Source organism: Equus quagga, chromosome 11 (assembly GCF_021613505.1).
Source record: "Equus quagga isolate Etosha38 chromosome 11, UCLA_HA_Equagga_1.0, whole genome shotgun sequence".
NCBI classification, from domain to species: Eukaryota; Metazoa; Chordata; class Mammalia; order Perissodactyla; family Equidae; genus Equus; species Equus quagga.
Genome location: NC_060277.1, coordinates 73,895,364 through 74,036,040, shown reverse-complemented (window position 1 = coordinate 74,036,040; position 140,677 = coordinate 73,895,364). Strand labels below are relative to the sequence as shown.

At 52.8% G+C, this 140,677-nt stretch overlaps 3 protein-coding genes across 19 annotated transcripts; 2 read left to right on the top strand and 1 right to left on the bottom strand.

Moving 5' to 3' along the window:
- Positions 1–2,857: 2,857 nt before the first annotated feature.
- PIPOX (pipecolic acid and sarcosine oxidase) lies at positions 2,858–14,266 on the top strand. Its single transcript, XM_046676964.1, has 8 exons — positions 2,858–3,056; positions 4,266–4,414; positions 10,793–11,006; positions 11,289–11,471; positions 11,989–12,141; positions 12,527–12,685; positions 13,266–13,341; positions 13,626–14,266. The coding sequence occupies exons 1-8, from the start codon at positions 2,943–2,945 to the stop codon at positions 13,754–13,756; spliced, it is 1,179 nt and encodes a 392-aa protein (XP_046532920.1). The 5' UTR covers positions 2,858–2,942; the 3' UTR covers positions 13,757–14,266.
- A 13,257-nt stretch (positions 14,267–27,523) lies between these two features.
- Positions 27,524–121,894, bottom strand: MYO18A (myosin XVIIIA). Of its 17 annotated transcripts, none has more exons than XM_046675745.1 (48): positions 110,906–111,026; positions 84,849–84,975; positions 82,401–82,460; positions 79,337–80,005; positions 77,382–77,459; positions 76,122–76,157; positions 73,981–74,068; positions 73,670–73,776; positions 73,377–73,553; positions 72,692–72,905; positions 72,273–72,415; positions 71,566–71,666; positions 70,645–70,708; positions 70,282–70,426; positions 69,921–69,941; positions 68,685–68,696; positions 67,888–68,064; positions 67,576–67,666; positions 67,091–67,283; positions 66,176–66,262; positions 63,880–64,021; positions 63,566–63,725; positions 62,586–62,772; positions 62,017–62,260; positions 59,446–59,555; positions 56,325–56,390; positions 53,012–53,140; positions 52,157–52,300; positions 51,680–51,769; positions 51,422–51,541; positions 51,097–51,208; positions 50,516–50,643; positions 50,052–50,206; positions 48,195–48,318; positions 47,906–48,106; positions 47,227–47,337; positions 46,595–46,699; positions 46,126–46,272; positions 45,603–45,716; positions 44,132–44,248; positions 43,857–43,940; positions 43,304–43,441; positions 41,085–41,270; positions 40,302–40,441; positions 39,460–39,504; positions 36,155–36,277; positions 33,531–34,813; positions 28,771–28,909 (listed from the first exon to the last, which is right to left on the bottom strand). In XM_046675745.1, the coding sequence occupies exons 2-47, from the start codon at positions 84,885–84,887 to the stop codon at positions 33,535–33,537; spliced, it is 7,203 nt and encodes a 2,400-aa protein (XP_046531701.1). In that variant the 5' UTR covers positions 84,888–84,975; positions 110,906–111,026; the 3' UTR covers positions 28,771–28,909; positions 33,531–33,534. The 17 variants fall into 17 exon arrangements, with proteins under 17 accessions (XP_046531706.1, XP_046531708.1, XP_046531707.1 ...); XM_046675744.1 differs by lacking the exon at positions 110,906–111,026 and adding an exon at positions 90,011–90,101; XM_046675743.1 differs by lacking the exon at positions 110,906–111,026 and adding an exon at positions 90,011–90,090 and having other exon boundaries at positions 84,849–84,990.
- LOC124247218 (basic proline-rich protein-like) lies at positions 116,393–122,103 on the top strand. Its single transcript, XM_046676296.1, has 4 exons — positions 116,393–116,406; positions 118,107–118,236; positions 118,386–118,471; positions 121,476–122,103. Exons 1-4 carry the CDS (start codon positions 116,393–116,395, stop codon positions 122,101–122,103), a joined length of 858 nt encoding a protein of 285 aa, XP_046532252.1.
- Positions 122,104–140,677: the final 18,574 nt, after the last annotated feature.

Genomic DNA, 140,677 nt, shown 5'->3' with positions numbered 1-140,677 from the left:
ATTGAATTGTCATTTTATTTCTGAAGGGATATTATATTAAAGGAGAGGTGGGAAAGAGAGCTGCTTTGTAGCTTCCCCAGAGGACGGTGAACAATAAGAAATATCGGGGGCAGCAGGAAGAACTGAGATTAGAACAAAGACAGAACTTCCCCAGGCCCAGGAACCAGTGACCAGGGAGATCTGAAGCATCTGAAATCTCTAGGGGATTTCTCCTTCTTCTTTTACAAATTGTGAATGGAAGTACAATTTTTATAAAATATGAAAACTAATGAGCATTAAGCTCAATTACCTCACCAAATTCTCTTTAGATCTTTGATAACACACGCGTGGAACTCGTAGTTGTGATCCGTGTGTGTCTATTTACGGTCTGCTTCTCTTTCTCAGTATGATTTCATGTACATTTCTGTGTAGCCCACAGTCCCGGTGCTTGTCATTTTGAATCGCTACATAGTATTCCATTGTGTCAACGTGCCCGAGTTCGTTCAGCTATTCCCTGTGGCTGGGTTGTTTGTAATTTTTTATTTTATAAGAGCACAGCTATGCATGCCTTCATACAACTGTCTTTTTCTCCCTCTAGGGTATAGTCAGATTTCTAGGTCAGAAGATTCGAACCACTTCAGCACTCCTCCGCACTGCCCCAGCCCTCCCCAGAGGCCCAGACAATCTGAGTTGCCACCCAGCTCTCTCTCCGTCCCCATGGCACTGACATCAGATTTTATCATTTTTATTTACTTTTGCTTATTTAATAGGCACATAATCGTACCTTGACGTTATTTCATTTTCATTTCTTTCATTGCTAGCAACACTGGGCACACCTCCATGTGAGAACTATTGTCTGCATTTCCTTGTGTGTAAGCTGTTCATCTCCTCTGACATCAAGAGAAATCTGGGGGCTGACCTTATATATTTACATCAAGCCTTTACATACTTAAATAGTACATTTTTCTCAGGTATGTCTGCCATTTTTTACTCTAAGGAAGCCAGCCAATTGTGAAGCAGATGCTATCTTGTCTCATGTGGGTTAGAGTTGCGGTGGCGTTGAAATGACTTCTAGATTCTAGAGTGATTTTTAAAATTTTTTCCAGAAGACAAAAAAGCCAGTCACACAGCACCTCCTCTCTGGGCCCCTGTTTTCCTAGGAAAGGAAGGGCTGGGCTGAGAGCACAGCTAGTGGCCAGGACCACTCTGGGGGATTCTTTGCAGGGGGCAGGCCGCTGTGCTGAGGCTGGCAGCTCCCTGTGGTCACATGGATTTCTTGGTCCTTTATTTTCTCCCACTCGTACTATGGCCATGAGAGAAATAGCAAAATATTCAAATCAGAACCATCATTACAAGTTCTGACTGATCCCCAGAACAGCACAGCAGTTAAGGGAACAGGTTCTAGAACAGAAAAACCTAGGCGCCATCTCAGTGACTATGTGTACCAGGCATGCGGCGTTAGACAAGCTGTAACCCCTATAAGCCTCGATGTCTTTGGCTGTAAAGTGGTGTTTCCATTCTGGGTGCATAAAAAATTACCCTGAAACTTAGTGGCTAAAAACAACAACTGTTTTATTCTATCTCACAGTTTTGGAGGGCAGGAACACAGATGGAGCTTGGCTGGGTGATTCCTCTGCTCCATGTGGCATTAATAGAGTCACTCAGCAATATTTAGCTGGCGGCCGGGCTGGGCTAGAGGTCCAAGATGGCTTGGCTCTTACATCTTCTCTCCATGTAGTCTCAGGTGGTCTCTCCCACAGGGTGGGTGGACTTCTAACTTGGCAGCTCAGGGCTCCAAGTCAAGAGGAGGAAGCTCTCAGTCTCTCAAGGTCTGGGCCAGAAAGTGTCCCAGTGTCACCTCTGCCATATTTTGTTGGTCAAGCAGTCACAGAGCCTGTGATGGGAGGAGTGACGAAAAATTTGGGGCCATCTTCAATGTGCCAAAAGTGGGGATAAAAATCCTTACTCCTAGGGCTGTGAGATGAAACGAGATAAAGCAGGCAAGGGGCGAATTCACCATGAAGCCAATGAAACTTCAACCATGGGGCTCCTTAATTGTGTGGTCTCTTCCAAGTCCTAGCACGTAACTTTGTATTCATAATTTTTCTTTCCCTTTCTTAAAGAGGACGCCCAAACTGTGTAAGAATCAGGCCCTACAAATACTAGCTCTGTCCCGAACATCTGAAAAAGTACTTACTTGGCGCACTACCTGGCACAGAGGCAGCACCCACGACAGGGCCCCCACCGTGCCCTCGGCTGGTGCCTGGTTCCCTGTCTGTGCCTTGGGAGAAGCCTCCTCCTCTCACAGTGTCCCTTCCATTTGTTCAGGATCATTTCTTCTTCTCCTTTGTAAAAAATGAAAGTAAAACATGCTGAGAATAATTTTGTAATCACAAAACTGCCCTTTCAATTGGCCCCTGCATCCACCCCCTGACCTCACCCCCCACGAGCGAGGTGGGCCGTACCCTGGGCATAGCGCCAAGTTCTTGGCTCGGCCCTTGAGTATCTCCAGAGGAAATCAGGCTGAAGAGAGGGAAGCCAGCAGGGGGAGGCAGCATTCCCGGTGCCCAGCTTGGTCTAAGAGGCATTGAAATTCCTGGGCCGAAGTTCTGAGACAAAGATCATAATGAGACAGGAAGGTGGCATAGGAAGGAGCCTATTTGCATGACAATAATTGAACCAAGAATAGAAAGCTAGAGGGATGCAAGGGTGAGGCTGGCAGCTGAGCTGGGCGAAACCTCACAAATCAGACTACCCAGCTCCGCTCTGCAGGGGGGGTGGGGACTGAGCCCTGTGCCAGGTTTTGCGGGGAGTGAGGAGAAGGACACGGCCCCAGGGGATTGTGGGAATGCTGGCTAGGCTGCACTTTGCCCTACCCCTCCGCCTTCAGCTGGGAGCCCGCCTTTGCTGGCCTTCTCCTTTGTGGTGGGCTCTGTGGCTCCAGGACTGACTCAGTAGGCATCATGGCTGCTCAGAAAGACCTCTGTGATGCCATTGTGATTGGGGCAGGCATCCAGGGCTGCTTCACTGCATACCACCTGGCCAAACACGGGAAGAGGGTCCTCCTGCTGGAGCAGGTACTGTGTCCCCTCTGTACTCCTGACCCAAGGGACTGTTCCTCTCTCCTCCCCTAGAGAGGGGTTTCCAGAGGCAGCAGGCTATGGGGCAAGGCCAAAGGACCTAATCATCACAAATTCTGTGCAATTTGGAGCTTAGCTGCCTGGTGTGTTTTATGACAATGCAAAGAAAGTTCCACCCTCCCTAAGACCCACGTTGGGTTTCTGGGCACATTTCCTCTATTTACTGCGTCCCAGTTTCTGCTCTTGACCAAGAAGTGTCCCAGGCCCTCTTTGCTTCCTTCCTGCCATGCAGTCTTGTCTGGGCCAAAAAGGTTGATCTGGCCCAGAAAAATAATCAGTTCTGCTTTGGGTAACTTTAAGTAAAGAAAATTTTGCCTAGAGGCAAAGGCTGATTTGTCAGCCTAAAAGGTAGGATTCTTCCCTGCCTGTTCTGGCCTCTCACCTGGAAACCCAGCAGAGGCTTCTGTTTTTTCTGCCACTTCTGGATAATAGCAGCTTCCTTTTTTGATACACAGGAAATAAGACTTAGGTCTTATTTTTCCTTATAAAAAAGATGACTCCATACAGTGCAGTCTACAGTGACCACTGCACTTGTGGGTGGGCCTCTATACCTACAGGGTCCTTCCCAGGGCAGGTCCGCCCAGCCTACCTTCTAGAAGTTTCTACCCTCTCATTCTGCCTACAGCTATCCAGGCTGGTTTTGGTCTATTCCTCTTGGTAATGAGCTGGATTGGTTAGAAAACTTTTTCATTTCTCTATCAGTTCCTCAAAGCCTGAGGGATTCCTGTCCAACCTTGCGGGAAATTCTCCATCTTTTGCTAAATCCCAAGGTGGTTTCCTTGTCCCAAGTGTTCTGAAGTCACAGAGAAATAGTCAGCATCAGCTTCCTTGTCCATAAAATGAAGGGCTAAAGTAGAAGGATCTCAAAGATTCTTTCTAATTCTGCTTCTCTCTGAGTCTAAGGATGACAGGAGACTAATAAAGGGATTTTGGGATGTGAAGGATGTTGGCAAAAAGACCCTGAGTTAATGCTACTGAAGAACTTCTGTCCTGATAGCCAAGTCAGTAACTCAGCCATAAAGGGAGAATATGTGGAAATATTTGAAGAATAAGTGCTCCTGGTTGACAGCCAGGATGAGCTGGGTAGGGTTGGGGGCAGTGCAAGGGGTGACGGCCTCAGTTGGCTCTCTTGTTCTCCACTTCCAGTTCTTCCTGCCACACTCCCGAGGAAGCTCCCATGGGCAGAGTCGGATAATCCGAAAGGCGTACCTTGAAGACTTTTACACCCAGATGATGGATGAATGCTACCAGATATGGGCCCAGCTGGAGCATGAGGCTGGAACCCAATTACACAGGTGAGGGGGGCATCCCTTGAATCATGGGGCCCAGCACCTGGTGGTGCTTTTAGTATATGAGGGGGCAGTGCCGTGAACACTTGAAATGCAGTGGAGGGACACAGGGTGTAGAGAAGTGCCAGACACATGGACGTATTCTGCTCACTGTCATTATGATCACCCCACAGATCCAGCTGGCTCCTGCCAGGCTCTGAGTTCCAGGACTGGGTTAAGACCATGTGTCCAAAGCTGGCAGAAGGTGTACTGGGAAAACCGCTGGAAAGACACTGTGGGCAGATACCCAAAGCTGGAGTTTGTATCTATGTCTCCTGGAGGCATCTGAGACTCTTCCAGGGTGGGGATTGAAATAGAATAGAAGGCTGCTGTCTTGATTCTTTATATTCATATTAGTGTCATAAAATTCACGCTGGGTCCTCACTCCCAGAGCGACCCCTATAAATCCATTTCATTCTCTTTGAATTCCTCCTCCTGTAGGAACAAGATGGGGGTGCTCCTCAGGCACCACTGCTTGCCAAGGAGTGAGCCTGCAGTCCTTTTGCCCGTAGGACTCTCTCTAACCCTTAAGACTCCTCCCTCACTGACCTTTGAAACACCCTCGGGGAAGAAGGCAGACAACTCTTGACGCAAAGGAGACTTTAACCGTGCGCCCTCTCCCCTCCCACCTTCTCTGTGGCTCTTAACTGAACTTCCTACAAAATGATGCCTCTACCCTACAGGGTGGCAGTTATTTTAATGGCCAGGAACCAAGAGGTTACTGTTCTGTTGCAAAAACACCATTAACTTAAGAACAAAGTGAAATCCATTATGCAAATACAGCTAGGGCAGCTAATTACAGATTTATTCCAGAGGCAGCTAATGCACCCAGCACCCAAATAAAGGAGCACGTCTTGCTGAGGGGTAGCCTGGCAAAGGGACCCCTCCCTGTCAGCCATCTGTGAATACTGCTGACTATCTTGTGCTAAAAGAATTGCCGAGGCCTTGGAGGGCACACTTCTTTCCAGCAGACGAGGAGGCAACTAAAAGATGTTAGGAGGGTGTCTGGAATCTTCCAGAGGGAAGACGATTCTAGAGTCAGACAGGCTTGAATTTGACTTTGTATTCTACCTCTTCCCAGCTGTGTGATCTTGGGAAAGTTTCCGTCCCTCTCTGTGCCTCATTTTTTCTCATAGGGCTTTGTGAGGATTAAATGAGACTCTTATGAAATACTTGGCACAGTGCCTAGCATCTTTCAATAAATGGCAGTTCCTTTCACCTATTCTGGGTCAGCTGTATCCTCTCTCCATTGAGCCCTGGAGGAAGAAGGGCAGGAGGAGACGGATGAGATGCAGCAACTGTGGACATCAAGGGGAATGGCTGCTGGAGGGAGGGAAAGGGACCCTTGGGTAGGAGATTCTCATAACCTCTTTGGCAGGAGGACAGCAGTTTGGAAGGACTTTGGAACCTGGCAGGCCTGGGTCCACACATCAGCTGTGGCACATTTAGCTGTGTGGTTTGGAGCCAGATCTTTAACCTTTGTGAGGCTCAGTTTTCTCGTCGGTAAAGTAGGGGTAATAATATCTATGCCATTGGGCTCTTGTGAGGATAAGTATGTCAAGGGCTTAGAATAGTACCTGATATGGGGTTGGCCCCGTGGCCGAGTAAGTTCGAGCGCTCTGCTTCGGCGGCCCAGGGTTTCGCCGGTTCGGATCCTGGGAGCCTACATGGCACCACTCGTCCAGCCATGCTGAGGCGGCATCCCACATGCCACAACTAAAAGGACCCACAACTAAAATTACACAACTATGTACCAGGCGGCTTTGGGGAGAAAAAGGAAAAATAAAATCTTAAAAAAAAAAAAAAAGAATAGTATCTGACAAATCAGCATCATCATCACCATCATCACCACATATTTAGCCCTTGTAATAAGAAACTAAGGCTGTTCTAAAAGTACTTGATGCAGGTTAACTCATTCGATTCTCCCCACAACCTGATGAGAGGGTCGCTGAGTAGTCGGGGTCTTAACCTGTTAGTGCAAATCACGGAATTACTATACTCTTAGTTTAGGACAGGGCTGGGCAACCATTTTCTGTAAACGGCCACATAGTAACTATTTTCGGCTTTGCAGGCCACACAGTCTCTGTCGCAAGTATTCAGCTCTGCCTATTACTCAATTCTGCCGTTGTGGCCCCAAAGCAGCCACGGATAACATGTAAACAAATGAGCATGGCTGTGTTCCAATAAAACTGTATTTATGGACACTGACATTTCATACAATTTTCATGCCATGAAGTATTATTCTTCTTTTGCTTTTTATCAACCATTTAAACACCTAAAAGCCATCTTGGCTTCTGCGACAGACAATAACAGGTGGCAGACTTGACTTGGTCTCTGGGTTGTCATCCGCCGGCCCCGACTTGGAAAATACCACAGCCTGGTTACCTCGTCCATTCCCGTGTCTCCAGACAAGTTCCTGCCTAAGCCATCCCAGGTCAAAAGACTGCTAACGTACATTTAAAGACCGGGACACGTCAGCACCCCTCTTAGCAGACCATCCTGCTGCCTCATCGCCCCAAGTGTGAACAATGAAGAGTGACGCGAATGTGCTTTGAAAAGCCTTTAAAGTTCGTCAGAGTGCTAGGTGTTATTATTATTGTTAACAAGGCCTTTCTTATGGCTAACCTAATTAACGCAAGCACACTAATTTATTGGGTTCTTTTACTTAGGACACAGTACAGATACTTCCCATTCCAATTCCTTTAGCTTTTGTTCTTAATTCTGATTTTCTAAACGATTCATCATCTTTGTGATTCTTATTCTCCTAGGTGCTTCTGGAAGAACTAGCACAATATCATAACCTAACTGATAGATATGAATGTATTTACTTAATGTTTTTTGATGATGATTAGAAAAAAACACCTTCGGGAGTTGGTAGTTAAGGTGGTTGCCCAATGCTTTTTGTTCTGTTCCACTGCTTCCTGTGACCGTGGCATACTAAACATGGGTGGGCTCAGGATATTTGCATATATTCTGGGAACAGACAATGATACATGTCCAGTCACAAGGTCTGAATCTTTTATGATATGTGCAGCCAGGATGCTGATACCAACAGAAATCCCAGCTCTGTGGCCCATCTCTTTCCTGCCCTGCCTTCTCCCTTTGAGTCCTACTATCTAGCTCCTGACCCGGGCTGCCCCTGCTTAGCTGACAATATCAGACAAGATCACAGCCGTAGGCAGTACAGCTGCTGGCAGAACCTGGTGGCCCCCTCCGCAGCTGCTGCTTCCTGTGTCTGCGAAGTGTCTGGCTTGTCAGCCACATCCCCTCCCTGGAGCAGTCTTTGTTAACCAATTCCACCTCGACCCACTGAGCGGAAGATGAAATGCCAAGAGCTCCTCTGAAACCAACAAAGACAGCAGCCATTACCATGTCCTGATTCCAGTCCCTTCTCCAAGGTGACTCTGAGAGCTGGCTTGCCTGGCACTTTTAACCCAGAGAGGGGAGAGCTGGAGCCCGGGATGGGAGATGGTAGATGCAGGGAGAGGTGTCTGCCCCTCCCAGTTCCTCCCCACTGCCACTTGCCTCCTGTCCTGCTGTAGTAACTGCCGGAAATCCCTGATCGCCAACTCCCTACGTCAAGTCCAGGCTTTAGTCGGGCCAGAGAGGAGTCAACAAGGCCCTTGGGAGGAATCTTCCACTGCTTCTTCCTAGTGCTGGATGCAGCTAGGGTTGACGGGAAGGCACAGTTCATACCAAATGCTTTGCACTTGGCTGCCTGAGTCCTGGGAATCGGGAGCTGCATGCTTTCCAGGGTTCCCCGACAACCCAGCCTCGCTTCAAGGTGCCTTCTTTCTAGGCCAGCCATGACCAGTCATTTCCTGGATATTTTTTTTCCTGTGATGCCCTTGTCCCTTCTCACTCTTCCCCTCCCCAAACTCTGTATCCTAGGTCTGAGCAAAGAGGAGAGGGAGGCCCAGAGCAGAGGGGTGAGAAATTGATGCAGAATGAGCAATCTGTTTATTGGGATCTAGGAAAAGCCATTAAGAAAATAAGCACTTAAATGATTTTCAATCTGCCCATGGAAGTCATCTATCTTCATTCTGGGGGGAAAAGGCCTGTTCTCCTGTCCCGGTTTTGATTGACTGATTTCCAATTCTCTAGGCATTTCCCACAGGAGCCTCTCACCTATCTCCCGTAATGACAGGCCTTTGCATTTCCAGGCAGTGTTTTACATTTATTTCCGATTTGCTCATAATGGTCAAAAATCTCTCTCCAATCCAAGGCATTTCTCCGGCAGTGCACGGTTTCCCTCAGGCCAAATAGCTCAGCTGTGATCCACGGAAAATGAGAATTTCCCAAACGCATCTTCGGACTAGGGGAGGGTCCAGTATCACAAATTCAGATGGAAAATTTCCCACTGTTAGATCAATATCTGGGCGAAAAAATAAATGCCACAGGGCCAGAGAGCTGGAGCAGAATGATTACAATCGGCACAATTACATTCATCGGCAGAATCAGCTCGCTGATTACTCCTAGGGATGGGGAGCCCCTGCTTCATCCACCACAGGACGGCTTGGGAATTAGAACGTCGCTCAGCATTTCATAATTCGACAGATTTGCCCATTGTCTTGGCATGAGTTCATTTTCCCCATAGAGTACATTTCTGTAAGAGGAGTTCTTATTTCAAGGAAAGAAGGAAGGAAGGAAGGGAGGAAGGAGGAAGGGAAAGTAACGAAATCTCAGAGTATTTGAGAGACACAGGCAGGGGTGAGAACACGCTGCTCTGGAATTTCCGGGCCAGGGATCTGACATCATGACTGCAGAGGTGAGGGTTAAGCCAGGTCTTTCCCAGAATTCTACCCAACCACAACCCCATTGGGTTTGGGCTCAAGAACATACACTTGGATGACTTCGTAATTATCCTGTTGACCAATAAATTTACTAGGGGAGTTTTCATTACCTAAGAACCAATGTGAAGTCTTTTTGGGGGCCACAGGAAAAAGACTGTCTGCTGGCCATGGGAATTTCTACAGCATCTTTCCTCTGCTGAGCTTTGAAGAGGCAGAGGCGTTCATTGCTTTCTCACCAGTGGTGAATGCTGGGTAGGCGGGGGCCGTGGCAAATGGATTGGGCACGCTGCGCGGCTCTGTGTACTGACACCGGCACCAGGGCCTGCTGCGTCCCTACCCCCTCCCAATCTTCTCTTTAATCCCCCCAACCAGATAATGTGGGATTTGGAAGCATGTAATATCCATGAGACTCCATTATAGGCTATTACGAGCTTTATACGCAGTACCTGGGGGATATACCAGGCTGATGCTGGTCACTGCACCTGCTGAAACCGAGGGGGACACAGGAGTGGTCCCAAGGGCCAAAGTGACCCTTCCATTATTTAGATCAGTTCCCACAAAAAGGGGGCTCTAGTCTATTGTGACAGAGAGATAGAAAGCATCAAAGAGAAACAGCTTTCACTCCCTTAGGGACTAAGAAACATGGAGGGAAGTGTAGAGAGAAACGAAATCATAGAATCACTGAATTAATTACTCGAGTCCTAAGAGATCATCAACTTGTGTTCTTCCATGAGAGCGCTATTGGCATTTGGGTGAGATCTCCCCAAGCATTGCAGATTTGGCATCCCTGGCCACTAAATGTGAGTGGCAATCCCCAGGCACTGTGACAACTAAAAAAATGGCCCATGCCATTGCCACATGCCCCTGGGTCAGGGGTGGTGCCAGTGTGGTGTGGAACCACCAACAGTCCAACAAGTATGTGATAACAGAGGAGAATCTGCGGCCTGGAGCAGTGAGCAATCGGAGCAAGGCCACAGAGGCGAGGCCGGGAATGGACCTTGAGCCACATCTCCCACTTTGGGACCCTTTCCACAAAATGGGCAGCCCCTGAGAAGGAACCGAGACACAGGCAGACACACAGGAAGGCACCAAACGTTATATGACAAGAAAAGGGACAGGGAAAGGTAACAGCAGACAGTGGGCTAGGGGAAAGAGAGGATAAAGAACAGAGATGAAAATAGTGAATGGGGTCAGGGGACAGGAGGAAGGGGAAGAAATCTTATCAAACTCACAGAACACCTACCACTTTCTGGGTTGGAGATCAAAGAGGACTTAGGATCTCTGCCCTCAAGGGCAGGATGGATCCTGAGGATGGAAGATGGAGGGACAACCAAACCAATAGTGAGAGCCAAGGGCAGACTTGGGAGCGGGCTGGAAAGCAGCGCAGTAACGCTGAGACTCTTAGGACAGAATTGAGGTGACTTCACCTGCGTTTTGAACGTGAGGCTGGGACTCTCCTCGATGCCTGCCCTGGGACCGTTATTGAAGAATGAGGAGCATGGCCCAGGGCCCTCATGCATACCCTCATCCAGGTGTCCTTTTTTTTTTTTAGGCAGACTGGACTACTGCTGCTGGGAATGAAGGAGAATCCAGAATTAAAGATGTTCCAGGCTACTTTGTCTAGGCAGGGGGTGGAACACCAGTGTCTTCCCTCTGAGGAACTGAAGCAACGTTTCCCCAATATTCGGATGGCCAGGGGAGAAGTAGGGCTCTTGGACAAGTCGGGAGGAGTGCTCTATGCAGACAAGGCCCTCAGAGCCCTCCAGGTGATACTGTGCAGCCCTAGGGGCAATACAGCTTCTGCTCTGGGCATCCTGGGTCCCAATCAGCCCTCCCCTGACCCCGCCGTTGGGTGAGAGCCCTTGCCCTGCCGGCTTTAGTCTTGACCTTTGGGGCAGAGCAGTTTTATACACCCTGCTGGGCCTTGTCCATATGGGAGAGGAGGTCTAGCTTCTGTGCTCTCTTTTCTGCCCTGAGGGAAGGACTCTGCCTGCCAGGGTGAATACCATACATAACCAATTCACCCTTCCCTTCTCCTGCCCTTTCAGGATGCAATTCGACAACTAGGTGGCATAGTGTGTGATGGAGAGAAGGTGATGGAGATAAAACCAGGGCTCCCAGTCACCGTGAGAACCACCTCCAAGAGGTACCAAGCCAAGAGCTTGATCATCACAGCAGGTCCTTGGACCAATCAGCTCCTCCGACCCCTGGGACTTGAGCTGCCTCTCCAGGTAAGGGGAGCTGGAAGCCTGAGAGCTGGCACTGATGAGAAGAAACCTTGGAGCCAGATGGACTCGAGTTTGAATCCTGGATCTGCCACTTGTTAGTGGACAAACTTGGGCAAATTTGTTCATCTCACTGAGCCTCAGTTTTATCACCTGTAAAATGAGGGAGAGGGCTGTTGGAAAATTAAATTAAATGATGTATATAAAGACCTTAGGAGACAGCCTGGCCTATAGTAAGCACTAGTAAATATGAGATATTATCTGGAGATAGAGAAGTACAGATGGGTGCAGTTATGGAAGAAGACTAAGAATAGGGGACAAGACAGAGATTCAGAGATTTTTGTGCATCATAACAAAGTGTAACTTGTAAAGGACATGAGGATTAGGTGAAACAGGATGGATGAGTTAAGCGGGGCATCCAGGCTTGTATTAAAGGGCTACAAGACCTCAGGAGAAACTGCTCCATTGTCTGTAGAGCTCCATGGCTTTCTCTTTATTTCCTGTTTCCTCTCCCTGCCTCAAGACCCTGCGGATCAGTGTGTGCTACTGGCGAGAGAAGGTTCCCGGAAGCTATAGTGTGTCCCAGGGCTTTCCATGCTTCCTGGGCCTTGGCCTCAACCTGGCCCCCCACCACATCTATGGGCTGCCCTCCGGAGAGTACCCAGGGCTGGTGAAGGTGAGTGGAAAGGCTGAGAGGAGGCTAACAGGGGCCCACACAGATTTGGGGCAGCTGCTCTAACTTTGCTCTCAACAGACTCCCTCAGATCCCGGTAGGGCAGCAGCAGGAGTCTGCTTCACTGTTGGCTATCTGCTACTCACTACCACCCCCCCCCCCCCCCCCCCCGCCGCCGCTGTCCTGAGGCCCCACAAAGGGAGCCCCTCCTTAGCAAACACATGGGTGGCAGGGGAACGGACAGCTAGGCAATAAGCGGCACCTGTCAGGACTGGGGAAGGCTGGGATGATGGATGGGGGCGTTCTGTGCACAAGCCTGCTCCCTGGGCTGGGTGGGTGTGCGGGAAGGCCAGCCCTCGCAGCTCATACTACTCTGATTGGGAGCCAGGTCTGCTATCACTACGGCAACAAGGCAGATCCAGAGGAGCGGGACTGCCCCACGGCATTCTCGGACATCCAAGACGTCCAAATCCTGAGTCACTTTGTCAGAGCTTACTTACCTGACCTGGAGCCCGAGCCTGCCATTATGGAGCGCTGCATGTACACGGTAAGGGTGTGGGCAGCCGGGCCAGGCCCTCCCACAGCCCTGGAGGACAGGGCAGGGGACAGACAGGCCTTGCGCTGCTCAAGCCTGACTCTATTTGACCCCTGACGTAGGATGTGACTTGAAATAAATGAGCTCATTTCTGTGGGTCGGTTCACCTCTACCACAGAGGGCCTATTGGAGGTTATTCATATTCCTTCTCATTAGGAAACCAGGCTTATGCCTGGCAGTCCTTCACTATGTTTCCCAGAAGAGCTCTAAAAGATTTTTTGGCAAGATGTTCTAGTTGAGCAGGCCTTAGGGACAAAGAGAAGAGACAGATGTCACCAGGGCCTGAGGCAACTTGGCTAAAGTTAGTTTACACGCATTAACTGAGTACCTACTGTGTTCATAGCTCTGTAGGAGAAGGGAGGCAGATGGACAAATAAGAAAGACTGGCATACCCAGAGCGGGCACGGGCTTGCAGAAAGCATTCCTGTGCCTCATTCCCATTCTTTCTGGAAAGAAATCCAGCCTTCTGAGCCTGCAGTTCTTCCTCCTCCCTCTATCCTCGGAGGACACAGGTGTGATTGTTTCTTTCTAGAACACCCCTGATGAGCACTTCATTCTTGATCGACATCCAAAGCATGACAACATTGTCATCGGTGCTGGATTCTCTGGTGAGCCTGAGAAGGGGCAGATGGGGTGCTTACCTTAGTGCCAGGCAAGATGGTGTTTTCCACATCCTTGGCTGGCTAGATAGGATGAAAGCCTAGACCTTGAGTGTATAAGGGGGCTGAGCAGGGCAATCAGAGAAGAAAGGGTCCTCATGGTGGAAGGCAACTTCTGGCTTTGGGATGCGACCAAGAGGAGAGAAAGCTTTAGCTGAGGACTGTGTAGTGGACTTCCAGAGAGCCTACCCCTGTCTCTGAGGATGCTTGACAACCCTGTCTCCTTTCCCTAGGGCATGGATTCAAGCTGGCCCCTGTCGTGGGGAAGATCCTGTATGAATTAAGCATGAAATTAACGCCATCCTATGACTTGACACCTTTTCGAATTAGCCGCTTCCCAGGCCTGGGCAAAGCCCACCTTTGACCCCTGGCCGGCAGCCTCCCTTCTGTGCACAGGAGCTGGGAGTAAAGCCACCTGCTGGGAAAGGCCTCTCAGATGAAGGAAGTGGCTGGGAGATGTCATCCTTTTCTCCTGCCTCTCTTGAGTCCCTTGTAAACACCAGATGACTGTATCTACCTTCTTCCCCTGGCCAGCTCCCCATCCCCACTATGTTTTTTCTTCTGGAAGGTCAATCAGATATTCTCTAATCACAGAGTGATAAGGACCTTTGAGACAGATGTCTCAATAAGGAGAGGGCACAGGGACTAGCTCAGGAGACCACAGCAGTTGTTAAAAATCTCTTTGCTAGGACATTTGATAAACTTGGGATGAGTTTGACTCAAGCTGCCCAGGGGAGGATAAACAAGATGATTTGTGGATCACTACCACCCTTAAAGTTCCTTTTCCTGAAACTAGAGCCACCCTTCACCACAAACTCCCACAAAATCTGGCTCATCTTGGGGGCACAATAAATGGTTGTTGAAAAAAAATGTGTTGAACAAACAGATAAATAAAGAAATAATTGCATTGCATTAAAGTCCATGGTGGGCTTTATTTTCCATGTGACCTTATTTCTCACAGACTTTAATTGTCTCAACCAGCACCACAGAATCCATTACCCCAGGAGTCCTTGGGATCTTTATCCCCTCAGTGCACTGCACCCTCTTCCTCTGGATTCTTTGTCTGCTTCTCATCCTCTCTCTGGCTCTGAAAAGATGCTCGGCTCCCCAGTCTCTCATTAAGGTGTATTGTCAGGTCCTTATGAAGATGGAGCTGTTATACCAGAAAGAAAGAGAGAGACACACTCGCTTAGAAACCCTGTTCAATGTTTGAATGTTAAATGTGCCATTTTATTATCATTAGGATTGCTCCCACTTAATGAAATGGCATTAGTGCCGAGTCGGCTGGCCTCCTCGCACTAATTGCTTTGGAAGGGAACAGGCTCATAACTACCCCAGGGTGGGCGGAGGGGCAAGGGTGTAAACAGGGATGCAGGCAAGGCTGAATGTGCTCACACGGAACCCGGGCAGGAGGATCTCCAGACCAGGCCAGCTTGACCCGAGGAACCTGAGTTAAAGGGCTCTGGGGAGAGAAAAACTGGGAGTGGGTGGGGTGGAAATGTTAGGAGGAGTCACTGAGGGGAGAAGAGTGGGAAACGGGAGTAAGAGTAAAAACGTTCCCAAAGGAAATACAACACAGAGGAAATTACTCTTCAACTGCCTTACAGGCCTAGGCACGTGGATTAGACCGATTTCTCCAGGGAGTTATAAAAGCCCCATCCCACACTTTACACCAGATCTGCTTTTTATGCGCTCTCAGATGGTTTCCTGAACCTCAGCCTCTATAAAGTGGGAATCACGTCTGTAAAATGGGAATAGTGCAACACGGATGAACTTTTAAGACACGATGCTGAGTGAAATAAGCCAGACACAGAAGGACACGTACGGTTCCACTTACAAGAGGTACTTCAAGCAGTCAAATTCATAGAGACAGGAAGTAGAATGGTTGTCTCCAGGGGCTGGGGGGCGGGGGGGGGCTGAGGAATTAGTGTTTAATGGACACAGAGATTCAGTTTGAGAAGATGTAAAATGTTCTGGAGATGGACGGTGGCTAAGGTTCACAACATCATGTCTTACACAACACGAACACAAACGTGGTTTAAGCGAGTGTACTTAATGCCATTGAACTGTACACTTAAAAATGGCCAAAGTTGGGCCGGTCCCGCGGCCGAGTGCTTAAGTTCGCGCTCTCCGCTTCGATGGCCCCGTGTTTCACCGGTTTGGATCCTGGGCGCGGACATGGCACTGCTCGTCAAGCCATGCTGAGGCGGCATCCCACATGCCGCAACTAGAAGGACCTACAACTAAAAATACACAGCTATGTACCAGGGGGCTTTGGGGAGAAAAAGGAAAAATAAGATCTTTAAAAAAATATGGCCAAAGTGGCACATTTTATGTTATGTACATTCTACCACAATAAAAAAGTGGAATACCACCAACCAATGCTACAGGAATGTGTGAGGATCAGATAAGATCATTCACCCATTTGTTCAACAGACAAATCTTTATTGAACTCTGTATGTGCAGGCACTGTGGATGCATCCATGGACAAAGCAGATGAAAATCTCGGCTCAAGGGCTGGCCCCGTGGCCAAGTGGTCAAGTTTGCGCGCTCCACTGCAGGCGGCCCAGTGTTTCGTTGGTTCGAATCCTGTCGGCAGACATAGCACTGCTCATCAAACCACGCTGAGGCAGTGTCCCACATGCCACAACTAGAAGGACCCACAACGAAGAATATACAACTATGTACTGGGGGGCTTTGGGGAGAAAAAGGAAAAAAAATAAAAATCTTTAAAAAAAAAAAAAGAAAAGAAAATCTCAGCTCTTGTGGTGTTTGCAGTCCAGTGAGGAGAAGACGCATAAACAATATGTAGAAGTAAACTGTATTATACGTTAGAAGGTGGCAAGTGCATTGGGGACAAAACAGAGCAGGGTGAGGAAGGTAGAGAACGATGGGGGAGGGGCCTCCTTTTTGACAGAGGTCGTGGGAGCAGGACTCGCTGAGGAGGGGCATTTGGGCAGACTAGGAGGAGAGGGAGTGCGCCAAGCAGATATCTGGATGCAGGTAAGAGAATGTGGTGAATTGCAAAACTAGGTATTGTGTTATCACTGAGCTGGAGAGAAAAAGCAGGTACTGAGAGGCATCAGTGTAAGATCCTGCCAGCCCCGAAGCTGGCGAAGTTGGGGAGAAAGGGTGTTGGGAACCTCTCTGTCTCCTTCCACAGCTGTCCGCAGTTCCCTCTGCCTCTGCTTTTCTCAGTGTCACTCTCCTCCCCCAGCCAGCTGCAGCTCCCCTTCCAAAATATCCAGTCTTATTCAGCTTGCTGGTGACAGCTAAGGAGGAGACCAATGTCTAGAGAAGGCCGAGAAAGGACAAGTGGGGGATGCTGACTGAGCCCTGCCTGAGCTGGATGAGGCCCCTTACAAATGAGTCTGTGTGTCCTAGAAACAGGGTGCAAGGAAGGACAGGGGCAGGGGCATGTGGAGGAGGATGAGTGTGTGTGGGAGGGATGAGGTCAGGGAAGAGTGGAGAAAAACAGGAATGGAGAAGAGGAAACCGGCAATCTGCAGGCCAAGAAGGCAGACAATGACCTCCAGGGATGCTGCAGTGCCCCAAAGCCAAAGGAAACAGTCCGGATGCCCAAATGGGAGGAACTGAGCATTTCTTATTAGGGGTGGGGTGCGGGCATAGAGGGGAAGAGGAGACGTAGGGAATACAGAGTCTACGGGCATAGAGGAGAGGACAGCCATTGTCAAAGGGGTCGGAGGACAACTTGAGGGTGTTAGTAACATTGATGGATTTGCCAAAACAGACCTGCTGGCATTATCTCCCTGCTTCCCTTCTGCTTGAGCGTGGCCAGGCATCGCCTTTCAGGCAGACCCTACATATCTTCAAGATGGGAGAAAATCAAAATAAATGTGGCAGGCAATAAGAGACCTCTGGAAGGGCAGCTGGGGTCTGCACAGGCTGCAGGGGAGAGATAAGGGCAGCGAAGAGAAAGAGGCCGGCATGGTTGCCAACAAGACTAAGGAAGACAGAGGCAGGCTAAAAATAGATTGGGGGGGAGGGAGGCAAGCTAGTCTAGAAAAGAAGGGAAAGCGGAGGCAATCGATGCCATTGCGACTCTGACCCAGTTCTTCATCTCTCAGCTTCACCAAATTGAAAATTTAGGGGGTGATGAGAAAAAGGGTGCACAGAGAGGAGAGTCAGGGGAAAGGAAAGCAATTTGAGTCCTAAGACCTAGGCAACTGTGGGGTGCAAATCAGTAATCATGATGTGGAGAAGAGGAGGTACAGAGGGCAGTCAACACAAGCTAAACCCTCAGAAGAGTTTGGTCTCCTAGAACACATTTTTTTTTTTTTTTTTGGAGGAAGATTAGCCCTGAGCTAGCATCTGCTGCCAATCTTCCTCTTTTTTTTTTTTTTTTTTTTTGCTGAGGAAGACTGGCCCTGAGCTAACATCCGTGCCCATCTTTCTCTACTTTATACGTGGGACGCCTGCCACATCATGGCTTGCCAAGTGGTGCCATGTCCACACCTGGGATCTGAACTGTTGAACCCCGGGCCGCTGGAGTGGAACGTGTGCACTCAACCACTGCGCCACTGGGCCGGCCCCTCCTAGAACACATTTAAGACAGGAGTGTGAATCTAACTTGGAAGGAGGTTCAGTTGTCTAGAAAGGTAAAAGGAGGCAACAAGGACAGGTTAGTCTGGAGACAGCAGGCTGGAGAGTGACTTGACGCCTACGTTTTACTTCTCAGAGTAGCGACTAAAGAGAATTTGGTTGTTGGATGTTCCATTTCAATGGTAGGCTTCCAGTGCAGCAAGAGAGATTTAGGTTAGACCTCAGGAACTCCATCCCACTAAGTAGATTTGTGAGGTATTAAAACATGGATATAAGCACTCTCATGGTATTCTTTCCTTGAAAATTTTTAAAAATGAGAAGCCCATCTATTTGGACCTAGATGGGCTTGCCTGAAGGCCAGGGCCTCCCCACAAAACCTCTGGAAGACTCTGGCTAGAGAGGCGAGCTGGGATTTTTATTACCCTGGAGTATCTGGGCGAGCACCGAAGGCTGTGAATGGACGCACTGCCGGGAGGGGGAGGCACGAAGCAGGCTGGATCTGTCAGAGGCTGGGAGAAGCAGCAGGGACAAGGGGCAGGATTCTAACACGCAGGACCCAGTGGCATTTACATAACTTTGAATAATGAATAAGCCGGGCTCTTGAGCTCCTAGTCAGCTTGCTCATCTGCATCTTTATTAAGCTTTATAAATGATTCAGCTCCCTACCCCTTCTCCCCAGCCCCTGCCCAGCCTGCCCCAAGCATCAGGGTAGTTGATTGCTCATTATTTTAGACAAGATTTGTTTCACCAACATTCAGTGAGGCGTGGAGTGGGGGACACAGGAGGGAGGAACAAATCCAAAAGGCAGGCGGAGTGGAGGGGCCAGGGAGCGAACAGAAGCAGAAGCCATGGGCAGGCAGGGGCGAACAGCTGTGAACTCTTAAACGCTCCTGGGGCCAACGTCTCCAAGAGAAGAAGGTTTTGTAGATTCCCCGAAATGTGCTGGGTTCAAGTCCCACTCAGTCTCAGGTTTCCTTTACACCTGCTGCCAGGCCCCCGGCAGGCCCCTCGCACGGCTCGGCGTGGCGCTGAGCCACTTGAGCAGCCAAACGAGTACAGCCCCCAGGGAAGTTCTCACTTTTTCCTGAGGCAGGAATTTTGCTATTTTCACGAAAAAAAATCTGCCACGCTTGCAAGGCAAGAACAGGCACCTCGTGTATTAGGGGAGAAAGAGATAGGAACAAGCACACGTGGTACGTGAATTTGTAGGGAAAAAGAATGCTGTGTCTACAGAGACGTGGAGCCCACCTTAAAAAGGAGCCTGGAGAAGGTGGGCAGCCCTCCACCCATCCAGGTAGGCACGTTGGTGCCAACTGCTGTGGGAGCTGCCTGGTCCACTGGCTAGAGGCACACAGAGGTATTTAGCCGCCGGCTGAGGAGGAGTTGGCAGGAAACTGACAGAGGGAAACGGAGAGCATTTCTCAACCCTGGCTGCACATTAAAACCACCCAGGGAGCTTTAAAAAATATGATCCTTGGGCCCCACCCAAGGCCGGTTAAAAGGGAATCCCTGAGAGAGAAGGCCCTGAGCACGGTATTTCTTAGAAAGCGCCTCAATGTTGTCTGGATCCTGATTTGAACAAACTAACTTTACATAAATATAATTTATTATATCTTATATTTATATATTAATTTAATTAGAAATTACTTTCTATTCTATGTATTATTATATTCATATAATTTATTGTTAATATATCAACTAAAATCAGGGAAATTTAAACATTGACTGGCTAGTTGGTGTTAAGGAGTTATTGATAATTTTTTTAGGTGTGCTAAGAGTATTGTGATTACATTTTTTTAGAGTCTTCTTCTGTTTTGAGGGACAGACACTAAAGTATTTCTTAATAAGGTGATGTCATATCTGGGGTCTGCTTCAGAATAATCCAGTGAAGGGAATGGGGAGGTAGGCAGAGGTGTAGATGAAGCAAGATTTGCTGTCTTGACAATTGCTGAAGCTGCTTGATAGATAAAGAAGTTCATTATACTGTTCTTTTAACTTTTTGTATACAAAACAAAACAAAAACAGCTCCTTGAGTGTTTCAAATACGCAGCAGGGTGAGAGCCACAGAGCCAGGCACTCAGCAGGACAGGGGACACCCTGGCATCTCTGTGAGCACAGCCTGCTTCATGGAGAACAGGTTTGTGTGACCCTAAATGATGGGTGAGGGCTCTGTCCTCCCAGCCCCTGGGCCTCAGGGGCCACTGGCGGGAAACCATATATGGCAGTTAGAGATGCAACTGGGGAGTCCAAAGGCTCTGCAGGCTTCTTCTGTGGCTAGTATAGCCGCTGAGGCCTCAGAGCCCCCACCCTCTGTGCCCCAGACCAGGCGGGGGGACCAAGGGGAGCTGCCTGGGAGGCACCCAGAGCAAAGAGTCAGCGTCCTCTTCTCTCGGTTCCTGCCCTCTCCTGACTGACTCCACGGGAGCCGGACCCCCATCTCAGCCGGCACCGCCCGACTGCCATCACCACTGCTTCCCTGCGCTGCCACTGCCGGACGGGACCGTCTGCCTCTGCCAGGGAACATTAGCCCAGCTGACTTCATCTAGGAGGGGAGGGAAGCTGAACACCAGTCCGCAGAAGTACGGGCACCCAGGCACCCACTCCCAGCTGCTGCGGGCAGAGCTGTCTGAGCGGAGGAGAGATTCGCTGGTAGCTTGATCCCATTTGCATATCACTCCTTTAATGAACAAATGCAAATGAATCCCAAATTCTCAGTTTTCTACTACCTCCGATGGGTGAGATCTCCTCACACTTGTCCCTGACATGGACCAACCATTCCCACGTTCTCCACACGCTCTTGAGAAATTGCTTCCCGCCCTGCTGAGGTGAACGGTTCCCTACCGCGCCACCCCGCGCCCCCTCCGCAACGCAGAACTCAGCCCCGCCCCCCTGCCCAGGCCCCCGCCCCCACCCCAACCCCTCGGCACCACCAGCTCGGGCATCATGCTCGGTTTGGGGCTCTATCTGTCTTCTCCGCTCCATTACCTTCCCCTGATGGCCTCTAGGGGCTGGGGAGAGGAGAGAGTTGGAGGGGGTCTATTTAAGAGATTTTTGGAATCTGTGCCTGCTCATCACCCGCTGCCATGAGTTATTTCAGCGCCGATGTTTGTCTCGAGCTGATTATTCCAGCCCGAGAACAGGTGGAGCAGCCTGCGGTGGCTTATTCGTCAGCCAAGGCCATCTGTTCCCAACAAGCTGAGATTTGTAGCTGATTTCTACTGGGGAGCAAGGAGTGGGGGCGGGGAGGGAGATGAAGATCACCCCACGCCCCAGAGGACTTCTCCCAGACCTTCTGCAAGGCCTGAACCGCCAGGCGCCCCCTTCTAATACCAATCCCTTCTCATTTTCCCCGAGAACTCCCTGGCCACTTGACTCTCTGAAACAGCGAAAATACTTTGTCCTTAAGGGGCTAAACCTTCTTAGAGGGAGTCAGGTGTGAGAAGCACAAATCCATCAGCCAGGCACAAAGTCTGGCCACTGAGCCATGTCCACCCTGACAGATCTTGAAAAGAAAAAAGTATAGTGTGACAAAAATATCCCAAATGACCTTCTTGACTCTTGGCTTCGGCTTCTCCTCACCCCGCTGCATCTCCAGTCTCTTCTACAACACCAGTCTCTCCTCACCTGAACCTGTCACCTGCAGGGCTCCAGGCTGCAGGGGAGAGGCTCTTCTCTCCCTCCTCCCCGCTCAATAGCCTGTTCAAGTTCCACCCTCCAATCTGTTCCCCTTCAGCTTCCACTCTCAGCCATGCCAAGAGATGCCTGCGGCTTTAAGAACGGCTTTCCCTGAGCAAGGGATCAAAGCAGTTTCTAGGCAGCTTGGCCACATGGTTTACCCTCCAAGGCTACTATTTCTAAATATGAAATGCTGGGAAAGAAGCTGCTCTTATAGTCACACTAATATGACAATTGGGGGACTTCTTTGATGTTTGGCACAGACACACATCTGTACTGACTTAAAAAAAAGTAGGAAAACTCTATATTATAAGCACAGATACTTCATCGGTAACGCCACATCCCTAAATAAAACTATTTCTAATTTTCAGGGTCCCTTCTCATATTAACTCATCTGTATTTTCACGTGTACGTTTGTCATGTGCACATGTTCCCATTCTCAGAGCTGTCAGGCTGCCTCACTTTCTAGTTTGTTCTCTAGGCTTATTTTGCCAGTTCATGGGAGCAGAAGATTCTTTTCTATTATTAAATCTAGCCCAGCGGCTCAGTATGTGGTCCCCTGGAAAGAACAGCCCCCACAGATGAGCTCCAGGACCCTCAGAGGCAGGCCATGCGACCTGTGCTTTTAGTGCAGACTTTCTGGCGTAGTGCTGCGCACGAGGGTCACTCTCCTTTGCTCTCCAGAGGACGATATTCCCATGGGGGCCAGAAGCAGCCCTCAAGCAAGGGTGCCAACCTGAATCCGATGCCAGTCGCAGCATTCATTATGAGCCATGAGGCCTGTTTCAACACATACCATTTTATATTTGCCTGGTTATCAGGCGTTGACCTGTCTTTCAGAGACCTAACATTTCTGAAGCTATTGGCTTCATCTTCCCTGAACCAGGATGGGTTTTTTTTTTAACTCCTTTTTTTTTATTCTCCACTTTCAAATTCCCTAGCGTCGTCTTCCCCAAATCCATTTGCTTCTTTTCCTAATCTAGTCAGATCATAGATGTGGCACAAAACATATAAAAATTTATTAAAATGTGGAAACTCTTTGACTCTTAAGCCACCTCAAATATAATTTGCCTAGACGGTGTCAAAACTTAATATCCTTTTTGAGGTTTTTTTTCTTGGTAAAACTGTCATAGCTGACTTTTGATATCTAAAGCAAATTCTATCTGAGCATTTAAGTATTCCACTGGGAGATTTATGTCACTGACTTCACTTGCAAAGCACACATCCTTTTTGGAATCTCCCTTATGTATATGACCCGTCACTGGGGTTTATACTACGGAAAACTCAATTGCTTTGTAAAATTCCTTCTAAACGAATTTGTTTAGAAGAAACAAATCTAAAATTCCTTATAAACAAATCAAATCCTTGTTAACTCCAAAATGGCTACTGCTCTGGAAATCACTCCTCTCAGATCAAATCTCAGAGAATGGTCTGGACTTTTTTCTGTTGTACGGTAATGAAATTAGATTGAGGCGAATATAGCTTAAAATATGCATTCCGGGCCATATGGAACTGTTATTCATATTGTTGGCACAGCGCGCGTGAAGCACAAATGTGATAATATACGGGGGATGCTCTGAAAATTGTAAGGAGCAACACACATGTGAGGTTGACATTTACCCATCAAATTGCCAAGAATTGTTTCCTTCCTAAGGCCAGGCCTTGCTGAATACCAGGTACACAGCCATTTGAGATGAGGATCATGAGAGGGATTCTTGGCTTTCTCGCCTGTCCAACTTCTGCCTCTGACAAGGCCAGAATAGCTTGGGGACGTCTGGTCAGTTGCTGGAACCAAGCTGAGGACCCTGCTAGGACAGACGTCAGCTCTCTGTGCCTCAGTTTCCTCAGGGGGACGACATTTCAAAGAGTTGTGATAATGGTTAAATGAGATTATGTGGATAAAGTTCACAAGCACTGGAGACACAGGAAGTGTCAACAAATGGCAACTATTATTGGTTTCATCCTCCTCATCCCATGGGTCACTAGTGACAGGCCAGGAAGGGCCCCATCAGCCCCAGTCGCTACTCAGCCTCAGCTCCTGCCGAGGACTTCCAAGAGCCCTTAAAAGGGCCGGAAACAGTAAAGCAGAGACCGGTGCTCAGCCTCTGGACTCCTCAAAGGGTAACGCCGGCGGGTCCGCTGCTTAAGAACCTCTTAAGGGGCGTGGCTTTCGGGAAGAACCTCCAGGCGGGGGCGGAGCCAAAGGCCCGGCGCTCCAGAGGCCGAGGTCATGCAAATGAGATATGAATATTCTAATATACTCCATTCTCCCAGTGAACCCGAGGGCGCTTGCCTGAACTGGCAGAGCGGGCGAGGGAAAAGGGGAGGACGTGAAGAGGACTCAGAGGCGCAGCCCGGCTGCTGGACCGAACCGACCCCAGAGAGACCTCGCGCTGGGAGAAGACGGCCCTCCCCTAGCACCGGGATCCAGCCGCCCGCTGGCGCCGCCCGTGGGTCCTTCTGGCTCCCCACCGAGGGAGATGAAGCCGGGGCGGGGCGGGGCGGGGCGGGGCGGGGAAGGTTCTGTTGGTAGCAGTGAGGGGCTCCTGCGAACTCAGGAGCCAAAAGGTTCTTGCCAGCAATTGCAGCTTGTTTTACAGATGGGGAAACTGAGGCCCAAGATGGTAAGCCCCTGCTCCAAGGTCTCAGTGCCTGCGGCAGAAGCGCTCAGTTTAGCAGGTTTTGTTCGTCTCTTTTTGTTTTCACTGGGCACGTGGACAACACTCCGTAGGTGAAAAAGCTGCAGCCCCATACGCGCAGAACTTGGTACATTACCGAGCATGGGACTGCCCATCAGGCCAGAGGATTTAGAAAAGAGTACTTTCTGGGGAAAGATGAAAGGCGTTGGGGTGGCAGCCAGTAGCAGGCAAGACGAATTATCATAGACCGGCCTGGAATGTGTTGCTATGTAAAAGGTGATGAAGTGTTCCACCTTCCCCGAGAACCAGCTCAGAGGAAATGAAAGGGGAACAGAGAGGATCCGGGCTAGATTTAAGGCAGCATTTTCTCCCAGGGATGATAATGGGGCCCTTCATTCAGTGACCAAGGAAGGCTGTGGACTCGCCCCCCTCCCTCCCACTGCTGAGGCCTTTGGGAATCAATCTCCCTGCGGTCACACAAGGGCCAGCCTGGAGGACAGGAATGAAGGATTGACTTTGAAAAGTCCCCTCCATTCAGGTAGGAGATCCTTTCCCTGAATGGGCCTCCTGGGCTCTCTGCTGAGGATGAGGACAGCAGACGTGCTGGCTCTGGGGCCCTGGGGGGAGAAGCTGCAGTCATGGCATCGCTTGCAACACGCTCCCTGCCAAATTGATTCAAATTGGCTTGGATATGAACATATGATTAAAGGAGCGGCGCAATTCATTTATCAGGAGAGATTAAAGAGCGGCATCTGCGCAGCCTAGCTGGGGGACAATTAAGGAGCAAATAGCTAAGTGTCTGTGCCACCAGGCATGGGGGCGGGGCCTGGGGGGAAGGACAACTGGCATAATCTGCCAAGAGGACACAGGACAAAAGGAGGTAGTTCAGGAGTCACTGCATGCCACTGTGGTCTCTGGGCACAGACTTGGTACCTTGGGGAGCCTCAAAGGGCTTTGGTCCCCGCCCAAGCCTCTTATCCAGGAGTCAGAGCCATCCCCAGGGTCTGAGATTAGAGAGGAGGACCTAGTGAGGCGGCTTTGAGCCTGGCACAGGGACAGACTTGCTGCCTGGTTTGCGGGAATCACTTACATGTTAGGGACCAGAGCTACCCGTTTACAGGTGAGGGCAGGAGCTCACAGACCTCTGAAGGCACCCCCAAAATAGAGATGGGTTTTGATGGCCCTGCAGGCCCCTGGACTCCCCTGGGGAGTTGGTGCTGAGGGAATTGCCTCCGTCTCCCAGCCCGGAGCCCAGCACCGTGGCGGAGGGGCTTTGCTGCAGCTTGGAGAAGCGCTGATCATGTGAGGTGCTGTCTGGCTTCCCCAGGCGGCCTGTGGACTTCCCTACCCCCACCTGTTGTTCTCGGACTCAGGGCCTTTGGTCAAGGTTTGCTTTCTTCCCAGCACACCTGTCTGCAATATCTACCTGTGGAAGTGCTATCCTTTCAAGCCCCAGCTCCAAATACCAGCTCCTTTTAGAAGCCTTCCCAGTCGTCCCCCACCCCCTTGCAGTGAGTGTCTCCCTTCATAATATTCCCAAAGTAACTTCTTCATCCTTCTGTATGTCTCATGTAATTATTTCCACCTGGGTCTGCCCTGGCCCTAATCCACGAGCCGCTGGAGCACAAACACTATGATTACTCCTCCCCACTCACCCCCAGCTTGCACATATTGGTAGGTGTGGTACATATGTTGTGTGTCTGACTCCTCCGATAGAATATCCACTTTATGATGCAGGGGAGCTCATCCATCCCCAGCACTTAGACCAAGCCTAGACCACAGCAGGCAGTTATGAAATATGACTGTTGAGCGAATGGATAAATGAATAATAGAAGTTCTCTGACTCGAACAAAGCCCTCTGCCCCAGGCCAGGCCACTGGAGACTGATGTTGGACTTTCCAGTTAACCAGACGCCTGTGTCACATGGGTGAACAGAGTTGGGGTCTTGTCTATGGGTAGCAGGGACTATGTCATTACTAGTTCTGGGAGAAACAGAAAATGCACCAAGCTATTTGAAAGCAGGAGTGAAAGATGAGTGACAGAACTGAACACGAGGAGCCAGCAGTTTAAAAAAATAAATAACTTCACTTTTACTACCTTCTCTATTCAACCTTGGGGGGCAGTGGAGAGGGGCGGTCTCTTTCATTCAAGATGGACCCACTTTACACTCTCTCCCACTCATTTTGGGGGTGTCTTTTCTCCTTCCTTCCCTTTCTGGGTGGTGACATCACCAGAGCCTTGGCATTAGGGCTGTCTGATACCCTTTCCCATCTACTTACCCAAACCAGGGGAGTCTGATTGGCCAGCTGTAAACACTATGCAAGCAGGGATTGGAACTGGTCACATTACAGAAGGTAGAGGAGGAGGAGGGACTCATTTGTTTCTTGCCCTTCTGCATGAGCTGCTTCTTAGCTGTCCGTGAGGGCACCAAGTGTGGACTGGGTCACGAGGCAGAGACTGAGCAGGGAAGCCTGCACTCCCAGCCTATTCAAGTGGCCCTTTGGCCACTGGGCTTGGGGGCCAGAGAGAGTTCTGCCAAGTTTTGATCAAAAAGTCATCTGTGGAATGACTACAATTAAACTTAAAAAAAAAAAAAAATCGAGAGGCCAGCCCTGTGGCGTAGTGGTTAACTTCAGTGCGCTCTGCTTTGGTGGCCCAGGTTCCCAGGTTCAGATCCTGGCTGCAGACCTACACCACTTTTCAGCCATGCTGTGGCAGTGTTCCACATATAAAGTGAAGGAAGATGGGCACAGTTGTTAGCTCAGGGCTAATCTTCCTCAAGCAAAAAAAGGGGAAGATTGGCAACAGATGTTAGCCCAGGACTAATCTTCCTCAGGAAAAAACAAAATAAAAATAAAATAAAAACAGCTTGCATCCATCCCTTAAAAAAAAAGTTAGAGAAGATAGGATCTCTGTAATTGGTGAGATTTAAGAATCAGAGGGACCTCAACATTCCCAAGTGGAGGTCAGGGTGGGAGGTGGCCTGGACGGCTCTGCCAACCTAAATTACAATCCACAGGCTCTTAACATAAAAGGGGGGGGGTTATGTCTTCTTTGACCAATCCTCATCCCATTTCCTCTGCCTGCCCCAAATGACCTACCAAGGCTCTCTGAGTGGCACTGGTCTGACGTGAGAGCAGGCTGGAGACCAGCGCGATTCCCCTACGTCCCCACTAGAATCCTGACTCTCCTCCCTCGTGACCACCCTGGACTTTACCTGAGCCTGAAGGAAGAGGCAGGAAAATTGGCAGAGCCAGGAGGAAAAGGACATTTATTTCCATACATCAGGTAAACAGGGAAGAGAGAGCACAGCCCAATGAGTACAAACCAATTGCAGGAGAGCGGGGGGGGGGGACAGCAGATGGGAGCGGCACCAGGCACTGCCCTTGGGCCCCCAAGTCTGGTGGTGTTGGCAGGATAACCTTTAGGGTGGGAGCTGGGACCGGCAGGCCGCATGTTGTCACATCTGGGATAAGTGTGTGGGAGCAGGGTGATTGGAAGAAAAATGACTCAGGCTCAGAACATAGGGTGAGGACTCATGTCTAATACCCATTAGCACTGACCAAAACTTCCATCTTCAGTTCTTCTGATCACAAGCCCTCAACCCAAGGCCTTCCCTCTCAAGTTGAGCTTAAGGTCCAGGCACCCCGGACAGAGTGGGAGGGAGGCAGTGCTTGGATAAGCCCCGAAGTGGTGTAGGTGGAATGGGTTTACTCTTAAGTAGGTCATTGCACTTAACACACTGATGAGACGAAGAGGGCTGGGGGCTGGAAGTTCCGGATGGTACCCATGCACCTCTGTCTCTGTAGGCTTGTTTAGCCCAAACCCAGAAGCACCTGAGAGCCCCTCCCCACGCAGACCCAGCTCTGCTCATCGGTTTCTCCAGCTGCACAGAGAAAGGACTGCTCTCTGAAGAGTGGAGATGAGATTCCCCTACTCACTCCCCGCGGTCCCAGCTGCCACTGCAGCTCCCTCCCACTCTCAGGGATGCAGCTGTGATGGAGAGGTTGGGTATTTAAATTAAAAAGTAAAAAGACAGCAGGCACTGAGAAGAGAAAGCCCTCGCCCCAAGCCAGGGGGAAGGAATTGCTGTTCCTGCCCCTAACTCCTCCCCATGGACCCAGCAACCCAGAAAGTCCCAGTAGGCAATCTGTCCACCGTCCCTGAGCAGGGGGCTGAGATGGAGGTCAACTTGCTGGCTCCATGCAGTGCCGAGCCACCTGCCACTGCCCACGGTGGCCCAAGGTAGAAGCCAAGAGTGTGGCGTTTTGGAGGCAGAAGGAGCAAAAAGTTCTCTTTTCAGAAGCTCCTCTTCCCCCCACCTCTTCCATGTGGAGACGTCAGCCACCCGCAGCCTGGGAAGCCCCCTGACCGAAGAGGGTTCGGTGTTTCCCATGCAGATCCGCAGTCAGGTGGGGAGACCTGTGCCCCGCCATTTCCTGCGCCATGGCAGCAGTAGGCCGTGGCGTGGGATGGTGTGGACCACTCCCCTGGGCTATGGGTTGGTTTCCATTGGCTTGGCCTCTGTGTCGCTGTCACTCAGATAGTTGTGGGAGTATCGGGGCCTGGCAGTGCTGTCCGGAGGGTCGTGCTCCTCGTCTGACCGGTCAGGGGCAGGGGACTTCCAGTAGCTGGTGGGGCTGCAGGGAGAGAGGAATGAGGTCAGAGAGGACTGACACTCCTACCCTTTGGCACCAAAGCCTTCGGGCCTAGGGAGGCCCACAAGCCCTGTCATAGCGTTCCCCCAAAGCCACAAATGGAGAAGTAAAACCTTCCCTGGCTTTCCCAGAAGACACTCAGGTCAGTAAGAGAAAGGAGCACATTGTTTTGACTCTGAAAGCTTTGAAAACTCTGAGGAAAGTGATGCCGTGGAGCAGTGGGTCTGAGACCTGTGTGCGCGTAAGAATCAGCGGCAGATTCCTGAGAACTTGAGAACTTCCCTTGAGAAAAGTTCCCTTGAGAACTTTGGATTTGATAGCTTTTGGGTGGAACCCAGGAATTCTGCATTTTCAACTCCCTTCCCAGAAGGTTCTGATGCAGGTGGCCCATGGACACACTGACTTAGAGACTGTAGGCTTTGGTGATTATACGACTAGAACTTATCTAAGGTACAGTTATTTCTAACAAGAGTCCTGCTAAGAAGAAGGGCCTTTCCTCATGGAATACCCCCAGATCTTAACCCCTTCTCCTAATCAGGTTTTCCTAAGGTCTGTGAGAATTTCTGCCCTTGACCATGGCATCCTCGCTCACCACAAGGAATGGAGACTCAGGAAATAGGACTGGCAAGACCTCTGCTTCAGGGTGGCAGAGCTGTCCCTTTCTTGGAACCGTAACCCAACCTGCAGAGTTTTCATCAGTCACCGGCAGTCCCCAGCTACCCCCGCACCAAGATGTGAGGAAGCATTACCCCTGGATGGAGCAGGCTCATGGCATCGAGCAAGGATGGGACCTCATCCAGCTCCAGTCAACTTCTCTTCTCTTTCTTTCCCAAAGCCTTGGAGCCGCCCTCCCCTGCCCCTCCTGCCTCCGCTGCCTCTGCCAGTTCAAGTGCACTATAATTTTGACACTCTTGGAGAAAATGCAGCCCAGGGTGGCTCCACCCTACCAGTGCCCTGCACTCAGTGGGTCCCTGCCCAGCACATCCAGGGACACAGCCCTACTTCCAGATCCTAGAGAGCTCCCCCTGGGATAAACAGGAATTCTGTGACCCCACTGCCTACAATTCTGATTTCAGAATCTGAGGAGGGCCCTTGTTTCCTAGCTCTTCCAAAGTTCTGAAGTTCTTCTATCCCCAAACCCAAAGAGGAGGAAACAGGACTCTGCAAGAAAGAACCACATCCTTAGCTTTTCCAACTGTGGTGACAACAGGATTTGGTCATTGGGTACTTCCTGTGTGTGCGCGACTGTCCCAGGCACTCCGGATATGCTGTCTCATTCTTCACAACCCCATGACATGTCAGAGGAAGCTGGTTCAAAGAGGTGGAGCATCTTGCCCAAGGCTGCACAGCCAGTATGTAAATTTGAACCTGGAACTCTTAGACCTCAAAGCCTTTTGATGACTCCCCCTTGCCCCTCAGTTGGGTGAACTGAGGAGAAAACAAGCCCAAACCTGAATTCTCCCCGCTGGCCTGGGTGAGAGCCCAGGGGGTGCGTAAAGACAGGGCTTTCTCTCTCTCCCTGGGGAGAAGGAGCCTGATAGAATACATGTTCAATTATGCAAAATGGCTCAGGAATGGGGCAGTCTGGTTAACAGTTATCGTATTTCTCATGAATGAATTACCATTTTTAAAGGAATCAGAATAGCACAAAACACATTTAATACAAACTAGACTGAACATAAATGAGTCTTACTTTGATGGGCCGAAGGCACTTAAGGACTCTGGGGTGTCTCAGGGACAAAATTATAAAGCTCAATGATGACTGTGCAACACAGAAAAAATTGGGGTTATTTTAGCTTTTGGGTTGTTTGAATTCTAAATTAGTGGGAGCCTGGTTTTATCTTCATTTTTTAGACAGACTTTCTGGGCATCCAGTGCTAAGGTCTGCTGTCGGCACAGGAAGGACCGGCTTTGTGGAAAGACAGTGGGGTTATCTTGTGGGCAGAGTGGGCCGGCCAGATGCCAGGGCTGGGACCCACATGCAAATGGGGCATGGCTGGAGAGCCCTGGGGTGCTCCTCTCCTCAGAGTGGGGCCACAGCCCCCACTCCCACATTCCTGTGTCTGCCAGGCAGGCAGCCGGATAACTGACAGCCAGGTTTCAACGCTGTCCGATCCGGATGCTGGGCCCCGTGGCGCAGGCGGCTGGGGAGGGGAAACTCCACGCCTCTCCCCTGCTCTGTGGAGCCACAAGACCCCCTTGCTGCTTCCTTGGGTGCTCTTCGGCCAGTCTCCTTCAGGGTTCTACTACTGCTGCTGCCAGAGAGCCAACAGCAGGCAGCCAGTGCCCTCCCTGGGGCAAGAGTCAAGGCTGGCAATTGGAGCATTTTAACCAAATTGTTTAAAAAGCTTTCCTCCCCACAAACCAGTGTCTCCTGCTCAACGCTGTCACAAACAATTTGGTACATAAGCTAATTCCCGCTGGGCGAGCCCAGGGTGGCAGCCCCCGCCCCTTGCCTTCGCTATGGAGCTATGGATACGTTCGTGTTCTGAAGCCTTGCCTTCGCTATGGAGCTATGGATACGTTCGTGTTCTGAATTCTCACTGGTCCCCACCACCAGATGGGAAGCTAAGCCACCACTCCGCCCCCGCCCCCACTCTTAGCAGTTTATCCACCCAAAGCCAGTTCATGCTGAGTCCACCCAGGTCCTCCCTCCCCTGTCCTCCTCTGGCTGGCTCTGCGTTGTTTGGCTAGCTTCTGGCTTGGTGCCCACTCTACCCGCAGTGAATCAATCCTCCTTGGAGGTGGTGGCGTGTAGGGTTTCAGGACTACTCCTGTTTTCCTGTGGACAAGAGGAACTGTGCTGGTGGCTGGGGGAAGAAACAGGCTTTACGTTTTTGTTCTTGCTGGTTGTCGGGTCAAGGGTGACAACGGTCTGAGGGCACTGGGGTCTGAAATCCACCAGCCGCTGGTCAGCGTGGGTTGGTTGGCTGGGCCCATGTCTCCCTCTTCAGCTAGAAGTGCAGTGCTCAGAAGGGCCTGGCCCTCTCTGCTTTCCAAACCTCCCCCCACAGTCTATCAACTGACATCCTGCCCTGGGGGAGCAGGACACTCAGTGGGGCTGCTGAGGGGAAGGCTGAGGTGGTAGACACAATATTATGACTCCCCGCTTTTCTCACTGTGGAGCTGACAACAGCTCCCTAGTTCAATTGAGATGCTTCCTGCTCTGCCCAGAGCACCCGGCAAGCATCTGCCACATGGGGGAAGCGACAGAGCAGCGGTGAGCCCAAGAGCTAGAGCAGCTCAGGCCTGAGGAATCTGAGTTGGCCATGAGCCTGGTCTGGGTTCAAGTTCCTCCTCCCTCATCCCATCCCGTCTAATCCCATCCCATCCCCCATCTCCAAACAGCTGCAGGTAACATTCACTTCCTCTTGCTTCCTTCCTTAAAACGTAACTGGTCCTTTTTGGTACAACCCAGCCAGGCAGTGTACTTGTCCAGCTGCTCCACTGCACAAGAAGCCCACAAGCACGCGAATGGTGTGTGTTAGTTCATGCATCTGGGAAACATGGCCCGTACCCCAGGAGGCTGCACTCTGGGGTCAGACCTCCTGGGAAGCAGCAAGCTTGCCCTGGGAGGGTACCACGCAGAAAACAGCTTCACATAACCAGGGTGATCCAAATGTCACCACCCACCAGGGAAACTGCAACAATGTGATTCCAATGAGTCAGTCTTCGCCTTTCTTCTGAGGGGGTTGTGGGCAGAAGGGCCTAACTGCTAGATCACCCTCCCTGCAGTGAGAAGACTGGGGGAGGCAGGAGAGCCAGGAGGGAGCTGTCACTCAGCAGCTGCTAATTTCTATTCATTAAAACTTTACAAGACAGCAGAGACAAGGTGACGCCCATGTGTGGGCTTCAGGTGGGTGGGCTGGGGCGGGAGTCAGGCATCTCCAGGTCTGTTGCAGGGTGCGGTGCTGTGGGGGCTGCAGCCCTGTGAGACTTGCATTCCTAGCCTTGAGATCCATGCCAGGGAGGAAGGTGGCATTGCAGGGCCTGGGGCAGTTGAGCAAAAGGCCCCATAATAACTGATGGCCACTGACACACCAGCTCACACCTTGGGGATCAGCCTATGAGGGCTATGGACGAAAACTCCTGCATGGGTGCTACTGGGCACACACAGTGAGCATTTTGCCCACGTGCTCTGCCTTGGGCTGTGGAGGACTGGTTAAGGACAAGTTGCAGAGTCCATTCAGACCTCGGCGCTATCACTTCCCAGCTGTATGACCTTGGCAAGTGACTTAACCTCCCTGAGCCTCAGTGTTCTCTTCTATAAAATGGGACTAATCAGATGTTGTTATGGGGTTAGTGTGTGGATTAAGTAAATAAAGCGTGGCAAATATCCAGAAGGGTCCCTGGCCAGGGTAAGGACTGGGTAAGTGGGAGCTGTGATTGACATCATCATCAAGTTCAGCTGACTGGGCTCAGAGCTCCGAATGACTGACTAGCTTAGCTGGCCCCTGCTCTCCGAGGTAGCCAGGAGGCTCTCTGAGGCCAGGCCTGCTAAGAGGAACACAGGAGGGGCCTAGGTGGTGGCGAGTGGGGCGGGAGCACGTTAGTTCACAGAGTGGCACACGCCATGCTGCACTCCAAACCAGGAGCCACCTACTACGCTAGTCGCTCTCGGGCCGGTACAGGTACCGCATCATCAGGCTGTCCACCGCCTTCTTGCGCTTCTTCTCCTCCTTCCGTGACTGCTGGCGCGCCTGCCCGGCCTCCTCATTTTCTCCAGCCGGGCCCTTCTTCACGCTCGAGCGGCTGTGGCTTGAGACAGTGGAGCCACTGGATGTTGATGAGGAGGAATCAGACTCTGTCTCCGTTCTCTTTCTTCTCGATTTGGACTTCTTCTTGCTCTTTCGAGAGCGCCCCTTCTTCCTCTGCTTATACTCCGAGGAATCTTCTGAGCTGGAAGTGGAGCTGGAGCTGGACCTGCTCCTTCTCCTGCTCCGGCTCTTCCGGCTGCTGCGGGACCGAGAGACATCGGCAGCAGAGGCTGAGCGGCGGATGCTGGTGGCTCGCTCTGGGAGGTCCAGTCGGGCACTCCGGACACTCTGGGTGCTCTTCCGGTCATCTTCCTCGGAGTCAGGCTCCAGCCGGCTCCGTTGGAACGGGACAGGTTTGTAGCTCAAGACCTCATTGATGGCAGCCTCCAGGTCTGGGTCCAGGTAGGAGTGACGGCTGACGGGGCGGACGCTGGAGCCGAGAGGTTCATCCGTGGCAGAGGCTGAGACACGTGGCTGGGGTGGCACCGACAGACTTCGGGCCAGTGATGGGTGGCTGAACTGCGAGTGGGCCTCACTCAAGGCCACACTGGCTCCATCATCCCATTCATCCAGACAGCTTCGGCCCAGGGACAGGCGGGAATCAGGGCTCTCCCGGCCGAGGCCTGAGGCCCGGCTCAAGGAAGGGCTGAGGGTCTTTGACAGGCTGTCGAGCCGGGAAGTGCTGCGACGGGAACTGGGTGAGCCTGACAGTGAGAAGCTCATGGAGGAGCGGGCCCCGTCCTCCCCAGAGCCGCGCCGTGTGGCCGAGGAGGCCCGGCTGACTGGTGCAGAGACGGCCGAGGCCCGGTCAAAGTCAGAGCCCCAGCGCTTCTCCAGCCCCCGGCTGGCAAGGCTCCTGACCTCAGAGAAAATGGATCCACACTCCTCAGGCTCCTCAGACTTCCTGCCCTGGCTTGGCTCCTCCCTGGTGCCTGTGCGGCCCTTCCGTGGGGGCCTCTCGGGGGAGGCTGCCCTCTCGCTCAGGGTGGTGAAGAGCGAATCCTCGTCGCCAGTGCCCCCGATGGAGTCCTTCAGCGTGAGCCGCTTCCGATAGCTCAGGGAGCTCAGCACCGAGGCCGGCCTCTCCTCCGTCCCCTTGCCCTCCTTCCCGAGGGTGTTGAGGGCCGTTCTGAGGGAGGAGTGAGGCCGGGGAGGAAAGAACCAGTAATGGATTAGGGGGAGCAAAGACAGAATGAGAGAGAGAGAAAGAGAGAGAGGCACAAGCGTTAAACCTAGAGAATAAAGACACGGGGAGGGAGGAGAGAGGAGGAGAAATCGACAGCAGCCCTGGAAAGTGGCCGTGAGAGCATCGGAGGAAATGAAGCAAAATAATTTGCGTCAGTGAAAATAGCTTCATGGAGAATGTCATGTAAATTAGACTATTGTTCTATTTCATCACTTTTCCCCCTCTAAAACGTTTAGTTCAATTTATTTCATTGTCAACTACCTGGAGCCTCCTGCCACGCAGTGGTGGACGGCAGTGGGGCGGGGAAGGCGGCATTATCTGCAATAACAAAATGTTGTTGGGCCGAATAAATTAAGCCAATTAGAGGGGCCCTGGCTGGGAGCTGGTGGTGATGGGCTGGACGTGGGCAGGGGCCTCAGGGGAGCTGGAGAAGGAGGGCAATTCCTTTTTCTACCCAGCCCACCTGCTGTCTCTTGGAGGGGTGAGGAAGGGTGGGGGTTAGGATGGCTCTGAGTGGGGGAGGAACAGAGTGTGTGTGTGGGGGGGTTGGGGAGCAGCAGGGAAGTGGCCACCAGAGGGGAGGGAGCCCAGGACGGCTCTCCCTCCCTGCTGCCACACTGGCCAGTAGGTGAGGGATGGGGACAGTGGAATCTGGATTCCAAGGGTAGCTGTCTGTGTGATCAGAAGACTGTGACTCAGCTGGAAAACAGGGGAGCAAGTTCCTCCAGTGGATGGGCATTAGCAGAAAGCTTGAGGGGGCAGTGAAAAGACTGGAGAAAGGAGAGAATGGGCAGAGAAAGACAGAATGTAGCTGTGACAGGGAGTCAGGGAAAGTGGTGCCTTTTTTGCTGCTATTCCTGTTAAGACCTCAGAGGTCCAGAGCTGGCCCAGGATGACCCTCTCTGGTGTTGTGGGATCCAGAGTCCCCCTGCGCCCCAAGCAAGTCTTGATTCCAAGGACGCAAACTATCAGGTAGTTCAATCAACATTTGTTGAATGATAAGTGGGGATGAAGTTAAACCTATACCAAACCAAAGCTTGGAGCCTGGTAGGAAAATATCACCTAGGAATGCAGACCCTGACTGAGAAGAAACCGAGCCTCCTGTGCTCATTCCACACACCAGTGGCGCGCTTGGGCCCCTCCCTCACACACACTCACACACATGCGCATGCCAGGCAAGAGATGCAGGTGGCGTGAGGCCTGCTCTCTTTGGATGGAGGCGCTGCTCAGCCATCCCTGGGGCACGAGGTAGCTCCTCCTCCCAGCTCAAGGCCACATGCTCACCTGGAACTCTTCAAGCTGCCATCATCGGAAGCTGCCTTGGAAGGCCCCTTGTTTTTCGACAACCATGACTTGACCCCGTCGACCCGGTCCTCCAGCTCTGAGTCCACATCTGACTCCCCCTCGCTGTGGAATGAGGAGCAGAAGGGTAGGCAAGGTGGAGGAAGAGGTGACCACTCGCTTCCCAGTAGGGGGCACTCAAGTGGCAGCAGGTTTCTCTTGGGTGGGGGGGGGGGAATGTGGGGTGGCATGCGCATCAGTGAGTCAGGGAAGAGAACAGAGAGGTTAGATAGCACACCATTCACAAGGACCCTATCCCGACTCAGCAGGCCACATTCTGTGACAGCCACCAAGAAGACCCTGAGGAGCACAGAGGCACCTCCCATCTCACTTTCTGTGACAGGCTGCTGTTCAGCCAGCCAATCCAATGACAATCACAAGGAGACCATCCATTCATCAGTTATAGCTAAATGGCTCTTGGTTAACAAGAAGAGTCCTGGGACCTTCAGCTACAACTTAGGCCTCCTCTGCTGGTTCCTGTCTCCCCACTCCCAAAAACATGGCTACAGCTGCTGCCATTTTCCATGCCTTCATGGCAAGAGCTGGGCAGCTGGCCATGGGGCAGAGAAGGGTTTCACTGTGACTTCAAGTCAGCTTGAACCAGGAGTCACCTTAGCTGGTGGCACCACCAACCTGGGCACCATAGCCATATTCCAGACCCATCCTGTGACTTCCCTGGCCCTTAAGAAACTGAGAAAGGACAAAGAGGGGGCAGCAGCATTTCCCAAGGGGCTGGCAACAGCTTCAGGATTCAGATTGCACCCTGGAGACCCAGCTGGGCCCAGAGAGTCCCAAAAAAGGCTGTCTTTCCCCAGGTCTCCTCTTCCCTCCCTCAGGCAGCCTCCAGCTCTTGCTCTCCAGGGCTTCTTCTGGCCAAGCTGGCTGAGCTCTATCCACTGGCAGGAAAGCCCAAAGGAGTCAGATTCTGAGGCTGGAGTTGTGGTGACCCCCTCAAAAAGCAGTGAAGGCTTGGAGGCAGCTTCTGAGTGAATGCTTCTAGAATTCTGTAAAATGTCTGCTCACCACATTCCCCTGCTACAGATATGCTAGGATTTCTCCTTGATATAAATTTCCTTTCATCTGTGTCAATAGGAGCAGCCACATTCCTGAATTATGTTCTTGAATAAACAGCCACACAGGCATGTAGGTGTGTGCACACGTGCACACACACACATACATGGAAGAAACCACCTGTCTGTTCTGGGGACTGAGAGAGCAGGACTTGTGGGGAAGGGAATAAAGAGGCGTATTTTATGTGCTTCCGTCAAATACAGAATTATAACAAAGACGAGGCTGGTTGATGCCCTGGGTAAATAGGAGTTTAGCAGAGAGCCCCGAAACCGCTAATGCAAGCCCTGTGCCCGTCCAAGCCTGGCAGATTTACTATGGTGCACGGGCCCCATGGAACGCCAATACCACCTGATTTATACACCCGTGCAAAAAACCTCCTTCTCTAGCTTCAGAGCCTGTAATTTATCACCGCCGTTCATAACCATATTGATTGCCTTTAGAAAGGAGGTGCCGTATGCATCGCAAAATCTATGTCTACATGTTAAAAGCGTTTCTGTATAAATCTCCCTTAATACTGCGCTGTTTACTGCTTTCATTAAGGTTATGGCAATAACAACTGTATCTCTAAGTAAATCGAAACATTATTTTTCTGCCCGCCTTAGCACGCTCGCTCGATAACTTGGAGCTGGGGCCCAGAGCTGCTGAGGAAGGAGCCATACCACCTCTCTGCCATCAGCAGGAACCCAGCTAGGACTGCACGCCCCCGTGCGCCTGCGTGCATGCACACGTGTGTGTGTGTGTATGTGTGTGCACATATCCGTGTGTGTGCGCGTCTGCCTGGCAATGGTTTAGAATATGATCTTAAATGCGCATTTTATCAGCCCTCGAAGCTCCTACAGTGCGAGGATGGCAGGGCTGGAACACACAGGGGACAGACAGTTGTGGGCTCAGAATACGAATTCTCCTCCTTACATTCAGAGCAGCCAGTGGGTTGAGAAGCTGGCCTGCCTGCCCTCGCCTTCCCTTTAGTTTCAAGCACATAGACAACGTTTGGGTTCTTTTCCCTAAATAATCGGGCCCGTAAACAAACTCCAGGGGCAGGCAGGCTCAGGGGGCAGTTGAAATTTTAAATGGTTGGAATTAAACCTCGCGTCAAATACAATTTATGTCCAGGCTCATGTGCTATTAGTTAACTGGGAGCCGAGTCGCGGGGGAACAAACAAACGGAGACAGAACGGCGGGGGATATTAATTGTGTGTGACAACCGGGCTCCAGCGGCCCTCTATCACTGTTACACACTATTACATTTATCATTAGCTCTCGCAGAGTCCTCTGTGCCTCTGCCAGCCCATCCTGGCCAGCGGGGAGGCCTGCCAGGCAAGAGAGAGTGGGGGTGGAAACCAAAGCCATGCTAAAAAACAACCCCCGAAAATCTGCCCTGTTGGACTTGACGGAGAATCACCCTGATCCGCCTGGAGGCCCGCACATTTGCACCCACTGTCCAGCTCCCACCCGGAAAGAAGGAAATGGAGAGGGGGTGGATTTCCTGGGCTTCCCGCCACCTGACAGACAGCACCAGCACGAGCCCGGGGCCTCCCCCCGCCCAAGGGGCCCGCAGGGAGTAAAGCAAACACATCTGGCTGTGTTCCCTTCCCTACCACGGCAGAGCAGCCCTGATTAGCTGCCTGAATGCTTTCTCCAAACAAGGAACCGTTAGATGCCCCTCACCTTCTACCCTTGTCTGCCAAAAGAACCGGCAGACCTTTCAGAACGAAACATACCGGCTTCGTTAAGGCAGCTCAGGCTCCAGGGGAGCCCAAGGATGTGGCCCGACCCAGCCCAGCCAGACTTTTCTCCAGAGAAATAGGCAGGGAGGTGCTACACTTGGTTTCTGAAGGAGGAGAGGGCTGGACCTCAGCAGGCTGTGGATGCCAGCGAAGGAGGCTGAGCCCTCCCTTCTGATGGAGCCCCCGCTCCTGCCCTCCAAGGGCGTGAGGGCCAGCCTGAGCCTTCCTGGGGGAGCACACCTTGTTGCCTGCCCTATACTCTGACGCAGGGCCCAGCCTGTCGCCCCGCCTCCTCAGGACAGAGTCAGCGGTGTTAGCGTGAGGGACTAGCTGGGCGGAGGTGCGGGAGGCTGTGCGCCCACGTGCGGCATGCAGCGGGCCGGGGCCCGTGTTAGGGTGGTTAGACACCACGCGAGGAGAGGCAGAGAGCGCGTGCGCTCCAGTCCTCACGGTTTATTCTTTCTTTTCTGATACTTTGTCACCATGTCCTGCAAACTGGAAACAGAAAGAAAATGGTGGGCAAGGGGGCGAGAAGAAGAAGACAGAAAAATCAATGGGCAAACCAAGGTGGACCCCTCAGCTGAGGACCCCTCCTTCCTCAGGAAGACCTGGCTCTGGCTGGCTGAGACCTGGCAGCAGGATGAGTGAAGGTGCTGTCCTCAGAGGGCGGTCCAGACCACTCCAGGCACCTTTCCCCTGCTCCCACAAGGAGCAGGCTGCCTGCAGGAGGGGGCCCCAGCCCTCACGTGGGAAGGGGGCAGGTCTGGGGGTCTGTCCAGGGCAGCCTTGGGAGCTTCTCTAGGGCCTGACCCCACCCCCGACTGCTGGTCTGCCGCCTCGTGACTTCCTCCTCAGCCTACAGCTACAAATCTCTCTCTCTCTCCGAAACCATTCCCTGGGCGGGTTTTATAAGAGAAAATCTCTGGCATGGTAACAAGGCACCATGGCCCTTAAATCTCTGCTCTCCCCAGAGTGGGGCAGGCGCCATCGGAAATGCAGCTAAACGGGGGAATAATTCATCTCGAAGGCAGAACTGGAGAGCCAGGTCCCGGGAGGCCTGGGGAAGGAGGACAGGGAGGACGAGGGGAGGGAGTCTCATGCAGGCATCACCTGTCCTGCACTAACCCGCTGCAGGACAGAGTCCAGGCCAGGGTCTGGCCATGAGGGGAGGGTGGGCTGGTGGCTCAGTGACAGGGAGACAGAGGTCACAGCTGTTCTATCTGGTGGTCTGGTCCAGAGGTGGTCAAGAGGGCCTCTGTGTGGGCCAAAGGTGCCATAGAGACCCCCCTCACCTGTTGATGAGGTCCTCGTTCTCATCGCTCTCCATCTCATCCTCAATGGCAGCCTGCAAGTCCCCGATGCGCTTGAATGCCAATTTCAGATCAGCCTGCAGGCTCTGGTTAGCAGCCTCCAGACTCTCCAGATCCATCTCCTAGGAGGGAGAGTGGGCAGTCCAGGTCACAGGAGGGCTAGTCTTTCATCCAGCTGCCCCAGAAAAAGCCTGCTTCGAGTCTCTTCCAGGCAGGCAGGAACTCTATGGGTGCTGCTGCAAGCCTGCAGTACTTTTTTGGGGGGGGGGGGGCGGGTGGGCAAGATTAGCCCTGAGCTAATATCTGCCACCAATCCTCCTCTTTTTACTGAGGAAGACTGGCCCTGAGCTAACATCCATGCTCATCTTCCTCTACTTTAAATGTGGGACGCCTGCCACAGCATGGCTTGACAAGCAGTGTATAGGTCAGCACCTAGGATCTGAACCAGGAAACCCCAAGCCACCAAAGCAGAATGTGTGAACCTAACCACTGTACCACCGGGCTGGCCCATGTAGCGCTGTTTTTGCTCTGGTGTTGCTGGGCTGTTGGGGCTGGCCTCACTGATGGAGACTCTGGTACCACACTTGGCCCCCTGGCCTGTCCTCAGAGCTTCCTGGACTGTCCTCCAGACAGGTCTTCTTCCCTCTAATTCTCTAAACCACAGTTTCTTTGCAGGCCACCCCCTACCAGCCCAGGGGGGTGGGGTACACTTAGCAGCTACTCAGAGAGCTGCCAGCTTGGGGCCCCGAGGGTTGGGGACATTACCAGTTCATGCTTCTTGCGGCTCGCCTCGGCCTCCTTCCTGGCAAGCTCGCCCATCTCCTCCTTGGTGTCCCGGAGCTGCCGCTGCAGCCTCTTGTTCTGCTCCTTCTCCCGATTCTCAGCTGCTATGCGCTGATCCCGCTCCTCAGTCAGCTTCTCCATGTTCTCCTTGAGCCGGCTGGCCAGGCTCTGGACAGGGAGGTGGGAAGAGAGACCCCTCAGCCAGGTGGAAGGAGGGCTGTCCCTGAGCTTGGACTTAGGAGGCCTGGGGTCCAGCTCCGGTCCTCCACACACCAGCTAGAGGGGCAAGCAACCAAAGCCTTCTGAGGCGGCCTCCTTTGCCTTTCTGTAAAATAGGGGGAAGAACACCTATTCCCCCAGGGGTCCTTTGAGGACTGAGTAAGGTAATGCGTGTGAAGGCCCTCTGGAAGATGAGAGGGCCTACTATCATCATCACTACCAAGGCTGGAGGAGTGCTCAGGCCAGAGCCTGGGCCTGTCCAGATTGATACCCTGTGTGGGGCCTCCACGGGCAGCAGGGCTTCCCTCCGAGACCCTGACCTGGAAGCTCCAGAAGCCAGATCCTGTGCTCAGAGGTCAATGGCTTTATTGAGAGTTCCCAGAAAAGGAGAAGACTAAACAGTCATCAGATTCCAAGCACAAAGCCATCCCTCTAAGCCCGACGAGTGTCTCCTCCCCCAGGAACTTGAACACATTTCTCCCTGCTGGGCCACAGGATGCTGAGCAAGAAATGATCTGGGGACTGCGGCAGGTTGTGAGGGAAGCACCCTGCTTCTGGGTCTAACCCTGGTTCTACCACTGACTCGCCGTACGGTCTCCATCTCTTGCCCCCAGCCTCTGTGTCTCTAGAATAGCAGTGCTAGGTGGCATGATCTCTAAGGCCCATTTGTGTCGAGCGTTCTGTGCCCCTAAACCACAATATTGCCTTACTGAGCAGAAGGGAAAATGAGAGAGAGAGAGCTGAGGAAAGGGACTGGGGCCCATGAGAAAAGGAGACAAGTCCAATAGGCCTGCCCTAAGTCTACCAGACGAATGGCCTCTTTTGCCCCTTGGTAGCTTTGTGACGTTACGCAACCTACTTAACCCTTCCTGTACGTAAAATGGGGGCCAAAATATTACCAAGGCAGAACATAAACTATTGTTAAGTCTCCTCTAACTCTCTCCAGCTCCCCTGAGGTCTGTGACCCTGTCTTGGGCGGTTCAGCCATATCTTCTTCCTAGGTCAAAGTATTAATACCACCCAGATGCCCACTGCCAGCCCCATGGTCGTGTTTCCATCCCTACCCTAGCGTCTGCGCCACCGACTGAGGGGTTGATGGGGAGGTGGCAGGAATGCTCCTCAGCACCCACACCATGAACACACTTCTCACGGAGAACTGCCGGCGCTTAGACAAACGTCTACAAGTTCGAGGAGGAGGAGAAGTTAAAAATAGGGCGAGAGGGGTGTAACCCAGAGAGCTCATTCTGCCTGCTTCTGTCTTCCTACCTGCTCTGCCGGAGAGGGAGGAGCTGGAGCGTGCTGGCTCCGGGAGATTGGAACAGAGAGGAGTGAATTTAGAGAACAGAGATTACAGTAGGGAGGAAGGCAGGGTAAAAAGATAGAGAAGAAAAGAGGTGGACAGAAAAAGGAGAAGGGGTGAGGGGGAAAGAATGAAAAGTAGAAGGTGTGGAGGAATGGGATGGGGAGAGGAAAAGCACAAAGGGAGAAGAAGCAATGGGCAAAACAGAAAAACGAAGAGAGAAAGAGAAAAAGCAGAGATGGGAAGGGTGGGAAGTGAGGAAGAAGGGAATAAAAAGAGAAGGGAGACAGAGAGCGCCTGGTGAGATGAGAGAACAGACTTCAGCCCTCACAGAAGTGGTGCCATCCGCTGCATATTTATGACCCTGCCAGAGAGCGAGTGAGGGGACCGGCGGGGGGAGCTCATGGTGGAGGAAAATATGAAGACGAAAAGCTAAGCTGCTCTGGTCCCTTGGCAGAAAGCAAGCACGGAAACAGAATGTAAAGCAGGCAGACTCTGCGGTGCCCAGAGAGCAGACAGAGCGGGGTGGGGGGAGGAGGCACTCGCCCGTCAGTTGGCCTGGCAGCTTGGCAGAGGCCTCTGAGGAGTGTCCATGGGCCTGCCCAGCCCTGCTGAGCATGCGCGGCTCCAGCTGCTGGGGTAGCTCTGTCCTGCTCCCTGTGGACTGAAAGTGCACACCCACCTCCAGCCGCTTCACTTGGGTCCTTTCAAACTCCAGGCGTGTCTCCAGCTCCCGGATCTTAGCTTCCTGCCTGCTCACCAGGGACTTGTCCACCATGGACTGCTCCAGGAACTCCACTTGGCTTTGGAGGGTTTGTAGCTGAGGAGTAGGGGACAGGAAGAGAAGAAAGAAGTGAGCGCAGAAAGGGAGGGGTGGCAAGATCACCATGGTGACCAGAAGGCTGAGGGAGGGAGGGATGCACACGGAGGTGGAAGGATGGGGCCCTGAGCCAGAGGCATTCCCACCTGGCCCAGTGCTGGCACAGATTTTGCCCTTTGTAGAGAAAGGAGAAAGCTAAGGACCAGAGAGGGAATAGGAATATGAAATGAGGCAGCTGAAGCCAGAACGTCTGCTATGGTGGTATGGCTCCAAGCCTAGCCCTTTGCACTCCTTGATGCTGCTCTGTGGATTACTGAAGGTAGAGAAGTATTCACTGTCCCGTGAGCTTGGGGGTTCATCCCGACACACAATGACCCTGGCATCCTCTCTCTACTAAGGGAGACCCTGTCCCTACCTTCTCCTGCAGCTCTTGCTTCTCCTTGTTGGCTTCTTCTAGCTGAGCTTGGAGATCATTCATCTGAGCCAGGTCCCGGGAAGCCTGGGAAAGGAGAGAGTGCTGAAGCGGGATCCCCCATAAGAACCAACTCCAGCCCCCCCTACCCCACACTGAGTGCCAGGGCACACAGGCACTGCAACCTCCCAGAAGAAGAGGCTGTGCCAGGGACTTACGAGGAGGCCTAGGACAGTGTCTGTGGTGTGGGGTATGGGGGGCGCCTCTGGGCAGGGTACCTGAGCCACGGCCGCCTTGTGCTTCTTCATCAGCTCATTCATATCCTCCTGATCCTCCTCCAGCCGGTTCTGGATCTCATTCTTCTCACGCTGAAGGCGGCTCAGCTGCTCCTCCAGCTGGATGGAGGCAAAGGTGGACCAGAGGGCATCAGGCCTGGAGTCCTCGATGGCCCCAGGTGGCAAGTCCGAACCTCCCCGACGCCACTTCCAATCAGAGAGGGTCGTGAGGCCGGGCCCACCCACTGGAGCAGGATCCAGGACCAGCGATGCTCAGACACCTGCCTATCCTGCTCTGGGCCAGGGAGCTGAAGGAAAGGGCTGTCTTTGTAGCACAGGCAGACCCTGGGCTCAATGACAGCTGCTTTCTGGCAGCTCTTGGGAGGCTAATGAGAAGGCAGAAAGGTGTGCCCAGGACAAACGGCCCATCGTCCTGGCACTAGCAGTTTAGGCCCCAACCTGCATGCATTCTGCCCCCTTCAGGCCCCAGGGAAGGACCCCTGAAATCTGATGTTCTCCTAGCTTGGACTCTCGTTTCCGCTGGGATGGCCTGCTCCCTGGCCATCCAGCCTCCAGAGCCAGTCCACTTCTGGGGGGAGGGGAAGAGACAGTCAACAGCAGCTTCAGGAAATGAATGAATCTATTAGCCTGTAATTCCAAACCAAAATGACTGCATTGGCTCCTTCTCTGCCCCATCCATCTTGTTACCGGGCTGTGGGGAGCTGGGGAAGCCTCAGCCAAGAAATTTATTAACTCGGATTTAAATAAAATGGTAATTTTATAACAGCCTTTTTTAACACAATTAAGGAATTTGAATTACTCACCTGAAAACTGCTGAGGAGCACAAATGTCACGGGGATAAATCAGGCCTGGGAGATTGGCATCTCTTGGCGGCCGGGTGACTAGCTGGGGACCGTGGAGCCCAGAGCCAAGCCCAGCCTCCTCCCTTGCCCCATTCCCTGCCCATGGAGGTACTGGTGGCCGCATCTCAGTAATGAATTCTCAGCCGATGGATGGGCCATGGGGGAGATGAGGAATTAAAAGGGAGGCATTAAATAAGAGCTCTAATTAGCTGCCGCTTGGGCTTGTCAGTGGGCTGACCAGGGGAAGGGGAGGGAAAGAGAGCCACCCCATCCTCTTATCGGTGCTTCCGCTAATCTCTAGGCGCCTGTTTACATCCCTCAGCCACATTAGCTGCCTTTATTTATGGTGTTGGGGCCTGCGGCCAAGCTCCCTCAAGCAGGTGGTTAAATAGGGAGACGGGTCCTTGCTGGCTCCTCTTCCACCTCGCCCCCCGCCCTGGCCTCTGCTGACTGAGGAGAGACAGAGGAGGGGAGGTCTGCTCTCCCTGCAGAAAGCTCTGGCGTGAAGGGACCGGGCTGGGGAAGGGTCCCTGTTTGTGGTGAAGGGAGCCATGTCACAGCTCTGTTCTCCTTCAGCCCCCAGCCTGGTCCTGCATACCCCGGATCCTCACCGCTGTCTTGGCTTTGGCAATGTCATCAATCTGCAGGTGCAGATCTTCGATCTCCACTTCCATTGCTTTCCGTGCTTTGACAGCTGCTGCACACGTGAACTCTGACTCCTCCAGCTAGACACAGAGCCACCCCCGCCCCAGGGAGAGATGTCAGCCATTCCCTGGGGGCAGGAGGGCTGTGCAGGGTGTTCACAGGGGAAAGGGAGCTCAGGAGCCCTCCCCCTCCTCCTCTGTTCACTGCAGACCCCAGGGCTGGGGCATGTTGTGGGACATGCACAGGCATCTGCTCCTGTGACAGGGATGGTGAGTGCTGGGCCCCATCCACACCATCCTGGGGCTTGGTGGTCATGCTGTACAGTGTGAACAGACCCTGGGAAGCCTGGTTGCTACAAGTGGCTTCTCCTCACTTCTCTGTCACACTCCTTCCCAAGGACTGAAGAACCACTGAGAGGGGCAAGAGGGAGAGAATAAACCTGAAAACCAAGCTCGGTTGCCCCTGCAGCTGATGACTTCCTGCAGATACCTGGTTTTTCAGCTGGGCGATCTCCCTCTTGCTAGGCGCGTTGTTCTTCAGGTGGTCCAGCATGATCTGGGCATCCGCCAGCAGGGCCTTGGTACGCTTCAGGTCTTTCCGGAGCCGCTTCTCTGACTCAAAGTCCCGCTGGTTCACCTGCGTGGACACTAGAAGTTGGGGCTCTAGCATCCACCACAGGGCTTCCTCCTGTCTTCCTCAAGCCCACTCCTATTCCCGCCCTCATTCTGAGTCCCCCTAATGAGTAACGACAGTGGAAGTGTCAGGATCGTGCCAGCCAATGAGAGAAGCCTGGGTGTGCAATGTATGGTCATCACCTCCTTCCACAAGTGATGACAGTGGGCTCTACGGAGCCCAGCACCCCCCTCCCTGTTCCCAGTCTACTCTCCCTAAGGTTCCCATCCCTGAGGCCAGCTGGGGCAGGCAGCTGGCCAGGCCGCAGCCAGCAGTCTCCACTCACCTGGTCACTGAGTGTGGTGAGCTTGCTCTCCAGCTCCCGCTTCTCTCGCAGCACCTTCTGCTTGTCCTCATACTCTTCCTCAAGCTGCACTTCCATTTGTTTTAACTGGAGTGCCGTGGGGACAGAGGCCCATTGGTCCCTTCAGTGTCTGGTGCCAGTCAGACCCCTTCCCTTCTGGATCCCCACCCCGGGAAAACAGTGAAGCAGGGCTGAGCATGGATGACCCCAGAGGGGTCAGACCCTGAATTCAAAGCTCCTAGGGTTTCAAAGCAGCCTGGGAGGGAGAGGAGGGACAGCAGGCCACAGACAATGGCCCTGAGCCATAGTGAGAGCCCTCGTTCCAGAGTGGGCAGGCCCCGCTGGGCCAGGCTAGCTGACTGCACAGAGGGGCACAGGGTGGGCTGCCACTTGGCACAGAAAGCAGAGAGCATTAGTTCCTCAAGGGTCTGAGCTTCTCTACGGACCCTGAGAGCACACATCCCAGCCAATGCCAGGATCCTGAGCGGAGATTTCCCGGTCCAGAAGGGCAGTGGAAGATAGTGTGGCAAAGGTAGAGAAACACACCCCTTACTTTAAATCAGTGATGGGGGGACCACGGTTTACACTGGACCGGTACGTGCCCATTGCCTTACCTTCTTCTGACACGACTGCCGGGCCTCCTCTACCTCCTCATCCCGACTCTCCATCTCCTTGGAATGGGTCTGCCTCATCCGCTCCATCTCCATCTCAAGTCGCAACTTGGCCTGGAGGTGGGTGGGAGTAGGGACTGGGTTCCTTCCCCAGCAGCACCCTGACCCCTGCCCACACCATCCTGATGGGCAGCTCTCTCCAGGCTCAGGAGCAGGAGAATCTCTGCCAGCAGTTCCCTTTGCTCCCACCTTCCTCTTGTGGCAGCTGGCTTCTGCAGAGAAGCTGAACTCCCTTACTAGATGTCTGGCATGAGCCCAGAGAAGGCTGCTGGGGGTGGGGACAGTCCTGTGGTTTTTCCATTTGGCCTCCAGCCTCTAGCTCCCTGAACTGACACAGTGGCTCAGTGGCAGGCTGGGTAGGCTCACGGCCTTCCGGCTGCCATGTATCCAGAGCTCCTCACCACTAGAGCTCAATCAAGATTTGCTCTTGTGGAAAGCACCACAAAAGCTTAATTATCTTCACACTGCGGCTGGTGCAGATCAGGTGCTCACTCAACATTTTGTGAGTAAGAGAACAAATGAACAAATGAATGACTGAATGTGGGATCTTGCCCTCCTCTGGCCTACACCCCGGGTTAGTTGTGGTCATGGTGGTTCCTCCCTCAGCCAAACTCTCCAGCACCTGCTCCAGCATCTGGATGGTCCCCGCCTGCTCATCCAGCTCCTCTTCCTGATCCTTGACCTTGGCCTCCAGGTCCCGGAGCTGTTTCTTAACCTTGGCCAGAGAGGCCTCATCCTTGGACTCTTGGGAAGAAATGTCCTGGAGCTCAGCCTCCAGTGAGACGACCTTCTGAGTGAATCCTGCAATGTCCATGTCTTTTTCCTGGAGAAAAAGAGAGGATGAGGCTGGCCCTGGGCTGGCTCTAGCCTGTGAGGGGGACAGGGCATGGCTGGTGGGCAGCCCCACGTACCTCTAGTTGCTGCTTCAGGCTGAAAGCCTCGGCAAGGAGCATGTCCTTCTCTCGCTGCAGCTTCTCCCGCTGCAGCTTCTCGCGCTGGGCCTCCTCGTGGGCTTGCGAGAGCTCACTGTCGAACCTGTGAGGGAGCACGGTCATGGTAACTCCATCAGATAAGGGAAGAGTCCGGGTCTCCAGTGCCCAGAGGCTGCCAGGAGGCAGCGCCACAGATACGGACAGGACACAAGCAGACGGGGGATTCACACAGCCTGAACTTGGGGCCAGTCGTGAGGTGACATTCAGGGGTTATAGGTCAGGCCATTAAAGCCCTGCTGGGCAACCCGGTCTGGGATGGGAGGCATTCCTTTGAGCGGATCCAAAGGCCTAAGAGGGACCCACAGACTGCTTCTGGGAAGAGTAAACAGATTCTCCTCAGGTGTTAAGTCTTGACCCTTCCCTTTTCAACAAATAAGAGAATGAGGGACCAGGGTGAGGGCAGGTGGGTATCAGAATGGGTAGAAATGGATGTCCTGTCTCGTCTAACTCACTTTCCACAGTTCCATTCAGCAACTCTAGATGGAGCAGCTGGCTCCTGCCCCCACCTCTGGGCACCAGCCTTTGGCCAGGTCCACCTGCCACAGCAGTACCGTGTCACACCAGGACACTCCACACCGGGCTGGAAGCCAGCAGTCCCACTGCACCCAGCTGGCAGCATGCTTCAATGGGCTAATGGTCCACAGTTGCAGGCCTCTTTCTTCACTCCTCCACTTCCCAGCCTTCCATTTCCCACCCAGGGACTCCAAATAAGGAGCAAATTGCTGAACTTCCTCTTAACACCTTCCTTGAATAGCTAATCAGGTTCCTGTCAAAAACTGCACAGCTCCCATCTGTTCCAACTCCATATCGAAAAAAAGTAAGAAAACTCCGGGCAGCTGAAACCTAATAAGTTGCCCAGCAGGGAGTGCAGCAAGACGGTAACTAGGCCGAGATGGCACTGTCATCGGGGTGCTCAGAAGGGAGGTCCCGCCAAGGGTGCCTGCCTCCAGGTGAAAGGGAGGGTGGGGGTAAAGATGAGAACTAGGGAAGTGGAGAACGGAGGTGCTGGGAGGGAGGAACATAAGATCTTCCTGCTTCCCCTCACTCTGCACAAAGCAGTAGCCCAGCAGGCCCTAGTGAGCCCCCAAGGCCAAGGGTAACCCAGGGGCACTGGAAAGACTCAGCTCTGCCACTGGCGACCCGAGGGCTGTGGGTGTGGGGCTGCCCCTTCACGAAGGCGACTGGTGCCTCTGCTGAGAACCCCTCCCCTGCACAGGGACCCAGCGCTGTTCCCACTCCCTGGGGCACCCTGCTGTTCCCAGGGTGTGTGGGATCCTTGGCGTCGCTAATAAAGGCATCCCATTCCCATCCCCAGCCAGGGAAATTAATTTAGATTGGATTTTCTCCTGTGAGGGGGCCCCCTCCTCTGTGTCATTACCATAATGAGATGGAAGTGACACGGTAGTTTAACGACATTAGTCAGGAGAGTGTGTTTGTGTAGCTGAGGCAAGGGAGAGATGAGGAGCTGGGTGGAGGCCGGGGCGGGGCCACATGGAATGGCTTGTCCTTACTGGGCCCCGGCAGGGTGACAGGCACACACTGCAGGGAGCACATCCGAGAGCAGAAGCCTTAGCAGGCCTTCAGTGGGGATGTGGACTGAGTGCTCCTCAGAGGTCAGGAGTGAGAGCCATTCTCATACTAGGAGTGATCATGCAGGCAAGGTCCCGGGCCAAATTCAGGTGCTCCCCACCTTCCTCCCTGGACAGGGAGGCAAGGAGTCCCCAACTGGGGCTGTTCTAGGAGGTCTTCTGTACCCAGGACAGGGGACCCACCCACCTCCTCTGCTTCTTCTCCAGCTCGTGGTTGCGGACCTGTTGGCCCTCCAGGTGCAGCTTGGTGTCCTGCAGCTCAGCCGTTAGCCGCTGGCACTTCTTCTTGAGCTGCTGCAGAGCCCGCTGGCTCTCGTCACTATCCGCCTGCAGGTCCCCGAGCTAGGGGCCAAGATGGGGTGCAGGGTCAGCAGCCATGGAGAGGCCCGGAAGTATTGATGGAGAAGGTGAGAGGAAGGAGGTAGGTGAGTGACGGGGAGACCCAGGGATGAGGGATGAAGTCAGGGACATCCAGGGAACCTAAGACACTCTAATAGTAGTCTGCCCTGGGTTGTCCCCTGCACCGAGAGGCTAACACACCAATCCTTCCCTATTGTTCCCAAGCCTGCCTGGCTCAGGCCATTCAGAGGGCCAACACGTGGCACCGAGCCCCTCCCAGGCACAGGCCTCCACTCCTTCAGCCAGACTCACCCGCCTCTCCAGTTGCCTCTTGTTCTGCTGCTCCACCTCCAACTTGTCCTCAAACTCCTGCTGGAGCCGCTTCTTGGTGAAGTCCACCTCTCGCACAGCTCGCTCATACTTCAGGCGCCACTCGCCACCTGTAGGGTTGGGGGCAGACAAGGGAGGACTGAGCTGCTAAGAGTCCCTGGGAAGGGGCAGAAGGGAAGAAGGATGAGACAGGGAGGGGCAGCAAGTGGAGTCAGCCAGAAGGACTCAGACAGGTCTCTGGAATGATGGCTTCCTCCCAAGGCAGAAGGAGCCACTAGCTGGGAAAAGATGAGAGGGGGTGACGTGTCTATGTGCACTGTCCTCTCCCCAGGGGCTGCCAGACCATGGCCCTCAGATGTTGTCATCATCATGATGGTTAAAGCCCTCTGTGATAATCCCTGCATTTATTGGCACCTCTACTTTCTCATCTATTTATTTGACTTTAGCCTTACAATAGCCCTACAGAGGGAAGATAGGCCTGGACAAGGAGGGTGGTTACCCAGGGGTGAGAATCATGGTTTGCCACTCAGGCCACTGCTGAGCTCCTCTGGCCTCAGACCTACCTGTGTCATCATCATCCACTTCCCCGTTGATCTCAGCTGCCCGGATGAGACGGGCCTCCATCACCTCCATTTCCATCACTTCCATTTGCTTCTTTAGTGCATCGTACTGGGTCTGCAGAAGAGGGGGTTATGAGATGTGCCGTTCCACCCCCTCACCCAGTACTACCCACCCCTGAACCACACAGTCTATGGTCACATGCTTACCCAGGGCAGATGGGGGTGCTGGGCCAGTGGCAAAGATGCCACCTGTCCTTTGGGGGAGCAGACAGTCACTAGAGTGTGGCAGCCACTAGCATGGCTGTCTTAACCTCGGCCTTGCCCTCACCTGCAGCTCCTTCATCTCCTTCTCGGCTCGGAGCCTCTCCGCAGTCTCGGCGTCCAACAGCTGGGAGGCGGACTCTCCTGTGTTACGTTCATCCGTCAGCTCCGATGTCAGCTCTGAGATCTGGAGTTGGGGGAGGGAGTTGCCACCAGTTGAAGTGCCTGCCTCACTCAGCAGGAACACCAGGGTGGGGGGAGGGGAGCACCTGGCCCGGACACCCTTGGAGATGGGCCAGTCTGTGTGGTGCTGGGGGTCACTCACCCGGGTCTCCAGCCGGTCACTGTTGAGCCGCAGCTCATTCCGCTCCTTTTCCACCTTCTCAAGCTTGCTCCGCAGCTGCTGGATCTCCTCCTGGGTGCAGTAAGGAGGGCAGTGAGCCAGAGGCACTGCGAGAGGTTGGGGCCTGGGATCCGCACCCTCGGGGTGAAGGAAGCTGGTGATGCTCGGGCCAGGACACAAGAGAACAGGAAGCCACTGCCTCCCAGGGGCTCCTCTCCCTACAGCCTTCCCCATATGCAGAGGATGCCTGAGATTTCATCCTAAGAGGCTACCCAGGGGCTCAGCCAGCACCAGAGGGATGCCTTCTGTTTGATGGGAATAGTTCAAGGACACCAGCTCCCCGGACTAAATGAAGGAGCACTTGGGAGCTCAAGACAAGCTGGTAAGATTCTTGCCCATGTGGATGTACCACAGTCCTTTCCCTCCCAGCAAATTGGCCCTCCCCCGGCAGTTACGTACGTCTCTGTTCCGGATCTGCTCCTCGGACAGCTGTACCTCGATGAGAGGCCGCACGGTGGTAAAGAGCTTCCACCAGGGCCAGTCCTTCACCCCTTTGTTCTTCTTGATGTTCTTCTGCACACAGCGAATGGCCAGGTCTTGAATCTAAGTTGGGTTGGAGGTGGCGCACAGCAAGGTTCTCAGTCCCAGTTCCAGCCAGGATCCTCCCCACCACGAGCACGGCCACGGCACTGCTCCTCTGGTCACTTGACCCCCGAGTCAAACACTCCCTCTGCCACCCCTAGCCCCCAGCCTCCCTCCATCCCTCAGAGAGCCTGGCCCTGGGAGCACTGCACTGGGCACTAACCCACTCCACCGTCATTAGGAATAATTTCGTCTGCTTTATTTGCTGCCTGATTATTTCCAGCACCCTGGCCTAGATGTGCTATAAAACCTAATCTTGCTGAAACACAAGAGGCGGCGGCGCTGGCTGTTTTATGGACTTGCTAATAAGAAAAGGAGTCGCTGACACAGCTCCTTAATCTTCATGGAACAGCCTATGATCCAGAGCCCACCTTTGCCTGGGCCCTGCTTCCACCCACCCTTCCACCCAAGCCCGTGGACCAGGCCACATGGCCCACTGATGGACACACTGGCACACTCACTGGCACCAGGGAGCTGCCCATTCCATACCCTGGCCCAGGGTATGGTGCCCCTGGGAGGTTCCCACCTCTTCTCCCCCAGATAAGGATAACCCATAGCCCCAAGACCAGCCTCCGCCCCTGCACATTCCCTTGAGTCTCCCATCCCACTCCAGGAACTCGTCTTGGCCCCTCTAGGCTGGGCAGTGGGACAGAGATGTCCCTGGAGCAGCACCTTTCTCTTCTTGAAGTGCTGGCGGGCCAGAAAGCCCCTGCAGGCCGCCTGGAACAGGGTCAGGTTCCTGCTGGTTTGGTCATCCCGCTGCTCCTCCAGTCGTGCCAATGTGCCCGCCCGGAAGAACACCTGTGGAGAAGCAGGCCAGGTGAAGGCAGGAGCCTGGGCTGGGAACAGCCCAGCAGCAGAAAGGGAGCTGGAGCTGGCTAGAAGCAGGGGAAACAAACAGCTGGCCCAGGAGACCAGCAGGCCCAGGAGTGTGGTCCCAGGCTTGAGAAAAGCCTGAAAGTCCAAGTGCCCAGGAGAAGAGAGAAAAAGCAAGAGACCCTGGGAAGGCTGAGGGAGGAGGGCCAGGCTGGGGGCTGGGAGGCTTTGGAAGGGGTGGAGTAAGGTGGGAAATCTAACTTCAAAGAGAGATGAAAGGAGAGGGAAGCCAGAGGGAAGGGACCTGGGCAAGAAGGAAGTAAATGAAGCAGCCACCACCAAACGGTGGGGAGGACACCCCTCAGCAACACCGGTGGGGGCCTCTTCTCCCAGGACTGCCAGCAACACTGTCCACGCCCCTGTGCCCACAGCCCACCACAGGGCCCCACCACAGCCTCCAGCTGCCTGGGATCTGGTGAAGCGGATGGTGGTGTACGTGTGTAAGAAGAAAAAGGTCCAGGAAGCAGTGTGAGGGCGGGGGATGGGGGGCCCTTCTCTGTGCCCTCCCCGCTCAGTTTCATTCCAGACGGGCTGCTCTCTCATATGGCTACACCCCACCCCCACATCCAGGTTTCATCTTCTCATGAAGCCAGTGGGGTGGGCGGGGGTTGGCCCAGTCAAGGGACCTGTCTTACAGGTTCCGGGGCTGGAGGGCAGACGTGAGAGGAACCAGCCGGGCGCCCGCACACCCAGCCTTTCCTCTCACTCTTCAGTGCCCTGAGCTGGGGCTGGGTAAGATTCTCACTAAGACAGGAAGAAGAGGGTGGGGGAAATGGTCAGGTGAAAAAAGGCTCTAGTATCCTTAAGGAGGACAAAGGGACACCTAGGTATATGCCCGCCCCCAACTTGCCCAGAACACAGACGATTCCCTCTTGTGGGGCAAAGAGAACATGTGAATTCCATGGAAACACTCAGAACCAACAGGTTCAGTATCCCCAGGCCTCCCTTCAGGGAAGAAGTGGGGAGAGGGTCTACACTTTCTGCTGAGAAAGCTTTGCCTCTGGAGACTCCACAGAAACCTAGTCCCCTGAGGCTGGCCTGGGAGAAAGCCAGCTCAGTGTTCCGAGGCACTTCCCCAAATCCCACATGCGGGGCTGAGTGCCTGAGATCTCCTGCGGGTCTCGAGCCCTACCTGAGCCTGGATTTCCCACAGGTGGGAGCCCGAGATCCCACCGGGGGTAGGGAGTATCTCAGTCCCCCCAGAAGTAGCCCCACATGCTAATGGTTAGCACGCACGGCTATCTGATGAGGGCAGGAGAAGTGAGGTGCCGGCATGGGGATGGAGAATGGTCCAGACACACAATGAGAAGAGAAAGGATGGTCTAGAGACTAGGGCAGCGAGCCTCAAACCTCTCTTGAACAGCTGCACATTTGTGGGGTGGAGTCGTTTAGACTATTAGGTGAAAGCTCAGGGCCATTGCCCCACAACATACACACCCATACACATATTACAAACAATGTCAAGGGGGTCTCAGACCCCCAGACTCCTTGCCTGAACCCTCAGGGTCCTGTGAGCTCAGACTGAGACGCCCCTCTCTTCTGAAGCAATGTGACAAACACACAGGGAATCTTTGCTCACCAGCCAGCACTAACTACAGCCTAGAAGCCCTGCCATTTCTCTCCCAAACCAGATGTGAGCAAGCATCCGACTTTGCTCCTAATTCTGCTCTGAGCATGAGTGGGCCTGGGGCTCACCTGCCTCAGCCAGGCACCTGGGATGATGCAGAGGGTCTGAGATGGCAGCTGGGAAGAGGACCAGCCTGTACAGGCTCTCCTGCCCAAGACATGCCTTGGAGGAGGTGCCACTCCCAGTGCCAGCCAGCAGCAGCTCAGCCTGCTGGAGGGGCAGGAGCCCACCCAGGGAGAGACCACGAGGCTGAAGGGAAATCTTTGACTGCAGGCTTCCCAAGGAGGAAGCTCAGCTGGCAGCCTGTGAGCTTAGAGACAGCTGGGGAGGGGGAGAGAAAGGTGAGCCAGACACGGCAGAGACCAACACCAGAAAAATGACATGGAGAGAGAGTGGGGCCACAGAAGACACAGAGAACAAGGAAAGAAACAGAAAATAACAGAACCAGAAACCAAGGAATAGAGACCAGCAGGGACTGCCGGGGCCAAAAAGAAAAGGGAAAAGCAGAGACAGCAGAGACAAAGATACAGCAAGGGGATGGACGAGAAAGGGATTCCCAGCGAGGGAGGCACAGGAGAAATAAGGACATGACTCAGAACATAGAACAGAGAGAACACAGCCGACAAGCAACACTGAAACCTTTTTTTGTGAGCATCCCCTTCCACCTCACACTCCCCAACGAGGCCCTGGGACCCAGAGTTCCTTCCCTGTCTGCCAAAAGCCAGACAGGTCCAGAACCCCCTCTCTGGCTCCCAACTGCTCTCCCTCCCACCTCAGCCCTTGGAGCACATACGTGGACGGCGCTTGTCAAGCCTCCCAGTGTCGGGAGAGAGGGGCGTGCAGGGCTCCCCGCCCCGTGGGAGGGATGCTCAGCTGACCCTTCGGTGTGCAGTGACGCAGCAGACTGGCACCCGGGGCCGGGCGTGCCTGCCTTTCATGCACCACGTTCCATTCAGATGAGGAATGCGGCCTGTGGGCAGGTGGTGGCGGCACAGCCTCACCATGTCCTGCTTGCTCTTCTGGGACCCTGACAGTCCTAGATGACTCCCCATAGGGGACTCTGCCCTCTGGAGCACTCTGCCTACTGCCTTCCTGCTTCATCCAGCTCACCTCTCTTCTGTCTGCCTCAGTCCCCACCCCAGGACTCAGACCAAGGTCAGGGCCACCTTCCAACCCACTCCCTCCTGACATCACGGAGGTGTTCATGGCACTGAACAAGCCAGTTATTCAGAGGGAGGCAAAGTCAAGTTTGCTGCAGCTGGAATATCTAACCTCCTGGCCTCTCTAACTCTGAACAGGGCAGCTTGAGAGGAAGGGCAGCCCCAGAGTGTCTGGGGGGTGAGGGGACCATGGGAAAGACTCAGAAGGGGCTCCAGGAGACTCCTGAAGTCAGACCGAGCACGGAGAGCAGGAGCAGAGGGCCGGCCCTCTGGACTAGGGCTGCAGAGAGTGAGGTTGACTGCTCCGGCAGGGACAACTCACCCGGCTCAGGCCCATGCAGCAGCTGCTCTTCTCCAGGTCCAGGGACTCCAGCAGCTCCTCTACCGCCTGCAGAGAGAGGCCTCTGTCAGGGAGCCCGCCCAGGGTCTCCCCATCTCCATGCAGGGCTTCCTCCAGCCCTCAGTCCATCCCTGTCCTCCATTCAGACAGTCCATTATTTATCCAACAAGCACCTCTGGGGGGTTTCCGTAGTGTCAGGCACTGTGCTAAGAGTCTGGAGATATAAAGGTGATTACGAGAGGAAGAAGCTGTCTTGTTGGGGAGCGAGACAGGTGAATTAGTGAAGTATATAGAGGAAGAGGCATCTAAGTCAGACAAGGAAGCCGTGGAAGGCATCCTGGAGGAGGTTTTGCTCGTGCTGAGTCCTTACATACAAGTAAGAATTAGCCAGACAGAGGAGGGGAGAGGTCATTTCAGGCAGAGGGACCAGCCTGGGCAAAGGCATGGAAGCGCAAGACAAGAGAATGTCCCGAGGAAGCTCCATGCAGTTCAGATAACTGGAGCTCCAGGAGTCGGGGCAGTTGAGGTGTAATTAGAGAGGTGGGCAGTAGTCAAAGTAGGTGGAGCCTGTGTGCTTCGAGAGCTCCTGGAGGGTTCTCTCAGGGAAGGGCAGGGTCAGATTTGTATTTCACAGAGACCCCACTGGCACAGGGGCAGAGGATGGGTGGGGACCCCCTCAGGCAGCCACTGCAGTAATCATGACCCAAAGGGAAGACAGGAGGGGGAAATGCCGGAGATGTCAAGGAGACAGAGCCTTGCAGGTGTCGGGGAGCGGCAGATGAGAGGGAGGAAGCTAGGGACACACTGAGGTTTCTGATTTCTGTAACTAAATAGATAATGGTGCCATTCTCCAAGGTAGGGATGACAAGGGAAAGAGTAGGTTTAGGAGGAGATATAATCAGCTGAACATGCTGACTTTGAGGTCCCGTAAGGCATCCAGGTAGAGAAGTCCAGAAAGCAGCTAGATAGAAATGCATGTCTGGAGCTCAGGAGAGAGGCCTGGGATAGAGGTATTGATTTGGGAGTCGTCGATATATATGCGGTAATTGAAGTGATAGCTGTGAATGAGGTTGCCCAGGAAGAGGGTGTAGAATAGCAAACACCCACAGCCAAGGAGAGAGTCTTAAAGAAGAGAGAGACCCTTACTTCAGGGGCAAGCGGAAGGAGGGAAGCTCAGAGGGACTGAGAAAGAAAGAACAGAGAGGAGGGGAAAACCAGGAGTGGCAGCAAAGAAGCTGAACGGAGAATATTTCAAAAAGAACAGAGCTGTCAACAGAGTCTCATGTTGCCAAAAAGCATGGAAAGGTGCCCATTAGCTCTGGCAACATGGAGGGCACGGGGACGGGAACCGGGCAGCTATGGGTGGAGGGATGAGCGGTGGTGGGGTGGGGGCGGCAGGAGGAAAGTGAGTATTGATGGTACGGGGCAGGCGAGAGACAGAGGATAGTCTGGCATGAGAGAGGGTTGACGGAAGGCTCCTTTGTTTTCTGAGAGCAACATCTGCCGAATGTTTCTCCACTGGCAGAAAAGAGTCATCAGAGAAGGAGAGGCCGAAGGAACAGGAGAGAGAAGAGTTACCACTGGTGGAGCAAGTCTCCAGGGAGACCAAAGGGAATGGGTTCCAGAGAACAGAAGGAAGGGACGGGACAAGGGGAGGAAGGTGGGGCTTCAATTTTATTAGCATTTTGAGGCAAGGTCAACTGCTGGGAAGATGACCTGGGAAGGTGCAATGGGGGAAGATCTGAGGAGAAACATGGAGAATGGAACAGCAGGGAAGGAGCTTGGAATAGGGGTAAGGAGAAGGCACATGGAAAGCTTGCCGGGCCACCCCAAGGGCTCCGTTGGGGCTGGAGACCATGAACCTGTGGGAATTCAAGTCTACATGGGGTTGTATAATTTTCTCCCACAGCCCTCGGGAGCCCCACACTGAGGAATGCAGACACTCAAAGGCTGGTCCTTCAGGGAAGGGGTTGAGCAGGGCAGGTGCTATGGGAGGCTCAGGAGAGCTGAGGACAATGAAGGCCAAGTGACTGGAGGGTTGGACCACAGTGTCGAGGCTGAGTGGAAAAGGAAATGAAGTCAGAAGGGAATGGACAGAATAGAGAAAATGAAGTGGGGTCCAAAAATGAGAAGAGTCGATGGAGTCAAAGAGCAGGTGTCCTGAGAGGAAGAGAGGAGTGAGATGCACAGGTGAGAGGCTGTGGTCAGAAAAGGCCATGCTGGAATTTAAGATTTCAGTGGCGGAGCATTTCCAGGGATGACAAGGTGCTGGGTATAGCCCTGAGTGGAAGGCTCAAATGGAGGTCAAGGGTCAGAGAGAAGTGGGTGTGGGGCAGGTCATCTACATCCACATCAAGGTTTCCCAGGACACTGGTGGGTCTTGGATAGAGAAGATGGAGAGAAACTCTTTGAGGCCTCCATGAAAGTGGGTCTGTGACTCAGGAGGCAAGGGGCGGGGGCTTTCCGCCCCACTCTGCAGAGTATTCTCCCTTTTAGGGATGCCTTCAGAGTCAGGCTGGGTGCCCGAGGCCAGAGCACAGTGAAGGAAGGCTCCTCTGCTCAAGGAGCCGCCTTTGGGGATCAAGGTGACAGCCTGGAACGACAGGGAGACATCCCCTTTTGCAGCCATGAATTCACCAACTGGGCTGCCCAGGGCCCAGGGGCCTTAGGCTCACCTGGCACTGGGGAGGCCTTGCCATATCAGTCTTCCTCCTAGGAGGGATGCGTGGCCACCCCTGGACAGCTTCCTGCTGCAGGAACTCCCCAATGTGGAGGTCTAGGCTGAGGGGCCCAGGTGCTACCAGTGGAGCGCCTACAACACTAGTTCCAATCTGCCACCTGGGAGGTTCCTGGATGATTGCTGGCACCAGAGAGCAGACACCCCCACCTCAGACCTCCAAAGATGGTGGCTCTTCAATTCTACAGTCCATGCCTGGGACTGCCTTCTCCCCACCGCCACAGCTTGGCTGCCACATGCCCCTGTCCTAGCCCTGGCAGGCCCAAACCAGGAGCCTGAGAAAGGGCTAGCCTGGCTCACTCTAGGGGAGGAAGGGGTCTGAGCAGAGGGAAGGGGGTCTGGTGGGGCTTTGGGGCCCAGACCTACCCGCCTTTCATCTACCACGATGTAGTTGCGCCCGTGTTTCTTGGTCAGGTGTGGGGCCAGGACATCGAAGCGGCGGCGGAACTCGGAAAACACCATGTGGTCAGGGTAACCTAGAGAAAGCAGCCAGGAGCCAGGCCTGTCAGCGCCTTGCCTGTGCCCAGCACGCCCCAGTAGCCACCAGTGCCAGGCAGCCCACAGGGAGAGTCACGCGAGGGGAAGGCACTGCTGGGGGAGGAGAGCCTGCGACTGAGGCAGGCCCAGGAAAGAAGAGCAGAGAGGAAGGAGGCAGGGGCAGAGACAGAAGGCCGAGAGGACAATTAGGGCTGCCCCACAGCGGGATTGCAAGGTTTAAAAAGGAAACAGGTTCTTTTAGAAGGAAGTAAGTCTCTTGTCATTGAGGCATACAAACAGGGGATGGCTGACCAGCTGGAAGGAACGCTGGGGAGATAAAAGCCTGGATGACCTGTAAGATGCTTCTAGACCTCCACGTCTACAACTGTTATAACCCAGAGAGAAGTGTCTTGAGGACTTAATAAGAAAAAAAAAAAAGGGCATCAGACAGTATGGAGAGGAAAAGTACATGAGCTTGGCACTGGAATCCTGGCTCTGGCTCTTAGTACCATGTGACCTTGGACCAGTCACTCAACCTCTCTGAGCCTCAGTGTCCTCATCTTTAAATGGGGGTCCTACCACTTATCTCACGTGGTAGTCATGGGGCTTAAATGAGAAAATATGTAGAAAGCACGGCTTGGCTCACTTGGTGGGTGTTCAATACAGCGCTGCCTTCCTTTCCTCAGTCCACTGAAGCAGGGATCAGAAAGGGCTCCCTTCCTGCCCCCGGCCTGACCATGAGCCAAGGCCAGGTGACCAAAAGACTTGTAGATTCTCTCTCCCTAAAGAATGTTACCTCTAACAGAGACTCCCTCCCATCTGGGCTTGAGGTCGGAGCAAGGGTGACTGTCTGGCTTGGAGCAAGGTCAGGATGGTGGAGTGGGAGGTTACCCCGAGTCACCCCGAGGACACCAGAGCCCACAGGAGAGGACCAAGAGACCCACCCCTAAAGAATCACAGAACTGCAAACCAAAAAGGGGTCTTAGACCAGATATAACTTATCTTCCAGATGTGGAAACTGAGGCCTGAGAGGTGGAGTGACTGGCTTGCTCAAGGTCACAAAGGCTGTGGCTGGAGACATCACTGGACTCCAAACCCGGGCTACCGACAGCCGGTTGCGGCTCGCCCCAATACACCGGCCTAGCTAGCTCTGGGAAACCCTCCAATGGGGAGATGAGGCTGATGCATGTGCCTGATAATTGAAACAGGAGGCGGGGGCCGCTGAGGGGCCAAGACAAAGTGAGCTATTGATTGTATCTGAATTGCAATTAAATTGATGGGCCGGGATAGCAGGTCCGGACGCCTGGCATCTTAATTAATCATCAGCTCTATCGATAGTGGCTGGGGACTGGGTAGGGGGAGGGGGCACGCTGTTGCTGGCCTCATCGATCTGCTTGTTTGAGTAAAGCACATTGATTTTGGTTCAGAGCGGTAACAATCTGGTTTTGAAATAATAAACACCAACTCCATATCAAGACGTGGGGCAGATCAATGATTTATTTAGAGCAGGGCAGGGAGCCCGTTTCCTGGCTTTGGCTGCTAAGGAAAAGTGGCGGTGCCCATGGGGATGCCTCAAGGGGACCTGGCTGTGGGGGGATGGGATTCTGCCTGCTCTTCTAGCTAAGGAAAAAGGGGCAGAAACCTGGTAACTCATAACTTCTCAGGCAAACAAAACTGTACTGGAGAGGTGTGAACTCAGAAGCTGGTCTGCCTGGGTCAAATCCTGCTCTGCTGCTCATGAGCTGTGTGACTTTGGATAAGCTACTTAACCTTCCTGAGCCTCAGTCTCCTCATCTGGGGATGATAATGTCATGTCATGAGGTGGTGGTGAGGATTAAGTGAGTTAACGTGTGAGACGAGTTTAGAATAATACCTGGGTACCGTAGATGCTCTATGGATGTTAACTACCATAACTATCACCCTCTCCGCCCCCTCCTCCAGATGGGCCCATAAAAAGGGTCTGTCTGACCTTTCTGGGGAATTTTAAGTACTTCAGAAAGATTTAGCACCTCATTTCTCACTGGGGGGCTGGCCCAGCCACCTGCCCGCTCTTGGAGGTAGTTATCGCCGCCAGGCAGACAGCTCCATCAGGGCACTGGGTCTGCTGCTGTGAGCAAAGCTGACCCACTGGAACCAGAGAAGGGGGAAGGAGGGAGCTGTGGGACCGGGCACGTGGGGCAGGAGGGGAGGGAGATGAAGAGGACTGGAATATGGCAGGGAGAGGAGGAAGAGGGGAGTCAGCAGAGTGGAAAGAAAAAGAGAAAAGAAGAGACTGGGTTGGAGAGACGAGAAGAGAGGCCCCACAGAGGAGGCACCAGGGCAGAAAAGACATCTAGGGCCAGTCCAGAGACAGGAGGGGAGCAGCACCCCTCCAGCCCCACGGGCCCCATTTGGGGGGTGAGGAGGGTAGCGGCAGCTCCATAAAAGAGAGGTGGGGGTCGAGAGGGAAAGAGGCCCCACCTTGGCGGTACATGCGCATGGCATCAAGCAGGCGGGAGCCTCGGAGTTGGGCGCGGAGCAGGGGCACGTCCAGCTGCAGGAGCCCAGCCTCGCAGTGGTCTCCGGAGGGCAGGTCCAGCTCACTGCTGCTGCTGACTCGGCGGGAAGAGGCGGAACGGGGCTCCCCGGCCCAGCCCTCTGCCACAGGCAAGAAGCAGTGCACGAAATGCAGCTTCGACTTCTTGATGGTGTCAATGAGGGCGTCCTGCCAAAGGGGAAAGGACGGCCCTCAGTGGGCTCTGATGGCCCAGCCCATGCCCAGAAGAGCAGGGACTCGTGCCAGCATCTCCACTTTGCATAAGATGGCAGGTATCCCAGCACTGGCCAGGACATGCTAAGTGTGGACAACTCTGCCTTTACTAGGCCTGAGCAGCCACTCAGGCAGCAGCACTGAAAAGAGGACCCCACCAGCAGTGATCAAGTCAGAGTGGGATGCTGAGTGGGCCCCGGGTGACCTGAGAGTGCCCAGGACGCCCAGGCTACCTGCCAGGAATGAGGAAGGGTCCCGGAGTCTGGGTGGGCACACTCACCACCTGCAGCTTAATTTGGATGCACAGTGACTTCTTCTTGACAGCCGCCATGCCTGTGGTGAAGGTCTTCCGCATGCTGGTGGCCCGGCGCAGGGCCAGCTGCGAGCCTCCCTCCAGGCCCGCAATGGAGCCTGAGAGCACCGTGGCGCTGCCTGCCCGGCCCAGAAACAGGTTGCTGATGATTTTTCTGCCGAAGGTGGGAGGGCAAAGGAGGGAAAGAAGTCACATTCACGGAGCAGTAGAAGCCGTTCCTTCTCCCAGCGCCTGTAACACCAAACAACCCCCACACCGCCGTGGCCAGGGGCCTGGGTTATCTGGGCTGGGGCTGCATGTTCCACGCCCTACAGAGGAACTGCAGAGAAATCTTCAAACAGTAAGAGGAGACAACCAGGGCGGCAGAAGCCGAGGAGTAGGCAGGGATTGGACAGAGCAGAGCGGGGCGACCTGCTTTTCTCCATCACTGGGCAGTGGGCACAGAAGTGGGAAAGGAGTTTCCAACGTGGCAGGAAAGATCAGAGCCCAATATCTTCTAACACTATATAATCTACTCCCTACCTCTCCTGCTGATTATCGGCTTCCCCTACTGGAATGTAAACTCCACAGGAGCAGAGCAGGGTTTTTGTTTCCTACACTGCTACCTGCCGAGCACCTGGAAGAGTCTCTGTCACAGAGGAGGTAAAGAAATGAAGGAATGAACGAACAACAGGGCTCATATGACTCAGCGGAGTCTAAGGCCACTCCCGCCTTCTAAGAAGAATGGGGGGGTGTTATTCAAATTTAAAACTATATGTCTCTCCAACAATATCGATCCCACCTCTACTCCAGGAGGCCACCCCCTTGCCCCCAAGGCCAACGGCCCTCAGCTGTTGCCTCTCAGGAAGTAGAGGCCATCTACCCTGCTGGTGAGGGGGCTTCTGAGAGCAGGGAGCCCAGAAAAAGCCCTGGGGACAGGACAAGGACAGAGTGAGTGGTGTTCTTACTTCTGGGAGTCCTGCAGGAGCCGGGGGGCGTTCTGGGTGGCCGGGTTCTGCTTGGTGTAGCTCAGCCAGCCAGCCACATTGTATTCCACCCAGTTGGTGCCATGGCTGTGGCCCAGGAGGAAATGGTGTGGTTTACTGCTGCGCAGGAGGGGGCTTTGGCCTGAGGATGGGAGAAGCAAGGTTCAGATCATCAGGCCACAGCCCGCAAAAAGCCAAGGGACTCAGTGAGCCCCCCGGGCAGTGACACCTGGGCTCATATAGGTGAGTCCTCTGGAGAGGAAGCAGAGGAGCTGCCCTCCAGGGGTGCCACCTACCTTTTTTGTCACCTTCCTGGGGGCCATAGTAGGAGAAAAGGCGCTCCAGGAGGGCATCTTCTGTGGCCCCTGGCACCAGTGCCTCCTCTTCTAATAGCCACAACAGGCCCCTTGCCTCGTCCGTGCGGGCCAGCGAGCGGACCTATGGAGAAGCAAAGAAGTCCCACCATGCCATGGGAGCTGTGGGAAAGGAGCCAGGGCCCCAGCCACAATCACACACTATAAACATGCTACACACACACACACACACACACACACTGCCACCGTGGCTCCCGCCACTCACTACTGATGCCTGTGGAGCAGGTGAGCAGCAAGGAGAAGGAAGGGGCCAGAAAAAGATCAGAGAGAAAAGCCCACAGCAAAATACGATTCCTAGAACTTGTGTCCAAAGTCACCAAAGACTGAGGTTTCCTATTAACCTGAGCCCCACATCCAGAGGCTCTCCTCCATCCGCAGCCTCTCGGAGGTCATAGGGGGCTTGGGTGAACCCCATGCTGCCCTCACTCCCTGGGCATCACTGCCCGGGCAGATGAAACGAGATAACGTCAGTAAGGCCCTGAGCATAGCGCATGGCCCAAAGGAAGCTCTCAGTAAATGACAGCTGTGGGGTTAACCCTGAGAGGAGAGAACCTAGAGAAGGCTCAGAGGACTGCAGGTGGGATCACTGCAGGGTCATAAACTCAAGTGCCAAAAGCCACAGACAGGTGACCCTATCTATGGACGTGACAGCCAAAATGGGCGGAGCTGAGGTAATGGGGAGCAGGTCCCCATCTAAAGGGAACAGACACCACTCAACTCAGCCAACTGCTGTCCTGGAAGAATGCTGGCCTAGTGTGATAAAACCTCCAGTTTTTCAAGAGAAGGCAGAAATACTAAATTCTGATTTCTCATACCCCATGCAGGCCAAACAAACTAGGCCTGTGGCCACATCGGTCTGAAGGTGACTTTCACTGGAATTTCCAAGTCTTCCTTGGGCAAGAAGGACTGAAGTTTCCCCAGGCCCCGTTCTGGCTTAGCCTTAAGGGATTGGGGGACAAGAGAAGTGAGAAGTGCCATGTTCCCTCTCTTTGACCCCAGCTGCCTGCATCTATGCCACACAGCTACCCAAGGGAATCAGGGTGACTACCAGGAGGAAGCAGAATGCGGCCAAGGACTGATGGGTAACTACGTCCCAGAGTGGCTGGAGCCGCGTGGCAGGAATAAGCAACGAAGCCATCGAGTGGAGAGTGGCAGGCTGGGCACTAAGGGGCCCCCATCCCCAGAGGTGCAGCTGTCCACTGCCAAGGCCCATCAGATAGGGAAGAGCGAAGAAGGGAAAGGATGGCAAGCCCCCTCCAAACACACTGTCTGATGCGTTGCTGCTCCTAAGCCACGTGGACTGACTGCCCTGTACCTCCTGGGAATGGCAAAGGCTCTTGAGGGAGGCCACTGTGGGAGCCCAGGTGTCAGGAAAAGAAAAGCCAGCTTCCCTGGGGAGACATGGAACTGGGCACTTTAGACATTTGTCCCAGGGGGACATTCACTCTCCTAGATCCCTACCCGCTTGTGCCAGGCCTTCCTGCAGGGCAGAGGGACAGGGAAGCAGGACTCAAAGCAGAGGAGGGAGATCAGCAGCCCAGCAAAAATGCCAATTCTCCAACAGAGCACCTATGCAACTCCCTAACTGAAGACAGTGGACAATGTCAAGTGCTCATCAGGCCACCCAGTCCCCTAGGCAGCAAGGTGCCCAAGATGCCAGTCCAAAGGGTGACGAAGCCCATGCCCAAGGCTGAAGGGCGAGGGCTAATATCCACAGAGTCCCTCAGTGGGCGTTTTATAGCTGAGCACTGTCTCCCCGTTTGGGTGGAAGGCTGCCTCCTCGCTTAGCTCTGCTAGGCTGCATCAGTCCTCTTCTTGGGGACAACGGGAGGGAATGACTATGTCCTCTGGGTCTAGCCAGGCCCTCATCACCTAGGAGGAGACACCAGGGCTCCTGGCAGACACATTTCAGGCTCAGCCAGTCACAGGACAGGGCCTGAGCCTCAGCTGTTAAGAGAAGAGGTACGCCCTCCCGCCTGGCTCAGACACCCAGGGGCCGGGGCTCCCCACCGCCCCAGGGCAGAAGAAGGTGCCACCTTCCTGGCCAGATCGGCTGAGGGGCAGGTCCAAAGTTCTAAAGCTTGGTGTCTGGGCCTGACTGCTGGGCCCCCTCAGCCCACAGTGGCACCCTGGAGGCAGCGCACAGAAGGGCTCTACCGAGGAAGAGGAGCGGGAGAGGAGAGAAAAGGCCAGTCCAGGCCCTCGCTGGAATTCCTACCAGGGACTGATGGGAGGCTTGGTCCACAGCGGCCACTGAATCGTCCGTGGCTGGCTCCAAGTCATCAAACGCCAACTCGATGTTCTCCTAGGAAGGAAGGCAGAGCGGTTGTGAACATGGAGCCAGGCGTGGGTCACACCCCCACGAGCAGACCAGGAGGGAACGCTGGGGTCAACAAGCCTGATCTCCTGTCCTGTGCAGAAGCTTCCCCCAAGAAGCCTGACTGACAAAAGCTCTCCACCTCGCAAGGCACCACATCATGTCTTTGGACAGCTAAAATCCCTCTAGCTTCTTTTTATACTGAGCTAAGGGCACACGCTCCTGTTATTCGCATCAGTTGATTAGGCTATGCAGAGTAAGCCTACTTTCGACTCCACACAATCATCCTTGACTTGAAGACAATGGACATCTTCCTCCTGAATCTTCTCTCATCCAAGATCAATATCCTCCCCAGTTCGTTCAACTCACCTCCACATGAGGTAGGATTTCCAGATCTCATCCCTTCTGGGACACCCTTTTAATGAGGGGCCCTAAATAATCAATCGCCACCTTAACAGATCAGGAGACAGGGAAGGCCAGGCCTCCATGTGTCAGCAGGAACTGCATGGTGGCAAGTCACAGGGCCTAGGTGGGTGCCTTGAAGGAAGGCAAGGAGGGGCTCCCAGGCACCCTGAATGCCTCTGCAGCTTCGCAGAGTGCAAACTCTGCTCAAAGAATGTAGCCTGAGGCAGGAAAAGACTCCTACGCTAGAGAGCACACGGGGACAGAAATGACCAGAGAGTAAAAGCTGGGAAGAGAGCAGCCAGGGGGAAGGTGGCGCCTTCCCTCATCCCAGATGCCCTCCCTGAGGGTGCCAGGGCCAGAAGGTGAGGCGGGGGGGTGGGGGTGGCAGGCAGAGGCAAGGTCAAGTGCTACCTCCTTGTATCTTTCCAACTCCTGCACAAAGGTGCGCTCATGGAAGAGCCTCTGCAGCCGGTCCTGGGCGTAGTTGTGGCACAGCTCCTCAAAGGAGGCTCCGCGGGCTGACCCACCCTGCTCAGGGTTCTGGAAGCCTGGAGTGTCCACAATCATCATAGAACAGAGCGAGTGCTGGCTGGACTTGAGAGCCCTTCACAGGGAAAGCCTGGGTGAGAGGTGGCCAGGGCCGTACCACTGAACAGCCCCCACTGGTCTGCCCCTGGTGTCCAGGCAGCCCCACCCTGCCCCACGCCAAATCTCCATCCCCACGTGGGTGCCCAGGACCCTGGTGGGAGATGTGCCTCTTCTCGCCTGCAAGGGCAGTGAGCCCTCTGCTGGTGGAGGATGGCTCTGCCTCAGCAATCACACAAGCACAGAGGCACCAACTCTACCTTCAACAGGACAGGAAGCAGGCAAGCTGCTGGGTCCTGCCTGGCGCTCACCTGTTCACCAGGGAGACAAGAAGGGTGAAGAGCTCGCTGTAGAGGCCAGACGCCATGCCCTCTAAGCACTCCAGCGCACTCAGTTTGGGGCCTGTGGGGCAAGAGGATCAGCTCTATCTCCGGCTCCCTGGGAATCCCCACCTGGGTGAGCTCCATACCCACCCAGGGCCAAGTCAGCATGGGGCCCTGGGGCTGGCCTCTCCCCATGAGGGAAGCATCTATTCACCCCAGCAGTCTCCCCACGCCAGAGACAGCAATGAGCCCGGGAGGAGGCCTCAGAATCACATCCACCAGCCAAGGGGCTCAGGGTACCTGTGCCATCTCCCAGGCCGCTCTCCTCAGGGCCCTGGCGGAAGGAGGTAGAGCGCTGCAGGGTGCCCCCCTTGTGCTGGTGCTTGAAGATGGCCGAGGAGAGCTCCTCCAGGCTGCAGCCCAACAGGTATGCAGCCTTCTGGGCCCACTCATGGCGTGCAAACTGCTTGCGCCCAGCTATGGGGTAGAAAAAAGGGATCTGGCATCTTGGGTCTTCCTTCTTAGGCCATTTGATGACCACTGTGTGCTTTGGCTCCCTCGCTCCTATAGGACTGGGGAGTGGGCATCTTCCAGAGGAAAAACCAGCCCTGATGACACCAGAAGGGCTTCAGGCAGAATGAGGACAGTCAGCAGCTGCCAGGGCTTCCTGTGTCCGTTGGGGGTGGAGAGAATGAGTAGGTCCTAAAAGAGGAGGTAACTCCACACTGCTGCCACCAGAGGGCACCCAGTCAGCTGTGAACATCCCTGTTAGGGGGCGTGTCCTTCCCCAAGGGTGCCAACTTGGTGAAGGACAGTGTGAGGATGAGCCAGCCCACCCACGATGAGCACAAGAACTGCCTCTGCCTGTGGGGGACATCATGAGAGAGTCCTAGTGCCTCTCCCTTCCATGAATGCCTCAGGACCCTCCCTCTAACCCCCAGGCGTCTGCCAAGGGAGATCACAAACACCCACCCATGCCAACAGTGGGGAGGCGAAAAAGCCGCAGGAGAAAGGGAACAACCCACGCAGACAGACGTCTCAGCCAACATGTGTCTAATCGTGGCAATTAGGGAAAGCTAACAAGAAACCAGGTTTACCTTCGGCAGCTTCTGTAAAGCAAAGGACCAGCATGCAGCATGCAAAGAAAAACAGCATGTTAGCAAACAGTCATCAACTGAGCCTGCCAGGCCCACGGGAAGGGGCTGCGGGGGGTGGGGGTTTGTGAGGATGAGCAGGTGAGAAAACACAACCACATTCAGACTTAGAAACACAAACACACACACACTTACAATCTCAAAGGACTATGTTTATGGATGTAATCACACTGACACACACACACATAGACCTACAAAGATATTCTACCACACCCCGTGCCTCCCCCGGACAATACTAGAAGCTCTGAGGAGGTAACAGACCCTGTTCAGCAAGGTCCATGTGCCGACATGCCCAGAGCTCTCCACCTGCAGTCAGCGCTGAGTAGGGTTACAGGAAACCTGGGCTTGTGAATCCCTCAGAGTGAAAGAACTTCCTCAAGACACGGCCACACGTGCACCCACCTTCCCACCCCCACAATCTGGAGGCAACTTCTTTAACTCAGAGCCTGCTTCCTCTCTGGCAGGGATGCCACCTGCTGGGATCATAAGGAGCCTAACACTCAGACACCTGTTCCTCCATGCACCCACCCACCAGTGCTGTCTCAATCCTGCTAAACAGCCTGGGGCCCCTCACACCCCAGGGGGAGATGAAGCCCAAGCCCAAGGTGCTGCTCAGAGGCAGCATCCCTTTCCTTAAACTGGAGGAGAAAGTGGTGAAGAGGCGATCAGAGCACCCGCCCACCAACGTAATCTCAGAGGAAGGCAGCAGAGCTCTTCCAAGCCAGACCAAGCTCTAGCCATTCACAAACCCCCAAGCAGAGGCCCTGAAGCTGCAGCTCATTTGTTACCATGGTGCCTGCTGCCCCCTAGTGGCCTCCACCCTGACATGCAAGAGGGAGAGACACCTGCTACCAACCCAGTGGGGAGAAGGGAAGACTCAGGGAAAACTGGCCTTGGGAAATCCCAGGAAGCAAGCCCACCCTACCCCACCTAAGCCCCATAGAGGGCATCCTGAAAGGTCCCAGGAGCTGGACGCAAAAGTGGTAGAAGCAGCTATTGCTGGGACTCCGAGAAGCTCCACAGCCAGAGGCGCCCTCTCCACCCTGAACTCTGGGGCTTCTCCCAGGCCAGTCCCCTCTGCTATGACCCAACAAGCCCAGCCCCCAGAGAGAGCCAGAGCAAGCACCAAGATGGGGCCAGGTGGCCCCTACACCCTAGGGAGGGGCCAAGGTCAGTTACCCGCTTGCTCCTCGGGGGCCTCTGTCAGGAAGGGAACAAGAAGGAGAGTTATTCCGGGGAACTGCTCCAAGTTAGTGCCTTTCTCTTGCCCCTCAACCTCTGGACCCCCAGCCCCCCGGTCTTCACAGTGCTCCTGGTCACTGCCATCTAAGTCCACGCCTCATCCATCATTGGCAGAGATGCTTCTCCAGGTATTTGGAGCCTTCTGCTCTGATGTGGGGGACTGGGAAGAGGCATAAGCAAAAGAGGGGTGTCTGATAACAGATGAATCTGTGCTGGGCCAGAACAAACTGGGGTGGGCAGGGCCCCTACAAGCTCTCCTGGGCGACAGGCCAGGCTGTTGGGACCCACTGCAGGTTACCTTTGGTGGCGCCTGCAGCCCCCAGGTGGTAGATGGCAGCCAGGATGAGCCAGCAGGCTTTCTGTTCATCGGGGGAGATGCCCAGCACCTTCATGGCCGTCTGCAGCTTACTGAACTGCTGAGCCGCCTTCTGCTTCTCCTCGGGCTGCAGGGACAGGCGGGCATGCTGGCACTGGAGCTCAGAGGGGCTGTCCCTTCTGGCATACCCCCACGCTGCTGGACCCTCAGAGAGGGCAAGGCTAGCATAGAGCCGCCAAAATGGAGCCAAGCTCCTGCTCCTTCCATGGAGCACCCCAGGCCATTAGAGGCTTCTCCTACCCCCAAGACCCAGGGCTGCCAACCCAGTCCCCAGTGTCCCCTCACCTTGGCCAGTGGTACAATCCCAAACACATTGTTCTCTGCCAAGTGGTTCAAGTGGAGCTCTGTCCTAGGGGTACAAAGGACGCATCAGTATGGTGCTTGATCCCCATCAAGGCCACCCCCAACTAGGGCAGAGACACACAGACTCAGCTTCCAGCCTCTGAGTTCTGTCTGTCCATCATGCCCTACTGTCAGGCCAGTTGCTGCTGCCTTTCCCAATTGGCCTGGATGCCTGGGCAGAGCACCAGCCTCCCTAGGATGGGTCACCAGAGAAGCCATGGTAAGAGTGTCCAGCCATACCCTTGGCAGGGAGCAAGGAACCCTCCTGAAGGGTGATCCAGCCAGGAGAGAGACTGTGCCCTCAGTTACAAGAGCCCAAGAGGATAATTCCCTGGGGCTGTGTGCTCAGCCTTATCATTTATCCCTTTTTCAGCTAATACAGACAGCAAGTCTGAGGGTCTAAGGGAAAGAGCCTGGCAGGGGAGCCAACATGTGGGCTGGGAGGGCCAGTGTGAAAGGCACCGAAAAAGGCTTGGGCTTTTGGCCCCAGTGTGGACTCCATCACCGGCTCAGCCTCAGACTAGTCATGTGACTGTGGGGAAGTCCCTGATCACCCTGCATCTGTGTTTTCCTCTCTAGACCTGGCTTCATGGATGCAGAGATCCTAGTAGGCCCTGGGAACACTGAAGGGTCAATTGTGCCCCTCACAAATATCCAGGCCCCTGTGCCCAGGGCCAGGTAGTTCCTCCCAGGCAGGGCCTATGGCTCACTTATCTCGCCATCCCCAGGGCCTAGCTCAGAGCCTAACATGTAGCAGGCATGCAATAAATAATCGGTATGGGATGCAATCAAGTGGCAAGATCCAGTAGCCATCGGTAGGCTGGAGCACAGAGCACCCTCCCTGTTCCCTCTGTCCCATCTCACCTGAGGGTGCCATCCCCACAGGCCAGCAGGTAGTAGAAGATGTTGAATGTGGCCTCACTGGCTGGGCGTCGAGCCACGCGCAGCTTCTCCAGAAGCATCGTCTGTGGCACAGCATGGAGGGTATGGGCAAGGAGGGCAGTGCCAGGTCAAGCTTCTCCCACTCCACACCAGAAAGAACCATGCCCATGGGAACAAGCAGTTATATCTTAACCTCAAGATGCTCACCCAGAGGCCAGATCACCTGAGGGTCAAACTTGGGGCAGAGCCAGGGGGAAGAAGACAGGCCCAGCTCGTGGAGGGGACCTGCTGATCCCCTAGGCATGGTCTTCTTGGGGAGCTGGACACCTTGTGATGAGATACTTCATTCAGCATGGAAGGGAGTCAGCTTTGGCTGGGCCTCACTTTACTGATGAGCCAGACCTCCTTGAGTGAAATCAGCCTGAGAGAAGCCGCTAAGTGCAGGGCCAGGGCCCCAGCAGTAGGGTGTGGCCACCCCAGAATGGGCAGGAAACCGAGCCAGGCCCCACCTAGGACAGGAGCCATTGGGGGCAGAATGACAAAGGCTCAGGGCAGATCTGTTCAACCCTGCTGTGCCAGGGTCCATTTTGTTGGGGCAGAATCCCAGGAAAATGAGGCACAGGAAAGAGCCTGATTCCCAGGGCATGAAATTAGGGGGTCAATCTCCTACACCCTGAGTGTCCACTCACCTGAATGGAGGCCGAGGCCACCTGGCCAGCTTGGTCAAAGTCCAGGGAGAGGATCTGGGAGAAGCGGGTGGCATTGCCGTTCATGATGGTAGGGCTATTCCCAAAGGCTTCCAGGAGAGTGTACAGAGCCTGCCACTTCTCCACTGCAGAAGATAGGCCCAGGGGTCATCAGGAAAGCCAGGGGCAGCTCACCCCAGCCATGGGCTCCAGAGGCCCAGGCAGAATGGGAGGCCCAGCCACAGCTGTTTCCCCACTGCATGAAGGCTCGGAGTTACTCAGACCAGAACTGACCAGGGACAGAGGGGTTTTGAGGACATGAAGAGGCCAGGGAGAAAAATAGTTGGCACCCAGGAGGGACCTCCACCCTCAGCCCCCTCTCCCCAGTCTATTCTAAGTTTTCCCAGTTGTCACTGCCTCACCAGAAAACACCTTGTTCCCGCTAGTGCCTGCAATGGTGGCCAGGTATTGCACCAGATGCTGGCAGCTGGTGGTCTTGCCACTGCCACTACTGCCCAGGAGGATGATGGACTGGTCCTGACGGCTCATCAGCATTGCCCTGTATGCGTTCTGGGCCACGGCGTAGATGTGGGGTGCCATGTCCTCCCGCCGACACCCCTTGAACATGTGCATCACCTTGGGCAGGAGAGGGATGGAGGGAAGGGGTAGGCTCAGGCCAGTTGCTGCGGCCTTTCCTAATTGTCCTGGATGCCTGGTCAGAGCACCAGCCTCCCTAGGATGGGTCACCCGAGATGCCCTGGTGAGAGTGTCCAGGCATACCCCTAGCAGGGAGCAGGGAACACTTGGACACCCCTCACTCTCAAGGTCCACATCTTTTTGGGCCTTTCACTGCAGGGGAGCTGTTGGATTCTGAGGCTAAGGCCATGCATGAAAATGCAGATACTAGTCAAGTCTTGGCTTCTGTTAAAGGTTGGGGGAGGGCCTTTTGTCCCTACCCCTTGAAATGACTCCTCTTCCCAACGTGAACTGTGAGAGTGGACAGGAGCCCAGTGGGATGCCAAGGGGAAGGGGCAGAGCAAAGGAAGGGGGAGTAGTAGTGGGTGGGTGGGTCTACGAGGCAGCAGGATAGCTTAGGGGGCACTGTACCTTCTCTGAGTACACAGCAGGGGCCCCACGGGGGCTGAGGACGAGGAGGCTGGGGCCAGCGTACGTGTGCAGCAGACTAGCACCATAGCGCTGGCGCAGTGTGTGCAGGACGCTGGACTCGTTGAGGTACACCAGTGAGGCCAGATCTTCCAAACGATCGCACGAGGGAGCATTGGCCTGTGTGACAGGACAGGCAGGCAGGCACTGAAGAAGCAGAACCTGTCTGCACTGCCAGGGGACAGGCCTGCCCTGCTGAGCCCACCTCCTGTGCCCGCCACCAGCCTCCTGCAAACCTTCTCTACGTCATCCTCGTCCACATCCAAGATGGCTCCATCATGGTCTAGCTTCACACGCACCTTCCCCTCCGGCAAGCTGAGCTCCTCAGATTTGAGCTGACTGGCTGCAGAAGGGGGACAGACAGTCAGACACGGGCCTGGAAAGCCTTTTAAGACCCTCTTTGGGCCTTTCATGGTCCTGCCTCCTCCCCACTATATCACCAACCTCTCCTATCTCAGCACCCAGCCCTCATCAGACCCAGAAGGCACGCTCATCCCTGAAATCCGAGAGGCCCAGGCACCTGCACCCTGGGCTGCCCCAGACTCACCCAGGGAGAAACCATCCTTATGGACCAGCCACACCTTCTCTGTCTCATACCAGGCCTCCTCAGCTGCAATCTGCTCTTCTGTCTTCACCTATCAGAGGGAGGGGAAGAATAAATAGTCAGACTCTGTTCTAGAAAACAGAGACAAGGACAGCAGGAGACAGGAGAAATGTGAGGGGAAGGGTTTCCAGATGAGCCACTGGGCGAGGGGGACAGCTGGATGACAGACACAGAACAGGGGACATCAGAGGTGTCAGAAGATGAAGGTTGGGAAGCCAGGAGGCAGTAGTGGTCCTGAGGAGCACTAAGGACAAGGACACAGCTAGGGACCATTCCTGTCTTGAGGGTCTGGAAGGACAGAGACACATGGAGCACGTACCCAGGAGAGAGCAGACCCCAGGCAAGCAAATCACCAGGATCTACCATCAGCCGCTCTCGTTCCCAATCTCCTGCGAAGGCTGTAGGATCAGCATCCGGAACCCACACCCCTCACCCTGGGCCACAGCTACTGTGACCTTTCATGCCCTGCTTCTCCCTTCATCCAACTGATAGGCCCTCCTTCACAGAGCTGGGAAAGGGCATCTCCTCAGACCTGAGGAGAGAAGTGTCTACTGAGGACTTTGTAATGCAAAATGATAAGCACGTCCTGAGTCCTAGCCTTGGCCTGTCCCTCCCCTCCAGAGGATGCTCTACTGGATGGGGGACAGTGTTCAGATGTATATGCCAGAAGGTGGCAGGTGCACAGACCTATGTGGACATGCTGAGGCCATACAGGGGCATGAAGCAGCATGGCCAGAGATATGGAGGGGGCGAGGAGGGGCAGCACAGCTCTGTCAACACAGGAAGAGACTTGCATGTCACAGGGATGGGCACCAGAATGGGTATAAAGGGGCTGAGAATCCCCAGAGGCCCCAGGTGGTCGCCAGTCAGAAAGAAGCATTTTGCAAGCATTGACAGGGTGTCGGGCTGCCAAACCTGGCACCCCCTAGGAAGACTTGAGCTGGGCAGAAATGGTACCAAGGGGACAGGCCCGGCTCCCATGGCCCATCAGGCTCCTTTTGTTGTGGGTAGGTGAAAGGGTAGCAGGGTCATCCAGTGGTCCCTGGTTGGGGGAAGGTCACACACACACACCTGTGGCATTGAGCAGCCCTCAGGCTAGCCCCAGCCTACACTCTGTAAGGGTCCCCAGCAGGGAGGTACAATGAGTCTCCTAGAGTCCCCCACCCTCATGAGACCTGAAGCCGAGGTGGAGACCCTGGGTGAGGGATTGGAAAGGATAAGAAAATAAAATAAGAAGACTTGTCTTTGTCACATTTCTTGGCGCTGAAAGAAAAAGAGATCTGGGTCCTGCCCCCAGGTTGGACTCTGGCTTCAGATCTCTCTCTCCCTCGCTGACTGCCCTTCCCAGCTTTAGGGTAAGAAGGCTGGGCTGCAGCAGCGGTCCTCAGACTCTGGGAGTCATGACCAGTGAAACGACCCTTCAAAGACGAGGATCACTATGCAGCTGTCAACATTTTAAATTGTTAAGTGAAGACATTTAAAAAAAAGGCTAGTTCTTCATATTTGAAGAAGTGCAGCTTTATAAAAATAATTACAACGTTTTATTTTCTTCCAAATAACATGAGACAGGTGAAGCCTTTGTCATGAATGGACAAGTCCTATGGTCCGGTGTTTTGGTGAATAAGGTGACATCAAAGGTCATGGCCTATAACTAATTCCCACAATGGCCAGCAGATGGAGACAGAGAACGCCACATCTTCAGGCCTGGGATGGGGGAGGGAGGTGGTGGGGATTCAGCTTTTTCAGCTTTTTCTTCCCAGATTGAGCAGAACTGAAACACCTAGAAACCAAAATTCTGGCCAGGCCCTTGGATTCCAGTGGCTCAGGACCATGTGCCACAGAGGCCAAACTCGAGTGGTGACAGTCTAGCTCCAAAGGCCTCACATAGAACTGCCCCATCACAAACTCCTGGCACTGCCTCCCCGGAGTATCCCCCCAGTAACCGGGTGGGAGCCGGAAGGGGAAAGAGGCCTTACACTCCAGCATGAGGCCCGAGCACAGACGCCAGCCCAGGTACAGGGCAGGGGTGGCGGGTAGTCACCGGAGGAAGTGGAGGGCTCCTGAGGGGCGCAGGAGCACCCTACCTGGCTCTGGGCAGGAGAGGCGGCCTCAGGGTCCAGCTACCAGCAGCAAGCAAAGAAGAGAGAGAGAAGAGGGGTGAAGACAAGCAGACCATTGGCATGTCCCCTTCAGCAAGCACCCTGGCCAAGTGGGCGGCATCCTCTTGCTGCCCAAGGTACAGGGTGGAGGTGGGAGGAGCTTAGCAACAGGACCGGGGAGCTGGCCTGGACAGGTGAAGTGTGTCCAGTCCAGGAGAGGCCAGACCAGGAAGGAGAAGCCCAGCTTGGTGAAGACTTGTTACCGTGAGATTTCTCAGAGAGGATGCTCTGGTAAGTCATTTCCTGTGGCCTGGGCAGGAGTGTGCCACTCTGCCTCTGGCCACAGTCTCTCCTGGGCTGCCCATCAAGTCCCCTCTGAATTAGGCTCCTCTTCTGTGTGCTAGGCCACCTTACCACACCCAGAACCTGGGCCCACTGGGAGCCTCTGGCCTTATCTTCAGGGTACTTCCCAGCCTAGCTCTCCTGTAGCCACCAGATCCCAGCACAGGGCTGCCCCTGGTCTCCAACATACACCCAAGGATGCCGTTTCCTGTGCCAAGGGCTGCCCTTCAGAGCTGTCATTCCTGCACCTCTCAGAGAACAAGACCACCAGTAGCCCCAAGTCTAGGACCCCTTCTTCAAACCCTTCCTGCACCCCTGCACCACTCCCACCACCCCCAGGCAGGCACACCACCCCATGGCAAGTGAAGACATCACTCCATCCAGGTCCACCTGCCAATGCCCAAGAACCAAGGGACCATGGGCAGACCCTGCAGTCAGCGTTGACCTCTCTGTCTCTGTCTTGTTACTTAAAGGCCTTTCTGGAGAGGAAGGGAGTCAGCCAGGCCTTGGACTTTGCCTGTTAGAAATGGGCAAGCAGTTAACAGGCCCCACCTGGGTGTGGAGAGTGGGGCTCTCAAAAAAGGGGAGTGTCAGCTCCCTGCCTCGCCACCCATCAGACCCCGGCACCAAGACACATCCTCCGGGGAAGAGAACGGGGCCAGAGAAGGGGGCTGGATCCCTAGCCAGGAGGGGCCCCTCCCACAGGCACAGGGCTCTGGGATCCCTCACTGTGCTCAGACCCTCCGCAGTGCCCTTCTCTCATTTCTTCAAGCGGGAAGCTCCTCTGGCCCCCAGGCCTTCCATAGCCAGGGGCTCCCACACACAGACACACACAGTCTGGCCGCCAGCCTCAAGGAAGAGGTGTGCCAGGAGTGGGGAACTGCACATGAGAGGTGGCATTACAGAAGCTGTGAAGATCCTCTCAAGCCGCTGGTGGGCCTCCTCTGCGGGGGTCAGCCGGGCCTCGGGGGCAGCTCCTGCCTAAGGGTTAAACCACCATTAGTCCCGGCCCGGGATCAGTGGGAGCACAGCATGCCAAGCTTCAGGCCCAGGAAGCCATTGGGACCCAGTGGGTCAGTAGTAAAGGTCAGGGAGGCAAGCAAGGCAGCCATTTGAGTTTTTAAACCATCAGATGAACAAAAAAGAACAGGTGCCTGGAAGTTCTAGGGTTCTTTCTTCCATTTCAGCGCCAGGATGGCCCTGTCCTCCCACATCTCCTCTGGTTCCTGCCCTAGGCCCAGGTGATAGGTGGCTGAACCCCAGATTAGGGCACATCTCAGCTCTCACCTCCACCCCAGTGAGAGATGGAGGGACAGGGAGCTAGAGGGAGGGCAGCTGGCCCAGGAAAAAGCACATGACACTCTGGCTCCTTAGAGGTTCTTTTCAGGGACTGACGGTTTGTCCTGTCTGCCTGTCTGGCCAAAATGCCCCTGCCAACTCCTGTGCGCCAGGAGGTAACTTCCCTGATTCAGAGTGGGCCAAGAGGGGTGGGGAAAGCTGCGGCCTGATCCTCTCTAAGTTATGCAAAGCCTGGGAAGAAGGGAATGGGGAGCAGGGTGGGTTCTGGGATCTTAGGAACCCCAGGAGGTCACAGTCAGGGGGGCCTCTAGGACCTGGGGGAGAGGCTAGGCCTTTAGGATGTGCCCTGACCCTCCCCTTCCGGCCAGGAGCATGCAAGAGCACAGAGAAACAGTAGTGAAACTTGACGCGCCCCCCATACGCACGCCATGAGGCCTCAGAAAGGTCCACAAAATGGGAGAGCTTGAACAAAACTGTCCCCAACCCAAGGACCAGCCAAGCAGGCATCACATTCCAAGAGAAGGGGCTGGGCTGATCATCCTTGGCCCTCTCCTGTGCCTCTCAGCCTCCTGTCCCACCCAAAGGGCACTTTGTAAACAGATGGGGCCCCAGATCCAATGGGGGCCCCCTGTGCCCATTTGCCACTCAGGCACAGGGCTCCTCGGGGAGAGTCCTGCTGCCAGAAGGGACTGCTGGCCAGGCCCAAAGAAGGCAGTGATGGCAATGATGATATTAATACCTATTGCTATTAGCATCACTAACGACGCTGCCATGGATGGAGCACCCACCTCACCAGGGACTGGGCTTGGAGCGTTCGTTACCTGAATCACTCCTAGTCTGCACAGCAACCCTTCAAAGCAGCTACTATCCCTTATTTGGAATTCCAAAATCCAAAAAGCTCCCCAAAACAAAAGATTCCTCCTAAGTATTTTGGTGGCAAAACCTAACTGTTTATTTTCTATTCCCCTGCAACCTGAACATTCAGAGATTTTGCTCGGCAAATATTAATGTGTTTGGTTACAGGTTGCTGCTCATTATGTACTCTCTATGATATTCTAAAATACAAAAATTACTAATTTTCAAAATTCTTCTGGCCCCAAGGCCTCAGAGAAGGGACTGTAGACCTGCATTATGCCCGCTTGACAGATGAAGGCTCAGAGATGGGACCCTGCTGAAACCACAGTGGGTGAGTGGCTGGAGATGTGAACACAGGCCACTGACTTTAGGAATTCTGTCTTTCTCCCCTAGCACTGATCTGCTAAGACTCTGATCCTCGACTCGGGATCTGGCGCCTCAAGGTGACACCATGTAGCTGGAGACCAGGCCCCAGCTCCCACGTAAGGGTGTCAAAGAACAGCAGCATGCTGGTGAGCAGGTCCCAACCCAGAGCCCAGGCCACCACGGGCTCTGGCATTCGCTTCAGGAAAGCCATGCAGCCCTGCCATCGGCACGTGTCCCGGGCCCCGCTTCTCAGTCATGCGGGGCTTGTTGAGGAGCCTTGGGGAAGCTGGCTGCAAGGGTGATGAGGGGTGTGGGAGGTTAGTGACACACTTGGGTACCTCCTGTTGCACGTCAGGGGCTGGTGACTTGGGCTGCTGCAATCCAGTGAGGTTCAACTTCGGGCCAGTGGAGCCTGGGTCTGCCAGCTTTTCCGGTGGGGCTGGGGAACACTGCTTCTCTGGGGTTTCAGGCTTGGCTGGGGAGCCTGGCTTCTCTTGGGAGCCTGGCTCCTGGCTGGAGGGTTTCTCCCCCTTCCCAGGAGACTGCTTGCCACGGGGCTTGTGGTCCTTGCCCCTGCCCCGAGACATCAGGCTCCGCAGGCCCATGGAGAGCTCATCCTTGGCTGCCTCCTTCTTCGCTTCAGGCTTAGGGGGAGCAGGGGGAGCCGGCGGGGGTGGTGGCTTGAGAGGGGCGGCCTTTTCACCCTTCTTGCCTCGAGCTGGGTGCTCAGGGGATTTGATCCCTCTGCTCAGAGGCTCCCTGGGGCTCCCAGGCTCCTCACCAGGCAGCACCTTGCTCACCACCTTCCTCACTGCATTCGCCACCCTCTTCCGGGACAAGCCCTGGGCCTCCTCACCCGGGCCTTCTGCTGACACAGCCCCCAGGCCGTTCATAGCGGGCGTCGGCGCAGGGCTCTTGGTTCTCTGGGAAGTCTCTGAGGGTACAGGGCTGGTGGGAGGCTGAGGACTCCTAGATTTGCCACTGCCATCCTTTGAGCTGCCCTCTAGCTACAGTCACACAGATACAGGTAGACATTAGCAACAATGCCTGTGAACCTGCCCACCCCATGCAGAGGAAGAGGTGTGACCTCTCTCCTAGCCCTGGAACAGACTTTCCATTGATCCACCAAACAACACATAGTTCCCAGAGGCTTTCCATCTTCCAGATAGGACAACTGCATCTAAGAGTTTGGCTTCTCTCTCCCACAAAGCACAAGCAGGTACTGCTGTCACCTGTCGTCCACCCCTGTGCTTAGCACGGAGCTGGGAGATGCCAGTAATGAGTGCCTGGAGGCCCAGAGTTACTGGCTTTCAGTCAGGGCAGCAACCAAGGCCCAATCCAGCACCCACTCCCTCACAGTCCAAACCCAGCAGAGATGGAGCATGGATAGGTCAAACTACCACTTCCCACCATCGATCCTAGTTCACTTTGGGGCTTCCTGCCTTTGTGGTCCCTGGTCCTTCTATCCCCCAGTTTCCTGGGCAGTCAGACCCAGGGTCTGCCGATCCTGATGAAAACAATAGTCAGGGAGCAATTCCTGGCCCCAAGACACGCCAAGCCTCCTCCTCCCTGCTCCTCTTGTCTGTGGCTGCTGTCTCCCCTGCACCCACATTCTCAAGGGCTGCAGAAACCCAGTGCTAGCCCAGGAAGCTGCCACCTCAGACTGTTTTCTGCCAGTCTCTCTGCAGTTTCCTCCTGCAAACCTTCTAGTTCCCAGAGTGTACTTGTGGAGTCACAGGAGGAAGAGGAGGCAGCTGCAGCCCACAAAGGGTTAAGCACACAAGTGACCACAGTTCCACTCTGCCCTAGAGCTGGGGCCCTGGCTCAGCCGGCCTCTCAGCCTCTGGGCACCCATGAGCCGCCTGGTGTACACTGGCACATTCCCCCTGGTGCACCCACCCTTCCCCCAGCACTCACAGGAACTGTCTGTGGTCCCAAGGGACCACCACTGGGAAGGCCAGGCCGGCCAATGGTAGGGCAGAGTTTCCTGCAAAGCCAGCCATACTGCCTGGAGGGAGCAAGGTCAACTTGGGAGCTCCTTGCTGGTCAGGCAATACCCTCCCACTAAGCTGTGCTTGGGCCTCATTCCCCAAAACAATGACCTAGCTTCTAGGGTGCACCTGGACACTGGGCTCTGTGAGGGGCTGGCTGCCATCTCTGCTTGGATGCAGGAAGACGCTCACAGAGTGGGCAGACCTTTGGCTGCCATGCAGAGAGGCTGCCCCATGTCCTGAGCAGAGCTGAGCCAAGTGGCCTGAGCCCAGGCCTCAGTGGCAGGGTGGCCCTGCTGCAGGGGAGGGGAGGGGAGGGCTTGAAGATGCTCTTCCTCAAACTCTTGGGCCAAGAGTGCTCAGTTGTGTGCCAGGGTACTGCGGAACTGGCTGGTGGCCCTAGCTGCTGGCGCCTACATCTCTTCCCTCCCTCTTCTGGCTTTCCTCTCATCCCCTTTAACTGAAGATGATGATGACAACAACAGTGATGATGATGCTAGTAACTGCTAACCCCTATACGGTGCTTGTTATGTGTCAGGCAGTCTTCTAAGCATGTCACGTGTACTCTGCCATGCTCCAAGGCCCCTCCCTCACATGTCCCTAACATATCCCTTTGAGATCACAGGCTGGCCTTGCAGGACTGTTTACAGGTTAGGTGGAAGCCACAATGCCTGGCTAATCAAATCTCCATCCAAGGAAGTTGGGGAGCCGGGACACGTAGCCCCTCAGGTAATGAAGTATGGATCTGTTTTGTGATCCAGCGCCACCCCAGTGCCCTGGGCAGTCCCGTCCCCTGTGCCAAGAGCAGCCTTCTCCTAACGACACATCTCTAGACCTGGCTATTCTGGAACTCTCTCCCTTCTCTTGCCTTAAAAGAGTCCAGCTTTATTCAAGGTCTCTATCCCAAGGCAGAATGCCTGGGGGGTGGGGGCATCCAGAGGCACTGGGCAGCTGGAGCCTGCCTCCAGGTCACTGCACCAAGCAGCTGACAGGGTCTTGGGAAGAGACAGCAGCAGCTGTGGCGAAATCCCTCCCTGGCCTTGTCTTGTGCGCCCCCGAGCAGGGAGGAGTCCCAACAGCTGAGCTCTCATTTGGTGCTCCCCAACCTAAGAGTTCGCCTACCTAAGGCTCGCCAGCCCCAAAGTGTTCAGGAAACCAGAACTAAAGGTAGGAACCAAAGGGGGTGGGGAGTTAGGGGGAGATCCCCAAAGCTCCTTGGCATTCCCATCTCCTTCATGCACCCCAGGCAAGCCTCACTCAGGCTGCGCCTCCTGCCCCTTACTGGCGTTCCCTCTAGCCACCCCAAACACGAAGGGCACCCTGCAGGCCTGCCCGTTCCGCGGAACTGCCTCCCAGACTAGACCAGGGCTGGCAGACACACCCCACACAGGCATCTTGGAGAAGCACTTACAGCCCCTTCCTCCTTGCCAGGAGGGCCAGGCTTCGGCAGAGTTCTGTCCTCCTCTTTAACCTGAGGGGGCAGACAGAGAAGTCACTGGCAGGTCAGGGCTGGGAGACCTGGCACTAAAAGCACAGAAGGATAACATCCAAGCGGCCTCTCCCTCCCTTAGAGGCAGAGCTCCTGAGTGTCAGGAGCACGGGGTGACGGACCTGGGCAACAGATATACTCTCCTGGGGTCAGAACTGTCCAGTGACAGCTTCAAGAATGAAGAGTCTCGGGGGGGTGAAAGGCAAGTGCCCATGCCCTCAGTGACCAGCTATGCCGCCCACTTGGGCTGTCAAAGAGGTCTACCCACCAGAGTGACATCGTGGCCTTGGTTACAGGGTGGATAGAAAGATCCAGCTAATTCAACTCAGGCTTAACTACAGGAGTCACTCCCAGCTCAGACAGGAAGTGGTCTGAACAAGAGCCCTCTGACCCAGTGGCTGAGAAGAGGGAACAACCCCAGGGTGGGGGACCCATAGGGCCAGCAGAACTGAGTGTAGGGTAAATGGGTGGCCCTATCAGGCTGGCTCCGGGTGGCTTCTAGGTTCCGGACAATTTCCCTCAGCACAGAGATTGCTGAGCTCTGACTGGAGGCAGGAAGTAGGGCAGAGGCAGGGATTCGGGAGGCCAGATATCTTCCCAACCTCAGACCCACAAAACTGCCAACCACGCGGCTGAGGGAGGGAACCCCAAGCTTGGGGAGGGGTGTAGAGGAAGGAAAGAAGCCCCAGCTCTGGCTGCTCTGGCCAGGCGTTTGTGCTCGGCCCAGGAGCTAGCTGGCCTGAGCCAGAGGGGAGAAGCAGAGTCAGGGGCAAATGGCAGATACCATAACATAGCTGGAAAAAGGACAACGTGGATGCTCTGAGGGTTCTTTAGGTTCAGAGACTGGCTCAGAACAGACCCAGAGAGGCCAGGCCTCAAGTCGGGGAGTCTTCTCCTCTCCCCCTCACTAGAATCTCTCGCTCCAAAGGCTCAGACAGTCCTAGTGGATTCCATTTCTCTTCTTTCCCCAGCCACTTAGGACTATAGGAAAAAGACAGGTCTGTCACCAGCCCTCCCAATCCTCAGCCTGCCTTTCTCTCCCCACACAACGTGGGTAGGAGCACAGGACGGAGTCCTTGATTCCTAATGGAAAAGATCCTTAGAACCTTGTCCAGAATTATTTTAATTATCCACCTGGGGGACTCTCCATTTGTAACCAGGGTCCATGGCTAATTTGGAGCTCTAATTAGCAGTGCCTGGGGCCCTGACCAGCATGATGGCCACTGCAGTTTCAAAGCTGTATCTTGCCCATGGAGCTATTTTCAATGGGCTCAAGCTTCAAAGTTAGTTCACACTGCCGCGGACAGAGGGAAAATGGCAATTATTCATCAAAGTGGACTCTGTTACTTTAGAAATTGGGATTGGAGAAGAGAAAGGGAAGGGCCAGGCTGGTGGAGAGAGAATGAAGAGTGGCAGAGTCTAGGTCTGTGCCTGCTGCCCCCACCAATGCCCATCACTCCCCGCTCCCCTCACCCCACCCCCATGCCCCCAGGGATCACACCGTGCATTAGCTCCAGGGCACACAGGTTAGAAGGATGGCAAGTGTTCACAAACCACACAGAAACACTCATTACTGCACGCAGTGCTGTAAGCTCGGGCTCAGGGATGGCCCAGATTCCAAGTTCACTCCGCGTCCTTCACCAGCTCCAAATCTGTCCTCCCTCCAGTGGCTTGAGCTTGGGACCCCAAGCGTCTCACCCAGGTGGTGAGGCATTGGGGGAAACACTGGCTGCCCCCTGAAATGTCTGGGACACTAGGCCCAGCTCTGAGCTCAGCTCTGGATTTAGCCTGAGGCTGACTCACTGCCACCTCCCCTGCCCAAAGGGCTCTGTCTGCTGTAGGTCACTGCCCAGCAGGGGACCGTGCACAGCACAAAGGCATGCCCAGGTCTGCGGCCTGAATCACCCTCTGGACTCAGGCAGACAACTGGCCTGGCTCCTCACTCTTGGCTCCTTTTCCTCCTACCCACACAGCCCCCAGACTCAGGGAGACCCAGTGCCCAGGCCTCAGAGCCAAAGCCATTCCCAGCAGCCCCTCCATAGCAGTGCCCGTTCCCAGGGTTGAGTCAGAGCAGCAGCAGGGTGGGAAGAGTGTGGAGGGGTTAACTTGGAGGGGCACCAGTGGGACAAAAGGCAGCTCAGCTTACCAGAGGTGGAGCTAGGGGTGGGGTTGGAGGAGCATGACTCAGCGCAGGAGCCCATCCGGACACAAGGGTGAGTTCGCCCGTCATTCTCCCAGCCCCCAAATACACACACATGCCCCAATCCATCTCCAGCTTCCAAAGCTTCCTCTCTCACAAGCCAGCCTCCTGCCTGTACACACCATGCCAAGCACGTAGGAAAAGCATAAAGATTTTGAAATCCAACTTTCCTTTTGCTCCCAGAAGGCGAACCTTGATGAAAAGGCCATGGTGCCGAAAGTAACCTGCACCCTGGGTCAGAGGAGAAACGAGGGGCAGGGTCTCTCAGGGACTCGGAGTCTTCCTAAAGGCCAGGACCTGCTGGGATAAACACTGTGGAAAACAGGGGAAAGGAGGAATGGAGTGGAGGGAGAAGGATTACAAAGCTCAAAAGGTCAGAGAAAGAGGGAGGAATAAAATCATAGAGGAAAGCGAAGGCAAGGTGGGCTACAGAACGTAGAACTTCCTGCCCCTGGAAGCTGTGTGCCCTCGAATAAGTCACTCGACCTCTCTGGGCATCTCTGTAGAAATAGGGGATGGGCTAGTCTAGATAATAGATAGTCCTTTCTGGGTCTGGCACCCTAGGAGTCTGAGGGGGGAGAGGCACTCAAGCCCTTAACTCAGCGAACGAGAGTTGCAGGCCTGTGACCTGGCGGGGACTAAGGAAGCTGCTCCAAGACTCCGGCAACTTTGCTTCTCCCTGCAACACACCATTACCTGCTGGGGCAAGAGGCCCGGAGAGCTAGAAAGCTGCCCTGTGCAAGGGTTGGAAACTAGAGCTGGTCCTCTTGAAAATCGACGGGAGAATCTGCCTCAGCCCAGGGAGAGGCTTCATCCAAAAACTCAGTTTGATTCAGCAAAGTTTAAGAACTGGCTCATTTTTATTACCGCGTACAATGAATTAACAGGAAAAATTAGAGAATTTTTTTATTTTCAATGAGTTATTTTTAATTTGCTCTGTTGACTTTCTATTTTATTATCCAGTCCATATGCTAGAGATTTTAAGTTTGTGTAATTAACTCATTTGTTCTTTGAGCTCCTGCTCCACTTTTCCTGTGTCCAGGGAGGAGCTCATCTGCCCCAGGCTGTAAGGACACCAGGCCATTCCCATCCCTGCCTGCTCCTCTGTAACAGTTGTTCCTTATGAGCATCACTCTGAACACAAACGTGGGGCTCTCCCCAGAGGCTTTGGTGCAGAACTGCCTGGGTATTTCTCCTCTCTTCCTCATCATTGGATTTTAACTAAAATTTTCTTAGGATCAGGAATAACCTATCTTTATCCAATACAAAACAAGTAAGGAACTCAGCCCCAAAGATGGTGGCAGTGTCTCCGCTACAGTCACTCTCAGAGCTGGGAACCAATGGCTCTGTGGAGCCAGGGTGCTTGGGAGCTAAGGCCTCTCTTCCCTGACCTGTCCCCTCTCTAGAGAGTTCAGCCATGTCCAACAACATTAATTAGTGAATATGGAACACCCACAATGAGATGGGCCCTATAAAAGTATTTAACATATATTTTTGAATATAAATCTTACAGCAGCCTCATGACATGAGAATTATTATTATTCCCATTTTACTGATAAGGAAAAAAGACTCAGAAGGAGATTAAGTCACAAAGTTGCTAAGTGGTGGAGTTGGGATTTGAACCCAAGTCGCTCTGGCTGCAAGGCTGTGCTGCTCCCTCCGAGGCCCACCTTTTCTGCTGTGTTAGGCAGGGTCAGAGGGGCTGAATCGTCCTTAGTAGCCTACTCTGGTTAATCTTGTGTGTCAGGTTGAGGTGTCCTCAGTTAATCCTCACAACCACCCATGTTCTAGATAAGGAAATGGAGAGGGTGAGTACCCTGCTGAAGTCCCCACAGCCAGAAAGTGGCAGCATGAAATTCACAACCAAGATGGATCTTGGTGAGCTGTTGGTGTGTCTATAACGTTCACCAACTGTGATTTCCTCACAGGCAGGACTATTGTAGACTGTGGGCACTTGGTAAATGTTTGCTGCCTGACGGGGCTGCGACGGGGGTTCTTTGTGCAAACCTCTTATTCCCATCTGGTCTCTTCCCCCAGCCATAAACTGTGGAGACTAACACTAGCCCATCCTAATTCCCAGGGGTGTGAGAAAAACAAGGGAGGCATAATCTCTAAATTTAGCAACAATAAATAGATAGTAAACTCAATGCCACGGGGCTAAGGGGAGGGCAGGACATTCTGAAATTGCTTAGTAGCTTTGTTTTTTTTTAAGATTGGCCCTGAGCTAACATCTGTTGCCAATCTTCCTCTTTTTTTTTTTCTTCCTCAGAGCCCCAGTACCTAGTTGTAAGTCATTCTAGTTCCTCTATGTGGGACGCTGCCACAGCATGGCCTGACGAGCGGTGTATAGGTCTGCACCCAGGATCCAAACCAGCAATCCTCGGGCTGCCGAAGAGGGGCAAGCAAACTTAAGCACTGGGCCATAGGGCCGGCCCAGCTTAGTAGCTCTTTGTGGAATAACAATAGCCATAAAATGCATCATCCTCTGGCCTGGCCATTTCATCTTCAGGAATGTATAAGCAATGAGCTGACTTAAAGAAAAGAAGAGAAAGGAAAAAACCCACAAACCTATAAAAAGACTTTTAAGATGCTCTATATAATGGCCCCAAATTGGAAATAATCCAAATGCCTAGAGTTAGGGGGGATTAGGTAAATTGGGGTTCTTCGTACAATGCAGCTATGCTGCCATTCAAACTAACAAATAACTGGACAATGTAACCATTGTCCATGGAAACTTCCACCTAAAATGACATCAATCAAGAAATACTAGAAGCTAATGGTATGTAAACAGTGATCACAATAATCTTATAAATTATGGGGAATTAGACACAATAGAGACACTTGGTATTTATTTTGTTATGTATTTGTATCTTACTGCTTATTTCCAGTGTAAAGATGGCTAGTCAATAAAAAAGAAAAAGCAGAGAAGATAATAGGTAAAAGCATTTGTTCTCAAAGACGAGAAATCCAAGCAATGTGCTGAGGGACCCATTTATGCTCAGTCCCGGGGGCTGAGCCAGGCTGGGTTTTTACCCTCTGCAACATCAGTAAGGACCATCCACCCTTAACGTACCATGCTCTGTGCCCTCACGGGGGTGGGTGAGGGAAGAATTGGGGGCACAAATGCCACCAGGAGAATCATGGAATGCCCACCAGGCACCCTTCAGGCATGGAATGCCCAGCCTGGACAAATGCATCGAGGCACAAGTGTCCACAGCAGACGTCCACACACTGTGAGCCCCCAAGGGCAGCAGGTACCCTGAGAGAGAGTGCCTAGAAGAAGAGAAGCTCCCACCAGTGGCCAAGGGAACTTGGCACCTGTCCCCTCTGCCAATGCTCATGCACACTCTGGGCTTCTCAATCCAAGAAAAAAGAAGCATGGCATTCTCCTCTCTCTCCTTTCCCATTCTGAGGCACGGAGGGTAGCTCCCAGGTGACCCTCTCCCTGTCAGTCCCAACCAAGCACCAACTAATCTAATGATAGGGGAGGATGAAGGTGTAGGGAAGAAATAACAGTGATAATAGTAATAACAGTTAACCTTTACGGAGCAGATACTAAGTGCCAGGCACAGTGTGGAACCCTTTACAGGTATTACCTCATGTAATCCTCACAACAGCCCTCTGAAGTAGATACTAATATGATTCCTACTATACAAATAAGCAAAAGGAGGCTCAGAAATGACCTGCCCAAGGCCTCATAGCAGCAAGTAGCAAATTAGGACTCACATCCATGTCTGTCCTCCAGCAAGAACCTCCAAGGTTCATGTTAACGGATGGAAGCAAGCCCTGCCCCCACCTCCTTTGGTTCACCTTCACTGTTGTCCTTCCATGACATCACTGGCCAGAATAACAGCTTGGGTAGAAAGCAGAGGTTCCCATGGCTAACCTGCCCCTCCACCCATAACCCGAATAAGCTTTATACAGAGATGCTCGAGAAACTGGAGCTCTGCAGGCAGCGGCCTAAAGGCCCTGCTGTCAGCCCGAGGAAAAGGGGGAAAAGAGCTTGGCAGGGACCCCCTGGCCCCTTTGGTCCAGCCTCCAGAGAGAGCTGTCCCCTACCCAGGGCGGAACAGAAAGCAGCCAAAGCACCCGCAGTCGCTACTGGCTAGCCCGGAGGAAGCAGGTGCACTGGAATGGCTTCCTGCTGCCACTGCAGTTGCAGAAGGGCCTGGGTTCCTCCTCCAACGGCCGGACCTGCTGGAGGCCTTGCTTCCCTAGGGACGCTCCCTGCAGGCCACTGTGCCATCTGCCTGGCCATCATCGTACAGAGTCTTGACTCTGTGACCTGGTGCTGGTGGCCCGGGGCCCAGGGTGGGGTGGGGCGGGGTAGGAAGTCAGCTAGACCAGGAAGTACCCACTTCTTGGCAGGGGGTGAGGGGGGACACAGAAGTCTTGCAGGCCCCACCCTGGGCCTGACCACACACACCTCGGCACTGGTTTTGTGGTGGGGGTGGGGCAGTCCTTGGGCACAGAGAGATACAAATGCTCATGGGCGCATCTCAGGCTCCTAATGCACCTCCGCCCCAGGCCAGCCCACACATTCTGCCAACTGCTGACACAACCGAAAACCTTACCCTTGGTGGCTGGGAGGGGTGGCGTGGGGGGAACAGAATGGACTGGGAGGCAGCTATGTCTCTCCTCACTTGCTTTTTTAAGGAACTTACTCCTTGGAGTAATCTCTGCTAAAAGGGAGACCTACAGACAGTCAGGGCATCCCAGAGACGCCATCTGTGCCCCTTCCGAGTGTCAGATCCACAGAAAGGGAGGAGGCCGTGCTGGGTCCCCTCTTGGAGAGAGTGAAAGGGGGAATCCCTGACAACTCCAAGGACCACCCCTCCTGAGCCCCTCTCTTGTCTACCAAGAGGAAGGGGGCGGAGGACTATACTGGCGACATGAAGCAGGGGACAATCCTTCCAAAGGCCTGGGAGGTGCTGGGGTTCTGGGCTCCGGAAGAAAATAACGTTCCAAGGAATGAAGGCCTCAAGCACTAATGGTTTGTGGGGGAGGCATGTCACAGCCTGTGGGGAGGCTGACACAGTCCCAGGACAGTGAGGTTTAGAAGACAGTCACCCCCTCCAAAGCTCTCAAAGTCATGAGTCAGGCCCAGGAGGCCCTGCCCCTCGCCTCCGTGGGGCTGTGTGGCTGCCGGTGCTGGTAATTCCCTCCCCACCAAGAGGCTCAGAGACAAGCCCCAAGGCAGTCCTTCTCCAGCCCTCCCTACCTTCTTCAGTCACATCTGAGGAAACAAGAAAAAGGCCCCTCCTTTCCTAAATGAGGAAGCAGCATGAGGAGCCCGGGACATTTCCGGGGTGGGGGTCAGAGGGACACTCACCCGCATGGCCTGGCCTGGAGCAGCCCAGAGCAAGGAGTCTCCTCTCCGATGCTGCTCCGTTAGCAGCTCAAAATAGCACTGGCTGCAGCCCCGCCCCTGTGCCCCTCCCTCTCCCCAGGCCCCTCCCGTCGGGAGCTGCCAACCCTGGCCGAAGCCAGTCGGAGAGTGAGTGGCCTGGAGGACTGCGGGTACCAGGTATGCCGGGAGGGAGAGGGTGATACACTTGCGTGGAAGGGAAGGAGGAGGCTCTTAGAGCAAGGACATGGGTGGGGGGCAGGCAGTGCTGGAGGGTTAGGGGCAAGGGACAGGGAGGGTGGGACTTTCCTACTGACACACACCCGGGCACCCGGACAGCTGAGCTGATACGGCCCCTAAAAATAGCAGAGGAATTTGAGACCTGCAGCCCCCGGCCCCACAGGCCAGGATCGAGACAAGCACATGCGCATTCACGTACACACACACTCCCCAGCCCGCACGAACACTGAATCACAGCACAGCGCTCCTGAGAACACACAAATCATAGGCTCACCCCAGCCATCTAATTACTGCGGCAGAGGCCAAGTAACGTCACATCCAATATGACACACAGGGCCCACACTGTGCCCAAACAGCAGCCACACAGTCATTCTGTGAAGTCCAGCAAGAGCAGAGACCCAGACAATCAGTCTGAGGCCCACTGTTGCTGCCTCGTCATAACAAATACACTGGGGATAGGTATGGAATCAATTGCACTCTCTGCGTATACATGCCTCTGCCCCCACACAGCCAGTGACGGTGCAGGCACAGAGGGCGGGGTAGGTGGGAGGTGGTGAGTGGGCCTTGACTCTGCACACAGAGGAAATCGTGGGTGTCTGGCCAATGAGCAAGGCCTGCCGGTTCATAAAGAGAACCTCTGGCCCGACTCTTCAGTTAGCCCCACAGGATGCCCAGACCAGGGCTGGGGTACCCCCGAGAGGCTGAAACGGGAGCTGGGAGCAGGTAGGAAGGAGCCAAAAGACAGGTCTTTTGAAGCTGTCTCAGAAGCTGTCAGCTGTGCGGTAAAAAGGAAACAGGCGTTGCCTCCCTCTTCCTCTCCAGGGAAAAAAAAAGGGCGAGGGTGGGGGAGGTACGAGGAAGCCCTGGAGCAGAGGTGTCTCCTAACCAGTGCCCAACCAGGGTGGCTAGAGACCCCAGGCCTCTCACCCGGCCCGTCCTGTGAGCCCAGTGCGTCCAGTAAAGCGTATTGCTCTCTCTATGAAAGGGTTGGCAGGCACTGCCTGAGAGGACCAAAGCCCAGCTCTGCCTCCTACCTACCACTCACTGTACAAGCAAGGTTACACACACTGGCCATTAGGACACAGGGTTCATCCTCTGCTTTCTAGGGAGTAGGAAGTCTTCCTGGAGAGATCGTCTGGCCTTTCTGGAGTGCGTGCTGTGTCACAGACCTTCTCATCCCCATTGCTTTCTTGACACAATGGTGCCAACTTTGGCTGCACACTGAAATCTCCTGTGGGACTTTAAAAATACTGAAGCTTAGATCCCACCCCTTCCCCCTAGTTTCTGATTTAATTGGTCTTGGAGGGAGGCCTGGGCACTGGGATTTTTAAAAGCTCCGCCAGGTGATCCTTACAGGCTGCCAAGGCTGAGAGCAGCTCAACTGGAAGACCAGCATGAGGCCTAGTGCAGGGGTGCCCAGCTGATGAATGAATGAATGAGTGAATGAATGACTTAGCTGTGTGACTCAAAGGTCCCTCATCTGTAAAATGAGGATTATGCTGCACTGACTCTTTCATATGGTTAGTAAGAGATGGGTGCAATCTCAGTTAGTGAAAGGGCTTTGGTTCTCAAAGTGTGGTCCCCAGACCAGCAGCATCGGCATTACCTAGGAACTTGTTAGAAATGTAATTTCTAGGGCTCCACCGTGACCTACTGAATCAGAAACTCTGGAATATGGGGCCCAGCATTTGTGTTTTAACCGGTCCTCTGTGTGACTCTGAGAACCACTGCTTTAAAGGAATTACTTGTGGTGTGCCGTGGTTAAGTTAGTGAGAGCTCCAGAGCCAGCTGCCTGGGTCGGTCTCGGTTCTTCCATGCAGTAAACTATGCAACTTAACCCTGCACTTCGATGTCTTCCTCTGTAAAATGGGGAAAATAATCATGCCTGCCACAGAGGGTTACTGTAGGGGTTAAATGAATTAGTACTTGCAAAGCTCTAAGAACTTTTAGTGTCCAGTATGTAAGTTTTCAGTAAGTTTTAGCTATTATTATCCATCTGTGATTGCTGGGGGGAAAAAGAGGCATTATAAGCAAAATTTCCAAGTAACTGAAGCCTACTGCCTTTAAGGGACAAAATATTTTCTATTTTCAGTAATTTTCTAAATTCTATTACCATTTACAAACATCAAAATAACATTTTATTGGGGCCGGCCTGGTGGCACAGGAGTTAAGTTCGCACGTTCCACTTCTTGGCAGCCGGGGGTTTGCCAGTTCGGATCCCAGGTGAGGACATGGCACCGCTTGGCAAAAGCCATGCTGTGGTAGGCGTCCCATGTATAAAATAGAGGAAGATGGGCATGGATGTTAGCTCAGGGCCAGTCTTCCTCAGCAAAAAGAGGAAGATTGGCTGTAGTTAGCTCAGGGCTAATCTTCTTCTTCAAAAAAAAAACATTTTATAGACTCTAACTTTCTTAAGTAAAACACTCTAAACTCATCTCAAGCTGAGCTTCCCCTCTCAAACCCAATCGTTTCACTACATCCTGTACTGAAGGGCACACTGTCCCCACCATGATGACTCCTGACTTCACAGGCTAGTGCCTGCCCCACCAGTGCCCCCAGCCACTCTCAAAGGGCACCAGCCATCCCAGGCACTGCAGTCAACCTGCAGCCTTGCTCTACGCCCATGTTAGGAAGGCCAGACACCCTCTGTGTCTGTATATCTACATTTTAGTTCTTTTCTCCTCTACCCCTGTTGAGCCGTCAGCTGTCACTCTTCCTGTCAGTGTACCTGTCTCCAGCAGTCTCACTTCCTTCTAATATGCTGTTTCTGCCAAAGGCTAGTAAACCAGATAACCAAGCCTGATAGAACAGAGTCCAGAGTACAACAGAGGGATATCAGCAAAACTGCAGGCTCTCCTGTGAGTGAAGGGCCTGCGTTTTCACATGTTTACCTAGCATCCTCTATTCTGGCTGCTTGAGGGCCTTCTAGGCCTACCTGCCATTCAGCAGTGCTCTGGAAGATGACTTCTGGGTGACTGAGGTGGCGCTGTAGCTGCACAGTCTTGTTCTGAATTACTAGTAACCACGTGCCCAGCCGCTCCTCTGTCCTATTGGGATGACTAGATCCTGTCACTTCCGTCTCTGAGATGACTGGCATTACTGACGGAGATCTCTCAAAGCAGTTTCACCTCCTTTAGTGAGAAGGGCAGACCTCTTCATTCAGAGGAGACACCTGAGGCCCTGGCATCCCACTCAGCTTCACACACAACCACAACCAGTCCCTATGCTGCTCAAAGGTCGGTGCTGTCTCAGGGCCAGGTCCGTGTCTTCAATCAGCCTGACCTGTGGTGCTGGGGGCCATGGTCACTCCCACAGCCAGCCAGACCACCTCGAGGCCCCTCGGCCTGCCTCCAAGGACAGCCATAACCTGGCCCCTCCTCACACTTCCCCTTCACTTTTCTGTCTCCCTCTCCCCCTCCCCAGCCCACCAGGCTCTCACTCTCTCAGGCAGATCTTCTCACGGTCCCCTGACCTCATCACCACCAGAGCCTTTATGTATGAAGGCCTCTCCACCAGCCGCTGGACTTTGCTCCCCATCTCTCAAGGTCCATCTCAAGTCCCACTTCCATTATGAAACCTTCCCCCAAACCCAAGGCCCGCATGATAACCTAGTGCAAAGAGCATGGCCTCGCAGTCAGACACAGCTGGATCTGCATGCCAGCTCAACCTCTTTCTTGCTCTCTGATTTAAGGGAAACTCAACTTCTTAGGGTTTTTACTTTTTCGCCTTACAATAGTACACCTACCTTATGGGGCTGTCGTGAGAATTTAAAAAGATAGTAGGTACACTGTATCTGTACCAATGTACCAGGCGTGGTACATTGTAGGTAGTGATTAAATTATTATTAAAAACCACAGTACTCACTGTCTATACCTGAATATCACCACACACACGTGGTGGTTCTTGATTATACTCAGTGTGGTGCTGTTAGATACGGAGGACTCACATATTACACAGCATGTAAGGCAAAAACAGAATATGGTCAAATTTACTCTTAAAATTTCCTTAAATTGCTCATAAACTATAGTACACATGATTTTGTATATACTAATCTATATAATATACGTGCATGAAAGCATAATGTATACGGTCATGGACAACATAATAAAAATACACAAAATACAACGTTTACAATTTTAGACGACAGCAATATAGTTTCTTACACAACCATATAATTGAATTTATTGAAGTTTAATGTGCTATATGCCACAACTACACAGCATAAACTAACATTTTGGTGGTAAACTATTTGTGTTGTATGTTGAAGCCTTCTCTCCCCGGAGAACCAGGACATTTCCTACTTCTCTTGGATCCCACCCCACTCTCCAGCACTAGGCACACAGTAGGTGTTCAACAAATATCCATTGGACTTAACTAACTGACCTGCGATAAACGGGGTGGAACAGAATGGGGAACAAAGGGATATCCAGAAAGAGTAACAAGTAACTACTCTGCTCTCTGACGCTAGTGGCATGGGGCAGGTGAAAGGTCCCTGGCTCTGTTTCTGGCAACTGGCCAGGCACAGCAGCTAAGCAGAGCTGGGGGCAGGCTAGACGGTGGCTCTGAGGAGGAAAGGAAGTCATTCACTTCTTCAACTAGCAGCGACCAAGGTGAATACTGTGAGAAGCACAATGCCTGCTTCTTTTTTGGTCTCCTCCCCACTAGATTGTGAGCTTCTTGAGGCTAGTCTAGAGGGAGATATTTTGGAAAGCATTGAGACTGAGGTTCTAATTAACATCTTAACAAAAGAATACTCCTCTGACCTCATTTGTCTCTCTAGTTCCCCTTTAAATCAAAACTTTTTTTAAAAAAGGGGCTACAGGGGCCGGCCCAGTGGGCAGCAGTTAAATGCCCACGTTAGGCTTCAGCGGCCTGGGGTTCGCCGGTTTGGACCCTGGGTGCCCACATGGCACTGCTTGGCAAGCCATGTTGTGGTAGGCGTCCCACATATAAAGGAGAGGAAGATGGGCACGGATGTTAGCTCAGGGCCAGTCTTCCTCAGCAAAAAGAGGAGGATTGGTGGCAGATGTTAGTTCAGGGCTAATCTTCCTCCAAAAATAAAAAATAAAAAAGGGGCTATAAACACTGTCTCCATATACGGATAGTAATTGTACAGTGCTTGTCTAATTACTAATTTGCGATGTATAAAATGTCACTAACAGAACTCTTTAGGTAGGGAAGTTGCGGGAGTCTTGTTTTGAGTACTCAGCTCTTGGGCCTGGGGAGGGCCTGGAGCACCTATGCTTCCTGGGGTAGAAGGGCTCCCTATACCACGGTTACAGACGCATTCTCTAGAATGGCTACTGCAAAGGTTCCTCAGCACCACTGCCTTCCCTCCCTTGGGAAAGATTATCCTTTATTCCTTATTTTTCGGTGTGTAACAAATGTCTTCTCTGTTATGAGGTAACAGTGTTAGTAGACGGTGACTGGCATCCTTTAAGGCACGGAATTCTTTTTGAAATTTTACTGGGCATCGATGACCCGTGTACCCAAAGTGGAAGTGGACAGACCCTCTTGAAGAAGCCTAGGGACGGCCGCAGGGAGGGAAAGGAGGGCTGAGAAGAAACCTGCCGGGACCAAAGGCGCACACCCGCGGCTGGGCTCAGAGGCTGCCGCCCTAGGGGTGGGTCCCGGGCGAACGCAGAGGACTCCGCCCCAGGCCCACGCTGCTGCCGGCTTCCCCGTTCCGCACGGCGCGGGGGCGGGGCCGAGGGCGGGGCCAGGCGCGGCACATGCGCTCAGAGCCCCGGGATGCACCCGCCCTGCAGCGCCGCTAGAGCCCGGCAGAGGGCGGCCGCCTCCTTCTTACCAGCCCGCCGGCGCCGCGGCCGCGGGATTTCACCTCCTCCGGGCCGGCCTCCTGGCCCCGCCCCCAAGAGGCGTCCCCCGGGAGCTCAAGGCTGAGGGGGCTGCGGCGGCAAGATGGCCTCTGCCTTACTCTGGAGGGATACGCCAAGAAGAGGCAAGGATAAGCTCAGCGCCAACTTTGCTTTCATCACCGCTCCATCCCCAAAGCCCAAAACAGCCCCTTCATATAATAGGCACTCAATAAATGCTTACTGATGGAATCAAATGGATGGATGGCTACATGAATAAACAGAAGACTCCAGGGTGGCCTTGAGCCTGTGTACTGGGGAGAGGTCTGGGACAAGCAATTCAGGAGGGTCAGTGGGTGTGGGGTGGCCAGCCCTAGATCACTGCCCCAGAGGTGGTCACTGAGGCTTAGGGCTCAGCACTCCCCTAGGCCCTGCCCTGAAACACTCAGAGGTTTGCTCAGAGCCTGGTGACACCACACTGTCTCATGGGCACAGAGCCCAAGCAGGGACGTCTGGGCTTGTCCCCTCAGAGTCAGGTCCTGGCAGCCTGCAGGGACCACCTGACTGGCGGCTCCAGTAGACTTCTGCTCCCTGAGGACTCTGGCTGCTGGGGATTTCCTCATGGCCCCTGGGGATTTCCAGACTGCCTCTGCTTCCCAAGCTCCCACCAGGCCCAAAGCCAAGGGCCAGCCTTGAGGATGGTCCCCCAAATCCTCCACAGCCCTGCCCCAAATCCCACCAAGACTTGGGTCACTTCTGAGTCTACTACATGCACCACACACGATATTCCCATCCCCACCCGCTCTGGCAGACATGAGAGAATAAGCATAATGAAGTATTGTTCTCTTTTTCACACAAAGGACAACTCTTCTCTATGTCCACAGAAGAAAAAAATGAAACCCAGTTTAAGGGTCAGCCACACTGATTTAAGTAAAATATCAGTACGGTCTTCTGGGGTGTGAGAGTTGGAGGCCTGTGAGGCTTATTCTCAAAGTCAGAGAGGTTCCTTTAGATAAGCCCCAGGTTCCTCCAAACACTGGACATTCAATAAAGGTTTGAGGATCTGTGTGTTCACTTCTGGAGGCCCTATTTGGGCCTGCTTCTAGAAGCCTTTTAAGTAAAAATAAAGCACAAACCCAATCTCCATAGAAGCAGGAAGGAAGAAGCAAAAGCTTCTCCAACCAATCCACCACCTCCGCATTAACAGCCCTGGCCAAATCCACGGGGCATGTGAGCACCTGTGTGTTACAAAGCTGGGCAGAAAACACGCTTGGCGAGGTGGGGAAGCACTGCCCCAGCTGTGGTGGCACATGGCCAGGGACCTGTTGGCCGCAGGGCATCGGGATTCCAGAGTTGATGAAGTATAGAAATTGCCAGAGAGGACAAGCCTTCCTTCCTAGGAGGAAGGAAAAACGCCACCATCCTCAGCCCAACCAGGGCGACTGCAAGAGGAGATGAGCCTCTAAGAGCACCTCACCATTTCTTCTGAGAGCTGTTTAGAGCTGCACTGTTCAATATGGCAGCCACCAGCTATGTGTGCCTATTTAAATTGAAGGTAAATCAAAATAATGGGAATACTTGATTAAACTAAACTAAAATGAAATTGACAATTCAGTTCCTCAGGTATACTAGCTACATTTCAAGTGCTCAAAAGCCACCTGTGGCTGATGGCTACCAAGTTGGAAAACACAGAATATAGAACATTTCTGTCTTTGCAGAATGTCATATTGGACAGGTCGGGTCTAGAGGATCTCCCTTTTAGCTTGTCTTGGTCATCCTTGCCAAAGACTCCTTCAAGTATTGCCCCTGACCACCTGCTGTTCTCTCCCACTCATACCCTGGGGTTTGCTTGGAATCCTGTCCCCATGGGCCTTGCCTTCACCCTTAGGCCTCAGAAGAAATAGGGGAAGGGACCATAGCCACAATTTAACACCCAGCCTGGGAGCAGAAACCAGATGCAGAGGGGCTGAAAAGGCAAGGCTGAATGGAAGCCAGCCCCCACCCCAAGGCATCCCAGGCCCGGGAGAAAGCCCCTCAGTGCCACACAATCGTTCCTTGTTTCTGCAGTGTCTGGATCATGCATGGGTAAGACATCTGGAATGTAGTGGCCTGAGGGCTTCCCCACATCACCCGCTGCTGGGCTCATCTGATGTTAGTGCTCCCAGAGAGAGAAGTCCCAGCAGAGGCCTGGCTTTCAAGGGCAAATAAGGCCAATGAAGCCTCATCTTGAGCAGCGTGCCCAGAATTCTGCCATGGGGCAGTGAGGACCACAACTGGACACCTCCTTACTTAGCCAGCTGGATGAACCAAATGAGGACGAGGGGGAGGAGGACATGGTGGAGAAGGGATTCCAGGGCATGCTCACCATGCCAGAGAGGCTCAAACAAGCTCCCCGGCCCTGGATCCATGGGGAACAACGGGAGAGGGCGTGGATCTGACTGCTATCACATTCCATCGCAGGCACTGAATTTGAAAGGTTTTGCTACAGTAGTTAGAAAATCCAAGTGGGAGCATCTGGGCAAGCTCGTAGGTGTGGAGGAGAGAGAACAGACCCGGGTACTGGCAGGTCAGGGCTGCCTCTCTGTTCTGTGCCTCAGTTCCGCCCTCAATTCCTGCTGGGCCCTAATCCAGATAGGCTGTCAGAGGCAAGACAGGTATGAAGAAACGAAATAAGTTGTAGAGAAACCACAAAAAAGTAGAGCTTGTTCAACTGGAAAACAAATAGGTAGAAAGAAGCCTGGTATTTCAAAGCTATTGGCATCAGCCAAGAATTTGACTGGAGGAAGTCACACGAAAAGTTGCACAATTTTAAAAACTGGCATCAAACTACACACTAGATTGGAAGCCCTGGGCAAAGCAATCCCACTCTGAGGTTACTGTGTCACCCTGAGGAAGTTTGGCGACCAATCTGGGCCTTATTTCCCTATCTTCACCTGGAAGGCTCTTTGGGCAAAAGCACCATCCTGGGGACAAGAGTAAAGCCCCCCACCGGCCACCCCACCCGCCATGAGCAGAGCTGAGTCATCAGCAGGCCTGTGGGCAGATGGCCCATCAAGCTCCCAGGCACCAAGTGCTTCCCAACACATCAGAGACAGATGAATGGTGATGATGACAACGCTATTCTAAGTGATTTAAATGTATTGATTCATTTAACCCTCTAAACAACCTTACAAGGAAAGTACTATTATTATTCTTATTTTACAGATGAGGAAAGTGAGGTACAAAGAAATTAAATAATTTGTCCAAGGCCACCCAGCTAGTAAGCAGCAGAGCCAGATTGGAACCCAGGAGTCTGGCTCGAGTCCATGCTGTACCCAATATGTACCAATGTATTAACAACACACACACAATCATATGCGACTCCCGATTGGTGGGCCCTTCTGCCTGTGCTGTCATCCTCCTTTTTTTCCTCCCCAAAATGAGCTGAAAGCAGTCCCTACAGCCAAAACCAGCACTTCCATCCAACTTCATATTTGCCAAGCATCTGTTTCTACAGCAACAATAAGAGCTGCAGTTTTGGGATTTTGAAGAGAATGGGCAGGGAGGGAGGGTAGGGGACCCTTTATAGCAGAGGTCTCTCTTTCAGAGGCACAGAAGAGAGACCTTAAAACCAGTGGCCTAAAGAAGACACAGGAGCTGAGTGGGGAACCCAGGGCCATGATACAAACTGGAAAACTGCCTTCTCCTGGCCCAGAGACCCAGCCCTCTGGGTTGAGGCCAGCCTTCCTGTGGACAGAGAAGGTGAGGGCTGGTTAGAAGGACTGGAAGCTGATGGCAGAGTACGGGAGAAAAATGACAACCCAAACTAAACTCTGCAGTGTGTGTGTTTGTATGTGTGTGTGTATCTGTGTCCCAAGCCATTTCCAAGCTGGGTGTCCTGTCGCAGAGCCCAGTCCTGCTCCCCAGGTCAGGGCCAAGTAATGATGGGTGGAGGAGGGGAACAATAAAGAAGCCCTGGGAGAGGAATGCAGACTGGCACCCATGTGCCTGCTCGGGATGGTTCACCTCCCACGAGGGAGGGTGAGGGCATTTTGGGTGGGATGGTCAGGCTGGGACCCCTCGACTGCTCCAAGCCTAGGCCTCATTCCTACCTGCTGCCCCCAACCTCACTTAAACAAGAAACTCCTGTCATTGTTCCGAACTCCTGAGGCCAGAAGCAGGACCACTGCAGACTGCCAGTGCCGTGGGGGCTCTGCGAGGCAAAGCCAAGTGCTAAGGGGAATAGGGATGTTTGCTGGTCACTTGATTCCAGGAAGACAGCCCACAGCAGTCCCCCAGGCTTCTCAGGCGGCGGGCCTAGTTTCCATCTTGCTTCTATTGATCTTGATGCATGGCCAAGTGACTGGGGACTTGACCTCACCCTGTGCTTGTGTCCTTTAGAACTTGGGCTGCCTGCAGAGAAGGATGCAAGGCTGTGCCAGGCCCAGCCCAGGCTGTGTCCCCAGGGCCTGAAGTGCCAGGCACACAGACTGCCACAGCCTGGACAGTTCCAGGGAGGGCGAGGTAGAAAATGCCAGCCCTCCCAGAATGAACCTTTCACTGCTCTGAAGCCAGTGCTTCTGCAATCAGCTCCACAACCAAACCAGTCCACAGATGAAGGAGGTGGGGTGGGCAGGGGCAGGGTGCAGGACCCCAGCAGGAAGAACTAACACGAGGAGATAGCATCAGACCCTTCTCCTCGCCATGTCCCTAGAAGGCTCTGCTAGAATTTCCAGACACTTTCCCCTTGATGTGATGGGGCTGGGCATGAAACTGGTGTCCCAGAGAGTCACGACCGTCTCTTGCTGCCTGACAGTGCTGTCGCTGCTTGGCCTCTAGCCCATGCCACTGTGGGCTGAGATCTATCTTTTAGCAGATGTCTTCTGTTCTAGAGAAAGCACAGGCTCCCTGATCACAGGGATGGCATCTTCGGCCTTTCTCCTCCACAGAACCAAGCCCACAGTGTGACACGGAGCAGGTGCTCACCAAGGCTTCTTGACATCCTGCCCTGATTGTGCTAAGGCTCCAGGCCATCAGCACCTAGCCTTCCCTACAGCCCAGAGCCTTGCCCCGACCCCCACTCCACTCGACACCCCACCCTCTTCTGCCCCAAAGCCAGGGGCAGCCTTACAGTCCCACTGCCAGAGAAGCGAGCCCAGGAAGTGCCCTGTGAGAAATCTCCCTCGCTGGGGGTACCCTGCATGCCACAGGGCCTGGCAGTGAGAGAGGCTGGGCAGGGAGGGAGGAAGTGAGTCAGCTCCTTGCAGAAAAGAGAACAGGAGGGAGGAGCCAGCAGAACTGAGATCAAGGGGCAAAGGGCACAGGGGCCGGAAAGGTCACTAAGAGAGGGAGCCACGCCCTGGAGGCATTGTGGAGCCCACAGAGTGGAGGACAAATATGGTGACAAACTCAGCAGTGCCACCTCCTGCCAAGGCTGAGTGGCCCCATAGGCGGGAGAACCTGGATCTGGCGGGCTCAGCCCCACCTGAGGATGGAATCCGAGGCGGCTCCCCTTGCTGACTCACACCCCGGCTGGAGGAAGGGAGGCCTTGAGGCACATGGCCAGCCACGTCCTCTCCTCACTGAGACAGCCTCTGGTCCCCAAGGCCTCCCACTGCCTCTCCTGAGCCCCACAGCTCCAGAAGCCCAGGTTTCCCCTGGCCTGCTCCAGTGGGGAGACAGATGTTTGCATCTCCCAGAGAGGATGGAAACTGAGCCCAGACCCCAAGAGCAGAGCTATTGGGGCTGTCCTACCATCAGCCCCTGCCCTCCCTGGTAGCCCCTGCCCGTGTGGGAGCTGTCCCCAGGCTCCAGCTGGAATCTGTTGCTGTGACTGGGAAAAATCCTCGCTGTGAAAATTCCCAGCCTGCCGACATTCCAGCATGCAGGCGGCCCAGGGAAAGCAGCAGAGGGGAAGAGGAAGCCTTGAGCCCTGCCGGCCTCCAGTCCACACCCTCCGAGACCTGTCAGTAAGACAGGCACATCCCTCCAGGGTCCCCTGCGCTGGACACTGTGTGACCCCGTGTGACCCCAAATCTGCTTCTCAACCAAGCCTGGTGCCTTCCTGGAGGCTCCAGTGCCAGGCAGAAGGCAGGCTGTCCCTGGGACCCTCCTCCTAGAGCCCCTTCCCCAGGCTCCTGCTCCTGGATGCCTAGAGCTCATCTCCCCCACACTCCTGAGAGAGCTGCGCAGTGCCCAGGCACGCAAGAAGCAGAGTCAAGGGTAGTGGCAGGACATGGTAATGTACTGCAGACAAAGTCACCAAGGCCAGTCAAGGTGGGGGCGAGTGGTACTAGGAACCCAAACTGAGCAAACAGAGAGAATGGGAAACCAGTTCCTGACCAGAGAACCATCCTCTTTCCTTCACCAAATAGCCACTGCTCTCATGAAGTGCTCCAGCCCTGGAAAAAGGGGAGGATAACTAGTTTAACGACAATCTTGATGAATGTTATGAAGGAGAAAGACGGGGTGTAGTCAGGGTGCAGAGCTGACTTGGTCTGAGCGGATCAGGAAAGGCTTCCCTGAGGAAATGATATTCAAACTGGGGCCAATGCATATGAGTGCATGAGGGTGGGCAGGGAAGAGCATTATAGGGAAAAGGAACAGCAGGGACTCAATGGTAGAAGCCAATGAGAACTCGCATTGCACACCCACTGCCTGCTACGCGCTCTGCCAGGCTGTGCTCCTCACCTTTTTCCCTCAGCGCACAGGAGGAACAACAGTGTTCAGCCCCCGTGCAGCAGAGGAGGGCGTGTTCTTGGTCAGAGGTGACAGTCCAGGGATCCTGCCACCCTGCGTGCTGCGGGAACCAGAACTAGCACGCCAACAAGGGCCTAAAAGGTGAGGGGGCAACGTCCCCGCCCTCCAGGATCCAACAGGGCAAATGCGCAAGGGGCAAAAGTGCGCCCCTCCACCACCACTGGGGGACCACACCCAAGCGCTGCCAAAGCAGGTGCCCTTCTCTCCCTAAGGCTTCTCAACACCCTTCCCAGAACCCCTCCCTGCTCCCGCAAGGTCAGACCCCGCCTGCTGGCCCCTGAGCTCACTGCCTCTGGTTAATCCTCAGGAGAGCCAGAGAGCAATGGTCACGCCCTTCTGTGGCTCACGGTCCACAGAGCAAGAGTGGCCAGTCACGCCCGGCTTCCCCTTCTGGAGAAGAGCCTTCTAGTGACAGGAGTCAGAAGGGCCCCCGCCCGGGCAGTGGGTGGAGAATACCCGGAGACTGCCCTCTCTACCCTACAGAGCTCACTGGTGAAGAGCGAGGAGCTGACGCCCAAGATCCAACCCCAACGAGTCACTTAGCAGCTGTGAGATTTTAGGCAACTTGCTTAACCTTAACCTCTCTGCAATCCAGCTTCCACATCTGTGAAATAGAGATTATTATGATAACTACTTTAAAGAGTTGTTGGGGAAAGTTAATGAGTTACTACATGTAAAACATCCAGAACAGTGCCTCATGCGTAGTGACCACCAGTCACGATCCTCATCCTTGCTATTATCTTTCATGCCCTTCTCTCCAGGGACTTCTGTTCAGCTGAATCCTTCCCGGATCAATTGAGCACTACTTAGGGAGCGTGTCAGTGCCACACATGGTACTGGGCGCCACACAGAACAGGGGGCAAACACCCTCCGTTCTTCCTCGCCCTGGAGTCTGTGCAAAGCGGCAGCCTGAGCTGTGCTAGGGCACAACGCTATGCCCTGATGCTGAAGAACATATGGCAAGAGATTAAGGGAGCCAGCCAGAGTGATGACCCAGGTCTGAGGAAATAGTTTCCCAACCAAACTAGAGCCAACGACTGAAAAAATCAGCTTTGATGACACTGTCTCCTGTATTTAACAGAACAGAAGCTGCTGCCAAACACCAATGAGGACTCAAGGGTTGGCTGGGGCCCCCCAAAACTGCACAGCAGGAGGTGGGGAGCCATGAAGACTCCATTCCTTCTTAGTGTCTGTCTGGCACAGTGGGCACCCACAGTGCTGCTGGAAGCCTGGGGCACAGCCATACCCACTGCCCAGCACTGACAATGGAGGCGCCAGGCAGCCTGCCCAGGCAGCAAGGGAGCCCCCTCCCCAACCAAGTCACGGGTCCCACCCCCACAGATGCTGCTCTCCACCCCAGGCTACAGCGAGGAGAATCCAGCAGCTTAGTGTAGTGGGGTGGCGGGAGCCCTGCTGGCAGGCGGAACGCGTGCTTGTGGTTTCTGGGAAACGCTGTAGAGATTTGCAGCATTTTTAAAATACTTGTGTTCCCACCCGCCACACACCCCCCTTCACCCCACTCCTCACCCACCCCTAGTCTGGGTGTTTGCATATCTGGTATTTTCCAGAACCATTTCAATGTAAATAAGAGAGATTAGAAGGAAGCAGAGGGCAGAGTAGCCAAGGGTATCAGGATGGGCCAGAGGGGTTTTGGCTAGGCCAGAAGGGGTCAGGGCAGGCTACCTCAATCAAGGCCCTGCCCCTGCCCCAGGCCTCCAAGCTGCGCCTGCAAAAACAACCGATGACCATGACATGTACCCACATCCAGTTCAATGTGGTCTGGGCTCTGTGCCCACCACCCACGGGCTGGGTGGCCAGGGCACTCTGGGGCTGCAGTTCGTCTAGCATCTCATTGGGAAGAAGGCAGAATGGTGCCTCTGAGGACAGAGAAGGGAGATGGAGCAGAATAGAAAGACCCAGTCCACCGCTCTGTCCTGCTGGGCCCACGCATCCCAGTAATCCAGGATAGATAACTCTCCAAAATGCTCCCAAAGACCCTTCACCCACCAGTTCTCATGCCGTTGACACCTACCCACTGGCCCATCATTACCAAAAGAACTCAGTGTGGGATCTACTCTGAGCCCCCAAGCCAGGGCTCTCACATAGAGACTCTCTGAAGCCAGAAGTGCCTGAAGCTTTGGCACAAAACGAAGTAAAAATGTCCTGTTTAAAAAACAAAAAACAAAAACCCCTTCAAGCATCATTTGGAGTAACATTGGGAACAGAAGCATTCTAGAACACTGAGCCCAGGCAGCACCCAGCTGCTCCACCACTACCAGAAGGCCCTGGGAAAGCCCATTGCTCAGACGCTGGCCTGGCAGACCTAGAAGCAGTATAATTTTGAGTCTCTCCTTGGAATCCCTCAGGCCCTACTCCTGACAGCACCCAGGGGTCCTGGGGACAAGGTTAACAAGGCTCCTACAATTCCCACCCAGGGGTCTAGAGCTTACACTACGGCACAGGGGCCCCCGCCCTTCTCCCAGATGCAGGCAACCCTGACTGACCAGTCTCCTGCAAGGTCTCTGATGACCACGCCTGTAGGCCTGAGAAGCTGGGCTCTAAGAAGCTGGAAATAGCTGAGGAGCACCCGGCGTCCCACCTCTTCCTTCGGCTGGCTGTCTTTAAGGACAGAGCCACAGGGAAAGAGTTTGGACAAAAGGATCAGGAGTCTCCATGGGACAGAAAACCTTACCAGGAGCAAGGATGGGAGAGCACTAGGATGGATTAATTAAAGAGGCTGCAAAATTTCCTTCCGGGGATGGCTTTAGAGACCAGGCAGAGGGAAGGGTCTCATCTTCCTGAGCATTTACTACCTGCCAAAGTCTCACAGAAGTGATCTCACCTAATACATAAATACATTTATCTTACCTAAAGACTCAACAAAGTAGAGTATATAGAATAAAAAACAAGTCTCCCTTTAGCTCCAATCTTATTCTCCTCCTCAGAGAAAACTGGAGTTAGTTGGATGTGCATCCTTCTCTGATTTAGTCTTCTCAGATTCTGGGAGGACAGAATAAGCTCCTAGAGATCAAGGGTCACTTCCTCTAAGAGGCCTTTCCTAATTGCCACCCCTCTCCCTAGGTGGAACTGGCCACTTCCTCGTTCCCGCTCTGCTGTACACCTGTACAGACTTCTGTGATAGCAGTTACGGTGTTTGGTTGCATTTCTTTACTTAGGTCTATGCTTCCTGAAGGGAAGATTACAGTCAGCCCTCCACAACTGCGGACTCAACCAACTGCGGACTGAAAGCCTATGATGGTTGCGTCTGCACTGAACATGTACAGACTTTTTTTCTTGACATTATTCCCTAAAAAATACAGTATGACAACTACTTACATTGTATTAGGTATTATAATCTGGAGATGATTTAAAGTGTGCAGGAAGATGTGTGTAGGTTATATGCAAATACTGCGCCATTTTATATAAGGGACGTGAGCTTCCGTGGATTTGGGTATCTGCAGGAGCCCCGGAACGAATCCCTCCGAGGATACTGAGGGACAACCGTATATTTCATTTACTTAATCCCCCAGTGCCCAGTACAGTGCCTGGTCCTTAAGAAGACTTCATTAAATGTTCAAGGAAATGAATAACTAAGGCTCAGAAAAGTTTGGTAACTTTAGTAAAACTCAAAAACAGGTCTTTCTGGCTCCAAAATGTATGCTTTTTCCATTTTAACATGCCCTGTCTCAGGTTCTCCTGAGTCTGGAGGTGGTTTAGATGGACATGATGACCTCTCAAGGAACCTTACAGCCCTATAGCCTCTGAGTACAAACTCCAAGTTCCAACAGCACAGGAAACCGTATCACAGATCTCAGGCAAATGCCTGACAACTCCAGAGGCCAGCAAACTAGACTTGACTGGAAGGAAGTGGTAGACTTTCCTTCAAACCCCCATCTCTCGCCTCCCACCACATCCTCCATGCTCAGGGAAGCAGTGATTTCGGGGCAGGGCTCCTGTGCAGGCCAGCTCCTCTAGCTCTTGGCAGCAGGGGGACAACCACACCGGCCAAGGTTTAGCCAGGTGGGCTTTTCTGAGCTCAGCAGAAACATCCTATATTCCCAGACAACCTACTTGGCCCCCATGCTGGGCCTGCTGAGGATACAAACAGAAGGGACCAGCTCTCCTCTCTCTCAGGCCCTAGTCCCCACCCAGCCTCTGCCCCTTCTCAGTGGGCACTGACTTTCCCACACAGACTCATGGAACTAGAGAAAGGAATTTTGATCCAACTGGGTTTTGAGATTCTCATCCTTACCAACACCTCCCTTAATCTCACCAGATTCAGGGGACTCTTCGCCATTAGAAAGTTTAAGAGTAATTGATCCCAAAGCAGATACCTCTAAAACACTCTCCCTAAGGAACCAAGAAAAAACTTAGTATCTTCCCCCAAAACTGGCAGTCACACTTGACCCCTCCTCTCCTCCATCCCCCATACCAGTTGGTCACCGACGATACTGAGCCTCCCTCAGTTGCTCATGTCTGACACCTCTCTCCATCTCCACTGCTTCTACCCAAGTTCTGGCCTCCATCCATTCTACCACGACAGCTCCCTCACTATTCTCCCCACAGCTATCCTTGCTACACCTGAAAGCATTCTCCATAAGCAGCCAGAGAGATTTTCTAAAATCTGTTCCTATCACTCCTGATTAAACTGCTTCATTGCCCTTAGGTTGAAGTTCACATTCCCTAGCGTGGCACACAGGGTAGGTGACCTGGCCCCTGCTTACCTCTTCTGCTGCTTCTCTCAATATTCATTCCCACACACTGTCCCGCAGCCTATTCTCCAAATGTGTCCTTCTCTCTCCAATCTCAAGGCCTTGACAATTACAGCCTTCTCCTTCCTCTCGCCTCCTCTGTACTCATCTTCTACCCAGTGTCAGCTTTTCCTGACTCACTCCCAGGCCTGTACTTGAAGTCCCTCTTCTTTGCCCCGTAGGATCCTGTCCGGGCCCCTGTCATTGAGCTTCTCAAATGGCACTGTCATTGTCTGCTACTTGACCATCTCTCCCATTAGACTATGAGTTCCTTGGGACTGGGATTATGTGCTGCTCACTGCTGGATCCCAGGACCTAGCACACAGTAAGTGTTCAACAAATGTTTATTTAATAGATAGGTGAGCGGAAGGATAGCCAGCCCTGGTTGTCTAGTGGTTAAGATTTGGCACTCTCACCACTGTAGCCTAGGTTTGTTTCCTGGTCAGGAAACCACATCACCCATCTGTCGGTTGTCATACTGTTGCGGCTGCATGTTGCTGTGATGCCGAAAGCTATGCCACCAGTATTTCAAATACCAGTAGGGTCACCCATGGTGGACAGGTTTCAGCGGAGCTTCCAGACTGAGACAAACTAGGAAGAAGGACCTGGCCACCCACTTCCAAAAACTGGCCATGAAAACTCTATGAATAGTAGTGGAGCATTGTCTGATAGAGCCCTGGAAGGTGAGAGGATGGTGCAAAAAAGACAGAGCAGGGTTCTGCGTTGCTCTACACAGGGTCACTAGGAGTCAGAACTGACTTGACGACACTAACCACAACAATGAGTGGAAGGACAGATGGCAGAAGAAGAGCTGCTTCTCAGGCCCGCTGAGTGATTTCTGTCAGGCCCCAAGTCTATCCTACCACTGTGGCTCACCCCTATTCCCAGGAACCTTGTCTAGCAGCTACAGGGACACAGGAAGAAGGTGTGAGCCAAGCATTCTGGACGCACACTATGTGAGAGGGAAACCCGAGGGGCTGTCTCTCCCTGGGGCCCTCTGAACAGGCCATGGAGAGGAGCCACGGGGCCTGGCCCCCATCTGTGTGCAGAAAGAGAACAGATGGCCAGCCGGCTCCCTCAGGGCTCCCTGGGGACAGGCAACGTGTGGACACAGTTGATGGATGGCCTGGCGGGCAGGGTGGCTGCCAGGAGCTGTCCCTGTGGGGCTGGAGTTGTCAGGGTACCCCTCCCAGGATCCTGGAGGAGGCGGGAAGACTCTTTTCTTGGCATGGAATTGGGATTAGAACTGCTGCCAAGAAAAGGAGCAGGAGTAGGAGTGGGAGGAAGAGGAGGAGATAGAGGATGAGAGCCGCAGAAGAGGCTGCAGCACTCCCACACCGGCTCCGGGGTCTGTCCCGGGAAGCTGGGATGAGGGGCTCCCTCTGCTCCTCTCTGCTGTGGTATGAGTCTCCACACCCACCAGGTAGGAAAAGATACGGGGTCTCTCAATCCTATGCTTCTCATTGTCCTGTCAGATGGCTCTAGGAGACTCATGAGGATGGGGCTTTCCACTGTGTCCCCTGCTGGATCCCCCAGGCATTAGCCTGGGGAAGAAGTCCTCTGGGCACCACCTGGGCTTGTCCCAGGGGGGCTAGAGCAAGTCAGCATTTCAGAGATACCAGCTGTAACCTGGAAGCCACCAGGGCCTCCAAAGTTAAACCATCTACTTCCCCAGGGATGGGGTAGCAGCAGCTAGTTGGGAAGGGAGAGTGGCTGGGAAATATGAGAAGCCAGGAAGATCCCTGTGCTATAAAGAGAAACTAAGCAGCATCTGGGATGCCAGGCTCAGGGCCCCATAAAGGCCTGCGCTGTGGTTCAGCAGGGAGCTAGCAACAATCCCCCCAGGGATTCATTCTTTAAGAAGAAGAAAATTCCATCTGTTAAAAGCAATGTTAGCCTGGGAGAAAGTTGCCACACATAGCAACATGGTATAGTCTTTGGTTCTGAGACAAAGACCATTCCCTCTAAGAGTTTAGTTTCGCCTGGTGGCTAACACATAGTAGGTGTTCGATGTGCGTTTCTGGAATAAATGAGTCCAGGTCCTTCCCTGAACTCCACGGCAGGCTCCCTCCCACTCACTACTCCTTCCTGACTGGCAAAGCTGCCTGACCCACCAGCCCCGGGGTAAAGAAAGATCTGGAACCCAACTCCAGTGCTTCCTGCCAGACTCTGACCCTGCTGCTCCCAGGCCCTCCAGGCCTGTTATGCCACGAAGCAGAGCAGCCCTCTGAGCATCCACTTCCCCTCCCCAGGAGAAAGCTAGGACTGGGGCTCTGCCTGCTTCCTTAGCATTTCCTCCCACTTCTGACTTTGACACATCTGGCCGGTCACTTAGTGCTGAAAGGTCCTGGAGAGGCTGTGCACTGGTTAGGTTGCAGGGACCAGATCTGGACAGTCCTAAAACCCACAGTTGGGAGAGAGGGATGGCCAGAAGCCAACTTGTCCTTCATGCACTGTCGCCAGGCAGAACGTTCCAAACTGATATGCAGCCACCCTATCAAAAGACCCCTGGGGTTAGAGATGTCCATCCACCTAGAGACCAGCTCACGCTCTGATCCAAATCTCTTCTGCCCCTGTGTCACCCCCTCCACTGCTGTTTTGTGTGCACAGGCTAACAGTTGGGCTCTCAGGGGTAGTCAGGTCACACAATCCCTGCAGACTTTTCTGGGGCCAGGCTTTTTCTTCTTGCAAGAGAGGTCATAGAGACTCTTGGAGCCCAGGGGATCTTTATAACCCAGATCCAGTCACTCCCCGGCTTCAAACCCTACAATGATCCCATTTCACTGGGATAATATCTAAACTCCTACCATAATTTACAAGGTCCTCCATGGTCTGGCCCCTGCTTATCTCTGCAACCTTACCTGGTATTCAACTCCTCACTCACTCAGGGGCCAGAGGAGGCCTGAGGTCATCGCCCCGGAAGCTACCAAAGCATTTTCATCTCCAATATCTAAATCACATGGAAATCCTATACTTTAGTCCAGATACCAGTCTAGGAGTAGACTAATAGTCCAGACTGTTTCTCATATCTGGAAGTGGCACATGTTCACCTGCATGCCCCAATTTAGGGCTCAGGAAATATGGTGCCCAGACCTCTAACCCACCCTTGTATCATGAAGCTTGTATCACAGAGTCTCACTCCTTGCTGAGGTCACTCCTCCTCGAGGCCAGGTAAGTTGTCCCCGGAGCCCAAGGAGCGGCACGGCTCCATCACTCACACACTTGCTGGCTCTGGCTGCAGCTCTTACGTACCCCCATCATGCACCCAAGTACAACCACAAGAGATGCCAGCATTCCCAATCCCTGCCCCCCACTGCCTCCCGGGAAACACTCACATTGGCTGGCTCCCTGCGGGTTCCCTCGCCACTCCGCAGCCAGCTCCGGCTCAGCTCGCTGAGCTCTGGGATGGGTTGCACCTTGAGCCGCACGCTGTCCCCAGACTGCCGGATCATCTCCACAATCTCATCCCTGGACTTGCTCTCCACGTTGTGCCCATTAATCTCCATCAGACGGTCACCTGGCACCAGCCCCAGGGCCACATCCTTGGTGCCCGCACCGGGCTCAGCAAAGTGAACCACCCTGCGATAGACCTGGCCCTCTGGGCCCCGATCCAGCATGGTCGTGCGCCGCAGGGAGAAGCCAAAGTCTCCAGTGGGCCGTCGTTGCAGCTCCAGCTCCCTGAGGGCAGGGAGTGGCGGGGGCACCACAGGGGGCAAACGCAGGTCAGCCTGGAACCTTTTAGTCACCAGCTCAGGGACTTGGGACCGGGGCCCTGGTCGAGGGATGCCTGGGCCAGGATGCTGCATCAGCTGTCCCTCTAGAGTCCTCGCCTCCACCTGCGGAGAAGGGGCAGCAGAGTGCTCTGAGGGGGTGGAGGTTTCTGAGGCACTCTCATCCCGGCTCCGCTGGGAGAAGGAGAAGCGCTTGACAATCATCTGTGAGTTCTGCTTGGCCAGAGAGCCGAACTTGGCTGCCCGCTGCAGCACAGAGCCACGGAAGCTGCCTTCCTCACCCTTGAGGTCATCACTGGAGCTGGCTGTGCTTAGGTGGCCCGAGTCCAGGATGACACTGCCCCTGTTGCTGTCGGAGTCGATGTCAGTCAGGTGCAGGTCGGAGCCGCTGGCCACCTTGATGGGGATGGGGTTGGAGATTTCCAGGCGCGTCTTAGATTCACGCTTGGAGGAGCGGTTCAGGTTGAAGAATCCACGTCGCAGGCTCATCTCCTCCAGGCTCCGCAGTTCTGCCGCTGACATCCGCTCCTTCTTCTCCTTTTTCTCCTTCTTCTCCTTCCGCCCGCCATCTTTGTCCTTGTCTTTCTTCATTAGGTTAAACATGGTGGGGGTGCTGTTTTTAGGGGTGATGCCCCCAGAGAATTATGGGTGCTTGGTACAGGGCCTTTCTGCCCCACCTTGCTGCTGCAAACAGAAAGAGATAGAGCAAGGTTATTTAAGCAGAGTGTCTACCTGTGTCTCCCGTCCAGACATGGCCAACCAACGAGCACAGCTGCCCCTCACTGAGTGCGGGCTCTGTGCCAGCGTTCTGCTTCACACAATACCGTCTCAGTGAAGTTAATCCTCATAACACTGCTATGGGTAGGTCTATTATCACTCCCATTTGACAAATAAGGAGACTTGAGGTTGTCAAAGTCCCGACTCCAAAGTCTGTCATTTCCTGCAATCCTTAATAGATCACGGCTTAGGTGTGCACAGAGGTGGCATTTGGGAGATTGGACCTCCTGGCAAGAGGATGCCATCAAGCTAACTTGGGACCCAGCTTATGATTCCAACACAAAGGAAAAAGGAAAGGACTCTGCACCATCGCCTCCCCACAGCCAATGTCCATTAAGGCAACAGGCATCACATGCTCCCGGGCTCCTTCCTAAGCCTGTTATCCGTAGAGCAGCAGCCTGAGCCACTGCCTGACAGAAGACCTCAAAGAACCAACATTTATGTAATGACTACCACTCGCCAGGCATAATGCTGGGCACCTGACCTACACGGTCTCATTTGAACCTCACAGCACCTCTGCAAGGTAGGTATCATTATCTCTACTTTACAAAGGAGAAAACAGGGCTCAGAAAATTAAGTATATGCTAGTGGTCACACAGCTAATAAGTGGCAATGCCAGGATTTGATGGCAAATACTGTCTTCTCTTTAGGGCCTCGGCACCCAAAGTGAAGCAGGGAGGGAGGGGGAAGTTTCAGACTGAAGAGAGGACAGACAGCTGAAGGTGGGGGTGGGGTCTGCTGGATAAACAGGATCCTGAAAAACTCACATCCTTTTCCCCAGACCAACACCTAAATATAGCCTCAGGAAGAAAGCTGTGGCAGCCTGAGAGAAAACCCCAGCTCCACGGCAGGGGCGCCTGTGGCGCCAACCTACTCCCACCCCTATGCACACCCAGCGAGGACAGGACTGAGAAAAATCCGGCAGAGGTGGAGCTGAGAGAGCCTTTCTTGTTCTAACCAGCAGGGAACACGAAGTAGAAGTAGGCCACACCACCTAATTAGAAATTAAATGTAACTTTTTCGCTCTCCAAGAAGGCCTCCCCCTTGGATTTCTAAACACAGGACCTACAAGCTTACTCCTTCCAGCAATAACCTCTTACAAGGCCCTGGAGAGGCCTTTCCCCTCTGTGCACCCCACCCCCACAACCAGACAGGGCCCTCCAGGGTCCCCATTCTACTGAGAGGGACGCCTAACCGGGGAGAGGGACCCCAAACCAGACACAATGATACCCTAGGAAGGGCATCAAGGCCAGGAACTCCAGAGGGCCCCGGTGCACTGGCCAATTGCTTCCCTCCTGCCCAGCACCCTGACCCGTTTGGTTCCTGAGAGATAATATCCTTTCTAGAGCAGTGCTGTCCACAAGAAATATAATTCAAGCTATATATGCAATTTTAAATTTTCTATTAGCCACGTTAAAAAATGTAAAAAGAAATAAATGAAATTAACTTTAACAATATGCTTTATTTAATGTAAATATGACCCAAATATTGTCATCTTAACATGTAATCTATATAAAAAAATACTGAGATATTTTGCATTCTGTTTTCCCTATCAAGTCTTCAAAATCCAGTGCGTACCTTATACTTAGAGCACATCTCAACTCAGACTAACCACATTTCTAGTATTCAACAGTCCCATGTGGCTAGTGGCTATCATATTGGGCAGTGCAATTCTAGAGAAATCTTCAGTCGTAAAGCATCTCCAAAGAGGTGGGAAATTGGACTCAGTCACTAGCTCCCTGTGGACGTAGCAGGCACCCCTTTCCCCTTCCAACCACAGTTTCTACCTGATAAAACAAAGTTCCCTCTGAATTTTTTGGTTCTACTACTCCATAGTACCTGGGAGGAGGAAGACAGGAAATCTAGGGGGCCCAGGAAGAACAAAGCCAGGGTAGCCGTGGCCAGCTGAGTCTGGACTGATTTGGGGTCAGGCATTCCCTCTTCAGAGCTCTACTTTGACATGAGGAGTCTCTCTCCTCCTGAACGTGGGTGGGGGTGTAGCACGGACCTACCACACACCAGGATGTGGGACCTTTGGCTGGTTACTGCCCACCTTACCCTTCACCCCTTATTACCTGCACTGTCTTAAAAGGCTGGTTTAGAAGATGGCTCCAGGAGCAACTGTGGGGAAAATGAAGACAGAAACCCACCTCTGGGACTTGAGAAGACAAACAAGTATCTTGGCTTCAGTCCAACCACAGAGAACCCAACTTTTTTGGTCTCCAAATCTCACTGTGCAATCCTTACCGAGTCCTGGCTCTTTGCTGGGGGCTAGATATCTGAACAGTATCAGTGGAAAACAGGCCCAAGAATTCTGGAATCTCTGGTCTTGAGAGGTCCCTGAGAAGTAATTTCATGTAAGTACCTGTCTTGGCAAAAGCGTGCCCCTCGCTGTCATTGCGACAGGCAGGAACAACAGTCCCAGAGGCCGCACAGGGGAGAGCGCTGGCCGGAAATATCAGGAGATCTGGTATCTAGGCCTGGAGCTGCCAACAAATCACTGGGGGACCTTGAGCCTGTCACTTTGCTCAAGGTTGGACTAGATGATCTAGGTCTCTTCTGGCTCTAAAATTCCAAATAGCTAAGTCTCTTGTGGACACAGGTTAGCTATTAACTTTCTGCCAAAGTTACCCCTCTCATTCCAACCCTGCGGCCTTTGCAGACTGAGTCCATTTCAGCCCTTCTCTCATCACCCCTGTCTTGCCCCTGTTACCTGCACAGCTTACAAGGTACCCCTTCCTCACTGTCATCTCGACAACTGCCAGGCCTGGCTGTGGCCTGGGTTCTCTCCTGTGCCACATGTCTGGAGCCCCCTGCAGCCTCCCCCTCCAGGGTCAGACCCACAATGCAGCTGTAGCTGCTGCTGCTCTTATGCTCCTCAGAGCCCAATTCGCCAGACACCTGGGCTCTGTCACCTTCTTGCAGATCTTGGACTTTCTAGCATCTCCTGTCCTCAGGTCCAACATCTCCAGCAGCAATGACATCACTCTCTCCCCACTCTCCATTCCAGGGTGCAGTTTCTACCCGCCTCCCCTTCGTCTCTTACTCTTTCCGGTGAAGGTAACCTTACAGTGTTTCTGACCTTTTCTCTGCCTTTCTCACCTTTTCTCTGCCTTTCTCCCCTCACCCTAGTCCAAGAGGCCTTTCCTAACTTTAAGCGGAGGAAAGATATGTATGTAAATTAGGGTGTTCCCTAAATCATTTTGACACTACTATCCCTCAAATCAAAGCAAAGTACAAGTGACTCAGTCAACTCAGCTGCTTTATCACTTTAAGACAGAAAGCATTTTGAGGGCAAAGAGAATTCAACTCAAATATGCATCTATCAGTTCATCAACAGGAGAAACAGCTTACATATTTATATAATGGAATACTATTCAGCAATAATAAGGAAGCAACTACTTATACACACAACAGGGAATAATCTCAAAATATTATGGCAGGGACAGTAAAAGAAACCTTTGACAAAAGAGTACATACTGGTATGGTACTATAGATGTGAAGTTCTAGTCTAGGCAAAAGTAACCTATGGTGAAAGGAAAGTCACAACAGCGGCTACCTCTGAGGTAGGGAAGGGGATAGGGGTGGGGATGGCCTGAGAAAGGGCATGAGGGAACTTTCTGGGCTGTTGTTCACGTCACGTATCTTAATAGGGGTTTGGGTTGACAGGTGTATATATTTGTCAACAGTCATCAAATAGTGCACGTAGGATTTATGCATTTCATTGTGTGAAATATTCACTCAAAAGAAAAAAAGAACTGTAAACAGATATTGAACTCTAGTTAATGATACATACACTAAAGTATTGGGGGCAAAGTATACCAATGTTTGCAATTTGCTTTGAGTGCATCAAAAATGTAAGATGGCTTGATGGCTGAATCAAGGGATAAATATGTGATAAAGCAAGGATAATAAAGCATTAAGTGTAGAATCTAGGAGGTGGAGGTGTTCACTGACTTTGACTTTTCTAAACATCTGCAGAGCTTTGTGATAAAATGTTGGGAAAAAATATGCATCTACCAAGCACCTACTAAACGCAAGGGATATAAAGATACATAAAACTAATGCAAGAGTTAGGCTTCAGATGTCAGGTAAGAAACCTGGAAACAAATCCGAGTTAACAGCTATGCAATCTTGGGCGAGGCACTTAGGGCCTCTGTGCCTCCGTGTTCCCATTTGTAAAACGGAGATGATAGTTCTTCCCGCATAAGGCATGGGAATTAAATGAGATATGTATATAAGCCCTTCGAATAACGCCCAGCCCAGAGTAAGCCCTCAAGAATGATACCCAGTAGTGGCAGGACCACTCTCGCCATGAAAATGGGATGGTAGACAGGATAACAAAGTAGTACACAAATGACTATCGGCACAAGTGTGACTCAACTAAGTCTAGACATCAAATCTTAATGCTGGGCAGGACCTTTGTATACGGAAAGGAAAGCCCGAAAGAGTGAAGGCAAACCGGTGAGCACACAGCCAACCTGAATCACACCTGCTCAAGTCCAGAGGCCCCACATAGCTACTGCCAAGGATATGGACAGGCAATTCACAGATGCAGAAATATGAATGGCCAACAACCACAAACAGGTAGTCAGCCTCTGGAAAATTCACAGACGTGAAATAAAACAGGTATACTATTGTTCACTTAGCAGTTCAGTAAAAACTACCAAGATTAATAACACCAATCAGTTAGAGGATGGGAAGCAGGGCGTCTCACACGTGTTGGTGGGAGTACAAATTGGTCTAAGGAGGGCAAGTTGGCGATATCCATGAAAATATTTAAATGTACATATTCTCTGGGCAATTCCACTTATAGGGCCTCTACACACATAGTCACACAATAAACATGGCTAATCTTTGCAGCATTGTTTGTAATAGCAAAATTCTGTCAATATAAATGCCCATCACTAGGGGAATAGCTAAGTTATAGAACTGGACCATTATTAAAAGGAATGAGGTAGTTTTGTGTATACTGACCTGGAAAGATTCTATACTGTATTAAGTGAAAAAGCAAGTTGCCAAATAGTATATAATTTTGCTAAAGTTTTAAGAACTATATGTGTGCATATATATCCATGCACATTATGTATAATATTTGAGTATGCAGAGAAAAATGCACGGTCTGGAAAGGGACAGGGATTTCAGAAGGGTCAAAGCAGACTTCTGTTTTATCTATACTGTTTTAATTTTTTACAATGAGAATATTTAGCTGGTAGGGGTGTGTGTGTATTCAAGCCTAGGGGCTTTAGATAGGGGGATTATGCGTTTTTATTATATTTTATATTTATTGTGTGTATTATATATTTATATTTTATTGTGTGTGTATGTTTTATTATATTTTTCTTCTACTCTTCTGCATGTACTTTATTTCCTACATAAAAATATTTTTAATATTTATATAAAATTATACTATGTAACATATAATATATTAAACTATAAATATATATAACAAGCTTTAGAAAAATAGTCTGGAAAGATCCATTACTAAATTTTCTCTGTGGAGTAGGAGCAAAGAGGGGTAATACTTTGGCTTTCTACCTAGTACACTTCCTGTGAATTAAACCTTTTTTCAACACAGGTTACTTTTGTGATTTTCAAGATTTAAAAAAATAAAAGAAAAATAAAAAGGACAGGCTTGACAAAGCAGTAAGCTACCCATTTAGCGTTGGAGCTGTAAACGCGGTTTGCAATGGGAAGTTCAAAGCTCGCCGTCTCATGCCTTGAAAAAGTTTCAGTGACTTCGGGGACGTGGTTAAAATAGATCTCACTGGTGTCTTGTGGCTTTAAGTGGGGACAGATTTAAGTGGGTCACCCTGCAGCTGGCAACGTAGAAACCCCAGGAAATGGAAACTATAACGTTAGAATCCCAAGACCAGGGCGTCCAGACTTGGCTGCTGTGGGTGGATACTTAGAAAGGTCAGCACCCCCCCGGACCACACTCATAAATAAATACAAAGGAAATACTTTCCCAAGAGAGCCGGCCTCTCTCGCTCGGCCTCTGACCTCCCTGAGCGGCCGTTTCCTGCAGCCCCGAGGCCCTGCTCCCGGCGCTGGCCGCCACCGAGGACCGCGAGGGCGCCCGGCGGGACCCGCCCAGCACCTGGCCCGGCCCGAGCGGGCTGGGGGACGCCTGTCGCCGCCGAGCCCCTCCCCGGCCGGTTCCGCCGCGCCCCGCAGCGCCCCGTGACTCCCGCCAGGTCACAGGGATCTGATCCGGCCCCAGGTGTGCCGCTCCTCCGCCTGCACGCTTCTCACATGACCTCGCCGCCCGCCCGCCGGCTCCCGCTCCCCTCTCCGCCCGCCCCAGGCGGCCGGCGGCACCTCCCGCCGCGATCCTGTCTCCCCAGGGGACGCAGCGATCCCGCAGGCCCGGGAGGAACCGGAGAGGGAGAGGTGCCAGCAGCCCCGCCAGGTCCCCCGCTGCTCTTCCAGGTGCACCTCCTCGGCCCATGCGGGGCCTGCCGGGGCCCGCTGGGCGCTGAGCTCCGCTAACCCGACCCACTGCCACCACCCCCACCTTCTGTGTGACCTTGAGCAAGTCTCGTCCCTTGTCTAGACCTTAGCTATTTCAACTATAAAATCTCCAAGGGCCTGAGAGTTCAGACGTGGCCCCAATCCCTAGCCTTTTCTGGAAAGGTGTTTTGCTCAACCACAAACTGCAGGTTCTGATCCTGCTCTGCCTCTGATTTGCTGTGTGACCTTGAGCCCATCACCCAACATCTCTGAATATCAGAGAATAAGAAAAATAGTCCCTTGTAAGTGACAATATAGTACCTGGCAGAGAGAAGGGGCCCCGGGCCCTGTAAAATCATCAGTCCACAATTTAAACCACTGCCTGACTGTAAGCGCTTTGAAATGTCAAGGGAATGTAGATAATTTACAAGCCACACAATTCCTACCTCAAGAGAAAGGGAAGTCAGGTGTGGGGAGGACTGGAGGCTCTTCAGGTCTGCTCCGCACTCCTCCCAATTCAGCTGCTACCACTGCACCACCCTCCCTCTAATTCAGGCTACATCCGCAAATGGTGATGGCGGGTGAGGTATGGTGAGCAGATCTTAAAGCACTCTGGGGCCTGACCCAAAGCAGGACTTAAAAGCTCCATCAAGCCCCCAGCCCAAGTCTTGGGGGAACTCGTTACTCATAGCACAGGGTGGGCTGGGCCCTCCCAGCCCCTCAAACTTCTAAACCACACCAGGTCAGAGCCCCCTGGCTTTACCCACCACACCCAGGAGAGGCCTGGGGCCCAGGGCCACCAACAGGACCCTGTTCCCATGGATGGTCTGGGTCCAGTTTGTGGCGTCCACTCAAGGTGAGGGAGGTCTGGCTGAGGACAGACCTTTGGTTTGAGGGAACAAGCACAGCCCTGCTGCCCTGGAGACCTGTGACACACCAATTCCCGATCAAAGCTTCCTGAGTTCCAGCAACAACCTGCTCCACCCGAGTAGGGTGGATTCTCCCTTTCAGACAAGCCCTGGTTCCGCCCCACCCAGTCCACCTTCAAGGGGACCTCGAGTTTTCAGGCCCAACTTCTGAAGACACATGCACCCCTCAATGAGCAGCCTCAAGCTGGGCCAGTGAAAGGGGCTCCGGGCGACAGGCTGGCTGCCCAGACTGCCAGGGACTGAGGTCAAGGGACCAGGCAGGAGCCAGGAAGGGCACATCCCCATGAGGGCTCCTGAGGAGAGGCTGCGGCACTGGAGGAAGCCCTCAGGCACACACCCTGGCACCCGAGCCAGGCCGGAGAGAGTAAACAAACTACATACTCAGAGCCACCAGGCACCAGGTCATCAACTGTTCGAAGTTCAAAGCTCCCAAAGGAAGTGACCACCAGTATTCTGCCCCTCCCACACCCACTCTCCACCCTCACCTGCGACCCGTCTCATTCCCCTAACCCCACATCACAATAGGTTCCCCATCATCTTCCTGGAATTGAGGCCCCAACTCCAAGTTCCCTGACCCCAAATGGCCAAGCACACCTCCACCCGAGGCTATATATAACCAGTCATGTCCAGCAACCAGGAGAATGTTTCCTGGAAAGCCCTCACCACAAAAGGACAGAGGGGAAGCTGAGGAGGTGGCAGGCCATTGACAAAGAGCCAGCGAGGTCTGTCAGGAAGCCAGAGACCTCGGGAAAGCAACTTTCAATATCCCCAAATAGAAAAGAGCCCCTGAACCAAAAGAGTGGGGAACATTAGGCAAGGCCCGGCCCACTGTCATGACAACAGGATACCAGCCTGCCCGAGAAAAGGGCTCCAGCCTGGGCAAACACATGGAAAGGCAGCTTGAACCTCTAGACTCAATGTCTTGCTAAGGTGATCTTGCTCTTAATCGCCTGGACGACCTTCCCTCCCTTCCAGCACGGCCCCATGCTTATCCACTCCACACAGTTCACTCTCCATGGGGGGACTGACATGCCAGGCACTCCACAAGACAAAACAAACCCACCCAAACCAGACCAAATCACTGGCAAGGAGAAGAGGGGAGGGAATCCAATTCCATAATTTGGGGGGACCATCTGAGGGCAGGAAAGCCCAGGAGGACGGTCCCAGGCCTCCCTACACAAACACAGACCACAAAGACACTGCCAAACATGCCCTGTTGTCCAAGTGACCAGGCAAGAGGAGGACTGCTTAAAAAACAAACTGGCTGCCTCCCCCCACCCCCAACAGCTCATTCTGGCGCGCAGCCTTTCCAACTAATCAGCAGGACACATGTGCCTTGCAACAGGGTGACACCCCATCCCCCACCACCAGCCCCCCCTACAACAAAGCCCCAATGTCTGGTGTGTCCCCGCAGGCCTTATCTCAGCCAGGAACATGACCCTCACCAGGCTGGGTACCAAGCAGCACCCCCTACACGGGGGTGGTGGGGCAGCTAACCTTACCACCTTCCCTTCCCATTGGCGAAACAACTGGCATGACAGGTTAGCAGGGCGGGGCGTCAGGACAGTCTCTCCCAGAGGCCTGAGGCTGGCTGTCCGACCTTCCCACACACACCCCACCCCTTTGCAGGGAAAGGTGAGGTGAGCAGCCAGTCACAGGGGACAGCTTGCGCTCCCTAATCCCCCAAAGCCTACCATTCACCAACCCCCCATCTTCTGACCCAAGGGGAGGGGGCCTGGGGAAGCGGGGGCTCCATTGTTTTGCCAGCTGTCTAGCAGCTGCTCCTTTGAGAGGAGCCCGCTGTCGGCCTGGCAGGGAAAGGGTGAAGGCCGCTGGGAGGGATAAAGGGCTCGGTGGAGGTGCTCGCCTTCCCCGCTGCCTTCCTCAGAGCCTTGGTCGGTCGGTCTGTCTGGGGGGCCTGGGCCTGGCCCCGAGAACCCCCCATCCCCGAGGCTGCAGCCTCCAGCCCGCAGATCGTGGCCACCTGGGCTCCCCCAAGCCCCCGGTCCCCCCAGACTGAAGGCCACCCTGCCCGGCCTCCCCGCGCCCCCTGAGCTGGCAAAAGGAGCCGGACTCCCCCTGCCCGACCCTCCCGATCGGCCCCCACTGCCGGGCTCCGCGCTCCGCGGCGCGGCCGGGGACCGGAGCCGGGAGTCCGGGCCGCTGCTTCCAGGGGACAGGGGAGGAGGAGGAGCCGGCCGCCCCGTCGCCCGCCCGCCTTCCCGGCCCGAGACCGCCCCGCCGCCCCCCCGGGCCGGGCCCGCCACCGAGCGGCCGCCCCCGCCGCCCCGCACTCACCGGCCGCCGGAGCCCGCCCGGCAGGCAGCAGCAGCGGAGACGCGGCGTCCAGCGGCCCCGGCCGGGTCCGGGCTGGAGCGCAGCGCGGCGCAGCGCAGCGCCGCCCCCCGCGGCCGCGCGGGCCGAGCCGAAAGGGAGCTCCCTGCTGGCGGCTCCGGGGATAGACGCACGGCCTGCCTGGCAGCCTGGACGCCCCTCCAGAGCCGCCCATGCGGGCACCGGGCGCTGCCCCGGGAGACCTCTGTCCGTGGCCGAGAGGCCCTGCCTGGAAGTCCTCTCTGCACTGGGCGCTCGAGGCCGCTGGACATGCCCAGGGCAGGCACGAGGGTCATGCTGAATGTATAGAACAGGTTCCGTGCAAGACTGGCACTGGACTCTGCCGGCTGAGTCCAAGAGGGTGCTGCCCAGGGCCGTGCTGTCCAGAGGAGGCAGTTGAGTCTTGCTGGCCACACTTTCCCAGGGTAGCTTTGCAGTAGCAGACATAGGGCGCTGCTGGATGGAGCCAGATGGCTCAGTCCAGGGCAGGCACTGCCTGCCATGTCCAAGGTGGCACAGGCAAAATGTACTCCCCAAGGTGGACACAGGCTTCTGGTGGCTTGGTCTGAGAGAGTCCGGCCTCAGGTGGAGCTGCCTGGGGGGGTGTACCAGGGCCCAGGGGACCCAGCCACAAGTGGCACTCACTCCCTACAGGAGTCCAACAATGCAAAGACTAACTCCTTTCAGAAGCCCTTTGGAATGAGTTCTGCTCCTGGGTCCATCAGGTCCTGTAAATATCAAGTGAGCTTCTCTACCCTGCAAGAAGGGATTCTAGACTGCCTGGGAGAAGCCAGAGGCATTTAGAGACCAGGCCTCCAAGATGGGTGCTATGTCTAGAGCTTAGTCAGAGAGAGGTGAGCACTTCTACAGGCAGTGTCCACACTGGAGTGGGGTACACCAGGAACAAGGAAGAAGCTGAGGGGGGTGGTGCAGGAAAAAGGGTGTAGCAGATGAGGGCAGCTGCCTCCATAGACAACCCAACCAGGCACTTCTCCAGGCGCGGGTGGCCCAACCTGACTGACAGGGAGGATTAGAGCGAGGGGGCTCTGGAGAAGAGTTGAGTAAGAGCTGGGAGATCTTGAGGAACAGACCACACCCAGGATGCGCATTTTGGATAAAGGAATAGCATGCAACCCAAACTCAATTCAATAAACTTTTACTAAGAATCCACTAAGTGCCACGTGCAGCACCAAGCACTCTGGTGGACACACAGAAATCAGACATGGAGCTGTCTCCAGGGAACTTACATGGGGAAGACGGGACAGGTGGAAGTGAGCTGTGACTGAAGTAGGATTGACCACACTGTCATCCCTTGGATGATGAGCCAGCACAAGATGGCTGACTTAATTCGCGGGAGGAGTGAAAAGAAGCTGCTCTGAGGACATGACCTTTGAGAGGAAACTTGGAGGCTGGGTAGGACCATGACTATCACTACTGGCTCCTGAGCACCTGCTGTATGCTAGGCCCTATCTCTATGTCTCACAACAAACCTCTGAGGGGGGCATTATTATTACAGATAGAGATTGAATGCATGGACTCTGGAGCCAGGTTGCCTGGGTTCAAAGCCCAGCTCTGTCCAGTACCAGCTGTGTTACCCTGGGTGATTTATGAAATTTCTCTGTGCCTCAGTTTCTTTATCTGAAAGATGGGGATAATAACAGCACCTGTCTCAAAGTTTGTTTTGAAAATGAAATGAGTTTAGTCCTTTCAACAAACGGTGCTGGAACAACTGGGCATCCACAGGCAACAAAATGAACTTACACCTTATGCCCATCAAAAAAATTAAAATGGATTATAGACCTAAATGTAAAACATAAAACTGTAAAACCGGTAGAAGTAAACATAGGAGGAAAAGTAGCTGACCTTGAGTATGGCCATGATTTTTTACACACACCTCCAAAGGCATGATTCATGAAAGAAAGAACTGATAAGCAGGATTTCATTAAAATTAAAAACTTCTGCTCTGGAAAAGACAACGTCAAGAGAATGAGAAGACAAGCCACAGACTGGCAGAAAATATTTTCAAAAGATACATCTGATAAAGGACTGTTATCCAAAATATGCAAAGAACTCCTAAAACTCAACAGTAAGATAGTAAACAATCTGATTTGAGAATGGGCCAAATACCTGACAGACACTTCACCAAAGAAGATATTCAGATGGCAAATAAGCATTTATATAAACAAAGATACTGCATTATATGTCATAGCGAAATGCGAACTAAAACAATAATGAGACACCACTACAGGCCTATCAGATGGCCAAAATCCAGAACACGGACATCACCAAATGCTGGCAGGGATTTGGAGCAACAGGAACTCTCGTTCATTGCTAGTAGGAATGCAAAATGGTACAGCCATTTTGGAAGACAGTTTGGCAGTTTCTTACAAAACTAAACATACTCTTACCATATGGTTCAGCAACTGCACTCATTGTTATTTACCCAAATGAACTGAAAACATATCCTCGTGAAAACCTGCACACGGATGTTTATAACAACTTTATTCATCATTGCCAAAACTTATAAACAAGCAAGATGTCCTTCAGTAGCTGAATGGATAAACCATGGTACATCCAGACGATAGAACATTATTCAGCCCTAAAAAGAAGTGAGCTATCAAGCTATGAAAAGATACAGAGGAAACTTAGATGCATATTACTAAGTGAAAGAAGCCAATCTGAAAAGGCTATTTGATTCCAACTCTATGACATTCTGGAAGAGGCAAAACTATGGAGACAATAAAAGGATTAGTGGTTGTGAGGGGTGAATAGGCAGGTCACAGAGGAGCTTTAGGGCAATGAAACTACTCTATATGCTACTACAATGATGGACACATGTCATTATACCTTTGTCCAAACCCACAGAATGTGCAACACCAAGAGTGAACCCTAATGTAAACTGTGGACTTTGGGTGTTGATGATGTGTCTGTATAGGTTCACCGATTGTAACAAATGTACCACTGTGACGCTGGATGTTGGCAGTGGGGAGGCTGTGCGTGTGCGGGGCAGAGGGTAAATGGGAACTCTCTACCTTTCAGCTCGATTTTGCTATGAACCTAAACTTGCTTTAAAAAATAAAGTTTATTAATTTTTTAAAAATTAAATGAGTTAATATATAAAAAGAACAGTGCCTGGCACGCAGTAAGCATTCTATAACTGTTAGCTTTATTGTCATATCATTCCCACCTCACAGCTATGGAAAATAAAGCACAGACAAGTTTGTGACTTGTACACAGCCTGCGAGCGGCAGAGTCAAGATTCAAACTGAGGTCCCCAAGGCTCCAAAGCCCGTGTTCTTTTCCCTACACCACGGCAGTGAATGAATAGGCATATTAACATCTGCTTTATTTATGTGTGTCCACATCAAGGGTGCTCTGAGGTAGCACGCAGTGTTCCTAAGAGCTCCTCTAGCCTGAACCAGGAACCGGTTTCAGAGACCAGGCAAGACTGACACAGCAGGACAGCACTCACGATGACTCGCGCTTCTGGTCACTTGGTTTTAGTCTTTAACTTCCCAAAGGTCAGAGTGATCCCTGCTCTGGGTTTCAGCAAAAGTAAAGCACCTTTCTCCTCCTCATAGGAAAATGTCAGCGCAGTGGCCATGTAAAATAACCCAGATGACCATGGAGAGGCCAGTTTTTTCCAGAAGATTCTAAGCTTCTAAAGCATACTGACTTTAATCAAGAATCCTCCTCAGGGAGACACCTGGTAATAATAAAAATCGCTTACATCAACTGAGCCCTCACTAGGGGTCAGGCGCTATGCCCACCCCTTGACAGGCGCTGTCCCACTTAGTCCTTGCAGTCACCCTGTTAGGTTAGTGCTGTAATTATCCCCATTTTGCAGATTAGAACCCAGGCTTAGGAAGATAAAATAATTTGCCCAAGGTCACACGGCTAACAAAGAGTAGAGCCCAGAACGCCTGCTCTGAACCACTCTGCTGGGCTGTGTCCTGGGTGGAGTGGAAAGTGCACGGGCTTTGGGGCCACACAGCCTGAAAGGACGCCTGGTCTAGCAGCTGCTAGCAAGTTCCTCAGCCTCTCTAAGCCTTAATGTCCTCATCTATAAAATGGGGATAATAATAGCGCCTACCTCATAAGGCGTGAGAGGATAAAACAAGCAAATTCATTTAAAGTAATTAGCCCGGTATCTGAGACACAGTAAGTGGTTAACAGAGATTAGCCCTCATTAATCTCTCTGAACCTCCACTTCTTCATCTGTAAAATGGGGGCTGATAATCATATGTAAGTCAGAGAGTTTGTGTGAGGCTGAGAAGAAATGGCTAATGTAAGGCATGTAACGTGATACTTGTCACATGGTAAGCTACCACAATAGGACTCTCCAAAAAGGGTGGCAAACAAGCAAGCCAGCTTTTTCAAAAGTCCACGAAATTGCAAATCTGCCCAATAGCAAGTGTCATTCAGATGACAAAAGCACACCTTGAATATTGTTCCTCAAAATGCATTTATTAGCTTAACATCCTTTGTTCCTTTGCATAGAAACTTGGAGTGTGGGTGGAGAATACGCTCTAGGAAACTGGAAGCTAAATTCTTAGAAGAGAGTATGTGCCAAAGATCAGTCCAAAAGAAAGGAGCACATCTCTGAAATGACACAAAAAAGTTTTATTGCAGGAAAGTTCAAACACAAACAAAAGTAAACAAAATAATATAACAAGCCCCCAAGTATCCATCACACAACTTCAATAATTATAAATTCATGGAAATCTTGTTTCAACTATACTCCCTCCTACCAACATAATTTTGAAGCAAATCTCAGATATCATATCATTTCATCTGGAAATATTTCAGTGTGTATCTCTAAAAGATAAGGATTATTATTATTTGTTTTTTGCTTTTTCTCCCCAAATCCCCCCAGTACATAGTAGTATATTTTTAGTTGTGGGTCCTTCTAGTTGTGGCATGTGGGATGCCACCTCAGCATGGCCTGACAGGCGGTGCCATGTCTGTGCCCAGGATTCGAACCGGCGAAACCCTGGGCCGCCAAAGCGGAGCATGCGAACTTAACCACTCAGCCACCGGGCCAGCCCCTAAAAGACAAGCATTGTTTTTTAAACAAAAACACAATACCAAAGTCACACCTAAAATTTTTTAACAGTAATTTCTTAATCTCATCAAATAATTAATGTTTAAATTTCCAGTTATCTCCATAAATGTCTTTTTTAAAGGTACTTGTTTGTTTGAATCAAGATCCACATATTGCAGTTAGTTGACATGACTTTTAAGTATCATTTAATCTACAGGTTTCTCTTCTATCTCTTTATTTTCCCCCCTGCAACTTATTTGTTGAAGAAATAAGGTCATTTATCCTATAAATTTTCCACAGTCTAAATTTTGCTGATTGCAGCCCAGTGGTGTAGTTTATGATGCTCTGGCCTCTGTATTTCCCATAAATTGGTAGATAGATCTAGAGGCTTGAACAGATTTGAGGTGGGTTTTTTTGGCAAGAATACTTCATAGGTAGTACAGTCGTCTTTCTTCAGGAGACACATAGTGTCCTGTTGTCGCTGAGATGACGCTTTAAGATATCAGAAACATATTATTGTCTTTGCTAGAAGTGTCAGAATATAAAAAGAACCCATTCATCAACAGAGGAATGGATAGACAAAATGTGGCATTTACATACAATGGAATATTATTCAGCCGTAAAAAGGAAGGAAATCCTGACACATGCTACAACATGACTGAACCTTGAGGACATGACACCAAGTGAAAGAAGACAGACATAGAAGGACAAATATTGTATGATTCCACTTATAAAAGGTACCTATAATATGCAAATTCATAGAGACAGAAAGTAGAACAGAGATTATCAAGAGCTGAGGGAGGAGGAAACGGGAAGTTATTGTCTAATGGGTACAGAGTTTCTATTGGGGATGAAGAAAAAGTTCTGGAAATGGATAGTGATGATGGTTGTACAACACTGTGAATGCACTTACTCAATGCCACTGAATAGTACACTTAAAAATGGTTAAAATGGTAAATTGTACGTTATACATATTTTACCACGATAAGAAAAAAAAAAATTTTAATAGCCTAGCTATTGCATAGCACACAGCTCCTCTTACAAACCCCGATGGCCTCAGTTTGTGTGTTGGCCTTTATCTGAACCTGCAGCCTGACTTGTCTCGTACTGACCTACACATAGCTGTGGGACTTTTTCTGTGCTTCCAAGAATTTCATGGCCTCTGCCTGACCCTGCGTGAGCAGGGGATCCACAGCCCCACTAGCCGCAAGCCCAGGGTCCTAGACGTCTACAGGCAGGGCTGTGCAGGCAGCTGGGGCACGTGCTTCTGGAGTCATAGGCTTGGAGTTCAGCGCATCTTTGCCACTCACTTGCCACAAGAGCTTCGTCAAATGAATTAACCTCTCAGTTTCCATCCCTGGAAAATTAGGGCTACAAACTCCTACCTCACAGCGTTCTTGTAAGGATCGAATGAAATTTTATAATGGGCAAGTGCTGTGCAAAGAGGGGGCTTTGTTTTCTTATTGTGCTTGGAGTGACTCAAAGAGGATCAAACTAGGACTTAGGTTTATCAACTTATTGAGAAAACGATGCCTCTAGAAGTTAGTTACTTTGCAAGCTAAACTCTTCTTGACGTCATTCTTGGCAAGGTCAGCAGGAGAGTGACCAACTCTCCTGGTTTGCCCAAAACTGAGGGCATTCCCAGGATGTGGGGTTTTCAGTGCCAAAACAGAAAGTTCCAGGCAAAACCAGACAAATTGGTACCCAAACTTTGACCTCCCGATTGCTAATTCTAGGGACTGCCTCTTAGGCTTGCTGACTGCTGCCTGTGTGACCTGCCTTCCTTCTAGAAACTCTCTTCCCAGCTTGGCCTCCAGAACCTCTTCTCCTGGATTTCCTTGCTGGATATGCTTCCTCTGTTTGACCGTCAATGTCGGTGCTTCCCAGGATTTCTTCCTCTGCCTTCTGCTCTTGTGATCCTACACACCCTCCCTGGGAGACCTCATTTATTTCCAGGACTCCCAACCTCCTCCCACACAATAAATAACTCCCAAATCTCCACGGCAGGCATCGCTCTATATGCTAGCCTGGTCCTTTCACCATCTCTTGCAAATATTCCAAATGAATAGTGTCCAAAGCCAAATGTACAACCTTCCTCACCAATTTCTTTCTTTCGGTTAATGATCCTAACCCTTAGTGAAACCAGAAGTCCACTCTCTCTGCTTCCTCCCTCTCCCTCAGCCGCCATCCATTCAGGCATCAAATCCTGTTGGTTCTACTCCATAAATATAACTCGAGTCTGTTCACCCCCCCCACTGCCGTTGCCTCAGTTCAGGCCTTCTCAGCTCTTGGCCGGACAATTGCAACAGCCTCCTCACGGTCACCTGCTCCCGCCTCATCCCCTCCAACCTATCTTCCACGTGGCTGCCAGAGTGATCTTTCTAAAATGCAAGTATGATTGCATCACTCCCTGGCTTGGAATTCTGCAAAGCCTCCCGATGGCCTAACATAGGGGTCAGCAAACTTATTCTGTGAAGGGCCTGAGAGTAAGTATTTTAAGCTCTGCAGGTGTCTCAACTACTTTTGTAGCACAAAAGCAGCCATAGACAGTACATAAACGAACGGGCAAGGCTGTGTGCCAATAAAAATTTATTTACAAAAGGAAGTTGTGAGCCAGATTGGGCCTGAGGGGTATAGTTCGCTGAACCCTGGCCTAGGAAGTAGAATCCAGACTCCTTAGCACAACCCAAAAGGCAATTGGCCTCCTCACTTCTCAGGACCTAGACATCAATAGCCTGAGGCTCAAGGAGAACACCTTCCACCGCAACAAGCAGGACTCCAACTCGATCTTGGAAAGAACTTTCTTAGCTGTTAGAGGATTGTTAAAATTGGCCCAAGTTGTGGAAGCGGGTGGAGGAACGTCCATCTCTTCTGGTTTTCTGGTGTGCCTCAGGTGTAGCCATGTCTGGACCCACTCCTAATTCTGGCTTACAGATATCAAAACTAAATTAAACCGGCATATATGAGTTGAGCCGCTATTCCATGCAAAGCACTAAGTTAAAAGCAGGACTGTGCGTCTTCTTCCTGCAAAGCACACGGCCCCACCCAGTCTGTGACTGAAGTGCAAAGAGCAGTCAGAGACGCGTGCAAAGCTACCAGCAGGACGAATTTAACTAACCTCTCAAAGCCGCAGTAAAGGAGAAGTCACAGAACAGTACGCGACTAATTACCAAGTGGAATTGTCATGGAGGCTCAGAGGAGAAAAAGACCAGAGGAGGGGTCAAGGAAGGCGTCACAGAAAGAGGGTGATTTGAGTCCATAATGGTAGAATTTAGACGATAATAGCATCCACTGCTGGCTGAGGAACACTGTGTGCCTGGCACTCTATTTATATTATAATTTTTTCTTTTTTAAAGATTGGCACCTGAGCTAACAACTGTTGCCAATCTTTTTTATTTTGTCTGCTTTTTCTCCCCAAATCCCCCTAGTACATAGTTGTATACTTTTTTTTAGTTGTGGGCCCTTCCAGGTGTGGCATATGGGACACTGCCTCAACGTGGCCTGACGAGTGGTGCCATGTCCGTGCCCAGGATCTGAACCGGCAAAATCCTGGGCCGCCAAAGCAGAGCCCGCGAACTTAACCACTGGGCCACGGGGCCACCCCCTCTATTTATGTTATCTTGATTAATGCTCACAACAACCCTGTGAAGTAAGTATTATTAGTTCCTTTTTATGAAGAAGAAACTGAACCTCAAAAAACCAAGCAGCTTCCCCAAGGTCACGTGGCCAGTGAGTGGCAGAGCAGGATTTGAACCCAGATAGTTCGGCTCTCAAGTCTACCAGGGCAGAGCTCCCCAGGAGGGACACGAGCAGAGGCTGGGAGGAAGCCAGTGAAGGTCTGAGGCACAGCTTCTAGCATGGCTGGAATGGGAAAGAGCGGATCATCGGGCTGGAAAGGGAGGTCCGGCCTGGCTCAGGGAAGATGCTGGATGCCAGACTGAGGGGCTTCAAGCATTCAGTTCAAGGAAAGTTGACCGGAAGGCCAGTGCTGGTCTAGAATGGAGGGAGGGGACATGCTTGGCAGGAAAGTGCTTGACAGGTTCAAGGGGAGCAGAATGCAAGTCTGAGCCAGTGAGACGATGGGGGGATGGGAAGGAGGGGACAGGACAGGAGAAGCAAGTCATAGCAGCAAGTTAGAGAGAAGCTGACCTTTGATAACATGATTCTGGGTGGACCAGGCAGCAAGGTCAAAGCAACATTCCAGACAGCTAAGGTTAATACATGGCTGATGGTTACTGTGACCAGCTACTACTGGTAAGCACTTTACATATGTCGACTCATCTCATCCTCACAACGTTCTTACGAGGTAGGATATATTATTATTCTCATTTTTCAGGCAAAGGAACTGAGGCACAGAGAGGTTAAGCAATTTGTCCAAGGTTACACAGCTGGTAAATGGCAGAGCTGGGATTTGAACTCAGGCAGTCTGGTTCCAGAAGCCTTGCTCTTAATCACTTCACTGTACCACCTCTGTTGAGATAATGCTTTCAGGAGGAAGTAGCGTTCCCCACTCTCACCCCATATTTCCTACCCTCAAGGACCAAGCAGGAGAGTAATGGCGTTGGCAGGATATTTTGCTGGGTGGTATTGCCCAGGTGGGTCTCAGGTGTGTGCTGCGACCTTGGGCCGCTGCCTCTCACCACTGGGCAGGTGGCCTGAGGCATGCTGTGCTGGGGCCTGCGCTGCCCAGGCCCTCACCCGCAGGAGGGCCCCCGGAGCCCAGGTCTGTCCTCATCAGAGTGGAGCAGGGGAGGATGGGCAGGCTAACACAGAAGTGGCAGCAGCTGGCGAAAGCCACAAAGAGGGCCAGGCAGATGAAGACCTCGCCCAAGCAGTGCAGCTCCCCTAGGTTCAGGAGGGAGCCGCTCACCCCCACCCCAAACATGAAGTTCAGGAAGAGCATCTTCTCTGTGGCCCTGGACACAAAGCAGTCAGTCCGAGTGGGCCAGAGGTGGGAGCGGGAAAGAGCAAGTACAGAACATCAAACATCAAACAGAGAGTGTAGTCCCACAGGAAGGCCCGCAGCGCCACGCGGGCAATGTAGATGGCTGGCCAAGAGCCTGTGTGACCTCATGCAGGTCCCGGCTGCAGGTTCCGGGCTGCGGGCCCGAGGCATTTGGGGGGAATCCTCTCTCCCACCAGGAGCTGTCCCCCTGGAAAGTGAGAAGACTCCAGGAGCCGCAGCCTGAGTACCTATAGACACAGAAACCACAAGCCTTAAGGAAGGAATTGAGGTGGGGGATGGGAATGGCGAGAGAAGTGGGTGAAAATATAAAGCCCTTAGCAGCCAGATAGTTGCATAACTATTTCTGGCCCACAGCAAGGGCTCCAGTTCCATCTGTGCCTGACGCCCAGGCACGCCACTCGCTTCCTGACAAGGACAAGAGGAACAAACTGGCAGAGAAAAGGACACTGAGGAAGAAAGGATGGAAGTAGCGACTCTCAGAAGGAGCCCAACACAACCCCAAATAAACCAAGACAGTCTCCACACTCATGTTGCAATTAAGCTTCCGCTGAAATGTTCCTAACTAAATGGGTTTCCAATCTTCCAAGTGTCCTGGGCATTTTTTCCAGGCCTACATAGCACCAGGCGTATTTTTCCCAAGATGCCGCAGCAGACTGTTCCTGACTTAGGTCGTTTTTCCTCCAGGTCCCAGGGTAACATATGACTTTTGGGGGGCTGGCCCCGTGGCCGAGTGGTTAAGTTCACTTGCTCCGCTGCAGGCGGCCCAGTGTTTCATTGGTTCGAATCCTGGGCGCGGACATGACACTGCTTATCAAACCACGCTGAGGCGGCGTCCCACATACCACAACTAGAAGGACCCACAACCAAGAATATACAACTATGTACCGGGGGGACTTTGGGGAGAAAAAGGAAAAAAATAAAGTCTTTAAAAAAAAAAAAGAAAAAACAAAAAAAAAACATATGACTTTTGGTCACCATGCCAGGATTTGGAAGAGACAGGTCTTACAGCCCTGTCCTTGCCCGGTGGAGGCTCTTTAAGGCCCCACATTTCAAAAATCTCGTCTTACTTTACATTTCTGTAGCTTCTGATCTTGGGAATTACTGAAAACATTTTGAGGGCATAGTTTTGAGGGAGCATTTACGCCCATCATCTCCATCGGCATCCTCTTTCAGCCTCTTAAATACGTGCACAATTGTATAGCAGCGGCAGCAAGCTGACTGTGCAAACTCAGGGTCAAGCCAGGTCCCAAGCCTTCCCCGCCGTCTTGATGGCCTTCCCTAGTCCCCTCCTAAACAGAATCCTCGAGCTGCTGCCAGGACCCTACTCTCCTCCCCTTAACTTTTAAAAAGCCAGGTTCTCTTGATTCTTGCCTCCCTGGCTGCTCCGTCTTAGTCGATGTGCTGTTCTCCTCTCCGTCTGTAGCACAGTTTCACAAGATGCCTGCAACCTCTTGCTGGCCCCCGAGGATGTGGTCTGTTAGGATGGCCACAAGCATCTGCAACCCAGCATGTCCAGAATAAACTTATGCCCTCAGGAAGGAGTGGCATAGTGACTACAACCATGGCCTTGGACTTAGACGCCCAGAGCTGTGTGACCTTGGGCAAGTTGCTTAACCTCTCTCTGCTTCAGTTTCTTCATCTATGTAACAGGGATAATAACAGTATCTACCTCACAGAGTTGTACAGATTATCTGAGTTAATACTTATAAAGGACTTAGAGGAGTGCCTGGCACATAGTAAGTGCTTTATTAATATTAGGTATTGGGGCCTGCCCCGTGGCTGAGTAGTTAAGTTCACACACGCCCTGTTTCTGCGGCCTGGGGTTGACCAGTTTGGATCCTGGGTGGGGCCCTACACACCGCTCATCAAGCCATGCTGAGGCGGTGTCCCACATAGAAGAACTAGAATAACTCATAACTAGGATATACAACTGTGTACTGGGGCTTTGGGGAGAAAAAAAAGAGGAAGATTGGCAACATGTGTTAGCTCAGGGCCAATCTTCCTCACCAAAAGAAGCATTAAAAAATAAGTATATTAAAAAATATATATATTAAGTATTATTATTTGCCCCCCAAACCTTCTCCTCTTCCTGTTTTGGTGAATGGCACCATCATCTAAGCCAAAATCTTGATCATTATGCATAATTCTTCTTTTGCTTCCTCTCCACTTCTAATTGCTAACCGAGTCCCCTCAGTGCTACCTCCTTAATCTCTCGCACATCCGTTGCCTTCTCATCAGCCCATGGCATAGCCTTAGTCCAGACTTTTATCTTCTCTTACCAGGAGGATTACACTCTTAGTAAGTCACTCTGCCTCCGGTTTTGTCCCTCTGCTCTACCCCCCTCAATGGTTGCATTCCTAAAATGCATATCTGGTCATTTCATTTCTCTGCTTAAACCCCTCCCGTGGCTGCCCGTTTCCCTCAGGATAAAGCCCAACTCCCTAGGATGGCATTCAGGACCCTCCCCAATCTGGCCTCTGCCTACTCCTCCAGCCCCGTCTGAGCTCTTCTTACCCTTCAACCCTCAGAATTCCTGGAAGTCCTCCCCACATCCAGGCAGCTTCCTGCTCCCGGGCAGCTGCTCACACTGCTCCCTCTGCCTCTCCAGCCCCACTGTCCTGCCAGCCAGTTCTTAGCTTATCTTCCAACATCCAACTCCACTAGCACCCTCTCTAAGAAGTTTTCCTGACCCCTTTCCAGAAAGGACTGACCACCCTGTGATGAGCTCCTGTTTAGTTCATTGTCTGCCATACATCATGTCTGTCATTTCCATTTACTTATGTAAAATCACGTTTATTTATGTAAAATTTATCTTCATCACTAGATGTGAATGATTTGATTTCAGGGACCGTATCTTATTTGTCACTTTTCCTATCCTGAGCAAGAATTAGGTGCTTGATATGTGTTTATTGGATGAACAAGTGACAGACCTGGGTTCAAATCCTGCCTCTGTCACTTGGGAGTTATGTGACTATAGCACCAATTACTTAACTCTTGGGGCTGTTTTCTCACCTGGGAAGTAGATATTTTAATATGGAATTACAGAGACACAGTGATGATTACAGATAATGCATTAAAATAAACTGCTTCCCCCAAATTCACAGAGACAGAAAGTAGAACAGAGGTTACCAGGGGCTGGGGGCGAGGAGGAATGGGGAGCTATTGTTTAACGGGTACAGAGTTCCTGTTTGGGATGAAGAGAAAGTTCTGGAAATGGATAGTGGTACATCATTGAATATACTTAATGCCACTGAATTGTAAACCCAAAAACACTTAAAATGGTGAATTGTGTGTTATATATTTTACCACAGAAAAAGTTTAGACAACCAAAGGGAGTTAAAAAAATGTAAAAAATGGAAGAAGATACTGGAAACTCCCAGTCTGACTATTCAAACTTCCCTAGGAAGAAGGAGCTGCCTAGGAGCTGGCATTCTCCATCTGCCTCCTCAGTCAGGGAGGAGGCGCCTGCAAGATGGAGGCCTCTGGGAACTTTCTTCTAGCCCAGCAGACAGCCAGGAGTCAGCAGCGAGAGGAAACTACCTGTGCCCCATCGCTCAAACATTTATTAATCATCAGGTGGGCTCCCCACGCATCCTGTCAGTGCTTGGCCCCAACCCTCTGAAACTCGTCTCCCAGCTCCCCCAGCCTAATTCTCCACAGCGCAGCGGCTGGGGCTCCTTCTCAAATCTGAGAAGCCAGAACTGAGCCCCTCCTCCTCTCCATCTGAGCCCTGGCAGGAAGCGGGTGGAGGAGAAAGAAACCAACGAGGCATAGAAATAATGAGGGCAAATGCCAGCTAGGCCAAGAAAAGAGTGGGATGGAGGAACTTATTTTCTATCTCCCTTGAAGGCTGGAGTGAAAAACGAAGTTCTAAAATAACAACATGCGTGAATGAGGTTAGCCGTTTCTGGGTGCCAGGACTTTAGGGCGATGAACTCTCGAGAACATGGGCTCTCAGGAGAACCTTGAAAATGGGGCAGAGATCTATCTGTGAAGGCCGGAGTTTCTCAACCTCGGCTTCGACCTCAGCACATTGACATTTTGGACCGGATAATTCTACATCATAGGGGACTGTCCTGGACATTGTAGGAGGTTTAGCAGCATCTCTGGCCTCTATTCACTAGATGCCAGCAGCACCCCCGCCCCCCCAGTCATGACAATTCAAAATGTTTCCATTGCCAAATGTCGCTGGCGAACAAAATTGCACATGCGCGCTCACACACACAGTGAGAACCAGTGGTTTAGCCTAAGCAAAGCGTCTTCCTGCCTGGAGGCAGGGAGTGAAAGTATTGACCTTCGGATTCTAGGATACAAAAGGGAAAACTCCAAAAGGGGTAAACAAGATGATGTGACGGGCCAGAAGCCAAGAAGGAGAGCATAGGCCCCATATCTTAGGAAACTGGGATGCTCTGGCCAGCCGACCAAGATCACATAGGGAGGACCTCGCTACGGCAGGAATAGCGAGGCCCCGGCTTTTCAGCAGCTACAGGCCTTATCCCGCAAATCAGCTCCACCTCTGGTGGATCCTGCTTCTCTACACTCAGGTCTTCTGGGGTGAGGGGAGGCTGCTGGGCAGACTCTCTGGGCCTTCCCTGGAGCCACACAGATCATAGAAGCCCGCAGCAAGAGCCAAGGCCTGGAGAGACTTCCTGCTCCAATCTTAGAGTAATCCCACCCTCCGCAAAGCCCTAGAACACAGGGCCAGCGAATGCAACTGATGGAAGGGTCCTAAAGTTCCTCTGGTCCCAAATCAGTATTCCAGACTTTTCCTTTCGCTTCGGGCTCCGATGTGGTGCAGCCTGGCACGATGCTGTTGCTGATTCTGTCTTTACAGAAAATGTGACTTTGTTTAACATGGATTTTTTTTTTGCATTAATATTAGTTTTTTAAAATATTGAACTAAAATCTTTATCTTGATTACTGAGTTTTTTGGGCAACCTTTAAAAGTTGTGCCTGAGGCAAGTGCCCCACACACTTTGCTCTCATCCTGGCCCTGCTCGCTGGGTCCCCACCAGAGAGCCCATGGGGCAGAGGTCACAAAGGGAAGAAGCCCATAGGCTGAATTCTGCACACAAACGTGTTTTGTTTGCCTTGCACTATGTTTTCAAAAATGTCTTAATTTGTTGCCAGATTTTTAAAATCAAGAGTCACATAAAAATCCAGAATTTCTGGCTTCTTTTGAAAAATTGGGTGAGCTGGCAACACTACATACCATGGACAATGGCTGTTGGGGCCTGGTTAGTGGCTTCCCGTTTAGAGAAGGGAGTGCTGCCCAGTTTTCCTCAGCCACACTCAGCCTACTTCTCCCACCGACGAGACCCCCTGACTTCCTGTGCAGTGGTGTGCTGGAGCTGCCTGGGACCAGCTCACAGGGGCCAACTCTCAAACTTCCAGTGAGTCGTCCATCACGACCATTACAAAAAATCGAAGTATAGAAATTTACAATTAAATAGATTCTATTCTAAACAAAACCGCTAATTTACTAATTATTTTACCGCATTTTACTATTATCTATGCTCTTGAGGCTATTAATATCTGATGTACCAGTATGGTGGAAATATTATATACCGCATGTCTCTTCCCAGCTCTGTGTTCAGCTATGTCACATTGGTAGCATGAAATTGGCCACAGTGGGAGTATTTACACCATGGAAATCAGCAAACGTTACAAAACAGGGCTCAATTTGTTGTTCTGTTGATTGTCTACACTTAAGATCTTGATGGAGAAAATGTTAAGAATGTAGATTAAAGTTAACAGTGTATCGTTGGTAACCTGAAGTTGGTTACTGATACAGGTGGCCCTCAAAACTCAATGAAAGCATTTCGTAGGACTCAATTGGCTATATGGAATTTACGATAAAGAGTATTGTATATTTTGTTATTGTTCATAAATTATGTGCTATACTTTCTTTACGCAAATAAAAGAATTTTAATAAACATGTGTATATGTATACATCTTTTCAGAAAGCCAGGTGTAAAGGTTTGCCAGCACGCTACTGCTTGTTGGCATCCATGTTTACCACTCTTACTCTAAAGTTTCAGGGCTAAGAAGGCGGGGACTTTCTCTTCTCTTTCTCCCCAAATCTTTGTGCCACATGGTCCCTCGACCAACAGAAAATCTCTCTGAACCCACCCTCCTTCCAGGAACTACCTGCTCCCTACACGTGTTCTTACTGAAGCCCTCCCAACAGCTCACCAAGGGAGACACGGTTATCCCCACTGTACAGATGAGAAAACTGAATGGCAGAGCCAGGATTTCAATCTAAGTCTGCTGTCTCCAAACCCTGTGCTCTTTGTACTGTGCAGTCTGCCAAAGGAGAGGCCCACACGGTTCATAGGGGGTAGTGCACAGGACAACGGCCTGTACTTTTCTCTGATCCCAATAAAAAAAAAAAATGCCATTGAACCAATCCTGCAGACGAAGCCTGCTCTGGGGCCTTGTCCTCTCCCTATCAGCAAGATATTCTGCAATCTATTCTAAACCTCTCTTATTATGGCTCTGGCTTCTGGAGAAACCGAGAGCCAGACCCACCACTCTCTCACCTGAAAGGAAGTAGCTGTCACTGCGAGCTGGAGGCCACAATAAATCTGCCGCCTGCTTAGGGGTGTTGCAGATCAGGAAACACGCAGAACATGAGCTGTTTATCCCCAAGCCTTGGGGGCCCTGCAGGAGGAGAACTCAGAGAAGGCTGGGACAAAAGCTGGGAGACACAATGGACATCCTTCATGTTCAGAATCCTGCCTCCTCGGCACCACAGAAGCCACGAGAATATCCCCACCCTCCAGCACCCAGGACCTAGCTGTGGCCATGGCCTGCCAGATGCGGGAAATTCTCTCCACAGATGTGGACCACCTGAGGGGCCTACGTAGTCGCCCATGTGAAGGGGCAGGTGAAGCCTGACTTGGAAATCATGTGGCCCCCAGGAGAGCTTGGCCGCCACCGGCAGGAACAAATCAGGAGCTGGGCTATTCCATCCTCCAAGCGGAAGTTCCTACTGGTGAAGCCCTTTCCTGCCAGCTCAGTGGAGGGGCCTGGGGAAGCTTGGGGATGAAGTTTAGGAGTGCTTCCCCAGGAGAAAGCCCCCTCCTCCAGGAAGCCTTCCCAGTTTGTCTGGCCTTCCTGACCTCTCTCAGCATCTGAGCCTGAAATCAGGGGCCCCAGGCTCTATCACTTCCTGTGTGACTTTGAGCAACTCACTCTACCTCTCTGCTCCTCATTCGTGTAACAGAACCACCAAATATTGGACGGCTTCCCAGGGCCAGACACTTAGGATCTTTATATTCCTTGCCTCATTCGTATCCTCTCTCCAACCTTGTGAGGTTGATGTTAGGATCCCCACGTTTTAGCAGAGGAAACTGAGGAGCAGAGAGGTTAGGTAACTTAGCAGGGGTCGCAAGTGGAATTCAAACCCAGGTCTGGGTGACTCTGACTCCGCAGCCTCCCATCATAAACTGTAAAGGCCTTGACACAGTGCAGCAGGAATGACTGTGTCCTCGACTGTAGAGTGTGGGAGCTAGCTATGAACTTTCCATCTGTATTGAACTGCATAACCCAGTTTAATCCCGTTCGATTTTAGCTTGCCCCCTCTCTGCCCCAGGATTTTGTCAAGGTGTCCCAAGGCAAGGGTGCAAGCCCTCAGCCCTCTATGTCATCTGTCTCTGATTGGTATTGCTGGGCCATTCACTGTCCATCCAGTGACTGACCCGAATGTGGGCTACTGTGGAGATGTCCTCTACTTCTGGTCTGGTGGCCTTCATTGCCACATCCCTGCCAGGCTTGAGGGCCCAGGACTCCTGGGGGCCAATTTCCCATCCTCCCCACCTCCAGAGGCTGCCACCCTCTTTCTGCTGCCCCAGGCTCTGGCTCCAATGCACCACGGGTCCCTCTTGCTGGGACTCACGACCACCCACGCAGTCACCCCTTCCCCTCTTTCTCTTCTCCCCGCCACCTGGAGGAAGCTTCTCTAGTCATTGGAAGGGGCCCCACTCCCCTCAAACTTACCCCACCCAGCTGTCACTTCTGATGTTTTCCTCAAATAGTCAGTCTATGCCCAGAGGCCTCTCTCTTCCCGGAAGGTTTCTAGAAAGCTGGGCCAGAAAGCAACTTTATTTCTGAGGCATCATCCCCTGAGGCAAACTTCTTCTTCTTTCTCTCAATTCCCCTTTCCTTGGGGCAGAGATGGGAAAGCCTTACAAGGGCTTAGTCGTCACAGTAGTAATAATAATCCTAATAAGAGTTACGGGCCAGGCACTATGATAAGCACTGTTCCTATATTATTTCATTTCATTCTCATAAAAAAAATCTTATGAGGCAGTTCTCATTATCCCCATTTTACGTATGAGGAACCTGACCCTCAGAGAGCCTTGTTCTCAAGATCACACAACCCGTGCGTGTAAAGCTTGATTCTCACTCAGTTTTCTGACCCCAAAGCCTGCGCAGCAACTGCTGAGGCACACTGTCCAGATGCACCATGAAGACTCACCCCTTGGCTGGCCAGCGTCACTCAGGCTGCCCACTCACCAGCACTGAGAAATATTGTACATGAGCAAGTCAGACAGGCACCTCTCCTGGCGAGGATGTGATGGAATGTTGGCATGAACTGGTTTCACCAGGCTGAAGCAGGAGGCTGCTAGGATGGCGGTTACTCCCAAGAACCAAATGATCAGCTCACATGGGCTGGGTTCCCCGCGCCAGGCTCAGCAGCATTGCCCGGGGTTCCAGGCTGGAGCTACTTCCTGCCTGTCTTCCCTCTTGTCTGTAGGATGCTAGGAAATCACTGCCCTATCCAGGGTCCCCTCATCTGCCCAGAAGTGAATGTGGGTATCAGGAAGTAGGGGTCAGGTGAAGCAGGCGCCGGCAATCTGGCCCTGGGA

Bases quoted from the DNA above. Each gene is read 5' to 3' on its own strand.
- PIPOX (XM_046676964.1), top strand. From the start codon at position 2,943: ATGGCTGCTCAGAAAGACCTCTGTGATGCCATTGTGATTGGGGCAGGC. The intron at 4,415-10,792 runs GTGAGGGGGGCA...TTTTTTTTTTAG, and splicing joins GCTGGAACCCAATTACACAG to GCAGACTGGACTACTGCTGC. The intron at 11,007-11,288 runs GTGATACTGTGC...CTGCCCTTTCAG, and splicing joins AGGCCCTCAGAGCCCTCCAG to GATGCAATTCGACAACTAGG.
- MYO18A (XM_046675735.1), bottom strand. From the start codon at position 111,904: ATGTTTAACCTAATGAAGAAAGACAAGGACAAAGATGGCGGGCGGAAG. The intron at 62,261-62,585 runs GTGAGTGTGCCC...CCCCTTTGGCAG, and splicing joins TCCAAATTAAGCTGCAGGTG to GACGCCCTCATTGACACCAT. The intron at 51,542-51,679 runs GTGAGTGACCCC...CCCCAACTCCAG, and splicing joins GTGACCGGCTGGAGACCCGG to ATCTCAGAGCTGACATCGGA.
- LOC124247218 (XM_046676296.1), top strand. The intron at 118,237-118,385 runs GTTCCGCCGCGC...CGCCCGCCCCAG, and splicing joins GCCGAGCCCCTCCCCGGCCG to GCGGCCGGCGGCACCTCCCG. The intron at 118,472-121,475 runs GTGCCAGCAGCC...CGGTCCCCCCAG, and splicing joins GAGGAACCGGAGAGGGAGAG to ACTGAAGGCCACCCTGCCCG.